General features: G+C 43.4%; 2 protein-coding genes across 2 annotated transcripts in view; both read right to left on the bottom strand.

Annotated features, from left to right (window-relative positions):
* The window catches only part of fes (FES proto-oncogene, tyrosine kinase), a 74,109-nt gene extending 73,213 nt beyond the window's left edge, over positions 1–896 (bottom strand). The window contains exon 1 of the mRNA XM_070864924.1: positions 541–896. The gene's annotated coding sequence lies outside the window, so the exon portion shown is untranslated. The remainder of the gene's footprint in view (positions 1–540) is intronic.
* A 21,981-nt stretch (positions 897–22,877) lies between these two features.
* On the bottom strand, positions 22,878–131,130 carry LOC139234048 (furin-like). Its single transcript, XM_070864916.1, has 15 exons — positions 130,505–131,130; positions 69,018–69,116; positions 52,640–52,735; positions 51,278–51,406; positions 50,341–50,417; positions 48,834–48,922; positions 46,336–46,508; positions 45,867–46,079; positions 43,107–43,207; positions 42,124–42,227; positions 39,797–39,914; positions 34,559–34,738; positions 32,910–33,034; positions 28,522–28,647; positions 22,878–24,167 (listed from the first exon to the last, which is right to left on the bottom strand). Exons 1-15 carry the CDS (start codon positions 130,679–130,681, stop codon positions 23,599–23,601), a joined length of 2,376 nt encoding a protein of 791 aa, XP_070721017.1. The 5' UTR covers positions 130,682–131,130; the 3' UTR covers positions 22,878–23,598.
* Positions 131,131–144,179: the final 13,049 nt, after the last annotated feature.

Here is a 144,179-nt window from a genome sequence, read left to right as displayed (position 1 = left end):
AACTGTCCTGCCAGGTGTTTTTTCCCCCACAGTTCCATGTGCAAAATTCACCCTCTCCAACCAATGGAATAATGCAACATCTGCCCCATTATATTGCTGCAGGCAAGTCTGGTGTCTGCTACACACCTCTGTCCAAAGCAAGTTACTTTACCAAAATTCAATAAAGACAAAATGTGAAAGAACTCTTTCTATCAACACACCCATCTACTTACAACATTAATATCCTGATTTGTTTCTGGTCAAAACTTCCAGCATCAGGTGTCTGTTTTCTTAGTCTTCCCTAGAAATTAAATTATAGTCTCTGGTTTCCTGCTATCATTTGATTAATATTTGATTTCTTCAGCAGAGTTTTTGCCTCCAAGCAATAAAAAAAAAATGCCTAATATTGTTTTACAGCACATCAGAATCTTTAGCAAATCACAAAAAGCTGAGAACTGCATCGGGGAAAATAAAGCGGAATATGACTTGTCCCTCTGCGCTGCCTGCCCATTACTGGCGACTTGTTTCATTACTGTAATTATTAATAGAGTGGGGAATTACCGGAAATGGATTCCTGTAAGTTGAATACAAACTCCTTCGTTCCTCTTTTCTTTTGTTCCTGAATTTGATAAATTTCTCTCTTGCAGAAAATGATCCGGTTGTAAATCAGAGCTTTGTTCCAACAAACATGGAAAGCCCGGACGAATGATGAAACTATTGAGACAGCAGCTCTTGTTAACGTTTCTCCAAAAACTCGGCTGGTGATCCTTCCTGCTCCGAATTGGTTACATTTTTCGCTGAAATAGTCTCTTCGGTGCCCCCAGAACTTGTCCTGTGCACTTTTTATATATTGCTGGCCTTAGTTCTCCTTTCAATTTCACGTATTGATCGCTTTCTTCAACTCACGCTCACTCCGAGTTTCCTTCCTCTCGATTGTAAAGTGTGAATTTCAAACCAACTTCGGTGCTTGTACTTAACCCTGGAAGTGCTGGTCGTGAAGACCGGCTCATTTTTTTTTATATATTTATGTTTCACGCAGAGTTTTAGACGGGCCTGGGAAGAGAGTATTTAGAATGACAAAATATTTAGATTATAAATTTTTTTAATTAAAAACTCTTTTTGAACCTTTGCTCTCCAAAACATCTACAAAATCAATATTGAAATTAAAGTGCATTGTAGAGATTGGTCAATTTGGGGGCATTTAAAATCCAAATTGTTTGATTCAAAAGCTCCTTTTTCCTTTGTTAACATTTCTATTCTAGAATCACAGAATTATTACAGCACAGAAGGAGGCCATTCAGTCCATCGAGCCCGTGCCTGCTCTGTCAGAGCACCTCAGCCAGTCCCACTCCCCCGCCCTGCAATATTTTCCTTCGGGTACTTATCCAACTGCCTTTTGAAAGCCACGATTGAGTCTGCCTCCACCGCCGTCTCAGGCTGCGCATTCCAGATCTCTGCTTAAAAACGTTTTTCCTCATGTCGCCTTCTGCCAATCACCTTAAATCTGTGTCCTCTGGTTCCCGACCCTTCCGCCAATGGGAACCGTTTCTCTATTTATTGTGTCTAATCCCGTCACGATTTGAAACACCTCTATCAAAGCTCCTCTTAGCCTTTTCTGCTCGAGGGAGAACACTCCCTCCATTCTGTCCAGGTAACTCTAATCCGTCATCCATATATATATGTACATGTGTTGGTACATGCACACGTGTGCATTTGGATGTGTCTGTGTGTGTGTGTAATAGAGTGTGATGTCCAGACTGTAATGTTTGGCTTATTTTCAGTAGATTCTGGGTAAATCTGTCCCCTCTGGTTCTCGACCCTTCCACCAATGGGAAAAAATTTTTTCTCTCTGCTCTGCGCAGACCCCTCATGATTTTGAACACTTCGATCAAATTTCCTCTCCAGCCCAGCTTCTCGAGTCTAGAACCTGTTCACACTTCTATCAGTAGTACATATATTTTTTTTAAGTGGGCCATTTCCTGTTCTTCTGATTTTGTCCAACTGCCATCTTTCCGACAGTAGTAACTTGGTATTTACAATTCAGCTCGAGCTGACCCTTGTGGTGGGGTAAATTTAAACCACTTTTACATGAAGAGTATCTGAACAGTCGCTATAAATACTTTAAATGGCTTTATTGTAGTCACTAAACATCACAACAGTGCTGAAAAGTGAATCAGCTCATCATAAATACCTGCAATGTCAGATCAAAGCTCTCAAAGTGCTCACCCCAGTTAGTTTCTTAAATTGTTATGGGCAATCAATGCAACTCTTGCATCTGTGTACTGTACATAGTAACTCTCACCTTTTCTACTTCCCAAATGAGAAAAAAGGGGTTGGCGAGTATGTTTTTTCACAATGCTAATGTTGACTTCAATTGGGTACATGGCATTTCTACACACTTAAACAAAGTGACGGAAGTCAATCGGACGCAGCAGGTTAAATATAAACATAAGTAGTGTGTGGTTGCAAATCTGTATTCTTAATTTGAAATCAAGTAAAAAAATAAGAAATAAAGACTTGTGTTTAAATAGCACCTTTCACGATCAGCAGTTGTCTCAAAGCACTTTACAACCAATGAAGTACTTTTGGAGTGTAGTCACTGCTGTAATGTGAGCAAGCGCTCTACGCTGGCTTAAGGCATCAAGGGAAGGGAAAGTAAACAGCTCAAGATTAGCACCGAGTGGAACCATGGAGCAGGCAAATTGGGCCTTGGCCACAGTTTAAATTCAATGTGGGGTGAGAGGAACCACTTGTACTATGGGGGGAGCGGAGGAGGAACTTAACACAATCACAATCACTAAGGAGGTGGTACTCAGTAAGATAATGGGACTAAACGCGGATAAATCCCCTGCACCTGATGGCTTGCATCCTAGGATCTTGAGAAAAGTAGCAGCAGGGATTGTGGATAAAAACATAGAAAATAGGTGCAGGAGTAGGCCATTCGGCCCTTCGAGCCTGCACCACCATTCAATAAGATCATGGCTGATCATTCCCTCAGTATCCCTTTCCTGCTTTCTCTCCATACCCCTTGATTCCTTTAGCCGTAAGGACCATATCTAACTCCCTCTTGTATATATCCAATGAGCTGGCATCAACAACTCTCTGCGGTAGGGAATTCCACAGGTTAACAACTCTCTGAGTGAAGAAGTTTCTCCTCATCTCAGTCCTAAATGGCTTGCCCCTTATCCTTAGACTGTGTCCCCTGGTTCTGGACTTCCCCAACATCAGGAACATTCTTTCTGCATCTAACCTGTCCAATCCAGTCGGTATTTTATATGTTTCTATGAGATCCCCTCTCATCCTTCTAAACTCCAGTGAATACAGGCCCAGTCGATCCAGTCTCTCCTCATAGGTCAAGAGGGAGAAAGGAATAGGATATGCTGATGGGGAGAGATGAAGAGGGGTGGGAGGTTCATGTGGAGAATAAACACCGGCACTGACCGGTTGGGCCAAATGGCCTGTTTCTATGCTGTAAAATCTATGTATGTAATGTCAGCAGTGTGCCAGGCTGTGTAGTAGGATCCAACCTTCACCCATGAAGGGGTTACAGGTCACCTCTATAGTCAAATAAATGATTTCAAGCTTGTGCAATGTAGAGCCTTGTACAGAGGCCTGTTTAAGAATTCCCAGTTTCTCACTAATCAAGTGCCATGACAACTCTACAAGGGAGCGTCCAACAAATTGGAACCCTTCGCTCTTTCAAACTTCTCGTTCTCTATTTCCTTCAGCTATTAAAGCTCTATTTATTATTCAGAAAACTAGGTGAAAGGGCAAGCCCCATTGTTCACGACACCACCAAGGTTGAAAGGAGAAGAAATGACAAGTTAGTCATCATCATAGGCGGTCCCTCGAACGAGGGTAACTTGCTTCCACGAGTTCACAGGTGTTTCGATGAAGAACCCGATGTTCCAGTCCTGAACTCCAATTGAGGGGGTGGAAGATGCCTGTGCGTGAACTATTTTTTTTTTTTTTTAAATGCGGTGACCGTTGCACACCAGCCACCACACGGGCTCGACAGAGCTAGGCCTTTATCCAGTGGTTAGGGTAAACCTAGATGACTGGAGACCTGCTCTGCTGCACGGACCTAGTGCGCACACATATCGCAGTGTGGGCTGGCCCGTGCTGGCCCTGGGCCCCGTACCCTCATCTGTCACACCTCCGCCACGATCTCTCACCGCTCCTCCGCCATAAACATTCACCACATCTCGCCATAAACACTCGGCACTCATCCGCCCCGACCTTCCCATGCCTCTGTACCTGGGCCCTGCCAATGTTTCTGCCCACGCTCCACAACAGCGACCAGGGCTTTGATGACATCACCCATCTCAAAAACATCGCATTCTTGGAGCAGCTCGCACTGGAGGTTGAAGTTAGTAGTGGATAAAGGACACCAAGCTTAGAGATTGCAGGGGAAAGGGAAGACTGAGGTAGTGAGAAGTTCAATGGTTTTAAAGTCCTGAGAAAGAATGAGTTAGAGTAGGAGATGCGTTGAATAGTCTTGATTTCAGCAGATGCAGGAAGGAGGAAGAGTGTTTAGAACAGAGCTTTGGAGACACGAGGGAAAAGTTCCAAGTAAATTTTCCTTGGGTCCAACTCAAAATTCTTCAGTTGCATAACAATGCTGTGAGGTTGTTGAGAACTCTTGCGTCCCAAGCTAGATAGTTGGTGAGTTGGCCGAATACAGGTTGAGCCCAGCAGAAAATCATTGTGATTTATTGTGTTGCCCTGAGCCAATGCAACAGATCAGTTCTCAGAGCCGCTGTCTTTTGTTGTGACACGGCCCACAACCATCTGACTCAGAAGCAAGGGTGTTACCAGCTGAGGTAAGCAGACACTTTAGTGCAACTTAATAAGCTGATGAGACTCAGAAGCGCACGCCAGTAAGTCACAATTTCCCCTGCCCTCCTGAAGGTGCCGACTCTGGCTGGGTCCATACCTACAGACACCAACTGCCCTCTGGTATCTCAACAAAGTGGCCTGTTTTCATAGGTCAACTTGCTTATTGTAAGTAAGGTCTGTGATCATGGGGGGTGTCACTGGTGAACTTGATCCTGTTGCACACATGGATTTTCTGGGATGCATGCGATGCGGAGCAAGAACCCCAGCTGATTTTGTCTCCCTCTGCCCCCTATCCTGAGGAGATGAAGGCAAATGCAGAACCTCTCCTGCCGCCTCCAGTAGATATTAGCTAACTCAGGCTCAACTGATGATTAAACCATCTGAGACTTTCTTGGACTGTGGCTCAGAACCACACTGGGCCACTAAGCACAGTTCAATTGGAACCGATTTTTACACCTTATCCCATTAAGATTCTGGGGCTCTTTACCCCAGAGGACTGTGGATGCTCAGTCGTTGAGTATATTCAAGATAGAGATAGATAGATTTTTTTGGCACGAAGGGAACTGAGGGATTATGGGGATCGTGCAGAATGGTAGTCAAGAAAGATCACATGATCTTATTGAATGGTGGAGCAAGCTCAAAGGGGTGAATGGCCTACTCCTGTTCCTATTTTTTTTATGTTCTTACATTTATAGCATTAGCTTGCTTCATATCGCGCAATTTCCTCTGCAGGTAGCAGGAAACACAATGACTAGGAAAATTTGTAGTTAACAAATGAGAAAGCAACTCCAGAGAATTCTCGCAACAGCCCATCCTCAATGTTATCCATTATTTGAATAGTGATGCTTTATTTGCCAGTTCAAAGTTTAATAACACAGCATATAAAATAACTCCTCTTCCAAACCGTTACACAGAGCTCAATACATAGAATCATAGAAATTTACAACACAGGAGGCCATTTGGCCCATCGTGTCTGTGTCAGCCGACAAAGAGCTATCCAGCCTAATCCCACTTTCCAGCTCTCGGTCCACAGCCTTGTAGGTTACGGCATTTCAGTTGCACATCCAAGTACTTTTTAAATATGGTGAGGGTTTCTGCCTCAATCACCTTTCCAGACAGTGCGTTCCAGACCTCCACCACCCTCTGGGTGAAATACTTTCCCCTCAAAACCTCCTTCCAATCACTTTAAATCGATGGGCCCCTGGTTATTGACCCCTCTCTGCTAAGGGAAATAGGTCCTTCCTATTACTCTATCCAGCCCCCTCAATTTTATACAACTCAATCAGGTCTCTCCTCAGCCTCCTCTGTTTCAAAGAAAACAACTCCAGTTTCCTCTGTTCCAGAGAAAACCATAGCCAATCCAATCATTCCTCATAGCTAAAATTCTCTCGTCCAGGCAACATACCAGAACTATTCTTTGCAGAAGTGGAAACATCCCCTTAATCAATCATAAACAGGAATGTACCATTCCCTCTATTTAACACGTTCATGGGACTGGTAACTGCCAACAATCGTCCTTGAACCTGTATGATGTCCTTCACAGAAACAGCCAGTTGGAGTGGACAAGAACACCCCTCAAAATCCTGGTCACTCTTTCAAACCACAGTTAAAAAATAGTTAGCCACTCAACTGTTACTAAGGCTTTGTTTGAAACAGAGAAATGTCAGTCACAGGCAAAACCATGACAGGGCAGGGCAGCAGCTGGATTGAAAAGAGTGAAAGAACACAAGGTAAATCAAGAAGCAGTACGGCGACACTCTACCTGTTTCTAAAAGCCTATAGATCGAAGGAGGTAGAGAAAAGAGAGAGGTGAGGAGTTGCACCATTTTTGAAATGCTGGGAAAGAATGAGTTAAACATAAGAGACGGAGTAACAAGTCTGGATTGCAACACAATGCGGATACAGGAAGGAGGAAGGCCATGTGGGATGGTGTGTTACAAGTAACAAGAGAGGAAAGTTCAGACAAAAAGCTGGAGAGTAAAGTATTTAGTCTGCTGTTTCTTGCCAGTGACTCGTGTCCCCAAAAATACAATTAGAACAGTTCCAAGATCAAAATAGGCAGGAAAACAGAGTCTGACAGTCTTGCATTTTGAAGGGAAGGGGGGTGGGGGGGAATTCTGCTGTTTTTCACTCTACCTTGTTGCTGGTCCTTGCACCAAGATTAATTTGGTTAAATATTTCAGTTGAATTAACAAGAACTCAGCACAATTGACAAAACAAGTATCGTAATTAAGGGTTAAATAACTTTTGTGCAGGTACATGACTTGAGGGAAAAAGCATCAGTGTTATGCAACAGAGTGACTCAGAGGTATCTAGGAAAGAATCTACCATCGGGGAGGTGGAGTCAGAGCACTCAGATATTTGGCAAATAAACTGAGTATATAATGACAGTGGCTCTCAATCATCATAGGCAGTCCCTTGAAGTGAGGATGACTTGCTTCCACGCCAAAGGGGGATGAGTTCACAGGTGTTTCAATGAAGGACCCAATATTCCAGATCCCGAACTACATCCTGAAGGGTGGAAGATGCCTGTGCGTGGATTTTTTTTTAACGTGGGGAGGCCGTTGCACACCAGTCACCACACGGGCTTGACAGAGCTAGGTCTTGGTCCAGTGGCAAGGGTTAACCAAGCTCTGCTGCACAGACCTAGTGTGCACACATATCACAGTGTGGGCTGGCCCATGCTGCCTCTGGGCCCTCGCCTCTTCTGGGCCCCGATCACATCCCTCTACAAATTCTTGCCGCTCCTTCGCCCCGACCTCCCCGCTCCTGCTGTACCTGCCCGGACTGCAATCAGCAACCTGGATTTGGGTGACGTGAAATCAAGTCGCTCTCTTCGAAGTCATCGCCTTCTTGCAGCAGTGGCATGCTGCCGCATGTTGCTCCCTCTAATGGCCCCGGCCTGCTGATGGTCTCACAATATGGGCTCAGGAGCTAAACTGAGGGCCACATCTCGGTCACGTGGCCTCAGCAGAGTTGCTGCTCAGAGTCACGAGGCGTCTATTCATGTGGTGCCTGGCTGTGGATGTTAATTGAGCTGGGATTCTGTGCTGCTCTCTTTCCTTTTTCTTGGTGTCTTAGCAATTAAAAAAAGGCAAGGGAGTGTTATTAGGAAGCAAAGGTGTCTTAGTTTCCGTAAGACAGACACCTAGGGACCACCTACTCAATGCCAACGTTGAAATTCGCAACAACCTTGGCCATCTGGAACACTTCTCCCCTCTGATTAGACTGCAGAAGCTAAATGCAGATCAACCTACCACAACCAATGCATCCTAACAGATGCCAGACCCCCAGGTGATATTTTTAAAAAGATGTGAAGGAGATAATGTTACAAATATGCAGGAGTGACAAGGAACCTGGTTTGCTACTGGCAGAAATCGTGGACTCAACAAAGACTCAAGAAGTTTGAGTGTTTTTTCCACCAGGGTTTTGAAGGTTAAAGATAGAGGACCTCCAAGATTTTGAAGGGTTCTGATGAGGTAAATAGCGAGAGATTGTTTGCACCTTTGTTAATAAGACACAACAAAGATTCCTCCTATACCTAAAAAGACTTCACTTGGACAGAGAATAGAACATTGAGTGAATCTTGTCCTTTGTACTTGTTCAACACAGTGATGTTAAACAATTTGCAGTGCAAATTTACAAAAGGTTTTAATAAAAGAACTCTTTAAAATTTAACCATCATCAGCTTAACTTTGAAATGCAAACAAAATACTTCTGATGTTTTTCTTTAATCAATGGGGTCAGCAGGTCTCTGACTAGCTGCCTTCAGAATCATACAAACGCATGAGGGAGAGTTTAAATCATGAAAAACAAGGGAAGAATGAATAAGGACTCGCTAAACATCAACACTTCTGCTGCACTACTTTGAGTAAAAAAAAAATTGTATTTACATAGCAACTTACAACATCATGTCTCAAAGCAATTATTTTTATTTAAGCGCTGTCATTTATGTGGCAAACGCTACAGCCAGTGCGTATAGCAAGATCCCAAATACAGCATCGAGATGAATGACAACAGATTAACTGTTGAATGTTGAACCACTTCCTGCTTTTCTTCAAGTAATGTCACAGGTTTTTTAAATATCTACCCAAACGGCTGGATCGGCCCTGGTTATCAAAAGGACAGCACCCCCAACAATGCAACACTAACTCAGTATCGTACCAGAATGCGAGCCTGGATTATGTGCTCAAGTCCTGGAGTCGGGCGTGAACCCACGACATTCTGACTCATGAGCGCGCGCGCTACCAACTGAGCCAAGCAGACACTTGGAAAGTTATATCATCAGCTGCACTTAAACATAAATAATCTTACAACTGCTGTTGCCGTAGAATCAGAGGCCCGACTTGGACAGTTTTTTTTCACAAAATTCATTCATGGGTTGTGGGGGTCGCTGGCAAGGCCAGTGCTTATTACCAAACCGTAATTACCCTCGAGAAGGTGGTGGTGGTGGTGAAGTCCCTGTGGTGAAGGTGCTCCCACAGTGGTGTTAGGGAGCACGTTCAGTCAGCATGGATTTGTGAAAGGGAAATCATGCTTGACAAATCTTCTGGAATTTTTTGAGGATGTTTCCAGTAGAGTGGATAAGGGAGAACCAGTTGATGTGGTATATTTGGACTTTCAGAAGGCGTTCGACAAGGTCCCACACAAGAGATTGATGTGCAAAGTTAGAGCACATGGGATTGGGGGTAGTGTACTGACATGGATTGAGAACTGGTTGTCAGACAGGAAGCAAAGAGTAGGAGTAAATGGGTACTTTTCAGAATGGCAGGCAGTGACTAGTGGGGTACCGCAAGGTTCTGTGCTGGGGCCCCAGCTGTTTACACTGTACATTAATGATTTAGATGAGGGGATTAAATGTAGTATCTCCAAATTTGCGGATGACACTAAGTTGGGTGGCAGTGTGAGCTGCGAGGAGGATGCTGTGAGGCTACAGAGCGACTTGGATAGGTTAGGTGAGTGGGCAAATGCATGGCAGATGAAGTATAATGTGGATAAATGTGAGGTTATCCACTTTGGTGGTAAAAACAGAGAGACAGACTATTATCTGAATGGTGACAGATTAGGAAAAGGGAAGGTGCAAAGAGACCTGGGTGTCATGGTACATCAGTCATTGAAGGTTGGCATGCAGGTGCAGCAGGCGGTTAAGCAAGCAAATGGCATGTTGGCCTTCATAGCAAGGGGATTTGAGTACAGGGGCAGGGAGGTGTTGCTACAGTTGTACAGGGCATTGGTGAGGCCACACCTGGAGTATTGTGTACAGTTTTGGTCTCCTAACCTGAGGAAGGACATTCTTGCTATTGAGGGAGTGCAGCGAAGGTTCACCAGACTGATTCCCGGGATGGCGGGACTGACCTATCAAGAAAGACTGGATCAACTGGGCTTGTATTCACTGGAGTTCAGAAGAATGAGAGGGGACCTCATAGAAACATTTAAAATTCTGACGGGGTTAGACAGGTTAGATGCAGGAAGAATGTTCCCAATGTTGGGGAAGTCCAGAACCAGAGGTCACAGTCTAAGGATAAGGGGTAAGCCATTTAGGACCGAGATGCGGAGGAACTTCTTCACCCAGAGAGTGGTGAACCTGTGGAATTCTCTACCACAGAAAGTTGTTGAGGCCAATTCACTAAATATATTCAAAAAGGAGTTAGATGAGGTCCTTACTACTAGGGGGATCAAGGGGTATGGCGAGAAAGCAGGAATGGGGTACTGAAGTTGAATGTTCAGCCATGAACTCATTGAATGGCGGTGCAGGCTAGAAGGGCCGAATGGCCTACTCCTCTGCACCTATTTTCTATGTTTCTATGTTCCAGAATTCTTACCCAGCGACGATGAAGAATCGGCAATATATTTCCAAGTCAGGATGGTGTGTGACTTGGGAAGGGAACTTGCATGTGATGGTGTTCCCATGCGCCTGCTGCCCTTGTCTTTTTAGGTGGTGGAGGTCACTGGTTTTGGAGGTGCTGTCGAAGAAGCCCTGGCGAGTTGCTGCAGTGCATCTTGTAGATGGTGCACACTGTGGACATGGTGCGCCAGTGGCGGAGGGAGTGAATGTTGAAGGTGGTGGATGGGGTGCCAATTAAGCGGGCTGCTTTGTCCTGGATAGTGTAGAGCTTCGAGTGTTGTTGGTGCTGCATTCATCCAGCAAGTAGAAAAGTATTCCAGCACACTCCTGATTTGGGCCTTGTAGATGATGGAAAGGCTTTGGGGAGTCACACAGAAAATAGGTGCAGGAGTAGGCCATTCGGCCCTTCGAGCCTGCACCACCATTCAATAAGATCATGGCTAATCATACACCTCAGTACCCCTTTCCTGCTTTCTCTCCATACCCCTTGATCCCTTTAGCTGCAAGGGCATATCTAACTCCCTCTTGAATATATCCAATGAGCTGGCATCAACAACTCTCTGCGGTAGGGAATTCCACAGGTTAACAACACTCTAAGTGAAGAAGTTTCTCCTCATCTCAGTCCTAAATGGCTTGCCCCTTATCCTTAGACTATGTCCCCTGGTTCTGGACTTCCCCAACATCGGGAACATTCCTCCTGCATCTAACCTGTCAGTCCCGTCAGAATTGTGTGTTTCTCTATGAGATCCCCTTTCATCCTTCGAAACTCCAGTGAATACAGGCTCAGTCGATCCAGTGTCTCTTCATAGGTCAGTCCTGCCATCCTGGGAATCAGTCTGGTGAACCTTCGCTGCACTCCCTCAACAGCAAGAACATCCTTCCTCAGATTAGGAGACCAAAACTGAACACAATATTCCAGATGAGGCCTCACCAAGGCCCTGTACAACTGCAGTAAGACCTCCCTGCTCCTATACTCAAATCCCCTATAGCTATGAAGGCCAACATACCATTTGCCTTCTTCACTGCCTGCTGTGCCTGCATGCCAACTTTCAATGACTGATGTACCATGACACCCAGGTCTCATTGTACCTCCCCTTTTCCTAATCTGCCACCATTCAGATAATATTCTGCCTTCGTGTTTTTGCCCCCAAAGTGGATAACCTCACATTTATCCACATTTGCCCACTCACCTAACCTGTCCAAGTCATCCTGCAGCCTCTTAGCGTCCTCCTCCTCACAGCTCACACCGCCACCCAGCTTAGTGTCATCTGCAAACTTGGAAATATTACACTCGATTCCTTCATCTAAATCATTGATGTATATTGTAAATAGCTGGGGTCCCAGCACCAGCACTCACGAGGCAAGTCACTCGCCACAGAATACCCAGCCTCTGACCTCTTGTAGCCACCGTATTTAGTTGGCTGGCCCAGTTAAGTTTCCGGTCAATGGTGAACCCTAGGACGTTGATGATGGGAGATTCCCCTCTCCCCAGTCTCCATCCACATCTCCGACAATAAAGGCGTGAGGAGCTCATGGACTTCTTGGTCTCCAAGATTGAGACCATCACCTCTGCCCTTCCTTCCCTTAGCCACATCCTCTCAGGATCCCCCCCTGCTCTAGCCCTGACTTCACATCTCCAGTTTCTCTCTAATCTCCCCTTAAGACCTTTCCGAACTCATCCTGTCAATGAGACCCACTTCCTGCTCCCTTGACCCTATTCCCACCAAACTGCTGACCACCCAGCTTCCTTTCCTGGCTCCTATGTAGCTGACATTGTTAACGGTTCTCTGTCCTCAGGTACTGTCTCCCTCAAATCTGCCATCACCACCCCGTTCCTCAAAAAACAACCTTTGACCCCCTCCATCATTGCAAACAACGGCCCCATCTCCAACCTCCCTTTCCTCTTCAAAGTCCTTGAACGTGTTGTCACCTCCCAAATCCGTGCCCATCTTGCCGCAATTCCATGTTTGAATCGCTCCAAACCAGTTTCCTTGCCTGCCACAGTACTGAAACAGCTCTCAAGGTCACAAATGACATTCTTTGTGACTGTGACAAAGGAAAACTATCCCTCCTCGCCCTTCTTGATTTGTCTGCAGCCTTTGACATGGTTGACCACTCTATCCGCTGTCCAGCTGGGTGGGACTGCACTTGCCTAGTTTCATTAACTATCTAATCGTAGCCAGAAAATCACCTGTAACAGCTTCCCTTCCTGCCCCCGCATCATTACTTCTGGTGTCCCCCCAAGGATCTATTCTTGGCCCCCTCCTATTTTTCATCTCGGACCCCTTGGCAACAGCATCCAAAAACACAGCATCAGTTTCCACATGTACGCTGATGACACTCAGCTCTACCTCTCTGCCACTTCTCTCTAAATTGTCAGACTGCTTGTCCGACATCCAGTTCTGGATGAGCAGAAATTTTCTCCAATTGAATATTGGGAAGACAGAAACCATTGTTTTGGGTCTCCGCCACAAGCTCCGTTCCTTAGAAACCGATTCCATCCTCTTCCCCCACTTCCGTCATGATTTCGGTCATGATGCATGTCCTCAGCGTGACGATGGGACTCAAGTCCCCACAAGAACTGTGATACTCCTACCAATACTGTCATGGACAGAGGCACCTGCGAGGTGTAAATTGACAAGGACAAGGTCAAGCAGATTTTTCCCTCGTAGTGAATCTCTCCCCATCTCCCATAGGCCCAGTCAGGCAGCTTTGTCCTTCAGTTCTCGGCCAGCTCGGCAGTTGTGGTGCTACCGAGCCACTTTGTGATGGACATTCCCCCACCCAGAGTACATTATGCCCTTGCTACCCTCAGAGCTTCTTCCAAGTGGTATTCAACGTGGAGGAATACTGATTCATCAGCTAAAGGAGGGCAGTAGGTGGTAATCAGCAGAAGGTTTCCTTGCCCATGGAAGCACGTAGATGAGAAATAGAAGGCCTAGCAGCATTTTAGCACAGATAGAGGGGCTTATATGCTTTAGAGGCGCAAACACCATCTCAGTTTCACTCCCTGCCCCCAGAGCAAAATGCACTTACAGTAAACAGCTGCAGCCAGTTTCAATTCATTCTGTCTGTAGGCTGATTTAATCCACCTATACACAACACTGCACCTTTTAAACATGTTTGGCAACTAGGATCTTGTGCTGTGTGAATTGGGAATAGGATATACAAGAACGTTCAATGTACAGCATAATAGCATTGCATGACCCACCTATTTTATTTTTTGAGTGAGATGTTAAACCAAGGCCCCTGCTGCCTGCTCAGGTGAACGCAAAAGACCCCATGGCACATTTTCCAAATGGCTGGATGTTCTACCAGTCTCCTGACCAACATTCTTTTCTTAACCCACATCAGCAAAACAGATTAACTGGTGATTCACCCCATTTGTTGTTTGTGGGACCTAGCTGTGCACAATTAGCTGCTGTGTTCGCCTACAAAACAAGTGATTGCACTTCTAAAGTGATTCATTAGCTGTGAAGCCCTTTGCGATTTCCCGAAGATGCAAAAGGTGTTACACAAATGCAAATTCCCTTCCTTTTCTATCTCCGCCTCTGCCTCAGCTCTTCTGCTGCTGAAACCCTCATCCATGCCTTTGTTACCTCTCGACTTGACTACTCCAACGCACTCCTGGCTGGCCTCCCAAATTCTACCCTACATAAATTAGAGGTGATCCAAAACTCGGCTGCCCACGTCCTAACTCGCACCAAATCCCGCTCACCCATCACCCCCGGTGCTCGCTGACCTACATTGGTTTCCAGTTAAGCAACGCCTAGATTTCAAAATTCTCATCCTGGTTTACAAATGCTTCCATGGCCTCGCCCCTCCCCATCTCTAATCTCCTTCACCCCCACCCCTCCTCAAATTCTGTCTTCTTCAGCATTACTGATCATAACTGCTCAACCATTGGTGACCATGCCTTCTGTTGCCTGGGTCCTAAGTTCTGGAACTCGCTCCCTAAACCTCGCCACCTCTCTTTCCTCCTTCAAGACGCTCCTTAAAACCTACCTCTTTGGCCAAGCCTTTGATCGTCTGCCGTAATTTCTTCTTGTGGCTCGGAATCAAATTTCCTTTTATATTTCCTTATTACACTCCTATGAAGCGCCTTGGGATGTTTTACTACGTTAAAGGCACTATGTAAATGCAAGTTGTTGTTGTAAAACTACAGAGAGTCTGTGACTCGAAGTGTTTCAATTTTAGCATCTTTCAGATTTAAACGCAAACAGGACAGTAGCCAACCCTTCTAGCAGCTCAAAGATTCAGTATTAATGACATTCACTATCACAGCAAACTTCTCAAAGTGGTGCTTAACTCATTTGAAGTGCCAATAACATCCTATAAAACGGCAATGAGATAAACGGCCAGTTGTTTTCTACTTATGGTGGGAGGAATGTTGGCTGGGACAGAATTGTAACTGGTTGCCAAAAAACCAGTTCAACCAAATAATTAAAGCACAGAGCAGTATTTTAAATGCAGAATTCAGCAACAGTGACACACAGAGGTGAAAGCACATCACTACATATCTCCACCAGAACTGGTTTTGCAACAACCTTGCATTAGGCCGCTCCAAGTTTGTGTCACTACTTAGCAAGTGTGTCAGCAGGATATTCCATGGGCTGCGATTATTGCACGTGCCATGATATTTCAGGGACCACATTTAAAGTTTAAATCCATATTCCCATTAATCTGCAGATATCGAGTTCCGGACACCAACAGATCTTGTTCGAATTTAGAATTTATCCACTAATGAAATAACACTCAAAAAACAACCCTTTCCAAACCTCCAGGGCCATGACATTCAAAAATGGGGCAATCTAGCAAACAAGAAATATAAGCACGCTTAGGATTTATGTGCTATATTTCCAAGGGCTATATTCCCAGGATAGACTCCACAGGTTGAATATCCGTGCTCTTTATTGCTGGATAGGGACCAGCCAGTCCACAGGTCAAATGATAGAAATTTAAGCACAGGAGGCCATTAAGCCCACCTTGTCTACACAGTGCTAGTTCCTACTCCGCCACCACCCCAAAGGGCTATCTACTTTATTCCTACTTTCCTGCTCCTGTCAAGCGTTTTTCCAAGTTCCTCAAAGAATATGCTGTCACATAGCTCCATGTGGACCGTGATAACTCGGCCAATCTTCCCTCGACCCTAGCGAGTGTCAGCAGGGTGCAGCACGGGCTGTTAGAATGAAAAGCACATCTTTTAAATAAATATCCAGTCAGGAGCCAGCCACCCTCAGATGGAGCTGAATATCTCAACAATTCTGGCACTGCTCTTTCACTCCCAAGGAGAAATAAAAATATAAATAACTCATCTTCCAAGTTGCATGACCAATATCTGGTCTTCAACGCAGTCATGGGGATAGAATGGGAAAATGGAATGATGTAGATCAGCCATGATCTTATTAAATGGCAGAGAAGGCTCAAGGGGCCATATGACCTACTCCCGCTCCTATTTCTTATGTCCTTCTCAATAGTGAGATACATACATTAAATATAGAGGCCATGTGTTTATATAAATTACCAGTGATAGCTATTTAAGTAGACAGTATAAATGGGTTCAAGAACCAAGTTAAATTAGTTCTGTAGCTAAAAGGAATATAATGGGAAGGATTGTTGTTGGCATTCTGATGTTCCCAAAATGCAGAAAGTGAAAGTGGTGGAGCAGGCTCAAGGGGCCAAATGGCCTACTCCTGCTCCCAATTCTTATGCTCTCATGAGTATGCCATTCAGCCTATTCCACCATTCGATTATAAAATGGCTAATCTGTACCTTAACTCCATTTACCCGCCTTTTCACAGTATCAGCCTGTTCGCCTCACCCAACAAAAAAAAGTTAGCAGTGAGATTTTCTCAGAATCCTGCCTTTTCTCTGCCTCTGGTACTTTTCAAACAAAATGTAAAACTTGGATAGTAAATCACATTTATACCCCGCAGACTCAACACAAAAGCATCTTCCAGGCAAAGCTCCAAATAATCACAAATATAGGAGAGAGAGTATATATAAAGTTGTCTGTCTACCTCTCTTCAGAGCCTTTTGGGTTTTGTCTTATGTAATGGACACACTTTACGCTCCAAGGGTTCACAATTCCACCTTCCCACAGCCCAACCCCGAAAGATCGGTGCAATGTGGAGCTCCCGCTGCCCCAGATGTCTCGACTGAGCTGCAGTGCAGTTGTAACTGCAACTTTCATTGCAAAGTACAGACTTAAAAAATACATAGCAGATCCATCACCTGCAAGATGACTTCAAACATCATCTTCCTGAAAAGTTTTGACTTTCATTATATGGGTTAGGAAGAAAGAAAATACAACATCGTTTTGCTTTGAAACGGTCTTTAATTTCTTTAAGTAGATCTATGACAATATTTCCACATCCATTAAATAATAATGAGTAATTTGTTTTAAGCCATTTTTATATTACAAGAAAATTACTGTGCACTATATAATATTGTACAAAAATATGTCTGTTCACTTATCTTAGTAAATCATCCACAATATCAGCATTATAGCAATAGGACTTCACATCACAGCAAGCAGCCAGCATCTCTTGTGATTTAGTGCATCGCACTGTGGAATAAGACTGCAACTGAGTTTATGTAGCCCTTTCAATTTAATGTTTGTGAATGGTTTTGGGTGCTGCGCATTTTTCTCCTCTTTTCCCCCTCTCTTTCTCTTCCCCCCCCCTCCCCCCTAATTTTCTCCCCATCTCTCCCAAAGGCTTGACTCACACTAGGGAAGGGGTCCATGGGTGCGAGCTGCCCTCCAGTCTCTTGACAAGTGTCTTCAGGTACAAGCTTCGTCAAAGTGTGTTGATAGGCTATTTGACCATGGCATGCATCATATTATAAGCTCGATGTCCTCCTAAATCGTCAACCACACATGCTTTTTTGTAACAGGAGTCACTAGCTAGCAACTGGTGATGAACTCTGGTTTCCACTCCAAATTTCACCACCCCCAACCTCAGGGGCACTGAGGCCAACCTCGCCTGGAATTAGCTGACTCAGCACAGACTGAGAATCAAACATAGGACCTGTTGGTCTGTATGGCTCAATGCTATCCTGCAGAATGCTTTTACCCACCAAGCCCTTGGGAGAATCTTTTAAGTACCTGCAGCACTTTCAATTAAAGATTTGAGTTTGTGAATGGTTTGTGGGCACTGCAGCTAATGTACATGACAAGATTGGAATGATAAAATACATTAGTGCAATGCAGCTACACATTATGAGGGGGAAGAAGGGGAAGTGATAACCCTCTGAAGTGTTGTCGTTTATTGTGAACTGCAACTACATGAAATCTCCAACAAAATGTGCAACATTTCTTCAACTTTGTTTTTAACAGAGTTAGGATAAAGCTCAATTGTGACATCGATCACTGGGAATGCATGAAAGTAATGACTACCAGCACACTGCCAAATCAATGAGCGCGCCCCTAGTACTCTGGGGTAACTACGACTATTCATTTCGAGTTTTTGCACAGTAAACTGTCACCATTAAGAGTTGTGCAAAAGGATCAAAATGACCAGATTGATGTCTTCAGCCTCAATATTTTTTTGTACGCTAGTGCACTAATAAGTTCTTCAAAAACACACCCAGAACAGTATTAAGCTATTTTACCAGCTATTCCCCGCCCTCCACCCTTGCAAAAAAAATCTTGGTTTGTGTTTTAACATAAGTGTGGGTAGGGACACCAAAAGCTGGAACAAATACCACAGACTAGTGCTGATTTGTGGGGTAAACCATCCGGGATTCAACAACAAAAAAAAAAGTCTAAAGTGCATTGACAAACGTGGGAACTTGGAGCGGCTTAACATTCAACGTGAAAAGGTATTTGGGAATGGACGAATTAAAATAGAGTGTCTAAATTGGTCACTTTTAATGATGCAACAGGCAAAATTTTCCCCTCCTTTCCCAGTCCAGAGCACAACATATTTGTAAAACCGTCGTGCTTTACAGGAAAGAGAAACAACACCAAACCAAGCGATTGGGTGCAGCACAGGTAGGAATGGAACTTGGGTGTAGAGACCTGTACAAGGATTCGAGGATCACCTGTACAAGAGCAGACTGCTACAACGCACCATTTTAAGTATAGCTCTGTGTCCTTTTCCCTCCACCCCCCCCATCCTGAGTATCCCACAATGCACTGCAAAAACATACAATAGGCAAAGTCGTTTCCTCTCCTCATCCAACAAAGCACCGGGACAATCAACACCCTTTAGGATTCCCCTGATGGACGCATACATACTGCTCGATTCCTTTACACATTAAGAGGTTGCATATTATCAAATCATGGTTTAATATATATATAATATATATATATAACAATTATTTACAATTACTTTTTATGAATTCATTGATTGACAATCATATACCAGCCCCCAACCCTAGGCCCACAATCATATTGCTTTATTAAAATAAAAGTCACATGATGCCATTACTTTACACAAGTTCGAAGAAGCCACATCGAACCAGCACTGCTTAACAACTGGGATTTCAGTAATGCTTTTTGCACCACTGTTTTAGTGCTCGAGATTCACAATAATAGAAGGGAAGAGGATATTGTGCATATTAAAATAGTGCAAAGTCAATAGATAACACAATCAAATGTGAGAGTATGTTAGCAAGGTTGTTAAACTACACAAGATACCCTCTGGGATATAGAGACTAGATCCTAACTTCTATACCCAGGCCCAAATGACTTTGATACAACAAATTCTAACCATTTCATCTGAAAACTTTAAATATTTAAACCCCCCACCAGCTCAACATGGTTTGCAGTATCAAGCAGTGAATTTTATTCCACTGTAATTTTTCTTCCCTCATCTCCTGAAAGTGTCAATTCTTAATGGGGTATGGTTCTACAAAGGTTGGTTTGCCCTGCTATATCTCACCTAGGTGGCCCTGCTCCGTACGAAACCCCAGTAAAAGTCAGCAGGCTATTCAACTGTAGAGAACAGCACAGATTAAGTCCAGTCCCATCCTTACCAAACACCCTCACATGTGCACCTACTAGCAGGGGTCACTGGATAACAATCAGGAACAGGAACCACGGCAGACTTTGCAAATTCCCTAATGCAGGGGTGCCAAGAATTTTATAATCAAGGACAGGGCTTCTATCACACAGCTTATGGGTAATGGTAATTTCAAATGAGGTCCAACAGAATCTCTATTTTGTTTGGCTTGTTAGAACTGTGTGCAAGGCTGTGATACAAGCACAAGGCTTCACTGAGGAAAATCACTTCCATTTACCAAGTTATCGTGTAGGACAAAATTAAATTCCAACATACACCAGTGCATACTGGTTAAAAGAGTATTTCAGCTTTTAAAATTTACCCAAATTCTACCTATCCACTGGCATGATATTCTGCTTTCAATTTTGGCTGAAGCCAACAATTCATTCCACCCTCATCCCTGGGCCCCCCAATCTCTACACTTGACAAGTTTGAAATCAATCTCCCAGCCCTATCCATTCAGATTAAACCAGCAACTCAGCACCTACACGGTTATAACTCAACATGAGTACATGAAGTTGTGTGAAGGCATCATTTTCCCACTTGGATTCTGGTGGTGTGGAACAGCAAGTGTGTGAAATTTTGATATGTCCACTTGAACCTCAAGGGAAAAAAAGCCCACCTGCCTGTGCGTTAAACAGATTTTATCCTTCTAGACTTGGGTGTTCTAGGGAGAGCATTTCTGCAACATTAGGATGAAGTACTAAAGGGAACATGTTGGACACTGGCTGGGCTAGTGGTGGCGGCAATCTGAGGTGATGAATTAAGAGTATGGCACAGCATTGACGTGCTGGTTTAAGTTTGATTTTTTTCCTGTAGTGTATTAGTGCTATTATGCTAAATAAGCCTCGTGACAAACCTTCGGGAATAATCAGTAGTCCCCTCCTAAATATAGAGCAAATGGATGGTTTGATAGGTGGGGAAATACACATCTGTAGCAGATCCAACCAAGTTCTGAAAGTAAAATTATTCTCTGACCAACCTTCGAGCTTTTCTTTCAAATGTTGAATGCTCAACATTTTTATCCATAATTGCTGATGCATTATAAAACCAAGAATAATGCAACCTTAAACCAATAATCTTCCGAGAAAGTTGCCTCTCTTCATTCCAGGAAGTCTTGATATCGTCAGTGAATCACCCAGAGAGGGATCTAATGGTCTTAAGACTTTTTGCCCCAAAGTCCTGAACACCCATTTCAGTTTAATGCCCTGGCTTGGGGAAAAAAGGACATAACTCTCCCCCCCCCCTCACTCCAATGATGCTTTATGCTCATTGTAATTTTTTTTTTTTTTTTTTTTTTTAATAGACAGACATACAGCAGAGAAGATAAACATTTTTCACAGCTAATAGCCACAAAGTTTAACACAGCAGAGCTCAGGTCAGGTGGCACAAATGGTAAAAGGGGAAAAAATAAAATTGAAGAGTCTCAGGTTTATCTAAGGAGGTAGCAGCACTGCCCAGAGGGTGGAGAGTATAAAACTGTTCAGAACAGACCCTGTCCAAGGTTTTATTTTGGGACTCTGCTTGTGTCCAGATTCCTGCATCAGCAGGCATGTTCTTGTGAATTTCTTGTTCATAATGGGAAAGAATGTTGGTGCTCGGAAATGGAACATTTTCCATTTTAGATAGTCTTTGCCAGCATCAAACAGTCCCAGGGCAGGTACAGCCCAGGTTAGATACAGTGTAAAGCTCGCTCCACACTGTCCCTTCAATTGCCCTCAGCTACAGATCACCACCACCTACTATAGCAGCGTGACATATTCCCCCATTTCCCATACCAGCCATCCTGCGACCTTTGAAAGATTTCTAATTTAATGTCAAATTAAGGGAACATTGCACCATGGATCTTTGTCCACTTGGAATTAAATCGAGGGTGCCCAGACGCATTTCAAATAAGACCCTTACAACGAGAGAGGAGACTTCCATCCCATCAGACTGGGCTGGATTAGGGCTCAAGTGCCAGAGTGAAAGGACATTGTCTAACCCACTATGTCACCCATTCCCCAAGTAATATTTTCCTTATAATGCAGAGATGTCTAAATAATGCTCCTCCTTTGAACATGGTGCATATTTAGAAAAATACAGTTCAACAAAAATACTTTTGTGCCTACAATTCCCGGATACCAAACTTACTCTAACAGGCATTACTATCAAGAAAATGTGAATCTCAAGATTAAATCACATTTAGTGCCCAATTTCAGCCTGTTCTATTTGCCCTGCTTTATTGGCCAGCTGTGACAGCACTTGCTGATCAGGTTTCCTAGACAATATACAGTGCACTTAGAGAATTCCTTCGGTTAAAATAACTCAGCACTGATTGAAAATGATGCTGCATTAAAGACCAGGAATTCTGGCAACTATACAAAGTGCGATTGAGTGAGTTGTATTAATAACTCAGTAACTTGGTGTGCAATAAATATTTATACTACTTAGGGGGCATCTTTTGTGCTCAAAGTGGTGTGATACTGCTCGGGAATTAGTTGGGCCAGGTAAGCTCTCCCTTCTCTGCCCAATGTGCCTCAGCACTAGCCTCAAAGCCTATTCTACTGCACCAGGATGATGTTTTTGCATTTCCCGCGCCATCTTCTGGGCCCATCCTGGTGAGATAACCAATTAAGTGGAAGGTTTTGTGCTTTAGGCCTCATGTTATTTAGGACCAGTCACTTTGCATTGGATCCTTACAGCTGGCAGACGGAGACCACCACCTTTGCCCCATTTGTCTAGCCTGATTTGAGCCCAGGTCGCTAGGCCGAAAGTATATCGTGCAGGTACATCACCAGTTTCCTGCTGGGAACTTCATAGCTCGTAAACAACTGGGTCACAATTAGATCATGCATAAAACAAATATAAAACTCTGTAGTGTGGTTAGTCTTCAACATCTAATTATTTTATTTGCCCCAAAATTGCAAGAGTCCAATCTGCTCTGGGAAGGTGAAGTTCTTGCCAAAGAACCCGATTTTATTTTGACTTCTATCCTGCAGTTGCTGGGCGACGGTACCACAGATGCTGTCAGCCTGTTGGTCCCTCACCCAAGTGCCAATCTTCGTATCTGTACTTCAATAGGAAGTGTTAGCAGGTCAGCCATGCCAAGCTCGAACTTGACTCAAGACGTGCACATGGGCATTTTTAGCAGGAGGAACCCTGGCTGATTTGTTTCTCTTTCCCTCTTTCCTCTCCCCGCCCCCCACCCCCCCCAAAGGGCACCCAAGCTGTAACCACAGCTCCCCCTCAGCACATACCAGGGTTCGAATCGGAGCCTCAGCACCACAATAGGAGCTGATTCACCCAATGAGTCAGAATTCATGGAGAGAAATTTGTAAAAAAAAAATTAATTCAAACTTCAGCTACAGTTCAGTAAGTGTTATAAAGGATGGAATTTAAAAAAATTTTAAAGTGCAAAAATGGTAGCCCTTGAAATCAACACTATTCCTACAACACAAACAAGTTATGACACTTTACTAAACATCAGTAAGGCTTCTGCTCCCTTGTGTGATTAAAATAAGTTTGAAAGTCTTAATTGCAATTGTAAATTCCTCAATTAAAAGACTTCAATTTATCAAATTTACTTTTCAATTTTGGATAGATAATTTTGGAAGTGATAAATCATTACTGATTTCATTGCGTAACATTGAACTGTAAAAAGAAAATCCTCTTCCACTTTACCATTCTATGGCTCTGCCCAGATTATGCTGGAACTAAAGTCACCCACCTAACCCAGTTAAGAGCTGTGAAAAATGCTCATGCCCAGTATTGTTAACAGTTCAGATACAAGGGACTGTTTCCAATATCATTTCAAATACCCACCTTCCAGATAAAAATAGGTGTGTGGATTTCTTGTCCCCTAAAGACACCTTTCCCTGAAGTCCATGAAAATGAGACACATAACCCTTCATTAGCAACAGGATGGAACATGTGAAGAGAGGAATATTAGAGGACACTTTGTATTTTCTTTACAAATGCCGCTCTCTCACTTTGGCCCTCAACATCAAATTCTTCACAATCCGATTCGGATAAATCTCCATCCTTCCAGGTGTCAGAAATACCTTTGTAAGATATAATCCCTTTGCCGTTTTGTAGAGTGTAGACTTTCACTTTGCTGAACTGGAATCCTGACCGGACCTGAAGAACTATAAATATTATAAAAAATACCATTATAATGAAGGCACAGATGGTCAACGCAAACCAGACAGGTATGTGCGACTCGGTGAACGGTTCGACAATTTCCTCATCCTCCAGGGGCGACTCGCGGCTGACTTGCATCTGGGGCGAGCAGCTCAGCTCAATCTCATTGTAGCGCGAGTGAGGGAGGCAGGAAAGGCAGCGGTTGGCAGTAAACCCGTTACACGTGCGGCAAGAAGCGTGACAAGGAAGGCAGGCCAAAACTTGCAGAGATTCGACGGCGTTTTCCACGGGATTTTCGATGAGTCCTTTATAAAAGCCGGGGGGACATTTTTCCACGCAGCTTTGCTGATGCAGAAAAAATATACCTTCACATTCTGAGGAGACAGAATAGGAGAGAAACAAATACTTCAGGAACAATTTCAGCAGTGATGACTTTTCAGCTATAGTGAGGCTCTAAACAATCAAGGCAAAGGGATTCTGCCACTACCTTTCCTCAGGTTCAGAGCCCAAAACTGAACAGAGTGGTCCAAATGTTGAATTCCAACCCCTTTGAGATACAGGCCAACATTTGGTCTTAAACTTACAAGGGACACAAGCAAGGAATCCAATGAGGCACCAAATGAACTTGGTAAGAGCACTTGCAGCTTGTTTGTAAACATAGTGCTGGAGCACCAGCTACAAACCAGGGCAAGTACATATTTTAGCTTCAAATAAAAACAGGAAGGACACAAAGAATTTAAAATAAAACTAATTTGGGATAACCTCATCCAACAGTCCGTGTGAAGCTGGACACAACCAATCCGTAATGCAGCAAATTAGTAAGCTCACTGACCTTAAGGAGGCACGAAATTTATAAAAGCACTGGAAATATTTAGAGGGCCCATTATTATAGAAAAAGAGAGAGAGAAAAAAGAAAGGATAACATTACAGGCGGAACCCCTCAGTCAGAACTTCTGATGCAGGGTTTGCACCTGAAGTCTTAACCTGTCTTCTCTTGGCGGTACTGTGTGTTTTCATTCCAGATTTCCCACATTTGCAGCTTTTCCATTTTACAAGAAATCATTGAGTGAGAAAAGGAGTTTCCATCAATCTACTGCTCTATTTTTAAAATTGGCAGTAGGGGAAAAAACAGTAAAAATGTGAAACAGAAGGTTATAAAAAAAAACTCCTAAAAGACAAATTAACACGAGAAAATAACCTGTGAACTTCAAAGAAACCCGCAACCTTTTTAAAAAAAAATCACCTATTAAAAAGTACCCTGTTGAAACACAACTCAAAAGGAGATCAAAAACAACAGATTCCTTTTTCACTGAAAACTACATAAAATGGTTCATCAAAAAGCAGATAACTTGTGTGCTCCAGAATTCAATTCAAAACAAAGCTGAGGCATTGTTTCCAAACCATTTAGTGAGCAGGTTATAATGAACGATAAATTTACAAAACTGAACTGGTTGTATCTGCAACCTGCTCATTAGGCAGAAGCCTTTTAAAATGCTCAACAGGGTGCATAAATTAAAAACAAACTTTGAAGTTTTTCAAAGCATTTTCCCAATTATTTTCTTGATAAAATCCAGGTGCCTACCTCAGTTGCTAAAATTTAGCAGAACACATGCTCTTCTGGTGTCTTGCCCAAGGAGCCATTCATTATGTGAGCACAGACAGTGAATGCTGCAAGGTTATCCAACCATGCAGGGCACTTCAGCTGAGCTCACTCCTGTCTCCACACGATGTCAACACACAGCCGGAGCCACTGGAGATTAACCAGGGGTGGTAATCCTGCCCGATTTCCCCACTCCCTAGCCCAGAGATGTGGATCTCAATTGCAGCATCCCTACTGCTGTCCAGCTAACTGAATAGACTAGGGATGGAACCTGGACCTTCTGATTTGAATGATCCGCATTTACCCACTAAGCCATCAAGGGGCTAAAAGGTTAAGATTTTAAACATATCACAGTCCAACACATATTTTGAGAAATGGGGATAGGTGTGCGCGCGTGCCTATAAACACAACTCCCTCTCTTTACACATTAACCAACACAAGTTGCTGACATTTGGTCATAAAGTTGGTAACAAGTCATCCTGATCTGGAGAGCTCGAATGACATTGCGCTGGTCAGCAAACACACACCGTGCCAATTTATCCCCGAGACACCAGTGACAGATCATGGAGAAATTAAGTCACTTTATTGCAAAGTGTACAAGCAGAGTTCACAGAGTAAAGAACTGTTTCCCTTCTGACTGACAGACTGTCAAAGCTATCTTGTAATTTAACGAAAGGGAATCTTCATACAGGGAGAATTTTAAAATGGTTTATAAAGCAAAAGTCACAATGTAAAAAATCTCCACTTGAATTGGGCACCAACCCCTCAAACTCCCGGGGCGGGGGGGGGGAAACCCACACGCATCGTGATGTGCATTTTAACTAATTTACTCGGTTTTGGGAGGCTGATTATATACATGACTTTGGCCGAGAGTTGCCATTGGTCACCTCGCTATTTCCATCATGAATTTAACCGTGCCCAATACAAAAGCTAAAGAAAATATCAGTTTTAACATCATGCCAGAAAACCGGTAAAATGCAGCAGTGCTCACTGTACTGGTTGTTGCAGCTAGTTAGTAATCCGTGCATTTAGATTGTTCTACCAAGCCACTATTAAAATTACAATTACTTGTACAGCCTGGCAGTACTGTGCATAGAACGTTGGCAGTGATTTGGTACCTGTAGTAGTCAATCACAAGAACGAATACACCCTGAATGTGAAATTGCCCAACCTCACCACCTGGCCAATTCTATCCCCTTAAAACAGTTCAATACCTGTCATTAGCACTTCAAGGAAGGATTCATGTCTCAGCTTCAAAAGTCATCTTTCACGTAAAACCCACCAATATCACAACTTTGCCTGGACTGCTCTTGCCCAATGACTACTGCTCTTCCAACCAAGGCCCAAATTCTCAAGATGCCCAATCATCTGTTCATCAAATAACTTGTTTGGTTCAATTGACTTGACTATATTCTATACTACAGTCTCCAATCACCCTCCACACCCAGGTGCAACTTTTCTGGTCTGTGTCTCTTGTCAATACCATGGCTATTACTCCTATGAACTTTCCCATCTTGCTTCTCCAAAGCTGTAAATACTACATCCTACATATTCTTTTTACTTACAGCTGTCTGATCCTGGGAAAGCACATTCAACTTTACACCTACTTCAACCTCCCTTCCTTTCTGTCCATACTTGGCATCACCCAATTAATCGTTCTCTACTGTCCCTTTTCTTAAGTTATTGTCAAGTCAGTGTTCAGCATCGAGCTGTGGCCTTTCACCTAGGTTTCCTTACAAGAAAAATTCTAAAAACTAAAACCCGAATGAATTGATTTAATATTTCATTTCACGATATCACTGCTTAGTCACCATAACATGGCAATGACTGCAAGGTTAACAATGTTATGTTGTGTTGGTTTCTAATCTTAGAGTCAAGTATTACAGTACTCTGACAAAAGGTCCAAATTCTAGTAGCAATTTAACCCAGCTAGCACAAATGCTGATACTGGCACTTTTACGATTTAACACTTGCAAATCTTTCAGAACTATACAGGACATAATTTCAAATTAGAGTTTATTAATAAATGGCCTTTTTTTTACCTTTTTATCCTTTACCCTCATCCTCAATCACACCACAAAACTCTATTCTTGGTTTGTTTACAACCAGGTATGCGAAGGCCCTTTACCTGGGCGCCTCAGCACTAATCGGTCAGCCGCTAACAGATCAACAACGGTGCAAGCTGACTTCTGAACGACTTGGATTTATATAGCGCCTTTCACGACCACCAGATGTCTCAAAACGCTTTACAGCTAATGAAGTACTTTTGGAGTGTAGTCACGGTTATAATGTAGGGAAACACTGCAGCCAATTTGCACACAGCAAGCTCCCACAAACAGCAATGTGATAATGACCAGATCAGTTTTTAAAAAAAAAAGTGATGTTGATTGAGGGATAAATATTGGCCAGGACACCGGGGATAACTCCCCTGCTCCTCTTCGAAATAGTGCCATGGGATCTTTTAGGTCCACTTGATAGCAAACGGGGAGTCGGTTTAACGTCTCATCCGAAAGACGGCTCCTCCGACAGTGCACTGCTCCCTCAGCACTGCACTGGAACGCCAGCCTAGATTTTTTTGTGCTCAAGTCCTTGGAATTGATTAAGGCCCAACATGTCAATTGTGCAAGACAGCAGATAAAAGCCCAAGCAAAATTAATTCAACTAGGTAGCCAATGTATGATGCGCCACTATAAGCGTCTACTATCCACCAAACATTATCACTAGTCATTCAGGCTGGTAACTTTACAGAAAGCCTTCACTAAGCTTTGTCCCAAGTTATGTCAATTTTATAGAACCAATTTGAAAGAATTTTCATTCATCATTTAATTCCTGACGTATTGAAAAAGTTAATCAAAAACAGAAGCACAAACCAAAGACGGAATGGTTCTCCTCTGGAGTCAGAATTATTTAACTTTGTGTTAATCATTTAACACTATACAAAATATCTATTCATTAATCTTTCTGTAATGCCATGTTTTTTTTTTGGGGGGGGGGGCGGGGGAGTTTAAGGTTTTTCTTAATATATATATATATATATTATTTTCCAGTTCCTGCTTGTAGAGGGCGCTCAGGGACAGAAAATGCTGTCCCTCGTGAAATTCAAACCCCTGCTTTTTTTGTTTACTCACCCGCACACACTTGCTGAGAGTTCAGTGTCTTGCAGTTGGCAGGCAGCGAGATGTTGGTCAATTTCAGCTGGCTGTGATTAGCTGGTGCCGTACCATATAGAACCAGTGTGAACTGTCTTAGGGTACCTGAATAGATAAGCAAACGCAAGTTTCTGGATTACAAAAAAATCTGCTACACATTAAACAGCGGCAACCAGGGCTATACTAAAACTACAAGAGATACGAGAATGCAAAGACACTTCAATTTTTTGGAACTAAAAAACAGATTGAGTCAGCATGTGGTAGATAGCAAGCGAGAGGAGGAGACACAAGTTTGGGTGTGGCCTTTCAATAGAACATTTTCCATGAAGGGTCACGACAAATATTAAGCTATCTTTTCTCATCTGGATCCAGATCAAACTAGTTTTAGAAAACTATGAAGGCTTTTAATGATAATAAATAATAATAATAAAAATAAAATAATAAATAATAAAATAATAATAACTTATTTATATAGCGCTTTTAACATAGTAAAACGGCCCAAGGCACTTCATAGCAGTGTTAACAAGTCAAAACAGATAAATTTGATACCAAGCCACAAAAGAAATTAAGGCAGATGACCAAAAGCTTGGTCAAAGAGGTAGGTTTTAAGGAGCGTCTTAAAGGAGAAAAGACAGGTAGAGAGGCGGAGAGGGTTAGGGAGGGTGTTCCAGAGCTTAGGGTCCAAACATCGAAGGCACAGCCACCGATGGTTGAGCAGTTATAATGAGGGATGTTCAAGAGGGCAGAATTTGAAGAGCGCAGACATCTTGTGGGGTTGTGCAGCTGAAAGAGAAGAAGAGATAGGAAGCGGCAAGGCCATGGAGTGATTTGTAAACAAGGATGAGAATTTTGAAATCGAAGCATTGTTTAGCCGGGAGCTAATGTAGGTCAGAAAGCACAGGGGTGATGGGTGATCGTGACTTGGAGAGTGTTAGGACACGGCCTGCTGAGTTTTGGATGACCTCAAGTTTACACAATATTCCAGGTGAGGCCTCACCAAGGCCCTGTACAACTGCAGTAAGACCTCCCTGCTCCTATACTCAAATCCCCTAGCTATGAAGGCCAACATGCCATTTGCCTTCTTCACCGCCTGCTGTACCTGCATGCCAACTTTCAATGACTGATGTACCATAACACCCAGGTCTCGTTACACCTCCTCTTTTCCTAATCTGTCACCATTCAGATAATATTCTGCCTTCCTGTTTTTGCCACCAAAGTAGATAACCTCACATTTATCCACATTATACTGCATCTGCCATGCATTTTCCCACTCACCTAACCTGTCCAAGTCACCTTACAGCCTCTTAGCATCCTTCTCACAGCTCACACCACCACCCAGCTTAGTGTCATCTGCAACTTGGATATATTACACTCAATTCCTTCATCTAAATCATTGATGTATATTGTAAATAGCTGGGGTCCCAGCACTGAGCCCTGCGGCACCCCACTAGTCACTGCCTGCCATTCTGAAAAGGACCCGTTTATCCTGACTCTCTGCTTCCCGTCTGCCAACCAGTTCTCGAAGCATGTCAATACATTACCCCCCAGTACCATGTGCTTTAATTTTGCACACCAAGCTCTCGTGTGGGACCTTGTCAAATACCTTTTGAAAGCCCAAATACACGATTTCCCTTTCATAAATCTATGCTGACTTGGACCGATCTTGTCACTGCTTTCCAAATGCACTGCTATTTCATCTTTAATAATTGATTCCAACATTTTCCCCACTACTGATCTCAGGCTAATTCCCCGTTTTCTCTCTCCCTCCTTTTTTTAAAAAAAGTGGTGTTACATTAGCTACCCTCCAATCCATAGGAACTGATCCAGAGTCGATAGACTGTTGAAATGATCACCAATGCATCCACTATTTCTAGGGCCACTTCCTTAAGTACTCTGGGATGCAGACTATCAGGCCCTGGGGATTTATCGGCCTTCAATCCCATCAATTTCCCCAACACAATTTCCTGACTAAAGGATTTCCTTCAGTTCCTCCTTCTCGCTAGACCTCGGTCCCCTAGTATTTCTGGAAGGTTATTTGTGTCTTCCTTCGTGAAGACAGAACCAAAGTATTTGTTCAATTGGTCTGCCATTTCTTTGTTCCCATTATAAATTCACCTGATTCTGACTGCAAGGGACCTACGTTTGTCTTCATTAATATTTTTCTCTTCACATAGCTATAGAAGCTTTTGCAGTCAGTTTTTATGTTCCCAGCAAGCTTCCTCTCAGTCAATTTTCCCCCTCCTAATTAAACCTGTTGTCCTCCTCTGCTGAATTCTAAATTTCTCCTAGTCCTCAGGTTTGCTTCTTTTTCTGGACAATTTATATGCCTCTTCCTTGGATTTAACACTATTCCTAATTTCCCTTGTTAGCCACGGTTGAGCCACTTTCCCCGTTTTATTTTTACTCCAGATAGGGATATACAATTGTTGAAGTTCATCCAGGTGATCTTTAAATGTCTGCCATTGCCTATCCACTGTCAACCCTTTAAGTATCATTCGCCAATCTATTCTAGCCAATTCACGTCTCATACCATCGAAGTTACCTTTCTTTAAGTTCAGGACCCTAGTTTCTGAATTAACTGTGTCACTCTCCATCTTAATAAATAAATCTACCATATTATGGTCACTCTTCCCCAAGAGGCCTCACACAACAAGATTGCTAATTAGTCTTTTATTACACATCACCCAGTCTAGGATGGCCAGCCCTCTAGTTGGTTCCTCGATATATTGGTCCAGAAAACCATCCCGAATACACTCCAGCAAATCCTCCTCCACCATATTGCTACCAGTTTTGGTTAGCCAATCTATATGTCGATTAAAGTCGCCCATGATAACTGCTGTACCTCTATTGCACGCATCCCCAATTTCTTGTTTGATGCCGTCCCCAACCTCAATACTACTGTTTGGTGTTCTGTACACAACTCCCACTAGCGTTTTCTGTCCTTTGGTATTCCGCATCTCTACCCATACAGATTCCACATCATCCAAGCTAATGTCGTTCCTTACTATTGCGTTAATTTCCTCTTTAACCAGCAATGCTGCCCCACCTCCTTTTCCTTTTTGTGTATCCTTCCTAAATGTTGAATACCCCTGGATGTTGAGTTCCCAGCCTTGGTCACCCTGGAGCAATGTCTCCGTAATCCCAATCCTATTCATTAATAGCTGCCTGCGCAGTTAATTTGTCCACCTTATTCCGAATACTCCTCGCATTGAGGCACAGAGCCTTCAGGCTTTGTCCCTTTAGAATTTTGTTGTAATGTGGTCCTTTTTGATTTTTGCCTTGGGTTTCTCTGCCCTCCACTTTTACTTTTCTTTTTTCTATCTTTTGCTTCTGCCCCCATTTTACTTCCCTGTCTCTCTGCATAGGTTCTCATCCCCCGACCATATTAGTTTAACCCCTCCCCAACAGCAGGAGCAAACACTTCCCCTAGGACATTAGTCTCCTAATTTGAGGAAGGACATTCTTGCTATTGAGGGAGTGCAGCGAAGGTTCACCAGACTGATTCCCAAGATGGCAGGACTGACCTATGAAAAAAGACTGGATCAACTGGGCCTGTATTCACTGGAGTTTACAAGAATGAGGGGATCTCATAGTAACACACAAAATTTTGGACAGGTTAGATGCAGGAAGAATGTTCCCAATGTTGGGGAAGTCCAGAACCAGGGGTCACAGTCTAAGGATAAAGGGTAAGCCATTTAGGACCGCGATGAGGAGAAACTTCTTTATTCAGAGTTGTTAACCTGTGGAATTCTCTACCGCAGAGAGTTGTTGATGCCAGTTTGTTGGATATATTCAAGAGGGAGTTGGATATGGCCCTTTCAGCTAAAGGGATCAAGGGGTATGGAGAGAAAACAGGACAGGGGTACTGAGGTGAATGATCAGCCATGATCTTATTGAATAGTGGTGCAGGTTCAAAGGGCCGAATGGCCTACTCCTATTTTCTATGTTTCAGCCAGGAGTGAGTTGGAATAGTCAAGTCTCGAAGTAACAAAGAGGGTAAACAGTGAAAGATAGCTTCTGCTGGTTGGTGAATCAGCAACATATGGGGGGGGGGGGGGGGGGGGGGGGAGAAGACTGAAGATCAGCACTAGGTGAATGTAGGGGGTAGTTGGAGAAATGTTTTCACATGGAGTATCATTAGGACATGAAATGTATCACGTGGCTATTGAGGCAGAAACAAAATTATCTAAACATATTGAAAAAGAATATTAAAGGATATGGGGAAAGAGCAGAGAAAAGTGATTAGAGCAGATATTCCAACAGGCACAATAGCCTCCTTCTGTACTGTAATTTATATGGTTCATGCACATCCATTGGGGAAGGGGTTATGAGTGCAGATATGCAATACCAATTTTGGAAACACAAACCATAATTATTTGCACCAGATGTATTCTCCAATTCCAGAACCCATTCTCCTGAAGGATTTTCATCCCATGAATGTGTAGTCATGAAGGCCCAGTCAGTAAATCCCTCAGATGAGTAGTCACGCTGTCTGTAGGAGATAAAAATACAATTGTAAATTAGTACAATTGGTCTTTCATCCCAAAATACTGATGGCATTATTTTATTTTTTCTCTGCCTCCAGAGGAAATAAAAAAAATTTAAAATTGTATGCATTCATGACTTCATTTTTGAAAGTATACTTTGCAATGCTCAATATCGCCCCCCCAATTTTACTCCTAACCATGCAAAAATCAGCATTCTACATACAAAATCAGTTAAGTCTATGCTCTATTTGCTGAGTGATAGACAGGAACATAAAGGGTGGAATTGTGATCTCTTGAAACCCAGCTCCTAGATTCCATTGAGCAAGAATTTAGGGCAGTGCTGTGGCCTCGTTCAGTCCTTGCAAGTCCAGAAGGTAAGAATCAAGGACTGCAATTCATGGTCCCTCACATCACAGGCCAAATGCTCCAGGAATTGAAGCATGAGCTCCACATCAATAAGTAGAATCAAGTTTACTCCCTGCAAAACATTGAGAGAGAAAAAGACTCAGATTGCCCCTGCAGTAGCTGGTCCAATAACTTGCTGTATTTACTCTGACAAAATGGGATGTAGGCCAGAAACTCCTTAATCACAAGAATCCCACATATCAGCTCTCTCTCTCTGGTAAAATTCCTATAAACAGGATGAGTCAGCTCACTTTCATTCTGAGAAGGCTAACATTTCTTACATTTTAAAGTACCTAAATATGTGGCTTGCTCCGATTATTTGTTTCAACTCAGCAATGTTTGTATATTTACTTCTTTCTGGAGAGTCAAGGTTCCAGCAATATTCGGAGCTTTTAAAAGATGTGTTTTCAGTGAGTGGAAACCAGCCCAATATTTAGCAATATTCTTATAAAGGCACGCTCCATTTGCAGGACTTTTTCCAAAGTACTTTACAGCAGTACAGACTCGACACCAGTACACAGTCACTTACTTTTAAGCTACCATTGCTCTTTGCTTCTAACCCAGTGACATGCCCACAGGAGGTGTGGTACATATGGCATCAGTGAGTGAGCTTAAGAGTGGCTGTGGGGACTGAATGAAGGTAGTGGGAGTGGTACTCGTGTGCACCGCTGTGTCCATGCCCGGTCAGTTTTGGTTGTGCCATCAAGGTTCCGACAGTTACCCTAGTCGGGTGCTCCAGGTGACGTGCCAGCCACCAGCAGTGAGCCAGGGATTGGGGTCTGGATTTCTCATGGTTCATCCTTAGCAAATGCATCATTCTCTCCTACTCCACTATCTTCCAGAGTCTTAATTGAGGAGGTTTGGGGGAACGGGGAGAAGAAAGTGGTTTATCTAACCAGCCTCTCAGCAGGTTGCGATACTGCAACAGATTGAACTTCAAACTGCTCTCTGCCAGGTACAAATGAACAAAAGGGAGTTAAACACAGAAAGACACAAAATAAAAAACCTACATGTTATAGAATTGCAAGCTGATTTTCATTATTCACAAGATATTATTCATAATTTGTTTGTACTTTATTCTCATGTTTGAGTTAGATTTCATCGAGTGATAAGCAACTTCATACCTTGGTGCCAACAGAGTTGACCTTGTCCCCATGGGACTGGTGAGGTATATAGCCAAGTCTCCACGTCTGTTGTATGATAGCGTGATTCTTGCCTGCACATGTTCCAAGGACAGGATAAAATTTGAACTTTCAAGGCACGCATCAACCCTTTTCCGTATCTCTAATCGTTTACCAATATCCCTAAAAAGAAAGTTATACATCAGACTTGCATAAATTCCTGAGCTTTGAAATATGTAAAGGAAGTGTCACAATATCCATTTAAATTATCCATTAGCATGCACAGTATAAACATGATCAGTCGGTTGAGGCCCAAGAGGCCATTTGCAGGGTGAGCAATCTGTGGCAGCGCAAATCCCAGGTCGAATCCTGCATATTTCAGCTTGACCCTGCTGGTAGAACTTTTGCATTAAAATCGGACAGTTGTGGTTTCAAGTCCCACTCTAGGACCTGAACACACAACCTAGGCTGACACACAATGTAGTGCAGTATTGGGGAGTGCACCGTATTGTCAGAGATGTCATCCTTCAGATAAGCTGTTAAACCGAGATCCCACCTAGTGTCTCAGGTGGATAGTAAAAGATCCCACAACATCGTTCAGAGAACAACAGGGAGTGTCCCAGTTAACATCCCCTCCCCAAACACCACCAGAAACAGATTAGCTTGACATACACCCCTCGCTGTGTAGCTTAAATTATTTATAGGCAGTCATTCGAAACGAGGATGACTTGCTTCCACGCCGAAAACGGATGAGTTCATAGGTGCTTCAATGATATTCCGGATCCAGAACTACATCCTGAAGTGTGGAAGATGCCCGTGCATGGATTTTTAAAATACTTGTTGCACCCCAGCCACCACAGGCTTGACAGAGCTAGGCCTTGGTCCAGTGGCAAGGATTAACCAAGTCGACTGGAGACCAGCTCTGCTGCACGGACCTAGTGCGCACACATATTGCAGTGTGGGCTGACTCGTGCTGCCCCTGGGCCCTCGCCTCTGCTGGGCCCCGATCAAATCCCTCTACAAACTCTTGCCGCTCCTTCGACCCGACCTCGCCACTCCTGCCCACACTGCAATCAGTCATCGCTCTCCTGCAGCAGTATGCGCTGCTCCCTGCAGTGGCACTGCCGCATGCTGCTCCCTCTAATGGCCCCAGCCTGCTGATGGTCTTGCAGGCCGGGACGCCGCACGTTGCTCAACTCAACAATCAACTCACTGTACATCAAGTACACTTGAGCAATGTACTAGGACAGTGTAAGTCTTTGCTTCACGTACTGTGTTCAGTATAAATTGCTGCTTGAATACTGCATTTTTACTTAAAAGTCCTGGAGGCAGGTAGCAACAATCAATAGAGATGTAGCACATTCACTGCGCAGATGAGTGGGAGCGTGAAAGAACGGCCAGTGTGGAAAGCATAAAAAATAAGACCTGGGCAGAGAGACAACTACAACAAGCCACTTGCCCAAGTCACTAAGTTTTGTAATTAAGAATCTGCATACCAGGGCTGCTGACCATATATTCTTCATCTTAAGAATATAGTAGTACATGCAGCTGGTAGCCTTTTGATCAGCAAGTAAAAACATCTGGTCAATGGAGATTTTAAGACAGCCATCAGTAATAAAATATAGAAGCAAACACATTTCTATGTAACATGAAGGAAATTAAATTCCCCAAAGCACTGCTGAAAGTATGTGGTACACTATCATTTCTGCTCAAACCAGTTAGATTGCAGAAGCCAGCAGGCCTGAAAGCTCTTTGTCAACATGGAGAGTTTAAAATTAATTTGAAAAGTTTGCCTTGTACTGGTTGCAATTATATTAGATGGTGCGAAGCTGAAGATGTATGGCTCTATCCCCCACAAAATATGGTCCAACCAACTTCCCTCACGACTTATAGTGCACAGCTCGAGTCAACACAAAGCCAAAACATGTGCAATATAGAAAAGGCAGGTAAGGTTAGTTAATCTTTCCAAAATATTTCTCCAGCCACGCTTCAAACTCTTATTAAATTCCCATTACATTGGATTCTCAAGAGGATATTCATAAATTATTGACTTGCCGTTTCAATTGACGTCATGCTTTAATGATTATAATCTACTGTTAAAAGACTCCGGGCTTCACCTGCCAAGACACTCACAGTAGCTCACTCATACACTGCAAATTGGATGAATGCATTTGAATGAAAATGATACTGATTAGATTATCCGTATCAGACAGAAAATCATCTGCTGGCAAAATCCAGCAGGAGTGAAAGAGAGTAGCTGTTACAAAGCCATCACTCAGCTACTACCTCTGACGTTCCACTTACATATTTTCCTAAAAATTGCATGGAGATATTACTGGGTAAACACAATTTATCTTACGAAATTATGCTATTTAGCAGATGTTAATGCACTGGCACTCTTAAAATAGTGGAGAATGGAATTTTAAACAATGACGCTAGGTTCATATATCAGACAACACAGTTAGGCTACGAGTCAATCTCTCATGGTGATGCACATGGAGAATCAAGACCAAGTGTAGTCTTCAGATGAAATGAGGTCAAGTCCAAAGCACAGACATAATTCAGTCCCCATTTAGTTATACAGTCGGCCCTTACTTTTATATGTCCCCATTTATAATGGAAACTGGCCATGTAAACCGGTCACGTGGTTATTGCACCCTCTCGCCAGAGGTGGCGCTGAATAACCATCAGTAGCAGGAAACCTGGCCAATTTTCCCCTCCCCAATTGGAGGGGTTTGTGATGATTTTCATACCCCTGCAGCTGCCTCTCAGACCAGCTGATGCAGCACAGACCAAGTATCAACCCCTAGGTTCTTCCTGGGCTTCGTCATTCACCACTCTCCGGTTTAGTGACTTAAAAATAAGTATTTGATATTTTTTCGATCATATTAATCCAATAGAATCTAAGGTTTATATTCAAATACTCCAGACAGAATAATTTAAATGAGCCGAATAAGCTAGTAATGGTCAAAACGCTTCCGGAAAAAGTCTCAAGAAATAATAGACTGGCTATTAAAGCTAGCGTTCAGGTTTTCATTTTTTTTAAAATATTATCACTGAATAAAGGTGATTTGGCAAAAGCACAAAGAACCGCAGCAGATTTATTGCAAAGCTATACACACAATTGTCCCTTCATTCAAAACAGGTTATCTGCCAAGTCAGTAGCTTTTTAAAAAAAAATGTACACACACACACACAATCTTTAACCTTACTACTACACCGACAACCACAGTCCTGTGGTAACTGATCTGTCAGACACCCAGTCGTCACAAAAGACCATTCATTCCATGACCTGATTCAGCACAACTAGCACAGCAATCCACAGACACATGAAACCCAATAAGATACCCAGCACCAAAAGACATGAGGTACCAATTGTCAATTTCTTTTGGCTTCCGTGAATAAACTTTATAGTCAGATAGCTTTTCAAAAATTAAAATGCCACTTGGCTAAACATTCAGTGACATCACGAAGCCTCAGGAGTGTGTTGGTGACGCAAAACTGGCGGCATGAGTCAACTCGTGAGCTGACCTCAAAGGACAGCGGTGAGGGGACCAGTCTGTGTCTCAGCTTCGACTGCACATTGCATGGGGCATGACTCCAGTACGGCATCGAGCAGAGCTTATAAAATGCTCAGGGTTATAGGCTGGAGCCACAGGCACTTCAAGAACTTGTTTCAAGCACGTCAACACTCCTGCTTACACTCTTATCAGCCAAGAACCGAGCCGTGTGCATGCATGGAGGGATTTGTGGGACCAGATTCACAGCGAGGCACAAGATACTGCCAGCTATGAATCAGAGAGGGGGGGTGGGGGGAGGGGCGATAACATTTACTTTTAAAAGACAAACTTCTTTGAAGGCTGGAGTGGCAATGCTACAGTGACCTAGAAATCATCACAGGTTCAGAGATTTCTCTGTTTTAGCCTTGAATACTGTTAGTTCAATGACAATATGCAGTTTAACACTAATATTCAATACGAAATAGGAGCAGGAGTCGACCATTTGGTAATTTTTCTCCATTCAAAATTATCTGTTTGTCTGCAACACTTGTGAAGCATCTTGGGACATTTTACTATGTTAAATGCGCTATATAAATAAAATAAATTAAATAAGATCACAGCTGAACTGATCATGGGCTCAGCTCCACTTCCCTGCCTGCTCCCCATAACCCTTGACTCCCTTATCGCTCAAAAAATCTGCCTATCTCTGCCTTAAATCTATTCAATGACTCAGCCACCACAGCTCTTGGGGAAGAGAATTCCTCCTCATCAGTTTTAAATGGGCGACCCCTTATTCTGAGACCATGCCCCCTAGCTTTAGTTTCCCCTATGAGGAGAAACATCCTTTCTGCATCTACCTTGTCGAGCCCCCTCATTATCTTTATATGTTTCAATACGAGCAACCCTCATACTTCTAAACTCCAGAGAGTATAGGCCCAACCTACTCAACCTTTCTTAAGTCAAACCCTTCATCTCAGGAATCAACCGAGTGAACCTTCTCTGAACTGCCTCCTGTGCAAGTATATTCCTCCTTAAATAGAGACCAAAACTGTATACAGTACTCCAGGTGTGGCCTCACCAATACCCTGTACAGTTGTAGCAGGACTTCTCTGCTTTTATATTCTATCCCCCTTGCAATAAAGGCCAATATTCCATTTGCCTTCCTGATTACTTGCTGTGCCTGCATACTAACTGTGTTTCAGGTCCCTCGGTACTGCAGCATTTTGTAACTTTTCTCCATTTAAATAATAGTTTTTTTATTTTTTCTGCCAAAGTGGATAACCTCACACTTTCCCACAATAACTCACTCAACCACACACCCAATAATTGATCAAATATTCTGGTGCCAGAGATATACGATTTGATTTTAACCAATCTAGGCTTCGGCAAGACAAACCTAGATTTAAATTGTTGACGCTTTGAATCAGAAAGTTACACAGCAGTGATCATCATCATAGGCAGTGCCTAAGGCGAGGATTACTTGCTTCCACTCTAAAAGCGAGTTCTCTGCCCCGCCAACCCACAGAACTCCTCCGTAGCACAAGTATAGGAGGGAGAAAATTGGTGGGAAATTAAGGGATGAATCCTTCGCATAATGATAGCGGAAATTTAAATCACCAAAATCCCTTTTTAGACAATCCATACTGATCGGAACTATGAAAATAAAGGCGAATGTCAAATTATGGCAGAACTCTGCCTGCAAATTTACAAGGGAAATCCTGACCAAAGAACCTCCACTTACTTTGGCTCGGAGGTGATAACAATGACACATTTCCGCTGATCTCCAGAGCTTATCCAGTTCTTAGCTAATGCAACCATAGCTCCGGCATCAAGTAGACCATATCCATAGGAGTGACTGACTGTAAGAGAAAAGGGAAATCTCTTAATAGCGCAAAGTGTGGCAATATTCCTGCCTGTTTTTCTTACTGCTGAGTTGACAAGATTGTTTCAGGCTTTGTAATACTATGAATGTACAATCATAGCACAACTGCAAAGCGGCAGGGGGGGGGGGGAAGAGAGAAGAGAGGGCAGAGAAAGGGAAGAGGGGTAAAAAGAAAAGAAATAGGGGAGCAAAGAGAAAATCAGTCTTAAATGCAGCTACCCTTTATTGTCTGACAATTCAAAAGGATTCCAGTTGAGATTTTGTCTCCAGCACTGGTAAAGGAGTAGGAAATGCTGAAGGATTAGCAGGTAAAGGACAGGACACCCATCAAATCTCTCATTCTGCCCGTCACATCCTAATTAATAAGTAGGAAGTTTGTTCTAACTGCCTTTTTGTTCAGATGCTTTTCTTTTTCTCCCTCTCTAGTGAGTGAACGTGATACAACAACTTGTATTTGTATAGCATCGGTAGCATAGTAAAATGCCCCGGGACCGTCACTAGAACGATTTCTAACAAAATTTGACACCGAGCCGCATAAGGAGATATTCGGACAGGTGACCAAAGGCTTGATCAAAGAGGAAGGTTTTAAGGAGCATCTTAAAAAGAGAGGTAAAGAGGCGAAGAGGTTTAGGGAGGGAGTTCCAGCACGTATACAATATCCACATAATGCTACATGGAGGCACGGTTGCGCAGCATTCTGAGTGTGCAAAAAGCATCCAATGAACCTATAGGGTTCTCACCAACATGCTAACAAAAAGATGTGCATGTCTCAGCAAACCACAACTTTAAGGGATTTAACTGAGAAAAGATTACACAAGATTAAGTTCTACAGCCTACTGAAAATAGTTAGGGATCAGGAAAAACTTCTTTATTCATGAAGTATACGCAATAACTTGCCAGACTTAATAATAGAGGCAGAAATGCTGGGAGTTGTACAAGTTGCAGCTGGATGCTGTGATAGGAGTGTTAGGGGACCACAGGGATGAGCTTCTGTGGGAGCGCAAGCCCGCATTTCTGAACACTTTGCTTCGGCTGTGGTCTGAAAATATCGAAAGGGTTAAAAGTTGGAAGATTCAAGACTGGATCGAAAGAGGCTGTTAAACGATGTTAAGTATTTGGGTGTAAATTGTTACTATGCGAATTCATGACATTGTCTGTATGTTAAGTATTTGAGTACCTTGTTACTATGTGAATAATAGTAATTCATGACATGTCTGTATTTGAGTGTACCTTGTTAAGATTTGATGGCATCATCTGTACCTTGTTACTATAATAGTAATTTATGACATTGTCTGTATTTGAGTACCTTGTTACTATTTGATAACATCTGTATGTTAAATAATCTGCTTGGTGTAAAGTAATTCAGAAAGCAGTTAGCCATGATTGTCTAAATGCAAAGAAAGAAGAGTTCAAAGGCTTTTTAGATATAAAAGAGATGGAACTGGCTTTTGTCACACACACGGACACCAGTGAAACTGGAACCTCGAAACGGGTGTCATTTCTTGGACAGCTGAATTTGCAAGCAAAGAGTTTGTTTAGCATGAAATGAATATCTGAATAAAAGACCCGATCCAGCCTTTGCTGCCACTGAGTGTGCGCGTATAATTCGACGTTTAAAGCAACAAAGCGAAAAGAGCAAGACAGCCATTACAACAGCTTCGATGAGCTGAATGGCTTTTTCTTTTGCCCCTCATTTTTCTTTTATTTTCAGATGAGTCTCAACACGAGATGCAGACAGACAAATCAAACAGGTAAGAACATAATAGAAGGAGTAGGCCATTTGGCCCCTCGAGCCTGCTCCTCCATTCAATAAGATCATGGCTGATCTTCGACCTCAACTCCACTTTCCTGCACTATCCTCATATCCCTTTAATATCCAAAAATCTAGCCATCTCTGTCTTGAATATACTCAACAACTGAGCCCCACAAGTCCTCTGGAGCAGAGAATTCCAAAGATTCACCACCGAGTGAAGAAATTTCTCCTCGTCCCAGTGCTAAATGGCCGACCCCTTATTCTGAGACTGTGACCCCTGGTTCCAGACTCCCCAGCCAGGGGAAACATCCTCCCCCTGCATTTACCCTCTCGAGCCCTGTAAGAATTTTGTATGTTTCAATGAGATCACCTCTCCTCCTTCTAAACTCTAGAGAATATAGGCCCAGTCTATTCAATCTCAAGTTGCTTTTACCTTTGCGGCCAACACCATTTGTAATCCAGTCGTTAGTGGAGAGGTGGGAAGGTTTGGACGTCTGTACTACAAGGTGCTGCATGTCTCGCCAAGTCAGGTTTTTACTAGGGAAGGAAGGAAAAAAATATTTAATGAATGGTAGGAGATTTTCAGCATCACTAGTTATGTGGCATGCAATTTTCAATAGGGAATGTTGCCGTATCATGTTTCGATTTCAAACTTAAAACAAGACAAAAGGCAAAGGACAGCAAAACCAATTAGTTTTTACTTAATTGGGTTCAGCAGGACAGACTAGCATCTAGTTACACTGCATTTCTGATCATCTTTATCTGTACTGACACCAATCTTGCACAAAATCACATCTGCAGAAATTTAAACTTAATAAAGCTCTCCCCATAGTTCAGTACGTAAATGCACCATGGTGCGGTACTCAGCAATTCAGATCAAAGGCACCAGGTTTGATCTTCAGTCTATTGAGGTAATCCTGGAAATAGCACGTTGCCACCATTGGCCCAAATTCCTGTAAGCTTTAGGGGCCCGGCGGGAGGGAGGAGAGAGAAAAATCGGGGGCGGGAAAACAAAACAGCCAGGGACCTGACTCCAAATGGATGTCCAGTAACCTCTTGAAAAGTGTGCAAGTCAGACAGACAGAATTCGCCTCAACCGATGCTTTCGCAGTGAAATAGCCTGCCAACACTCAGTCCAGGCTTATGTGAAGGATGCCCATTTGAGTGATACCCACAGAACAATGTCCCAGCAAGATGCAAGCACCTCTAGGACGGGAGGGGAGAAAATTAAGGGGGGATGGGGAAGTCTTACTGATACAACTCATATTTTGACAATTTAGTCTCAATTTTAAAAACAGACACAGCTTGATAGCAAATAGCCACAATTTAAATGCTGCATTTATTAGATCCTTAATTAGCAAGCTGCCACACAAACATTATGTCAACAGCTGCAGGTTGTTAGACTGTGATGCATACTTCGCCTCCAGTGCAAGGGCAATGATTCCAGCAGCAAGAGGAGCGGAGGCAGAAGTTCCGGTGTGCGACTCTGTACATTTCTGTCTGAGATCAGTGGTAACCTAAATAGAAATAAAGGAACAACTGTTACAAGGTATGAGCAACCAAAACATGCAAGCATTACAATCAGGTGCTGGAACCTGCCACCAAGTGCTGGAAGTCTGAAATAAAACATTAAAAATTCTGGAAATGTACAACAGGTCTGTCAGCATTAGCTCTGATAAAGGACTCAACCAGAAAAATTAAAGAGTCTTTTCTGTTTCAGACTAGAGATGCTTTCTGTGGTCATGAAAACACTCAAAAAATGCACGATATAGCACTCAGACTTGGATTATACACTGTCCTCCCTGCTCCAACATTCAAGTCTATCGAGATGACCCAAAACTAAAAGGCAGCTTGTACTGAGGGCTAGTCAGACAGTTGCCAGCTGGTATTAATTCGCAACGCGCGAGAGGCTGACACAGGATGGGGTGGGAGAGAGATCAAAGTGCTCACATTCTACAGCCACCACAGCTTTTAAATGGGACAGCACCACTGCACTTTTGTCTCATTTGGAGGAAACTTGACTCACTGCATGTCCAATATATATATACACTTTAAAAAAAAAAAATTAAAGTGCTTGTGAGCGTCTCTCTTCCTACAAGACACCGATTCTAGCTGGGCAAGGAATCACAGGTGCGAGTCATCCTCCGATGGCTATTTTACACATACCAGCTCAAAACTGAGTGTCAACAGCCTATTTGACTATGTTGCAACCAAACGATGTAGTTTTCACCGGACATCAGCACGAATCACCGGATAACAACCCTGGTTGATTTCCACCTGCCCTAACAGAGACCCGAAGATCAATTGTTGCACCTTAATTGTGCCCATTTCAGATCAGTTAACTCAACGGAGATTGGAGATCAAACAAGGTTTGATCTGAATTGATCTCCTTGTCTGTGAACACATGGCTATTATATTGGGAGGAGTCTTTATACACTGGGCATTAGGGTAATGGTCAGTGGAAATTTGAAAAGAGGACTCTAATGTATGCACCTGTGAGTATGTTCACAGGCTGCTGCGGTGTGAGTGGTGAAGCCAATCACATGATGGTCAAAAGACTCAATAAAACCCCGGCCAGTTGGGTTCGGGCAATCCATGATGAGGCAGGTAGTTGAGAGCCTGGTGGATGAACTGGTAATGTGTAGTGTGATTGTTAAACATTTGTTAACAAACCAACTAGTTCTTAATAGCAATTGTGTTGCTATGAATTCTTAAGCAAAGAATCCATGAAGCAAATACATTACAAACTCCATCTTTTCAAGCAAAACATAAAACTCTTTGCACTTTCAGGATTGAATAGTTTGGCGCCAAGTCAAGCAAAAGGTTTTCAGAAAAATCAACAAACTTAAAACTGAAGGACAAGCCAAGATGGAGGATGCTTTAATAAAATTGTAACCTGCTTAAATACATAAAAGTCTCATTAAATTACCAGTTAAGGAGAAGCAAAAACCAGATGAGTCATCAGAAACAATTCCTCTTTCTTTGAGGAACTCCAAGCAGTCTGACTCATGGCTGCTGCATACTTCCATTGTCAAAATCAATGCTGGTGAGGTTAAAAACCTTCAACTACCCCATACCCAGAGAATAGATACAAGAATCATGTGGATTCATATTACATAACAGCATGCTTGAGGTAATGGAGCAGGAAAGAGATCTGGGGATTTTAGTGGACATGTTTTTAAAAAGTTGTTTCAATACTTGCAGGCTGCAAAGAAAACAATTAAATTGTTGAAGTGTATAGACAACAAAGGGCGTGACTTCTATGTCTTTAAAAAAAGATTAAACGTTGTAGCTGGCCTTAGTAGGGCAGCATCTGGAGAATTTTGTTTGGTTTTGGTCTCCATATTACATGAAATATGTAGCATTGAGAGTGTGTCCAGGAGCACTGAGGTTTAAAGTTCAGCGTGTCAAAATAAAGTGGGAATTTTCGGGGTTTTTTTTTAAATAAAAGGGTGACAGAATTGTAGAATAGATTACCAGCAAGGGCGGTGGTAGAGAACCATGGCAGGGTTTAAAAACATATGCATCTATTTGCTGTTGGAAATGGGGATGCAGCTAATAGTTGCAGAATAATGGTAAATAAACTAATGGGAGGATAGGTTACAAAGCCCAAATTATCTTTTCTTAAAACATTGCTACACCTGACCTTGTCCATTACGGACATGGTCAAATGTAATTGCACCCTTATTTGCATTTCCTAACCCTAGCTGAGATGAGCTAACTTAGCAGTGATTATCCAACCTTAGGATGCACTATATAGGATATTTCAGAGAATATAACCAAAGAATGTAAGCACAGAAAGGAAACCATTTGGGCTATCGTGCCAGTTCCACTACCAGCTTCACTCAGCTGTCTATCCCAATCCAGTTTTCCCTGGTCTTATTGCCTGCCCTTTAATATTTTTTAAGAGGGAAGTACCCTGTTAAACGCTGTGACTGAATCAGCTTAATAGCCACTTGTGTAATGTAAAGTAAAACCTGCATGTGAAAAGAATATTCAGGCAACATTATTCGGCCTCTACCCAATTAAAAATGAAGTTTTATAATGCAATATTTTGAAAATGGTTACCGATTTTTCCAACATCATTGCATCAATAACCAAAAGCAAGCATAGAACAAAAACAGTTCAGAACTTTGGGCAACAATAAAACTTTAACACGGAGTAAGAGTTACTTACAATCTGTTTTTCAAATTGACCTCCACTGCTGTAGGTAGTAGCAAGTGTCGAGGAGCATGCCTCGCTGTACCATGGCACATTCCCATTTTGAGTCGTGCTGCTGATTGAAAGGGTGTAAATACTGTTTGTGTATCCGTCACAGTTACAGCTATCACGCTCCCGGCCACCATTCCCAGAGGCCCACACGAATATCGAGCCCAAGCGACCACGTCCCTGCAATTATTTAACCAAAACAAGTTAACACCGTACACCTCAAGTCCAATCTTGCACTGCTGTTTAACAAAATGTAATTATTTTGGCTACAAAATTGTGCACGTTTTTCAGAAATGCATTTGTAACAGTTATTTACATAGAATTTACAGTACAGAAACAGGCCATTTGGCCAAGAAAGTCTACGCCAGTGTTTATGCTCCACAAATGCATATTCCACTGTACATAACATATCTTGCACAAGTAATATTTACTTTACCTGAGAAATGCCTTTATAGAATGCTGCCTGTGCGAGTTTAGCAGGACCATCCACTGTCTTGCCATCATCTTCTGGACCCCAGCTGGCACTGTAGATATCAATGTGCTGAGGGTACATACCGAGGGACTGAGCTTCCACAGCATCAGTCACCTCTCCATCCAGCATTCGCACACCTACAGAAGCCAAAACAATACACAAGTTAAAATGGCTGGACCACCCGGAGTGGGAATGAATCACAAGGTTGTTGACAAACTACCAGAGGGGAAGGGGCGCTTACAGAACAGAATACACAAAGCAGAGGGAAAAGATAAACTAGAATATTTTGCTCTTCTACTATTCCGGAATTCCTGCTGGAAACACACATGTAAACATTGTGTACAATAAGACTGGGATGGTAGCATCCACTGTCGAAGGGCCTGCCAACATGCATTGTCAAAATGTGAGTAATGGTTATTTGTGTGATCAATCTTAAAAAGCAGAAGTGATGCAGAGGGAAGTGCTTTAAGTAAGTACGTCCAGTTACATTTAAATAGCTTGGTATTTTTTTTTAAGTAAAATATTAATTTTAGGAATAACATTATTATAAAGGCCTGAGATTTCATACCTGATGGAGCAAACAAACAGTTGGCCAGCAAGTGGCTGGAATGAAAGCATGGAGCTAGCCATCTTGGGCATTCCCAATTTGGTTTGGGAGTAGTCAACAGTAACAACTTGCATTTATACAGTGCATTTAATGGAGTAAAAATGCCTCAAGACGCTTCACAGCAGTGGTAACAAAATTTGACGCTGAGCCACAGAGATACTGGGACTCGTGACCAATAGCTTGTTCCAAGAGGTAGGTTTTAAGGAGCTTCTTAAAGGAAGAGCGCAAGTTGGAGAGGTTTGGGGAGTGAAGTCCAGTGTGGGAAAAGGCCATTCCAACCCATTAAGCCCCTGCCATCCAGAGTCAACGTATCTAATCATACCTCCCCCATCAACCCATTGGTCCCCATCTTTAACACATTCAAGGCTAAAAAATGATGTACCATATTCCTTTATCCACAAGTTTCTGGAGGAGTTAATTTTTTTTAATAAACTGGTTAATATCTATATTAAAATAGTGGACAGAAGAATGTATTACAAACACAAGCATTCAACCACTAATATCGGTGGGAGAGAGAAAAAAAAAAGACAAGAATTGTTTTTTTTTTAAATTGAGCACCGTTTTCGCTCCTGTGATATCCACTTTCCTGTTGGAAGTGCTGTGTAAAGTTTGCATTTGACTGTATTGCTCTTCATGGTTAAGTAGGGTGTTGACACTAAGAGCACTAAACAACAGCCATTTGGGCAATACGCCAGCGAGGAGGGGAAGAAAACGCAAACTGAAAGTAGATACTGCGTTTTTAAAAATATTCCAATGTGTATTCTGGTGTTTTCGATTAAACTAATTGAAGTTGCAGATAATACAAAACAGACTCATGGTCGGAAAATAGGGCACAGTATTTTATTCCTCAGATGCCATACAAAACTTACACAATTACCATTGGCATCAGCTAGTAAAAAGCTTTTACATCCTCATCAGACAGGTTTTGCTAGCAACTGAAGGACAGTTTTGCTGCCGAGAAGCAGATAATTCACAGCAGTGACACACATGCTGCTGTACAAACAGGAACTTCAGGTTTGTGCAGCAGCCTATGAGACAAGAAGAGTTAACATTCTGAATCATTTTAAAAGGGGATATTTTGGGCAAGTTCCCCATCCCCAACCTCCATTGAGCTGTTTATTCCCTTTTTCTGTCCACTTGACCTTGGAGCAGCCAAGATGGTGAGCACCCCACTCTACACCAGGCCACCCAATATCCCCTTGTAGTTGGGCAGTAGAGAGGGCCCTCACTATTGAGAACTCCCACTCAACATGGCTCAGGTGTGAAATTCATTACAGTTGGGCTCGAAACATGAATGCTTTAGAAAATTATATTCCTTGCTAATGGGGTTTTCAAGATGTCAATCACTAATCTTTGAGAGAAGTAGAAAGCAAGGCAGTACATAAATAAATCTTCACACTAAACTTAAGGAATAGCCTGTCACATAAGGCACATTACTGGAGGCAGTGGGGGAAAAAATTAGACGCACTGATTTATTCAGTGTGCTACTTACAAAAACGAGAATAATCTCAATGGTCTACACACCACATCCTCTTTAGTCTAGGTGGACTCCAGATTTTCAACAAACACACCTAGTGGATCTCAGTCAGAACTCGGTCATTACAATTGAAATGACCAGCTTTAGGTTAGTGCGTGTGGCGGGCAAATTAAAAAAAAATTCATTCAGAGCGCTTGCTTCTGATCACCGAGACAGTGAATGGGATCAGATCATGCAGTGACACCTCAAATAGTCTGCCAAAGTTGGTCATTAAATGGCCAGTTGGTATTTCAGCTCCATTGGAATCATATTGCAGCTAGGATAAGTGTCTTCAGGAGAGATTGGGGGTGGGGGGAAATGAACGCAGTTGATACATACCTCCAATCCTGGCATTATAGGCCACCCCAACACCACAAATCCCATTATTGGCAGAAGCCGCCACCTCACCAGCACACCGTGTTCCGTGGCTGTGAAAAAACAGCAAACATGAGAACACTGCAAATCATTTGTTCAAACTACTGTACATTTATTTTATAAATATTTTCATATCTCCACCTCTCGCCCTTTCATTCCCATCTCTTTACACAGGCGCCATCAGTGGAAATGTAGATCAACTCCATGGATCCCTCCGGAATGATCGTCAGCAAAACCTCAATACACCGACGTAGTGGGAAGGCCAGAACAATTTATCAGAGTTGACCTCGCCTGGGTTTGAATCCCTCTGCTACCTAGTTTGTTGTAACAAGAGGTTTGCACGCATAGTTCAACCACCAGCAACAAACTTGCAATTAGTGGTACTTAAGCCCAGTGTTGCCAAATGCTCCTTCCAGACGCAAGCCATGCTATAATTGTGCTGTTCATTGAAAATTTCACATACACACCCATTGAGTTTTATTGAAATTCCAGTGATATTAATTAATTGTTGCCCAATTGTAAGGTCCTTCTGGACAAGTACCAATTAAGACAAAACAAGGCAAATCTCATTAGCTTTTTCAGAAGTCAGCTTATTTTCTACACTGAATTATCCTGCTTTCCTCTGTTTACACATTGCTGTTAAGTGCCAGGAGATTGGTACTCAAGCAAAGACCCCCAACCGATAAATGCTGCTCTCCTTGCTTTGTCCTTGCAGTAGCCCTCAGGATCCTTGAAAATTCAGGGCTACAATGCCAGAAATGACCTGAAATTCATGCTATTTTCACTTGGGGTCTGGATCCTACAGATCTAATGCAGTCACCAGGTTCCTGTATGTGTCTATATGTGTTGACTTACTAGTACGTTAATTCTGTTGCTATATATCAACAGATTTTTTTATAATTATAGAATAGTACAGCACAGGAGGCCGCCATTCGGTCCATTGAGTCTACGCCAGCACTTTTGAAGAGCAATCCCGTTCGTCCCACTCCCCCACATCCCTGCATTTTTCTCCTTCAAGTATTTATCCAATTCCCTTTTGAAGGCTTCTATTGAATCTGTATCCACCACCCTATCAGGCAGTGTATTCCAAATCCTAACCACATTGCATAAAAAAAGCTTTTCTTCATCTAGCCTCTGGTTCTTTTGCCAATCACCTTAAATCTGTGCCCTCTGGAAGCAGTTCCTCTTTACTCTATTCTAAACCCTTCATGATTTTAAACACCTCTATCAAATCTCCTCTTGGCTTTCTCTGCTCCTAGTTTCTCCAGTCTATCAATGTAACTGTAATCCCTCATCCCTGGAACTATTCTAGTAAATCTCCCCTGTACTCTCTCCAAAGCCTTCACAGGGGTCCCCAAAGGGAAACTCTTGAAAACCACTGGTATACCACGATAGTGTCACCTGCTGAAGTAAAATCATTTCAAAAGCCCTAGATTTACCCTGCAGTAGGTCTTTCACTGCAGTGACCTACCGGTTATCATTGAGCTGTGTGTAACGAGGCTGAGGGTCAGCGTCATTATTGTTCACATCGTAACTGGCACCTGGATCCTGGAACAGGAAAAGAAAATACCGCTTTAGTTTCCTCTTCAGCAAGAACGAAGGATTGGACCTTGGTTGACTCCTGCTAGCGCGCTGTCAGTGATACCAACGAAGCCGAGACCGGTGAAAGATATTCAAGTAGATTTAATTGTCAGACGCCACTGCTTGTTAAACTCATCTTTCCCCAGGTCCCGAAGTCAATAATGCATCACCAGAGCTTTTCATGTTAGAACATAAGAATTAGAAGAAGTAGAGCTTGCTCTGCCATTCAATGAGATCATGGCTGATCTTCAACCTCAACTCTACTTTCTTGCACTGTCCCCATATCCCTTGATTCACGTAATATCCAAATGCTAATGATAAAGGGGAGAAGAAAATCAGGGCATAGAGAAAGGAGATGCTAGTTTTATTCAATGTACTAACTATTTTTGCTTCATCATGGAATTGGACAGCAACTTTAAAAGTTAAATATTTGCCTTCATGTGGACAGAGCAGGCTGGATCCCCTTCGTGCTGCTTCGATGTCACTGACGTGCACTGTCCTGGAGCAGCTCCGTTAAACGTGGAGGGGATCTTGGCGTCAGAATTTCTGGAGAGCCAACTGACCCACGCAAGCTTTGAGTTTATACTGTTTTAGCGGGGAGGGGTAGGGTTATGCACTGCAGAAATATTCAGTGTTTATTGTGAAGTTAAACTCTGCTTTTATCAGATGGGATTCTATGATTTTCCCCCCCCAGTATGTTGGGGGACATTACACAATTCCATTCTTCCCCCCCCTTGTTAATTTGCATTCCTTTTTCGTAGGATTAGGGTAGCTATTGTTCGATTGGGTCTCCGATGCCAGCCTGAAAATAGAATAGATCTACTTACATAATTAACTTCCAGGTCTGGGTGATTCTTCTCAATTCCATCATCCAGAATAGAGACCACAACACCTTTCCCAGTGTAACCCTGCTTCCACGCATCTTGCACATTCAGGTCATGGTGATTCGTGCTACGCTAGAAAATAGAAAAACACAGCAACAGTGAGCTGCCCGCTTTACTTAATATGAAGTTTGAATCCCCACTTCGAATTGACAATTTGTGAAATTACATTTCTCAATTTAATTTCTTGCCACCTCCCCTAGCTTTGCTCCAATTTCTTGCTGAGGGTTCTCAGATTCGCTTGGAAAGTTCCGTAGGACATTTTCTCGTGAGAAAGGTGCTATGTAAACACAAGTAGTTGATGATTAATTGGGAATCTAAGTACGTTAGCACAATGTGCAGTTTTATTATCCACATTAGGTGGTACAACACAGCAGATTTAAACCTGAACATATTAAATATGTACAAAGTCAATTTTATAAATGCACAAGATTTGATTCCTTAGTAGATTGATGGTTATTAGTGACTACACTGCGTAAACCTGGCCGATTCCAACCTGGACAGATTACAGGTGAAATGGCTCTCAGATGTCACATTTGCCATTACCTGATCTACCTCATGCAGGTAGTGGTTTTCAGTTAAGTTAATGGGCAAACAATGAACAGATTCTGTACTTTAAAAAAATAAAGTTAAAAACCCACCAGAAACACTATAGGTCAAACCGAATCAGCAGAAAGAGACACATTAAGCGCCCCAGGCTGCTTAAATAGGACTGGTCTAAAAGTGCTCTTAGCCCATGTCAAGATGCATCTCTGAATTCCCATGGAGCCAATTAGCCAAACTCTGCACAAAACACAACTACAGGAGCTTAAAGACCACACCAGCCCCAACCAAATCCACTCCTGCTGGGTCTGTCTGAACAGGAAAACTATTTAAGATTTGCTGAACTCTTTGCAGATTACACATTAATATGGGGAAGGGGGAAACTAAATAATACAAGTGATCAAAAATTACTTGGGAGCAGGGTTAAGGAGATAGTTCAATTATTAAAGGGGGTGGGGGGGGGGAGCAGTTGCTGACAGCTATTTCTCATAACTTTAAATCTCCCAAGATTAATCAATCCTGGACAAAAATGTAATGCAAAACACATTTCTACAAACATTGTGTTACAATAATGTTCCTGTCATAGGAACATAGAAACAGGAGGAGGGTCATTCAGCCCCTCGAGCCTGTTCAGTATTCAATTAGATCATGGCTGATCTGTACCTTAACTCTATCAGCTACCTGCCTTGTTTCTGTAACCCTCAATAGTTTTGCCCAACAAAAATCTATCAATCTCAGTTTTAAGACTTTCAATTAACTACTTACCAGGTACCACTGCAGTGAAAATTTGGGGTCATTTAGTTCTGTGTAAATATCCCGCTTTGTTCTTTTCTTAATTACTTGCTGTTCCAGCCATTTGACCTATTTACAAAAATAAAACTGCATCTTAGGAAAAAGCAACATAAACTATTCATCTATAAGAATATTACAGATAAGCAATTCTATTTAACCAGATCTAGTGTACAAATTGAAGGGGAAGGAAAGGGTGGCAGACTTCACATTCTGTTCAAAGCACTCCACCCATGTCTGAAAATTATTTTTTATATAAAAATGATTCAAAGTTTGCTGGCCCAATGGAAATGCAGCATTTTACATCTCCTCCTTTCCAGTGGCTAACTTTCATTTTAGCTGGAGACAGAATTTAAGCCATAACCACCAGACCTCAGAAAAGGGGCCACCAGCTGGGCACCCAGGCTCTAACCGAAGGGTTTGGACAATATCTAATCACACAAGAGAATCTCAAATTATCGGTATCTGAACCCTCCCGACATTACCTGTCATCACTCCTCACTCTACATTATTTCTTCATAATGTAATGAACTGTGAAGCTGAGGAAGAAACTGTTCCTTTTGATTTTCAATCAGGTTTTTGCTATTGGTAAGTAATATGAAGACCGGCTGCCTACATGCTTTGAAATTCTCACCGAAAGAACAATTGTGACAAAGTCGCTGAAGGTTTAGAGTGATTGCCTGTTCATATCAGAAGCGCCAATATTTAAGCAATGTACAATACGAAATGTGTAATCATTTTACCCATGTTGGATAAAAGCAAAACTATTAATACAAGTTTTCCATCTCTGCCCCAATATTCCGGATAGAAATATCAGTTTCATACAAAGCAGCCACCCAGTCACACGGGGCGTCACCCAGATGACACGCTACAGAAGAGCTTGCAACTGCATTACTCAACAAAAATCCCATCTCAAGTCAGATGACTCACTCTCCTTCTCCCCCACCCGACCTTGTATCTCCCAAGGAGCTTTTACATTGCACAGGATATGTGCAATATTGCTTCCGGTTTTCCCAAACTTCGGTCTCATGCAACCCAAATATAAAACTGCTGGCCCTTTGCAGGAGCAAAAATGCTCGTTACTTGGGTCAAACCCTGCCTCGCTATTGCTGACCCCTCTGTAATACGCATCTCAGTTTCCGACCTCAGCCCTGGGCAGCGGGGCCCTTTCCATCGCCCTTCCCAATACCAGGCTCTGCACCCTCCCAGGCCCTGCATTCACCTGCTGATAAACAGCAAATAGAAATACACTAGTATTTCAGAATGGAGAAATGCTACACAAATAGGGCTCACAAGGACAAGTTACAAAATCTTGCAGCAAATTTCAGGATTCCGTAGCATTAAAAATCACATCTGGTTGAAAAATTAAGCTTTTGTAAGATAGTTTTGTGACCCCCCCACACCCCCACCCCGCTCCCTGCCACTGGCCTCAGCCCAATGATTTTGTTCACCCTAACCATCCTGCTCAGAGCTCCACCAACTTTTCAAGCCCTTCTACTAAACTGCCTCTGGGATCCCAAATGAATGTACAAGAGTCCAACCTGAAATGTTAATGGTCCTCTCTTTTTGGGTACTGACACTGGGCTGTATTTTTTATTTCAGAATGTGTTATTTTCCTCTTATCTCTACTCATGGCGTCTCCAACCTTTGTAAACCCATTATAGGTTTTCTTTAATTCAAGTGTTACCCGGGGGAGCAGACGAATTACTCTTTAGTTTGGCGCCAATTGCTACTGCAAATTGAGTATCAGTTGTGGTTAAGTCTACAAATAAGTCCTTTATCAGCATGAATAGATAACAAAGGACCGATCGTTTGAGAAAATTGCAAGCAATGTAATGTAGGATGTCAGTCTCTCTGCAAAGTGCATCTGTACTCTGCAGTCAAAATAAAAACATTTGCATTCGGATAGAACAGTCTCCTCCAGATGTCCTTCCCAGTCGAGCTGGAATGCAAACTTGGTTTGATTTCTTCAGATTCCTTCATTGTATTTTTGCCTTAATACAAGCCAAAAGTTAACTCTGAGCAAAGAGCAAAAAGGGTTAGGGATGATTGGCTGCTTCAGATTAGCATCCAGGAATGGAAAGCATACGCAAGGTCCGTTCACTGAATTTATCACTTCTGTGTTCTCTCTTTCGCAAGAGTCAGAGGGGACGATTTTCGGCAGTGTTCAGGTGCTAAAGATCCTCCCAGGTGGCCAAGCTTGAGTTGAGCTAAATTACCAGTTTTGTCCGCAGTTAGCGCAAGATGCCATTTGGTAAGGGAGCTGAAGCCTGCCCTAGGAACGGCTGCCCGGAGGATTGTTAGGGGGCTGATTGCCGCTTAACATGCCTGCTAGCACCCATTAAGGACAATGCATGGCATTTTGGTGGCTAGCGTTTGCTCTGATGCCATCGCCCAACAGTTTGGGAATAAACAAGGCTGCTTGCTGCTGGAGTTGTGGGGGACCTCTGAAGCCCATCAAACGACTTTCTGGCACACTGTCAAGACATCCACACACTAGCAACGTTTATTCCAGAAATTCTCTGAGGACTTCACCTAAAAAAAAGAGTACATACTGTGCTATGCCACCATATAAGAGTCACCAATAGAAAGGGAGTGCTTGGTCACAGGCATCTTGCTAGGGGTCCCCTTTGGTCTGGATGAGGAATGGGAAGAGGACATGAAGCCAGGTAGAGTAGCACCAGCTGCTGCAGGAGAGGGGGACAGGAGGATGAGGTGGCACCCTTTCCCTCTGCGGGTACAGGACATCCTTCGTCCTCGGGACCTCCTCCGCCAAGACTGTCAGTGCCGCATCCGAGAACTTGTGCGCTCTTGGTCCCCAAACCATTCTGAAATGTGGTGTTGCAAGCCAGCACACTCCACACCTTCAGTGGAAATTGGTGCGAGAAGTCCACATATACTGCTTCACTGGAGTGCTAAACCTGCAGGTGTCTGGTTTAGCACCTCCAGGCAAGTTCAAATTATGGTAATCAGCAATCAGGACCAAAATTATGCGCCAAATCCAGACTTTGAACAGGCGCGTCTCATTAGTACAGCACCCATTTAGCACCTGTTTGCATCCTGTTTGCATCCTTTGACCAAAATAACTTGCCACCACGTGGAGTGGTTGAAGCAGATAGCATTAAGGCATTTAAGTGGAGGCTTGATGCAAGCTGGAGGGAGAATATAATAGTGGGATAAGAGGGACAAGGCGAGAAGAGTTAAAAAAGACTTGGATTTATATAGTGCTTTTCACGACCACGTCGTCTCAAAGGGCTTTCTAGCCAATGAAGTGCTTTTGGAGAGTAGTCACTGTTGAAATGTGGGAATATATCGGTAGGATTGTCAACCCTACAGGAATTGAAGACTAATCTCTTGGACACTCCGGTGAGAAAAATCCAGGAGAAAAAAAATCATAGGGGCATTAAAAAATGTATCATTCTGATTTTCTTTGAACGCTTTTGTTTATTAGTCATAAGAGAGAGAGATCGGGGGAAAAAAGACGGTCTGACTAGGTGAGGCTGTTGGAGGCAAGAGGTCATTTGATTGAAACTTCCAGGAATACATCCAACCTGAGTTGGTGACCCTCGATGTACTGGAAAATGGAATAAAAATACTCCAACCTGAAGTACCACCAAAAAAAGATTGTGCATGTTTGTAAGCAGCTGTTTGTAATACACGCAATTATGGTCAGTCTTTACACCACATCTACTGCTAAAATAGACAGCATATCAGCGGAGTAGGGTGCTGCAGTTACAATGCACCTCATCATGGAACTGTGAAGGGAGGCGGGCTTGCACCCGCACCCAGCTCCACCTGTGGGCTCTACCGACAAGGAAGTCAGCTGACCTGATTTTGCTGCTCTTATGCTTCTCTGAATTGAAAGAATACACACGCTGCTGAAAAGACTACAGGTTATAGAATATAGTCAACAGAAACCACTTTTCTATTTATTTATCAATGTAGACAAACTGTGGGACGAAAACAATGCAACTGGCATGCCTTGCCCGCGTTGCGTGGGAATATTTCTCAAATCTCAGGTCCAATATTTTGCATCTATTGTTTGCCTCTGCCAGCTGCATCCTGCGGGTTTATTCAAAAGGGAAATAAACCCATTGCTTTTGTGACTTAAACAAAGTTCAACCAGAGGTCCTATATTGGGCGTTTCCTCGATTGGTTTATTAACCTGCTCATCTAATTGATTAGAGATGCTAAATAATGTTGCCAATTATTGCTAAATACTAGAGGCACATTTTTTTTTAAAAAGTCAAAATAAAATAGCAAATATATAACTTCTCAAAGCACCGACTCTTCTTGGGATACAGTTCCAAAGGCTGCCCTCCAGTACCTCACCCAAGTGGCAATTCTTCATGAGTGTTGACAGGCTATCCCTCCATGGAAGGAGTCACAGCCAAGCTACACCCGGATCTCATCCAACTTCTACATGTGCACGTTGCACCAAGATCGTGAGCAGCAGTGGGACCCCAGACTAATCCTCCTCCTCCTCTCTTCCCTTTCCCCCACCACCACACCACTCTCACCAACTGATCAAAAATTAATTTGCATGCAAATGCTTTGCAAATCTCAGGTTTAATGTTTTGCATGTATTGCTTGTCTCGCCCAGCTACTGGGTTATTTCACAGCATCAACTGCTGAACCTGCTGAGATCAGTTAACTCACTGCAGACCGAGAATTGAACCAGTGGCCGTCCAAATCTTCTTGGGCTGTGTTACACTCATCATCATAGCTGCCCCCTCAAACGAGGATGACTTGCTTCCACACTAAAAGGGATGAGTTCACAGATGTTTCAATGAAGGACCCGATATTCCAGTCCTGAACTCCAGGGGTGGAAGATGCCTGTGCGTGGATTTAAAAAAAAAAAAAACGTGTGGTGACTATTGTACACCAGCCACCAGACGGGCTTGAAAGAGCTAGGCCTTTATCCAATGGCAAGGGTTTACCAGGATGACTGGAGACCTGCTCAGCTCCACGGACTTAGTGCGCCCACATATCGCAGTGTGGGCTGGCCCGTGCTGCCCCTGGCTCTTCTGGGCCCACACCCTCATTTGCCGCACCTCCGCCTCAAACATTCACCGCACTTCTGCCACAATCTCTCATTGCTCCTCCGCCACAAACATTCGCCGAACCTCCGTTACAATCTCTCACTGCTCCTCCACCACAAACATTCGTCGAGCAAGTACAGGGGCAGGGAAAGCGGGGAGGGGAGGAAAGATCTGCGATAGGGTGTAACGCAGGAGGGGATTATTTTATGAGAAAAGATTGAATAGAGTAGGCCAATATTCCCTAGAGTTTAGAAGGATGAGAGGTGATTTCATTGAAACGTATAGGGGCCGAATTTCAGGGTCCTGATAAAGCTAGTTAGCGCCGGAATATGGCGGCCAGGCAGCGGAATCCAATGGCCGCCGATTTCTGGTCGAATGGCCGCCGGCAGCCAAATTCAACGGGGGGGTGGATTTCTGCCGATCCCCACTTCTGCCCTGAGATTTGTCAATTCTCTCCCCTTTAAAGGAGAGGAGAGACGTGGCAACACAAATGCGCAATGACATCATCACTGAGTGGCAGAGACGGAGAATCCGTCCCGCCTCCACTTCCGTCCCTCACCAGCACTTACCGCTGCACTTCCGCCCCCATTATGACCGACTTCCTGGCCGCTTAAACAAAAGGACAAAGGACCTGAATATCTGATAGAGAATTCAAGCTCTGCAGCCCGGCTGCAGTTTTGAAAAAAAACACAGACCACATTGCATTATGTCATCAATCAACTTGACATTTTAGGACCTTGGGTAGCGAGCTAATTAAAGGTTAAAAGACTATCAATTGAGCCAATAAGGTCAAAGAAGGAGAGTTCTTTTCTGTAAATTGAACCAGGTATAAGTACAGCCATTTTGGCCATATGGTCTCAGAAGGACAAAGGCTTGGCTTAAAGCCAAGAGCTTGTTGCTGCTGCCAGAATAAAGTTAAATTAAAACTACAATCGGAGTTCGTATTTCATTGGAAATTAAGAGATCGAACACGATCGCTGAGGGAAGAAACTGAATTTTGGACATCGGACCTACATACTGAGGTAAGGACTCCTCTTTATAAAAGTCCTTGGTCAAAAGTCTAAATTCGCCTCTCCTTCTACGCGATTCCGAAAGCCTCCGGTTTGCGAACCCTCCGGTTGGTAGTCGGCTTGAGGTCCCATAGACGTCTAACTTCGGCGGTGTGTTAGTTAATTAATCACGACACACTGATCGGCTGGAAAGTCTGCGACTCGAGACCCCAGTAAAGAAATCAGTATTATGGCAGCAGGAGATAAGAGCAAAGAATTGCCTACAACTGTTAAAGGCGGGCGGGCACCACCTGAGGTTTCGATAGATGAAATCCTCAAACAGTTGAAAGAATACACAGAGCAACAATTCAATTTATCTAAAACCTGTATTAAGATCGAACAAAAGTACGGAACCTCCAAAGGACAATGGTCCTTGGACGAGATTAAAAGGGTCTGGGGAAAAACGACCCGTATGAAAAATAAAGAGCGAATCAAATGGTCCCTAACTGTTATGGGACAGATCCGACAGCAGAATGAAATTATAACGTGTTCCCAATATGATAGGGACCTGACCAGTACAAAGGACCAATTGCAAGCAGTTTGTGCACAGCTGCGACAGAAAAAACTTGAACTTGAAAAGCTGGAAGCGGAAGTTAAAGATCTTAAAGGTGAAATTAAAGAATGGAAAAAATCATTAGGTCAAGAGACAGTAATAGGAAAAGGAAAATGTATTGGTCAATTCCCAGGGTACCCATGTTTGGATAAATTAAAAGTGCAAACCCGAGGACACGACCGAGGAAGAGATACGGATTCCAAATCCTCCGACGATACAGGGTCGGAGGATGACGAATTAAGGGTGCGCTTTGCCCCGTTTAAAAAAAGACGAGTTGTAGTCAAATCGGAAGAGACTGCAGATGAGGGCGGAACCAAAAAAACGAGAAAAAGGGTGTATGCAGAATACTTAGTTCATGATCCGGCAGACCCAGAGAAAATTGATAAATGGTCCAAGGAATTGCCCAATCCAAAGAAAGGGGGAGTGAAAACGTGGGACTAATTGGACCGCTTAAGAAATATATATCAACTTCATCCCTGGGACAGAGTGCAAATTTTGACTATAATGGTGCCAAAAACACAGGGAAGAAAATTGCACGACAAGGTAGAAGAAGCCTTGGAGCAGGATGAGCAAGAATTAAACGCGGGATGGGAGGCGATTAAACACTGGCTGCAAGCCTTCAATCCAGCTAAGACAGACTGGGGAAAAATTGCAGCCTGCCAGCAGAAAGGAACAGAGGTCCTGGAGTATGACGAGCGGTTTAGATGCACGTGGCTAGAACATTCGGGTATGAATAATACGGATGAGGAAATGGATGAACAAGTGTTTGGACCCCTGAAAGCAGCTTTCGTGGCAGGTCTAAAGCCAGAACTGTCCAAAATGCTTAAGGTAGTGTTACCGGACTGGGAAGGTAGAGTAACCACCTTTGCAGCATTGGTGGATCGATGTAACCAATTAGATCGGGATATGGGAGCTAAGGTCCGAGCTGTACAGGCTGTGGGATGGAAATCCCAGGATTCCGATAGTTATTAGGAAAATTACCCGGAAAATGTGATTATTGTGGGAAAGGTCACTGGGCCAAGACGTGCAGGGCAAAACAGCAAGGTCGCGGCCGGGGAAGAGGACGCAGCCAGGGACAAACCAGGCTTGTCACAAGATAATGACCTCATAGAAGCATTTAAGCGACTGACAATACAACAGAAGGAGTTACTTGGGATAGCAAAAAACGATTAGAACCCACCCTGGTCCACCTCCTCGCACTAATACAACAAAGGGGAGATGGGCTATATATAACTGTGAGGGTGGGCGATAAGGATGTAGACTGTCTTTTAGACACAGGGGCGGAATTAACATGCTTACCCCTACAATATGGAGACTTTTTGCCATTGGATGGTAGGGCACGTACAGCCTACAGAGTTGGGGGCCATAAAATGTAAATTAAAAGGACAACACCGGTACTTATAGGGCTGGGTCCACATGAACTAACCACATCGGTCTGGATAGGCCCAGTAGATAAACCCCTTTTGGGAATGGACGTTCTAATCTAAGTAGATTCATCGTTGCATTTTGAGGATGGTCGGGTGACATGGTCAATTAGAACTTTGAAGAAAGAAGAATTGAAGGTACACCTGATATGGGCGAAAGATAAGAACGATTGTGGCCTACTCCAGATGGAGCCTGCGTCATTTACCGGGACCAAGCCTCCATGCACCAAACAGTATCCCATCAGTCCAACTGCCATCGCGGGAATCTTATCGGTTATTCAGCAATTGGAGAAACAAGGGGTGCTTATTAAAACGCATAGCTCCTCCAATAGCCCCGTGTGGCCGGTACAGAAATCTAATGAGACTTGCCGTTTGATTGTCGATTATAGGAAAGCTAACCAGTGTATTGATCAAAAGCTCCTTTGGTCGCAGATCCCTTCACCATTTTTAATGCCCTCAAACCGGAACATAAATATTTCTCGGTTATAGATATGGCCAATGGATTTTGGTCGGTGCCTCTGGCACCGGAGGTTCGACAGTGGTAAGCCATTTACCCTGTTTGTCCATGAGAAAGAAGGATATACGACAGCTATACTGACAAGAACATGGGGATCGGCAAAGACCTATTGGCTATTATTCAGCAAAACTGGATGCGGTAGTCCTCGGATGGGGAAGTTGCCTAAGGGCAATGGAAGCTACATGTCGAGCGGTAATGATCACTGCGGGTCAAGTCCTCGACCAAAAGCTGATTGTCAAGTGCCCCCACGCTGTACACGCTTTGCTGTCTATGAATAGAATGTCTCAGGTGACGGCAGCTAGATGGACCCGCTGGACAGCAGTTTTGGAAGCTCCGAATCTCCATATCGTCCGGGCCAGCCCGGTTAATCCCGCAACGATGCTCCCGATGTCAGAATCGAGGGAGCAAGAGGGGGGAGAATGTGAAGAGCATGACTGCATGGAGATTTTAAAAGAAACAGAAGCAGCCTTAGCACAACCCAGATCTCATCCTGTTTACAGATGGTTCCTCCTTTGTTGACAATGGCACCAGAAAAGCAGGATGGGCAGTTACAACCTTATATGAGGTAGTGGCAAAAGGATGTTTACCCTCAGGAACGTCAGCACAACAGGCCGAGTTACGGGCCCTGTCAGAAGCATGTCGAATAGCAGAAGGACAGACAGCTAATGTCTACACAGATTTGCGTTATGCTTTTGGAGTCGCTCACGACTTTGGTCTGTTATGGCGGAAAAGGGGATTCCTCACTGCTGCTGGTACACCTATCCGAAATGGAAAAGAAGTCCGAGACTTATTAGAGGCCATACAATTACCTCAGGAAGTGTCCATCCTGAAGTGTAAAGCCCATACCAAAGAAAATACCACAGAAGCACAGGGAAATGCCCTAGCCGACCAGGCAGCTAAAGATGCCGCCTCACAGGGGGTTCCCCCAGAAGAACCAACACAGATGTGCAGATTGAATGCACTCAGGACTCTGACACGAGACCTTCAAACAATGCAAGGCGAGTGCTCCTGAGAGGAAAAATGGACATGGATTGAGGCAGGAATTAAGCTATGTGAAGATGGTGTCTGGAGACAGAGTTACCGACAAGCCAGTCGCGCCACAAGCGCTTATGCCTTTTTTAGCCCAACAGATCCACTCGTGGGGACACTTGGCCTCAACAGATGACAGCACGGTTCCAGAAAAGTTGGTGGGGTTGGGGATTTAAAAAACATGCCCAGCTGGTAGCAGACCGCTGTGTGGTCTGCCAGAAAAATAATTCTGGACCCATCACGGTAATGCCCCAACTGAGGCCCTCTGCCCCTGTCGGACCATTCCAGCATATGCAGGTTGATTATATATCTCTTCCTTCATGTCAAGGATACACCAACATTCTCGTCATGGTCGACAGATTCTCTAGATGGGTAGAAGCTGTCCCAACTAAAAGAGCCATAGCCAATCAGACTGCAAAGGTCTTGTGTAAGGATTACATTCCCCGATGGGGAGTCCCGAGTAGCATTGACTCAGATCAGGGAACACACTTCACAGGTGCTGTCTGCCAATAAGTCTGTAGGTTACTGAACATTACATGGGATTTACACTGTCCTTATTATCCACAATCATCAGGACAAGTAGAGCGAATGAATCGAACTCTGAAACAACAACTTGCCAAATATCACCAAGAAGGAACACCATGGCCCCAGGCACTACCAATAGCGCTATGTAGCATTAGGGCAACCCTGAACAGAACTACAGGTCTAAGCTCTCATTTAAAATTATAACAGGAAGACCCATGTCGCTGCCAGGAACTATCGATTTAAGGAAAGCTGATGTTCACTTAATGAGTGACACTTTGTTATCATACTGTCAGAACCTAACCAATGCTATTCGTTCTGTTTCCCGACTGGTATTGGCAGCTTGGGGTAATCCACCCGAAGGAGGATACGACGTCATCCCGGGTGTCTGGATGTATGTGAAAAAGTTGCATAAAGAACCTTTGGGTGCCAAGTGGGAGGGACCTTATCAAGTGTTATTGACCACCCAGGCAGCTGTTAAAGTCCAAGGAAAGAAAGCCTGGATCCACGCTTCACATGTTAAACGAGCACCCGTAACTGAAGCTGAAATCTAATAAGGACAATTACTTTTTGCCAAAATGTATAAATTTACTGTATTACTGATTGTAGGTATTCTAGGCATTTGCCTACTTCTTACTAGCTGACCCTCTGCTCCAAAGGGAAATAGTAGGGTAAGCAAGGGAATTATGTGTAAATACCTTTTTATATATGTCATACATTTATGCCAAACAAGGTAACATTTCTAGTTGTTGGGTGTGTGCGTATATTCCTATTCATTCAAAAGGAGGGATTCCCTTGAGACCAGTTCCCTTGAATCTCGGAAATGGCTGAGTGGATAATTAATCAAAACAAAACAGACAAGGCATTTCAGGATACGGAAAACTGGGCACGTAAATGGAAGTCAGCAGGTTACAATCTGACTACCTTTGAAGGGGGATACCAACCATGCTACAATAATTCCAAACGGCCCCCATTTTCTGTTATCACTAATACAACGGGAATAGGAAAACCGGGGGAAATCGGTCTGTCTGATTAGAAACATCTAAGGAGGCCAAAATATGGGGTATAATAACTGCTCCCGGAATTATAATATAATCAAGCCACGGAATCGTCCAAACTGGGCCGATGTGGGAATTCTTAACGAATTCTGAATAAAACAGATGGAAAAGTCTGGACAGGCCCCGGAGTGTTACTGACAAAGAAACAGCTAACCTTCATTGCCTATAATGGCACCTACTGGGTGTGTGGCCACAAGGCCTACCCTTGGCTTCCCCAGAATTGGACGGGATCCTGCTATTTAGCCTACATTGTGCCTTATATGTATCATATAAAGTCACTGTCAGAACATTTACACCGTCCTAAGAGAGCTATCACAGAAACAGAGGTTCTTTGCCATTCTGATCCCCAGGTATGGGACCGCCAGACTGGCAAGGGAATCCATTAACATGGCATCCGTTGTGGAACCGGTAGCCAATGATACCTCAGAGGCCCTAGTTAAAATCAATGCAGAAATGGTAGCAATCCGCACAGTAGCCCTACAGAATAGACTGGCCCTTGATTACATCCTGGCTAAAAAGGGAGGTACTTGCGCCCTACTCGGAACTGAGTGTTGCACGTATATCCCAGATAGCTCCGAAGAAATTACCCACTTAGCGGAGCATATCCAAAAGGAGGTAGAAAAACTTAAGCAACCCCCATCATTCACTTTGTGGAGCGGAGCCACTGAATGGCTAGGTTCAATAGGAACTTCATTGGTGGAAGGTTTAATTCTATTCGTTGTAATTGTTTTACTTTTATATTGTTTGTTTATGTTGATTAAATGTTGTTGCGACCAGGCGTCTGTAGCTGCCGTCCCGCATGTGAGACACCTTGCAGGTACCAGCAGACCGTCTGTACGTGGCACAGGGGTATATTATGCTTAAGGGAAAGTTGTTTACTGGTTGAATTAAGATATTGATTTGGATTAAATTGGAATAAGGTTAATTAACCTACTAAAACCAGACTTCCATTGTGGCCACGATGGAACTCGGGTTGGTGTAAATGTGTGTGGAAGCTACTAGTCCGGATATGTGGTGAAACACCAACAAATTTTAGAATGTTTAACCAGTGATACCTGATGTTTTATGATTCAGTTTGTGAAAGAATCAAAGGGGGGATTGATAAAGAATTCAAGCTCTGCAGCCCGGCTGCAGTTTTGAAAAAAAACACAGACCACATTGCATTATGTCATCAATCAACTTGACATTTTAGGACCTTGGGTAGCGAGCCAACTAAAGGTTATAAAAGACTATCAATTGAGCCAATAAGGTCAAAGAAGGAGAGTTCTTTTCTGTAAATTGAACCAGGTATAAGTACAGCCATTTTGGCCATGTGGTCTCAGAAGGACAAAGGCCTGGCTTAAAGCCAAGAGCTTGTTGCTGCTGCCAGAATAAAGTTACATTAAAACTACAATCGGAGTTCGTATTTCATTGGAAATTAAAGAGATCTAACAATATCGATCAAGAGTCGACCTCTTCCGAGACAGCGGCAGAAGCACTTAAATGGTAAGCGCACCAAATTTCTGGTGGGCCTGAATTTCGTCCCCATAAAATTCTAAGAGGGATTGACAGGGTAGATGCTGGGAGGATGATTCCCGTGTGGGGTGTCTAGAACTAGGCGTCACAGTCCCAGAATAAGGGGTTGGCCATTTAGGACTGAGATAAGGAGAAGTGTTTTCACTCTAAGGGTTGTGAATCTTTGGAATTCGCTACCCCAGAGAGCTGTCGATGCTCAGTCACCGAGTACATTCAAAACAGAGAGCGATAAATATTTGGATACAAGGGAATCGAGATATGCAGGAAGGTGGAGTTGAGGAAGATCTTATTGAATGGGGGTGCAGATCCGAAGGCCTGAATGGCCTACTCGTGCTCATGTTTATGTGCTTATGGGTGATTAAATGACAAAAGGGATGATGGTGCAGGACAAAAATGGGCTGGTAATGGCTGGATGAAGCTAGGCAGATGGAGCCACAATCAGGATGTGCGTGACACCTTGTTAGCTGTTAGATGGACTTGGACCCTTAACCTTGTTAATTGTTAACTTATAGAATTGCATGCTTTGCTTTGACAGTCGATTCATAAAAATTTATGGCACAGAAGGAGGCCATGAGGATGTAACTAGCAGAATGGACAAGGGAGAACCAGTGGATGTGGTGTATTTGGACTTTCAAAAGGCTTTTGACAAGGTCCCACACAAGAGATTGGTGTGCAAAATCAAAGCACATGGTATTAGGGGTAATGTACTGACGTGGATAGAGAACTGGTTGGCAGTCAAGAAGCAGAGAGTCAGTTTAAACAGGTCCTTTTCGGAATGGCAGGCAGTGACTAGTGGGGTGCCGCAGGGCTCAGTGCTGGGACCCCAGCTCTTTATAATATACATTAATGATTTGGGATGAAGGAATTGAATGTAATATCTCCAAGTTTGCAGATGACACTAAACTGGGTGGCGGTGTGAGCCGTGAGGAGGACGCGAAGAGGCTGCAGGGTGACTTGGACAGGTTAGGTGAGTGGGCAAATGCATGTCAAATGCAGTATAATGTGGATAAATGTGAGGTTATCCACTTTGGAGGCAAAAACACGAAGGCAGATTATCTGAATGGCAGCAGATTAGGAAAGGGGAAAGTGCAACGAGACCTGGGTGTCATGGTTCATCAGTCATTGAAAGTTGGCATGCAAGTACAGCAGGCAGTGAAGAAGGCAAATGATATGTTGGCCTTCATAGCTAGGGGATTTGAGTATAGGAGCAGGGAGGTCTTACTGCAGTTGTACAGGGACTTGGTGAGACCTCACCTGGAATAGTGTGTTCAGTTTTGGTCTCCTAATCTGAGGAAGGACGTTCTTGCTATTGAGGGAGTTCAGCGAAGGTTCACCAGATGGATTCCAGGGATGGCTGGACTGACATATGAGGAGAGACTGGATCAACTGGGCCTTTATACACTGGAGTTTAGAAGGGTGAGAGGGGATCTCATAGAAACGTGTAAGATTCTGATGGGACTGGACAGGTTAAATGCAGGAAGAATGTTTCCGATGTTGGGAAAGTCCAGAACCAGGAGGACACAGTCTTAGGATAAGGGGTAGACCATTTAGGACTGAGATGAGGAGAAACTTCTTCACTCAGTTGTAAACCTGTGGAATTCCCTGCCGCAGAGAGCTGTTAATGCCAGTTCATGGATATATTCAAGAGGGAGTTAGATATGGCCCTTACGGCTAAAGGGATCAAGGGATATGGAGAGAAAGCAGGAATGGGGTACTGAAGTTGCATGATCATATTGAATGGTGGTGCAGGCTCGAAGGGCCGAATGGCCTACTCCTGCACCTATTTTCTATGTTTCTATGTGAAGGCTGCAAAAGAGCTACCCAGCCTAATCTCACTTTCCAGCTCTTGGTCCGTAGTCTTCCAGATTGCAGCACTTCAAGTTCATATCCAAGCACTTTTTAAATGCAAGTTTCTACCTCAACCACCCTTTCAGGCAGTGAGCTTCAGACCCCCAACATCCTCTGGGTGAAAAAGATTCTCCACAACACTCCTCTAATCCTTCTATTAATTAATTTAAATCTATTCCTCCTGGTTATTGACTCCCTTTGCTAAGGGAAATGGGTCATTCCTATCTATATCTAGGCCTCTCAATTTTATACACCTCAATCAAGGCTACCCTCAGCCCCCCTTTGTTCCAAAGAAAACCCCAGCCTATCCAATCTTCCCTCATAGCTGAAATTCTCCAGTCCTGACAACATCCTCGTAAATCTCCTTTGTACCCTCTCCAGTGCAATCATATCCTTCCTGTATTGCAGTGACCAGAACTGCACGCAGTACTCTAGCTGTGGCCTAACTAGTGTTTTGTACAGTTCACACGAGGCACCATATTTACCTACTGGGGAGGCTTCAAAGAACCAGCTGTATATTTGCTGTGCAACGTGCTATCTCAAAGATACTGTGCAACAAGACATGGATACATTTTGGAATGGGTTTATTTCTCAAAAGGAATAAAAGGTTTTACTGCACTCTTCAATGTTCTAAGTAATTGGAACATTACCAAAGTCTATACTGGTCAGATATGCCTCTGCTGTGAGCATCCATCACTATATTCTCAATGCCACTAAGATGTAGATGGTTAAAGTGACTGCTTCCAACACCAGAGCCCGTCCAAGCAGCGAGTGCTAGAATTTGTAGTCGTGCTCAGTCGGCTCTGTACCGAGGTTGGAAACACTGCATTGCCAACCATGCGGTCTCCATTTCAAACTAGATTGTGCATCAAGTGGATTGAAGTCAGAATAGTGCTTTAAGCCCTCCTATAATGGATACAAGTCCACAAAGCCATGGCCAAAAGCTGAAATACACGAGCAGAATTCAGCCTCAATTACAACCACGGTGCTGTGAAAGCAGGACACCATAAGCTGAAGGGAATGTGTTTTGGACACTAAGGCAGCACATTGAGGCCTCAGAGTATAAAACTGTGGTTTCAAGTTTTCTCTCAATTCCCAATGGAATCTGAAGAATTAGCAAGGGAGTGGAACCTGAGTTTCTGTCCGCACTCCCACACACTCAATTCTGGTTCCGCCCAATGAAAGCAAACAGGCTCAAGTAAGTTCAGCTGATATGTATTCGCAGGTTGAATTTTGTTTTATGTGCAAAGCCTACTGAATGACAGCTACCAGGTCACATGCACTGAAACTCATCTCGAAACATGAGAGAAGCAAATCACCAAAATGTCAGGCTTTTGAATTGATCCAGGACTAGTTACCAAGCCAGAGGTGTGATGAACCTGAGACACAGATGTGCTCAGAATGTGATATTAGGAATATTCTGCTCACTCAGTCACCACATTTCCAATTATTAACACACTGCCTTATGTGATATTCTCAAGTTGTTCCCAGCACCAGTGACAGGCCTGTAACCACCAGCATTTCATCCTAGGTTATACAACTTAAAGTACTCCCTCCAGATACAATCCAAGTTTGGAAGAGAATCTATAATTGCACTACTGAATGTGTTTACTGAAATACTAGTGACCACACTGCTCACCAACTTGTGCACAAGTCCTTGCATTTAACTGGAGATCAGTTTTTAAAAAGAAGCCAATTCCCAGGTTATTAGAAATGACAATCATTTAAGAGCTACAGCCACCAAAGAGCCAAATTAATGTAAAGGAAATATGAATTCAAGCCTGGTCCCATGTGTACCTGAGGTTCCTGTCGCAGCTTATGATGATGATGTGTGTGTTCGTTCAATGATCGTTTCACAACCCCTTGATGCCGGAAATGATAGTAATCATCGAAAATCTGCAGAACACAAACACAATAAAGGCTGATTAATCCTGAAGCAAAATAATGATTAAAAAGTCGTCTTTTCATGTTAATCAAGTCAAACAAAAGTAACACGAAGCGGAAGAAATTTAAGATGCTGTGCGGTATTAAGCAAGGCAACTTGGCCTCTGCAGAGTTAGCTAATCTTAGTCCCGAGCAACAAGAGGGTTGCTACAAATGGCTTCAGTGCCCCTGCGTTAGGCAGAGAAAAATTGAGCAGATTTCCAGCTCCTACAGGATGGCAAACACCACCTTTGGAAACCGGTTGGTACCTTCAGGAGAGACAAGAAGATTAACCTCCAAAACAAACCTGCAATGTTCTAATCCAACCTGCTGCAGAGCAAGAGCTCAATTTTAAAATTAGACTTTTTCCCAAACGTTCATTAACATTCTCCAAATCACAGTTACATCAAAAGATACAGGGCGATTTCAAAAATACTATAAATGTCTTATTTTTGTGGCACTGATATGGCAAATTTTACCCCCTCATCTTGGCGGAGACAGTGACTACAGCAGTACAGGGCACCTTGCTCTAGCGGCCATTCTTCTTATATGACAGGAAGGGGGGGGCAGGCTATTTGACTACAAAGGGAAGCACATCTGATCCTCAATCGATTCTCACCCATGTCCACATTTAACCCTGGATTGTAAGCCTCCATAGGTCAAAGGAACAAAGGCCAATTGTAACCAACCCCTCACCCCACTTCTCCGTCTGAGCTCTGCTAACTCAATGCAGATTTGGAATTGAACGTGGGAACTTCTGAGGAGTATGGCTTTGTGCCTTGACTGATCAGATCCATCAGCAAGCTAATGAGCACTTTTCCAAAATGGGGCTTTTCACCTCCCAGGGTGCATATATACAGCCAATAAGCTCATGTAATAACAGCTGGGCATAAGATGGAGGGCATGAAACAAGGAGTCAGCCAGGAACCAGCAGAGATTCAGGATACCTCAAATATTTTCCTACTTGATCAGTTGATGAGCGGGAAAGTAAAGTCAAACAAGCGCCAAATACTGCTTTGAAAAAAACACAAGGAAGCACGTTTCATTATATTTAATTAACCATTTCAACAGGTTTACATTGGCAGGTTTCCGCTGATGGTTCAGTTGATAAGCGCGTGCTGCAACGGAACCACACAGATCAAAAGATTTGGAGATTCAATTCCCAGTCGGTGCGGGGTTAACGGATGCCAACTGGGTACGAGTTGGTCGCAGTATGCTTGACTATTAGGGGAAATATGATTTAAAAAGATCAGCTAGGATTCCTGCTTCTGATTATCCAGTGATCCCTGCTAGAAAAGTACAAGCGTGCAAGAGTCAGACTTAGGTATTTCAGATGTGGTGGTAAATTAGCTTGCTGTCACTCATCGTCCAGGCTCCTGACTATCACAAGGCCTCCCAATTGCGCCAGCTACACCTGACTGTCTTTACATGAGTTTCCTGACCTGTGTATATCCAGAAAAATCCCTCAAAACTGCACATGTATCATGTTGCATATGCAGTGTTAATAAATGGAATGTTGCTATATATAATAATGAGGTGCCTGAATGTAACGTGCAGCATTAGGAAAGAATTTACCAGCTCATCTGATGGCCCAGTGGGTCAAAGCGTTTCCCAGTGAGGAACGGCCAATTAGGCGAGACACCAGAAGTCAACCAGCATGCATGGTATGTGCCAGCATGACTCACTGCCTTCACGATAAAAGGAGGGGGAGGGGAGGAAACCAGAATGTGTTACTTGAAGATTTATATGAAAGAAATCAAATTATTCAATCATCTAATTTGTTCAGTGGCTCCCACTTACTACTATAAATGGGTGACTGGCAAAATCAACTATCAACTAAACATTCTGGTTTATCTTGTTTTGTGTGCTTCTCCTGAAGGAGAAACACTTGGTTTGTGGGTGTAAATGATTCACAACATCAAACAATGTCCTGTGATTGCCTGCAGCTGACTCCAATACTTCATTTTGATGTGACTGAACCATTAGTCAGCCCATCACTGATACAATCTATTTTTACAACTTTACAGCACTTATCAGTACTTGCACTAAAGCACACAGCAAATCTTAAACTATTGAAAAGGTTGACCAAATAAACATTGAGCGATCACTTTTACTAAACAGGTAAACAATACACGTAAGTTAAGTAGACAGTATATTCACCACTTAGTGAAGATCCCCATACCATAAATCAAAGTCTTATTGTGCAATATAATTGCTGCTGATGCTATTATGCAACTTTCAGGAATTAGTTTGGAACAGAACACACAAACATGACCTCGTTGGAATTCCATCTCCTTTAGCATAGTTGGGTCAGTTTGTGAGCAAAAATAAGTTGTGTTCCTCAGAAAATGGAGAAACTTAATTAGTACACTTGTAATTAAGTGTATATGTTTGTAATTGAGTATCGGCACAAAATGGAAATTGTGTATTTGGGATAAGAATAAGTGAGTTCAATCAGTGGCTTGTAGGACTGGAGGATTTAGAGATAGGGAAGGGCAAGGACATGAAGGGATTTGAAAACAAGGATAAGAATTTTAAAACTGAGGCGTTGCTGGACCGGAGGCCAATAGATAAGAAATGGACCAATGGATTACAAGGCAATTGGCCAATTAAGGGGTTTTATATGCAACAAACTCCAGAAGCAGACATTGCCTGAAGCCCTCATATTTGGATGACGACCTCAGATTCCTCTCCCACTCCACGTCCACTATATATATTTAGCCCTTTCTGCAAAGATTACTGGTTCTGCTCAATTCACTAATCCAAATGTGAATCTCATTTATAGAAACTCCCAATTTTTCAGTAAAGCTTCATTCACTTCAGTAGCTTTAGCATGTTTTTTTTTTTTACACATACAATACATGTGCAAATAGCTTCAGATTCCAAAACATAATTTGAGGTTATGAATAAACCCCAACATTTTACAGCATCCGTTTAAAACGCTAACAGACAGCTGGTCAGTTCAAATGCTGGAATGCTATAGTGGGCAGTTTATACACTGAAGGACTTGAGCAACAATTCTAGCATCAGCTATTCTAAATGGTTAGTGAGCGATGCTAAATTTTAAAAATAAATTTGAAAATCTGGAAGTTTTTTGACAACACATTTTAATTTACTGTACTTGCTGCAGTTGAAGCAAATACCTAAAGCTGGTAAATTTAGGCTTGTTGAAAAATTAAGAGTTCCTATGGCAAGGCATATTCATACTTTGCATTAGATGAACTGCATAGAACAAGCAATCTTTGTGAAATGCTTCATAGAATGGTTGCAGCAGGGAAGGCGGCCATTCGACCCATCGAGCCCACGCTGACTCTCAGCTAGTCCCACGCCCCCCCGCCCTTTCCCCATAGCCCTGCCATCTGTTTTCTTTCAGATACTTATCTAACTCCCGTTTCATACATAGAGCACTTGTTGAGTAGGGGTAGATTACCAACTGGTTGTTGAGGGATTCAGATCATGTCGGCTCTTGGATAACTGTTGTGATCCATTGGCATCCATTTATTGTGCATTATTTAACCTTACTTATCACTACTTTTCTGCAACTATTGGGATAATGTAATAATGCCCATCACCACTGGGATTTGATGCTTTCATCCCCAACCCAAGCTGGATTGGCACCCAATACTGGAGCCCAGAATTTCACTGTATAGCAAGTGGAACTTTTCAAGTTTATCAAGTGGCTACACTACATTAATCAAGAATCAAATGTTATATTAAAGTGCTTAACAGCAGACTGATTATACATTTAGAAATCTATGAATAAGTTATAGACTTGCTACACCTCAGTGGTAGCACTTTTGCCTCTAAGTGGAGGTTCAAGCTTGGACTGGAATACAAAATCTAGGCTGGCACTTTCAGTGCAGCACGAAGGGAATACTGCAAATCGAGGTCTGTCTACCTGGTCAGGATCCCATGAGATTTTTCAAAGAGGATCATGGAAATTCTCCCAGTGTTCTCCCAAAATTAATCCAACAACCATTACCTCCAAAATAGATTAACTAGTCATTTAGTAGCTGTTATTTGTGGAACCTTGCTGTGCACAAATTGGTTGCTATGTTTGCACCCAAGAACAGTGACTGCACTTTAAAATAATTATTTGGCTGTGAAGCGCTTTGGGACTGAGGATATGACAGGTACAGTATAAATGCAAATTCTTTCTTTGCAATTTAAGATAAATATATCTGTAGTTTTCCTAAATCCACCAGTCTCATTTTGGATGGCAGGATGAGGGAGAGCAGTCCCACTTTGCATTGTACCAAATCATAGCACACAGAATGGGTCTTGTATTACACTAATCAGCAGCATCAGGTTCAGAATAACCTGCCAATAATATTTACAGGAATCTAATTACTTGGTGTTTCCATAATACCCAATTTATTGTGTTGCTATACAATATTTTAACAATGTCAAACAGAAAAACGCCACGTCTCAGTATTGTGATATCATAGTACAAAAGTGCACCTGTCTGTATGTAGGTCATATTTACAGTAGGATCCAGGCCCATAATTCAACCTTTTGATTTGAATCTACACAGATGCACTGAGCAAATATGCCTTACTTGTACCGTCAATAGAGCATGGCCACATTGTTGTAATGATGCCACACGTTTCAAATTAAAATCCAAACAAATCCACTATCGTGAAATAAGACTCCATGAACTTGGAGAACACAACTTATTCTACAACCATTATAAAATCTAGCATAGCTGTGGATCGATCTTAATCAGCTATTAAGTCAAACCATCTTCACCATCAAACCAATGCCAGATTACAGAAGGTTTCAAGTTCAGCACCAAGTTGGCAAAATTAAATAACGGCCTCCAGTTTTAGTCAAAAATATAACCAGGATTATTAAGAGTAAGGAGATAATTTGGACTAGTCAATCACATCACATTACTATTTTCTGTGTAACTTCTATCAATTAATTTACTGGTTAGCAAATTTGAAATCTCACTCAAGCATTTATAATAGCAATAAACGGTAATTTAAGAGGCAAGATTATAATAGATTACATGAGGAACAACATTATAGAACAAAATAAATGAGTGGAACCAATACAAGGCAGCTGTGAAAGCGATTCTATAATACTAAAGAAAAAGAAAATTACGGAACTGCACAACCTGATCACATTCCTGATCAGCAACATTTCAGATGTAGGGTCACCTTTTAAAATGTATGTGTTTGTGAAACTCCAATGGATACCAAGCTTTTACAACAAGCACGGAGAGAAAGGAAGCAATTTTGAGGTCCTCAGTGCCTAAGCTTGGGGAAAGGGAGGATGCGAGGACAGTTGAGGGAAGTGCGCTGGCTATGACACAGGGAGAGCTCCATGTTCCTCTTCTAATTAGGGCCATGGCATCTTTAACATCCATGTGGAGCAGGCAATCCGGCCTCAGATTAACAGCTCATCCCACCATGGTGCAGCTGACAATGCAGCACTCCCTCAGTGCTGTCGTGAAGTGTCAACCTTGATGAGGATCGACCTTCTGACTCAGGAGTGCTCCCAGCTGAGCTAACCCGACACTACAATTGGCAGGAAGACAACCGAGGAAGGAAAGTAGTTTGAGGCCCTGGTAAAGAATGAGTTAGAAATGGGCACACTGCAATGAATCTTGATTTCTAAACAGAAGTTGTGACAGATAGAAAACTTGAGTACAGAAAAATGGGAGGGGGAAACTCAAGGACCAATGACTTATAGTAATAGTACGAGAGTGACAGAGAAAGAATGAAAGGAGGAACTAAGTTACAGTGCAACATGACTGGGTAAAACTATAAAAAGTTAGACTTGCATTTATATAGTGCCTTTCACAAAGTCAGGACATCCCAAAGTGCTTTACAGCACTAATGCAGTATAGTGACTGTTGTAATGTAGGAAACACAGCAGCCAATATGCAAAGCTACCACAAACAGCAATGTGATAACGATTAGATAATCTGTTAGTGATGTTGGTTGAGGGATAAATATTGGCCAGGACAACATGAGAACTCCACTGCTCTTCTTCTTAATCTTTTATGTCCACCAGAGGGCAGTTTAATCTCTCATCCGAAAGACAGCACCTCCAACAATACTGCACTGGAGAGTCAGCCTAGATTTTGTGCTCAAGTTCCAAGAGTGAACCCATGACCTTCTGACTCAGGTGAGTGTGCTACCCACTGAGCAGAGGCTGGCACCCTGTCAGAAGGCTTTCTAACTGGTTTCCAATTCATACAATGCACTCGATTCCAGATTAGATTGCAGTATTCAAAATGCAAGACGAAGTGTGGCAATTGCTGTTTCAGAAGATTAAAAGCTTAAGAAATTTCTGAAACATGTGACATTGTACGTGGCTGCCTATTAGGTTTCTTCAAAGATAGCTGTGCGATCGTAATAATAGGCATGGCTATGGCCCATGACGAGAGTAAAATGCCAATGTTGCACAGACAGATGATTAATAGTTCAGAGCTTGAATTAACAGGTTGTATTGCAAATGAAAAGCACTTGTGAATTATAAGGGAAGACACATTAGTGTTGGGAAATGGACACTTTCCACTTTGGATACCCAGTCAGTGTCTGCACTAAACACTCAGATCAGGTAGCGTGGGGAGATACAAATCATAGCTCTTTCGACTGTCCAAAGATCCCTCACCTTCAATTGGAGCATGGCATTTCCTGTTGCATCAGTGTGAAATCATTATTTTCCACTCCAGCTGTTCAGTTCGCCTCTGATGGAGTTTACAAAATTAGTACCAGTTCTGTTCGATTGATCCTGACCTTTTGGAAACTGGGTTGAAGATCAAGATTTGGAGTTCTGAATGACAGTTATCTTCCCTATCCGAAAATAAAAGTTGTTACTTCACATGTTGGGTCTGCTTTCCTATCAGTTCCGGGCTGTTTAAAAGGGTCAGCGTCTACAGCCAAACTAATGGGTTCAACGTCCTTCATCAGACATCAAATGTTTCATCAGACGTCAAAATGTTTCTTTTGGTCCATTATAAACAAGATTTTCTTAAAACATTCCGCAGGGCCTTCTCCACCATCACCAAGTAGCACAAGGTACTGGAATTGTGGTCTTTGGTCATCATTATCAGGCTGCTTCAGTTGCACGGTTTATTCAGGGAATATTTTACACCGCACTCACTGACACAGGGCAAGATTCACAATCATCCAGAACATTTAAATGGCTGCAACTGGACTGTCAATGTAACTGCACAGTAAAGCTATGAGGGAGTTCACCAGTCACTATCCACCTGACCTGAATAGAACTTTATTAATTCACAAGTTGTTCCAACACTGACATTAAACAGTACTCTCTCCACCAGCACCCACTCTAATTCATTCTTTCCCAAGGCCTCAAATACCTTACCTCTATCAATCTTCCATTCCTCCACATCCTTTTAACACGAAAGCTTGCCATCACCCAACTACAGCTTCACCACATCACTCCTCTCCAAGCATGTGCTTTTCTGTGCTATGGGTCTCAGCCCTTCATACAAGTTTTAAAAAAAAGTATTGCCCAGGAAAAACTAGGTTTAAAAAATGGCAACTTGGCACCAAATGTTGAGTGGCTGACAATCATCATTTTGCTATCACCCATCCCATTTAATTTACCCTCTCGCCTTTTTTTGGTCCATTGTTCCGGTCCAGACAACTTTTGTCTTCCTTCTGCCTAGACATAAAACATACTTTTTTCGACTCCCTCCCGAATCAAAAATCTGACATTTGTGAATGCTTCAGCTTAATGCACATTCATTCCACTAGGTGCCAGTCTATTAAATGTGAGGTAGGTACTTCAGTGACTTGGGTACTTCGGCTTTTGTCTCAATTATGTTCCCAATGAAACACAGAACCCCCCTATACCTACCTCACCAATTTCAAGATTTGAAAACCATCAAGTTTCCTGCACTTCTGCCTCAGCCCCTCCCCAACACCTCCCACTTTGTTGAAGTTGAGAACGGTGCTATATAAATGCAAGTTCTTTTTATCTGTTAACCTGAAGCCACAAGTGTAATACTGTAGTGTCATTTAAGTAGAATTCATTGTTAAAGCAGCACCAAATTCATAATGTAACAGTAGCATTACAAATCCTGTAAGCTTGCCTCATAGCTCAGTGTGTGCACGCGTACAGTCCAAGGTTCAAACAACGGTCTACGTTGAGTTTTTTGATCTCAGGTAGGGTGGTACAATTGACCTCATGGAGAAAATCAGCAGGGTTCCTGTTCATGATCATCATCCAGTCACCACAAAAAGAAGTGTACGTGTTGATGTCAAGCAAGATCAGTATAGTTTTGGGCATCGGGCTCAGCTGCGATATCCTGTCCCAACCCTTTTAGGTATAAACAACCCAAGGTGCTCAAATTCAAGGAGAGGCTAAAACAAGTTGAAGTGCACTATTATAATTATATGAGAATCACACCTTAAGTCTAGGGGCAATGAAATTGAAAAACTTGTGTTGAAAGTTGCGGCAGACTTGCTATTCGAAGATCAAAGGAATGGTGGCCTAATTAAGAGCATCTCTACTGGATCAACTGGAAAGGGAGTGGGAAAAAATTGGAACGCGGAAGAGCGAGACATTAGTAAGAGCCATTACCAATTTCCAGCACGTATTAATTTACTTTAACAGTTGGCCCAACCATACTATGAGTAACTTGGGCATCATGCCAAGGATTCAAAGAGAGATGACAGAAATTCTCTTATGTAGACATTTGGGCTGGAGCTCCTCCAATAACACTCTGCCCTTTTCTACACTGGACACTATCAAAATAACATTTCCTATATTTTATGGCCAAAAGCTCTCATGGGGTTGGGGTGAGGTAGCAGGGATGCAGGGCATTTTCTAGATTAATGTACAAGGGAACAGGCATAGACATACCGCTGTCTGAAGTTCTCAGTTCTCTCGGATTGACATTTACCCTCGACAATTTATCATGAACTTATGAAACTATAAAACATTGAATCATATTGTAGATGGCAAACTTCCTCCCATTTCTTTTGTAGATATGTAAATGAGTCCTGCTAATACTTGGAATGCACGGCTGCTCAAATTGGTTTAACATTAACAGGTCTTGAAGAAAACCTGTAAAATAATGGATTTCAAATTGACAATACCTATACAGTATCAGTAAGCTGCTCACATTTCCTTGCTGAACTCAGCCAACAGCACACTCAAGTTTGTGGTTATGTTAGATCTAATTTAGCATCAAATGAATGCGAGCGAGACCTTGGATCAGTCTACTTTTGCTCAATCCTAACGAGACAATTATCTCCATGCACAGAGGATGATGGCATTACAATCATTTATTCTTCCCATTGATTTTAATTAGTTACATGTGCATGATAAAAGCCCTGAAAATTGTATAAAGACATTTAGGTGGCTGAATAGAAAATAAATTCCTGCCCTTTTAACCAGAGTCTACCACCACTTTCGTATGTAGCCAGCACTAACCAACTTCCCTGATGCAATTTCCACCCACACAACCACTCCCCCCACCCAGAATTCCTCATCACCCTCAGTCTACCCTTTGGGGTAGAATCTACAGACTTGTAAATCAAAGTGCAGCTTCATCTAGCCATTATTCAATTTTACCCAGTCTTTCCTCCTTTAACCCCCCCCTTGTTGACAGCCTGCATGCACCCCTTGGTTTTTTCAATTTACGAAAAAAACAACATTTTCTCCACAAAGCATAATACCCATGAAAATCCAGTGTATAGAAACATAGAAGATAGGTGCAGGAGTAGGCCATTTGGCCCTTCGAGCCTGCACCACCATTCAATAAGATCATGGCTGATCATTGACCTCAGTACTCCTTTCCTGCTTTCTCTCCATACCCCTTGATTCCCTTATCCATAAGGGCCATAGCTAACTCCCTCTTGAATATATCCAATGAATTGGAATCAACAACTCTCTGCGGCAGGGAATTCCATAGGTTAACAACTCTGAATGAAGAAGTTACTCCTCATCTCAGTCCTAAATTGCCTACCCCTTATCCTAAGACTATGTCCCCTGGTTCTGGACTTCCCCAACATTGGGAACATTCTGTCCTGTCCAGTCCCATCCCATCAGAATCATACATTTCTATGAGATCCAGTGAATAAAGGCCCAGTTGATTCAGTCTCTCCTCATATGACAGTCCAGCCATCCCTGGAATCAGTCTGGTGAACCTTCGCTGCACTCCCTCAATAGCAAGAACGTCCTTCCTCAGATTAGGAGACCAAAACTGAACACAATATTTCAGGTGAGGCCTCGCTAAGGCCCTGTACAACTGCAGTAAGACCTCCCTGCTCCTTTACTCAAATCCCCTAGCTATGAAGGCCAACATACCATTTGCCGCCTTCACTGCCTGCATGCCAATTTTCAGTGACTGATGAACCATGACACCCAGGTCTCGATGCACCTCCCCTTTTCCTAATCTGCCGCCATTCAGATAATATTCTGCCTTCATGTTTTTGCCCCCAAAATGGACCACCTCACATTTATCCACATTATACTGCATCTGCATTTGCCCACTCACCTAACCTGTCCAAGTCATCCCCTCAGCGTCTCCCTCACAGCTCACACCGCCACCCAGTTTAGTGCCATCTGCAAACTTGGACATATTACACTCAATTCCTTCATCTAAATCGTTAATGTGTAGTGTAAAGAACTGGGGTCATAGCACTGAGCCCTGCGGCACTCCACGAGTCACTGCCTGCCATTCTGAAAAGGACCCGCTTATCCCGACTCTCTGCTTCCTGTCTGCCAACCAGTTCTCTATCCACATCAGTACATTACCCCCAATACCATGCGCTTTGATTTTGCATACCAATCTCTTGTGCGGGACCTTGTCAAAAACCTTTTGAAAGTCCAAATACACCACATCCACTGGTTCTCCCTTGTCCACTCTACTAGTTACATCCTCAAAAAATTCCAGAAGATTTGTCAAGCATGATTTCCCTTTCATAAATCCATGCTGACTTGGTCTGATCCTGTCACTGCTTTCCAAATGCGCTGCTATTACATCCTTAATGATTGATTCCAACATTTTCCCCGCTACTGATGTCAGGCTAACCGGTCTATAATTACCTGTTTTCTCTCTCCCTCCTTTTTTAAAAAGTGGAGTTACATTAGCTACCCTCCAGTCCAAAGGAACTGATCCAAAGTCAATAGACTGTTGGAAAATGATCACCAATGCATCCACTATTTCTAGGGCCACTTCCTTAAGTACTCTGGGATGCAGACTCAGGCCCCAGGGATTTATCAGCCTTCAATCTCATCAATTCCCCCAACACAATTTGCCACCTAATAAAGATATCCTTCAGTTCCTCACTAGACCCACTTACATTCAGAAGGTTATTTGTGTCTTCCTTCGTGAAGACAGAACCAAAGTACTGGTTCAATTGGTCTGCCATTTCTTTGTTCCCCATTATAAATTCACCTGAATCCGACTGCAAGGGACCTACATTTGTCTTCGCTAATCTTTTCCTCTTCACATTTATAGAAGCTTTTGCAGTCCGTTTTTATGTTCCCTGCAAGCTTCCTCTCGTACTCTATTTTCCCTCTTTTAATTAAACCCTTAGTCCTCCTCTGTTGAATTCTAAATTTCTCCCAGTCCTCAGGTTGGCTGTTTTTTCTAGCCAATTTATATGCCTCTTCCTTGGCTTTAACACTATTCTTAATTTCCCTTGTTAGCCATGGTTGAGCTACCTTCCCAGTTTTATTTTTATTCCAGACAGGGATGTATAGTTCACATGCGGAATTCACAAAACCTTACGTCACAATAATTATTAGTTTAGTAACCTGGATTATAGATAATTATAGAGCAACCATTCGACTATCAAACTGCACCACGAGTAAAATAAAGGGAGGACTATGGATTGTCACTGGTAGAAATGAAAAATTGCAGAGTTTAAGTTCAGAATCTATGTTGGATAAACGTGCACAGCATCTTATGGTTTTCTATAAATCAATTGCACAGTTGAATAAACCACCATCTGTGCCCACTGTTCCAAAAACAATGTCGGTACTGGATGTGTACGTTTTGCAGAGTCATTGGCACCAACCATGGGAGCTGCAGTTCTGCACAGATAAATCTAGTTTAGCATTACAAAGACAGACAAATGTTAATTTGCTCAATCAAGTGTCTGTTTCTTTTGAGTAAACTGCCCCACCTCAGACTCCTTTCCCCAAGCCCTACACCTAGCTTTACTTCAAAAGTCTGCAAAATTGCACGCACCACTTACCTACACGAGTGGTGCATGCCTCAGGAGTAGATGTCAGTCTTTTGGTTTCAATGTTACAGCGTGGTTGTGACTTCGCACGAACATTTAAAAAAATAACTTAAATCTTTTCAATTGATCTCCAAGCCGTGGGCAAAGTAAGTTGGTGGGGAGTGGAGAAAAGTCACTGAGTTGCAACCCAGATGAGAGGGTAACTTCAGTTAGCAGTGGCAACCAAACCCTCCATCCCCACCCCCCTCCTCTCGCTCATTTGGAAAATCACCCATGTAGGGTTTCCTGAGCAGAGAACGATATTCAGAAAGTGCTGCAAATGTACAACATCTGTTAAGAAAAAACAAATTACCATTTCATTGTGAATGCTCATCGCTTTGGACGACAGGCTCACACCAGTAACATTAACCAGTCTTTTTCTCTTTACAGTTGCTTAGAGCTAATGTGTATTTTCAGCATTTTTAGTTTTCCCTTCAAATGCCCAGCATTTGCAAAGTTTATTTTTTATTTTCATTGGGCCAACATCTTGCATTTATATAGCATCTTTAACATACCTTTCTGAACACAGTAACCATTAATACTGCTTCAGTTTGTGTGGAGGTGAATTTAATTTGTTTACATTCAACCAACTTCTGCCAATACTTCACAGTCCAAGGATAAGGGCTAAGTCATACAGGACCGAGATGAGGAAAAACTTTTTCACCCAGAGAATGGTGAACTTGTGGAATTCTCTACCACAGGAGGTTGAGTCCAGTTCATTGGATATATTCAAGAGAGAGTTAGATGTGGCCTTTACGGCTAAGGGGGATCAAGGGGTATGAGTGGGGTACTGAAGTTGCATGATCAGCCTTGATCATATTGAATGGTGGTGCAGGCTCGACGGGCCAAATGGCCTACTCCTGCACCTATTTTCTATGTTTCTGACACTGAAAAAAATCTGACTGGCATGATACAAAGTATTTGACTCATATTATAAATTTAATATGTTTAATGCAACAGTTCCAAGATTTCCCAACTAGAGATTTGTGGATATATCTGAAATATATTAAAATATTGGGGGTGCTGGATTGTAAGAAATTATTAGCATGGCTGTACAAAACAGATTAAAATAAAAGCAAATTCATCTGAAGTTTTGACCCCTGGCAAAATGGACATTTTAAGCTACTGAATTTTAAAACTAGTTTTTTTGACCCCAGTGTAACAAATTCTTGGTAACCTAATTTCAACAGCTATATAAAAACTAGTTTCATCTTGGAATGGCTTAATCAGAAATAGTATTGCTTTGTGAAGGAGAAAAAGAACTTGGAAACAAACTGCATTAGAAAAAATCAGATTGTGGAAACTGGAAATGCTACAAACAAAAGGATAACTCAGTATTTGAAAAAAAGATAAAACACAGATTTAAGTTTCAAACAGACAGCTCTGGATGTTAACCTGTATGTTTCTTCTCTTTTCAGTGACACTCTGATGATCTGCTGTGTATTTCTGCCTAATTCAGACTTGTAATTTGCTCTCCTCACCCCCCCCCCCCCCTCCCTGCTTTTTAAAATCAGATAGTGATTGCCTGCCTTTTCTAAAGGGTCAGCTTTAGCTCACTGGAGCCAAAGTAAAAAAAAAATATCCACTTTCTATTAAGTGCATTCAAGGTTTGGGTCAAAGCCACGTTAAAAGAAAAAAAGCACAATGCGAATTATACAAAGCACTGTGGTTCATGTTTACTGTCTCAATCACCCTGGGTAGGCTGGTGTTGACACATCTTCAAGCTAACATGCAGGCAGCTAGCCATACCAGTTGCACAACACACTCTTCAAAAACGAACAGCAAAAACATTGCACAGTTCAAACAGAGATTAGCTCTGGCATATCTGGAGTTACATTTTAATGCAATAAATCTCTCTCCGAGCACAACTAGATCTATGTTTTTAGTTTAAGAGGCAATAAATCTGCCCCCTTACCAGCCTCAGTAAAAAAAACTCTAAATTGCACCACAAACATTTCAACTTATTTTCCCCTTTTGTTGGTACTTGGATATTTAAGCTACAGTCATAACTATCGGCATTACCCAGAGTTAAATGATGCCTCTCTCCTAATGCTGCCAGATAGAACGTGTGGAGTCAGTCCCTCCATTCCTCGTTGTTCTTGTCACCAGTGCCCAGCCCAGAAACTAATATGATATGGTCTATTTTCTCCTATTTATCTTGTTTCCTTTTCAAATACACGTGAAGCTGTGGGATAAATATGAGGGAGATCACACCTACAAGTTCGTAATTCTTCTCATTAATAGGAGGAGGAGTAGGCCATTTGGCCCCTCGAGCCTGCTCCGCCATTCAATATCATGGCTGATCTGATCTTGGCCTCAACGCCACTTCTCTGCCTGCTCTCCATAACCCTTCACTCCCTTATCATTCAAAAATCTGTCTATCTCCACCTTAAATATATTCAATGACCCAGCCTCCACAGCTCTCTGGGGCGGAGAATTCCAAAGATTCACGACCCTCTGAGGAAATTCCTCATTTCAGTTTTAAATGGGTGACCAGTTATTCTAAAACTATGCTCCCTAGTTCTAGATTCCCCTATGAGGGGAAACATTCTACATACAATTAGAATCACACCAAATGGATGAGTGTTATCTGTGAACTGGACACTTTACTGATAAACTTGGTAGAGTGTTCAGAGCATATCTATTGGTCTGACAAAATTTGATTGGCACTATGATTTCTGCAAAAAAGTGAAAGCCCAAGGGCTAGAATTTCAAATGGCTTACTGCCTAGTTTCTGGGGGGGCTATAATCAGGTGAGCGAAAAATTCCCTACCCGAGTTACACCAGCGGTTGAGGTACCGCTGGGGAGCGGACCGCCAGCGTGCACCGTCCACAGATCGCCACGGCGCGATATTTGGCTCAGCGGTGACCCTTAAGTATGAAATAAAACGGCTACGAGGATCAGCGGAGCTGGGCGGTGGGTGAGTAAGCACTTCAAGAAAAGTGGTTAGTAATTGGTTTTTCTGATTATTTTAAAATTCCATTACGGTGATTTAGTTTAAAAGGGTCAAGAATGTTTTAGTTTTTGTGATATTTTTTTTTTTTTTAAATTGAGTTTTTCTGCTGTTAGGCCCAACCTGCAGCCTCAGGGTAAATTTTTAGTGATTTTTAAAATTTATCACCCAATCAATCCTAAATTCCACTTTGTCGTCCAGACTGGGGGTGAAACACCCATGTTTTTCGCTCAGCGAATTTTTTTGGGGGGGGCGGGGGGGAGGTTTTCGCCGGCAATAATCTTTGGAATCTTAGCAGTCTTTTGGGTGGCGGCAGGCTGTTAGGAAATTCTAGCCCCAAGTCTTTCTAGCCATCATGACTCTTCCACTGAAAGGAAATAACAGTACATCTGTAGCAGCACATCCAAGCCAGTTATAGCGTCAGTGCCAGCACCAATTACCAAGCCTCCCACATGTTGTATAAAAGCCTACAAGGCCCAAACTTTCCTAAAAATGGTCAGAAGTGTTTGAAACAAGGATAGGAAACTTGTTTAGATTGGTCTCGAGAGGCAGCCTGCGAGTTGGAATCTCTGTAGGTCACTATCCCACTTGGCCCTTCTACTCAACACATTTGTGAATAGGATTAGAAGGTCAGAGAGAATCTAGTTTTCCTTGGCCAGGGAATGCTATCAGCAGATTTTCCGACACCAAAATGTCCAAAACAGTTTCTAGGGGGTGTCACAAAAACAAATACCCAATGACATATTGAGAGAATATATGGGAAAATGTAGTTGTCTCCGAATGAAACACTGACGCTCAAAAGCACCAGTCATAACCCTAATGCTAGCTGTGCAAGTTTCTCTGCAGAACACACAAAAGTGAGATTAGTCATATTTCCAGGAGATTTGGTATTCTTGAGTTAATACTCAGGCTCCTTCAATAGCTCAGCGAGCTTATCCAGTGAGTAGATAAGCCACGCAAACCACAAAAAAAAATCCAGATTCAGTTGCTGATCTGTGCAGAGTTAATTCATCTCTGCTGGGGGAAGTAATAAGATTGCTATGATTGCCTCTGCCCCAGGGTGGAAAGAGGGATGGTGATATAGGAGCTTTAAAAAAAATCTTAGTAAGGGTTCCCATTCACGATTACTATCTAGCGATGTTAGAAATTTGTATTTTTCAGCTCAGGATCAGTCACACCCGCAATGCCCCTGTAGTCAAGTGACCTGGCAACACATCTTCACAAATAATAGACAGGTGAGCAAGGACTGTACCTCAGTCAATGCCTCAAGGAAGGCAGGAGGAGAGAAACCTGGCACAGCAAAATTTGTAACAGTCTTAAGTAACTATTCAGAGAACGCACTTTGCTACTTTGTACCTACAGGACTATTGAAAACAGCAAATAGATTAAGATTGCAATATAGTAATTTAAAACAGATGTACTTTAACAGTGGCCAGGACTACTGGGAAAGGGCTGCCAAAAATAATGCTTTTCATGGAACTTTGAAACCAAAATTGTGAATTACGAGTTGTAGCAAAAACAGCTGAGATGGCTACCGAAGTGAAAGGCATTACTCACAAGGATGCTGCTGAAAGAAATTTATGCAATATTCAGCAAACAATTTGCATCGAGATTAATCTTTTTAAAAAAGTTTTAGCCTTTAAATTCACTCAAGACTGAATGCATGTAATTTTTAAAAATTGAGCATTAAAATTGAGAAACACAGGTTAAGGGCTAAGGTCCATATTACATGGCACAGAAGTTGAAAAGAAATAGGGAGAGAATGAAGTAATTAATTAGGCGCTCCAAGTTTGGGATTTTAAAACTTGAAGATTTCAGGAGGAAAGGAAGAGCGATTTGGCAATAAAATATTCATGCATAATTCCAGCAAAAATATTAAGGGAAAATACAGGTTATAGGAAATAAATCTTTGTGGGCAGGAAGTAACAAAGTGGTTATGGATGAAAAAATGACCTGAAGGAGCTAACCATTGATGAAACACCATAGGCAGCCAATGTAGCCAAGTCATCTTCCATTTATTCAGAACCTTTCGCATGGTAACATTTCCCAAAGCATTTTACAGGACTAGAGGTGGACACTAAGCTGGAAATACAGGAGCAGTTAGGGGAGGTGCCAAAGATATGGTCAAAGAGGCAATAGTCTCCCTCAGAGAACAGTGAGCAGGCAGGAATAGAAGGTGAAAAAAATGGACCTAATAAAAAGGGGTGCAGCCTTTGGAAGCACCAAAAAGCTGACCCACAATAGAATCCATTCACCCAGCAAGGGTACAGAACTTGTATTTACATATTGCTTTACAGATATGTAAAAAGCTTGCACAAAAAGCCTATTTGTAAAAGCAACATGCACAATATGAATTGGCTTTTCAAACTGCACAGGGAAAGCTCCCAACATCACCAGTTGGTTGCCAAGTCTGGTCGTTAATCTAGCACACCAGTGTTAATTTCAAGCACTTGTGTATACATAGTTCACCCAGGAGTATTACAAAAAAAACCACACACACACAATCATCAGTCCCGCTCTTGATAAAATGCACTGCACAGAAAACCCTGTACATGCAAGTAGCCTGGTCAACAAGAGTTTAGGAGGCAATATTCTATGAGAAAGGATACTGTTCAAATCCCAGTTCATGGGTATTTAAAATATAGTTGCATATAAAAATATACAACATACACAGATTGAATTTTGAAATATTACCTTTTATATGGATTTGAACTAAACAAAAGAAACTTCTAATTTACCCCAAATAGGCTTGAACACTCCACTTTTGTAGTACAAGAGGAAGCTTAATGCCCAATGCAAAAAGTGCAGTACCTCCAATATTGTAAAGCTGTAACTTAATCATATTGTTGAGATACTTTAGATTTACACACTAAACTTTCCAATGTTTTTTTTTAAAAACAGCATCAACTTTATGAAACCAAATTTAAGAGCTTAAACTTCAAATGGAGAGATACGGCTATGTAAATTAAATAAGGGATTAGCTCAACTGCTAGTTTGGTTTAGATTTTCTATGTAAACAAGTTTGGCTCAGATACTACTTTCGATTCAGCACTGGCCTGGCATCAATCAATCTGATTTTTGAAGGGAATTTCATAGCTTTTTTGTGATTAGGAAAAAGCTAATTTAGTGCATGTCTGTCAGTAGGCAGGGAGCAAGGGAATGGAAAGTGTTACGTTCGAATTTAAAAATCTACACAAATTGTATTCATAGAAACATAGAAAATAGGTGCAGGAGTAGGCCATTCGGCCCTTCGATCCTGCACCACCATTCAATATCATTCACCTCTACCCCTTTCCCGCTTTCTCTTCATACCCCTTGATCCCTTTAGCCGTAAGGGCCATATCTAACTCCCTCATGAATATATCCAATGAACTGGCATCAACAACTCTCTGCGGCAGGGAATTCCACAGGTTAACAACTCAGTGAAGAAGTTCCTCCTCATCTCAGTCCTAAATGGCCTACTCCTTATCCTAAGACTGTGTCCCCTGGTTCTGGACTTCTCCAACATTGGGAACATTCTTCCCACATCTAACCTGTCCCGTCAGAATCTTATATGTTTCTATGAGATCCCCTCTCATCCTTCTAAACTCCAGTGTATAAAGGCCCAGTTGATCCAGTCTCTCCTCATACGTCAGTCCAGCCATCCCTGGAATCAGTCTGGTAAACCTTGGCTGCACTCCCTCAATAGCAAGAATGACCTTCCTCAGATTAGGAGACCAAAACTGAACACAATATTCCAGGTGAGGCCTCACCAAGGCCCTGTACAATTGCAGTAAGACCTCCCTGCTCCTATACGCAAATCCCCTAGCTATGAAGGCCAACATGCCATTTGCCTTCACCGCCTGCCTGCTGTACCTGCATGCCAACTTTCAATGACTGATGAACCATGACACCCAGGTCTCGTTGCACCTCCCCTTTTCCTAATTCAATAGAACTTTTGAAAAATTCTGGGTGAAATTGCTTCTATAACTTCCAATATCCAGTACCCAAAAAATGTATTTGGAACCTGGAGGGCCATTTGCAGTGTTTAGTATGATGTTATATAATTCAAGACCTAGCTCTGTCATGCCTGTGTGGTAGCTGGTGTGCAACGGCCACCACACGTTAACAAAATCCACACACAGGCATCTCCCACCCTTCAGGATGTAGTTCAGGACCTGGAATATTAGGTCCTTCATTGAAACATCTGTAAACTCATCTCTTTTTGGCGTGGAAGCAAGTCATCCTCGATACGAGGAACCAAACTAAGAAGAATATAATTCAGAGTGGATAACATCATGCAAATAAAGGGACGAGAAAAAATAGCCATGGAATATTTTGCATTTCATGGAAATATTATTGCACTCTTTCCTGCTTTAAAAATCCATTTCAAGAGACTATTGGAAGCATAAACATCTCATTCCACGCCACACAAAACTTGCTGACCTGGAACGAATATGTAAAGCAAGGTGAAACATCATTAAATCTATACCTTCCAAAATCCCCCTTCATGCTTGCTCCCCTCCTTTTCTGAGAGCAATCTCAATATGTCAGCCAAGTGGCTGATCTTTACCTGAAAGCTTAGCTGGAGTATTGGCAGGCTATTTGACCATGGTGGGTGTGGGACAGAGATTGGAACCCCATCTAATCCTGTTCTCACCAGCACCTTTCCCCACATGCACATTTACTCAACAGTAATCAAGAATAAGGACACTGGATGATTCCCCCATTCCTTGAAAAACACCCTGGGATCAATTGCATCCAGTATGTTTTATATATCCCACTTGCGGCTCTGACCATAGACCTTGTGTCAGGACAACTCACTGATCATTCAAGCTAGTCTCCAGAATGTACCCTTTGTGCACTCAGCAGCACACAGATTTGATGGTATACAAAAATAGTATTGCTCTGACCAAAGCCAGCTTTAGAAAACAGTTGCTTGTCAAAATGCTTCCACCAAAACAAAGTCCTACTTGGGTATTACGGTGTTTCACATCTATTTTAATTTCTGTTCTTGAAAGGAACATATTAAAACCCAAAAGCATTTTGCCCTCAAAATCAGCCCATCTTTAAAGCAGCAATTGCTGAAATTCTGAAATGATTTTAAGTCTAGATACTGATTCAACTACAAAACCCACAATTTCTACTGATTTACTGATAGCGCTATAATCACAAAAAGGAGAAAGGAGATATTGCGCATCTACATTGACGTTTCTACAATTTGCTGATTCAAGATAATCAAAAAGAATAAAGTCAAACTTTTATAACAGTATTAAATTATAGAAACAATGGACAACTGTTTTTTTTAATGCCAGACAAGTGTCTACATCTTAAATAAGGATATTCCAGGAATTCATTCAATTCTGTACATCTCTGGCCTGTGATGTCTGAAAAGTTTAACCCGCAAAACCAAAGCAGAAATTGCTCGAGACAAGGGATGCAGTGGAATTACAGCTGTGAAAGCCTTCAGTGTTGATATGAAAAGTTACATATGCTTTAAAGTGTCTAATTGAGGGAGGAGTGTGGTAGAGCCCAACATATTGCACATACAGGTATATCTAAATCAGACATATTACATTTATTAGCTCAATAGATCAACTTGTAGGCATCAAGTAACAAATAAAAAAGCTTTCCTCTTTTTGCTTCTATCTTTAAGGTTTGGCATTACATTATGGGCTAGAAATTCCCCAACCATGCGCCCGGTTTTTCAGTCTTTGGCGAAAATCAGTGAACCAGGAAATTCGCTCAAGTCTTGCGCTGGCGGTTTTTAAAGTACCGTTGGGGAGCAGACCGCCGGCGTGCAAGACTCAAAATAGCGCTTTCGCCAAAAATTTGGCTCGCAGCGCACCCGTAGATAGGACGGAAAAAACGCCAGGGAAAATGTGCGTTACAGCCCTTGGAATAGCAGGTATGGAGATCTGCAAAAAAAAAATAAGTTTTTATTTTTTAATTCTTTTGCAGCGTTCCATAGAAAAGGGTCTTGTGAATGTGATTTTTTATTTTTTGGAATTTCCCCCCCCACCCACCCCACCCCAGAGAAAAGTTGCAGAAAATTCGTGGTTTATGCCACGAATCCTTGTCTAACGCAGATTTTTACCGCTGGGTGCATTTTAACCTGAATGTTAGGCCTCATAGCAGAAGCGGAGTCATAGCTGTATTTTTGGCTATGTTTTGGAATCCAGAAGCATCGGAAAGCAGTGAGTGCAAAATGCTGCTCCATAATAGAACAGAAGTACTCAATTTAGTGGTACTAGAACAAAAGTCTGTTTTTCTCATCCTGAAACGGATCACACATCAGAATGGGTCACCATCCAGTGATATAGCATTTAATTAAGCAAACTCTGCTACGCAGGCTTCCCTCGAAATCTACGAAAAATGCATTGTAATCTTGTCTGAAACAGTTATTAAATCGAGTATTATACAAGCTGTTACACACAACCACGGCCTCCATTCACTGCTGTTGCCCTTTTAATTTTTTTCTCGTCACTTCATCACCACGGAGATTATCTGATCATTATCTCATTGATTTGTGGGAGCTTGCTGTGCATAAATTGGCTGCCGCATCTCCTACGTTATAACAGTGACTACAACTTCAAAAGTACTTCATTGACTGAAAAGCGCTTCGATATATCCTGAGGCTGTGACGATCACCGGATGTCTCAAGTGTTTTACAGCCAATGAAGTACTTTGAGTGTAATCACTGTTGTAATGTAGGAAATGCGGTAGCCAAATTGCGCACAGCAAGCTCCCACAAACAGCAATATGATAATGATCAGATAAATCAGTTTTAGTGATGTTGTTGAGATTAATATTGATCAGGATACCAGGGATAACTCCCCTGCTCTTTTTTGAAATAGTGTTATTGGATCTGTTATGTCCACCTGAGCGCGCAGATGGGGTCTCTGTTTAATGTTTCATCTGAAAGATGGTACCTCCGACAGTGCAGTTCTCCCTCAGTACTGCCCTGGAGTGTCAGTCTAGATTTTGTGCGCAAGTCTCTCGAGGGACTTCAACCCACAACCTACTGACTCAGAGGCAAGGGTACTATCAGCTGAAACCATTCCAACATCACACTGTTCCTAGCTTGCATTTTGTAGCACTGAACCACATTTAGCCAGATAGTGGAAAATGGTCAGTTTTGTCTCAGAATATTTTAACAGTCACATGTTCTTGTGCACATTACAGATTTTTTCCCGGTTGTAGATTTGAACATGAATCTTTGAAAGAATTGCCAGGCGAAGGATAAAACAAATGCACTTTCAAAATTGCCAGAGATGTTTTTTTGCTAAAACATTGAATACTTTCATGCAACTAAATCTTTCACTTGGATTTTAGAAAAATGTTGATTGTTTTTCTAAAAAAGTGCTGTCCAATATAATTGTGAATGTTGAAGTGGCTGACTGCATTTTTGACCAATAGACATGTGAGGTACATGATCTCAATACTAATTTGCACGCCGTATGTATGTGCATTCAAATCTTTGAGAGTTGGTAAAATGGTAAGAGGAAAAGGAGAGTGCAAATGTTTTTTTTTAATTGTTGATTGATTACTTCCTTGGTTACTGCTTTTTGGTTATCTGCTAAAATGGTGTAATGGGTGGAAATGCCAGATTTCAGCCCCATGGAAACATCAACAACGCTGTATGGAGGGGGAGCCGTTATCGTGGTCAGCGTAACCAATCGGAATGACCACTTCAGGCAAGAAAACAAGCCAAATCAATAACTAGCTGTGCCAATGCGGTATGTCATGGCAAAGATAAAGCGGCAGCCAACCCGGTTCTGGATGGAGAGCAGGGTTGTGCCTGGTGTCTCACTGTTGACTTGCATTCAGTGGTATGAAGTCACGGTACCTGTCGCAAATGCTGGACAAAAACCTAGAAGCAGCACGAAGATGTGCTGTATCTGTGTCTGATGATTTCATGCCAGAATTCCAAACTTTGGCAAAAGGGAAAGACTGCAAAGTTTTGCACTGAATGCTGGTAAGTGCTTGTTAAATATTTAGATACAAGAATTATTAAAATAACAAAATAATAAGTACATTTAGCTATATTGAGTGCATGGTATTTTCTACTAAATTAGTGCATGCTACTAGAACAGCGTCACCATTGCCATACTTGTAGCTAGTCTTCTCGACAACACTGCCCTAAAATACAAACCACATGCAGACACTATTAATGCAATAATAGTATTAATCTGACATTTTCATGGACAATTTCAATCCTGAATCATAGTGCAAGGACCTCCAATGGCCCTTGAACTCCAATTACTATGGTAACCAACAGTCGTGCGCACAGGGTTGTTTCTCTTGGTACATACTGTGAATAAACATTCCGAGCCCTGAACTCTAGGAACTGAATGTTCCTGCAAGAGTATCCAATCACAGGCACACATGCACAGAGCTGCATTTATTTCCCCCAGTTACTGCATATATCAGTTCCCATCCATCTAAAAGCCAACTGTTTAAATCTTGAATACCCCTCGGCATTTTCCTATTTTAAAGAAATATACATATAAACCATTAATCTATAGCATCTCAACTAACACCTTCAGGAAAAATCAAATGCAAAATCTGGTAACCAGAAAATATGGTAGTGCTTGGCTTTCAAATAACAGACTTGCCCTGGAACCAAGTAACAGTTTATGTAAAAATGCATGATAGAAAAGCTGCAAGATTCATCATTCCAGCATTTTATAAAAAGTGATATCAAAAATAAGGGTTTGGAGAGAGTCCATGTATGATTATTGTATCATGGAATTCTCTCATCTTTTATTTAACCTTATATTTACATCAAAAATGGGATTAAAGAAAGGAAGAACCGAACCAGAGGGATTTGGACATCACTGTGCCACCGACAGTCAAACTAATAGCATACTTGAGCAAATGTCAAGATAATTTTTTGTCTCTCTTTAAAGATAATCCAACTGAAATTAGTAAAAAAAAAAAATTAATCTTGGGGGAAATCAAAAAGGTACCATGTCAGCATACTCAGATTTTAAGTAGAGTCAAGGGATAGAGAAAACTTAATGGGCCCATCAGTAACTTTTTTAATGCACGTCAGTGGTGTGGTACTAAGATTATTTGCTTTGCTAGCTTTCCACTGAAGCTTGACGGACTCTACAAACCCTATGTTAGCTATGGTGGCTACAATTTCTGTTGGCTTCCTAAACGCAATAAATCTCCAAAGGATGACTCATTTATGAACTCTTGCTGAAAGCATCTAATCACTCAATTTAATCAAGGAACAGTAAGACAGTCTTTTAAAAAAAATCAGAGGTATATTAAACACCATTTCAAATGCAATTAGAATATTGTAACATCATACTTGGCAGCTTGCGTCTGACTAGTGGGGGCGGGGATGAAGAAGAGAAAGAATGATAATGATTCGGGAAAGATAAAGGAAAGATATATTAAAAGGAAGAAACACGGGAAGGAGGGAGAAGGACAAAGAAATGAATGGACATGTATGCAACATCTTTTCAAATGCTCAGGATGTTCCAAATCACTCAACACTTCATTTACTTTCTGTAGATAAATATTTCTCAAAAGTTTAACAAAACAGCTTAGTGGCAGTGTAGAAAGCTATTAGTTGGCGTCAATGCTCCTTTCACTCTGAGGGGAAGCTAGCAGAATACGATCAGGCAGGTTCCGGGCTTTGATCCAGGAGGACCCATGCACCGAGAAAGTCTTCCACTCGGTTTTCAAACTCAGCGTGCTGTTCTATCCCAAATCCTACTGATCACAAAAGACACTGTCTTCCATTTCTGTAACAAAACCCACCTCCAACTCTGGTTCATCCATCCCTTTGTCACCTCCAGGCTCAAGCATCCTGGCCTGCTCCTCATCCTCTATTCTCCATAAACTTCAGTTCACCCAAACGTTTCTATCTATCCCATTCCAAGTCTCACTCACCAATTCCACCGCCCCCCACCCACCCCCCTCCCCCCGTCCTCGCTGACCTACATTGGCTCCCAGTTCAATGTCTCCCAATTTAAAATGCTCATAGTTTAAATCCCATCACGGCTTCTTCCCACCCTCTGTCGCCTCCTTCAACCCTTAAAACGCTCCAAGAACTGCTCCTCTGACTGGCCTCTTCTATATCCCTCATTTCCTTTGTCCCAACATTGGTGGCCATACCTTTGGTCATCTATGCCTCGTCTAGAATTCTCTTCGGAATCTGTCTACCTCGCCACCTTCCTGTCCTTCAATACCCTTCTTAAAATCCATCTCTTTCTCTCTCCCCTTCCCTTCCCTTCCCCCCCTTCTCCTCTCCCTCCACCCCCCCCCCCCCCCCCCACTCCCTTGGCTCAGGAACATTTTTATCTAAGATTTTGCTTCTGTGAAACATCTTGGGACGTTTTTCTACGTTAAAGACGCTATATAAATGCACGTTGTTGCTATTTGCGTGAACACTGGGGGAACAACAGGAGTTAGTGTGTACTTTCTTCATCTTCCCCTCTCCCCTTCTCACTTTTATTGAGTAGCCATCGTTGACACTCGCAGGTGAAAAGCAACACTTGAGCATGAAGAATGTGAATTCTAGCAAGCTACTGGAGGCTCTTGCACGCCTGGAACTGCACTCCTAAAGAATTACCACCTTCAGGAAAGATAGAACAAGGGGAGAAACTATAGTTAGAGGGGAGCAAGAGAGACGGAGTTTGGTAGAGATGCACCCAATTCTGCTCTGTATCCTGGGCAAGTTGTGTCAAATGGTGCCATGTCAAAGTTCACAGTGCAAGAAACTGCTCCAAATGCTTGTAATCAAATTATTTATCATTTGAATTAAATTATACTCCCGATACTGTATTTTCTGCCCTTTTCCTTCACAGCTTAGTTGCAGGTTTAATTTTGCGCTCAGTTCTTGAGTGCACTGGTCTCATGTTAAAAATCAACACTTAAGGATAAGATCTCACAATTTGAGGCACAGCCATATATAAAAGATTTGTGGAGGGGATTGGATAGAGAAACAAGGCCTGAAAAATTGGGGGTGGGAACCCGATTTCTTCATTTCCCTTCCCCATCAGTGGTTGTGTTCATGTTTACAGTGACTGAAATATTTTTGGGCGAGTCACTCCTACGTATAAATATTTCTGTTTTGTGACGTGGATGGCTTCTCAACTGATGCAAACTAGATTCTCCGAATTTAAAAGCACCTTTCTGCTCGGAAGGGGAAACATTACAAGTGGAAGCCAAGATTTGGCAACAGGGCGTCTGTTTTTACACCCAGGACTCAAATGCCAAGGAGGGAGAAGTTCCAATTGGAAAGCAAGCCACTTCATGGTGAGAATTTTTTCCAAATTAAAAAAATTACGCAGTATCGTTTTGAGAAACACAGTCACATTAAACATAACCTCCGTATTCCCTTGGCACAAAATAAACTCTAGACCCCATAACTAAACAAACGGCTTCGATCCTTAAATACACAACAGCTACAGTACTGCACAGCCTGGTCAAGAAATCTAATTAAATATTCCCCTGCAGGCAAAATGTACAACAGTTTCAAATATACATTGTGTGTACACTCTTGAAAATTCAATTTAAAAAAAAGACAGCCTCATGAAAGGCAAGAGTGGTGATAACTCATGTATTTGCAGGGGGAAGATCGATCACTAGCACTTACCAGTTACAACCAATCCTTTACTGATTGTGGAGAATTGTGTTTGTTCAACCAAATGAAAAAACTTTGAATAGAAAACAGTCAACTTTTTATTTAGCAGCACCTAGGTATTTATTGGTTTGATCAGAAATTTGAGATTACAAAATAAAGTATCGCTTACAAAGAGACTAATTGCTCGTATTCACGTGTTCAATGTGACCATAAGTATATTTAATCATTTTTCTGCTCTAGCCACACACTTGAGTTCCTCTATGTTACCCTTTAAGTGTACATCAATGTTCTCACTCAGGCCAACATCCCCAGCACCGAAGCATTGACCATGCTCGATCAGCTCCATTGGGCAGGCCCACATTGTCCGCATGCCCAACACGACACTCCCAAAGCAAGCGCTCTACACAAAGCTTCGACACGGCAAGCGAGCCCCAGGTGGGCAGAGGAAACGTTTCAAGGACACCTTCAGAGCCTCCAGTCACCTGAGAACTCACTGTGTGGGGAAGCAAGTCATCCTAGACTCCGAGGGACTGCCTATGATGAAGATGTTACCCCTTAATTCAGGATGTACACTGTATAATGCAGAAGGCAGCTCAAGTATATCCTTCTGTATTGCATTTTGCATACTGGCCAATTTTGAGCAATGTAGATGCATTAGAAAAAATAAAAGTCATTGTTTATAAATTTTAAAAAGGAACAAAACACCAGTAAAAAAACCCAGCTTTGCAAAAAATGGTTCATGTATACGATTCGGAGACAACACAAAGAATAAAAACTACCCACGGGGCAAAAGGATGAGCAACATAAATTGTATTAAGTATCTTATTGAGCCCAACATAGTGCAAAAACAGGTGTAAAGTTTATTTGATGTTGTTTACCCTTACCAGTGCATTTGTTATCTCTAATCTCAAACACATTTTCCACAATATGCTCTGCCTTCTAATGTGGTTGCTGGCAGACATGCAAAGTCCCACCCTCTCCCATTTCCTTTGTTGTGCAGGCTAGAGATGCAAATGTGTCTCACTGTTTTGACAACCCCCAACAGTAATCCTTTAGTACACAGCACAGCAACATACCACTGAAACAATTGCTGCTCATTCTGGACAGTAATTTGTGTACTTTCCAAAAAGGAGGCTTTTGGTGAAAGCCATTACAGAAAATAGTTTCCTCATGTGCCTCAGTAATATGGGGTAGATCTATAAATAGGCAGTTCCTAAACAGACCTGGAGGAGCAGAGTATAGAGCCATAACAAATTCAATGAGTATATGCATTACCTACAGCCCACAAATCAATAAAACACCAAACGTTTATGCAGAGCCTTTAATATAGAAAAAAGGCAAAGAAAAAGCTGAGCATCTTCAACAACGGAAGTATTAGGAGTGACCAAAAGCTTGATCTGATCAAGGAGGTGGGGCTTAAGAGAGGAGGAGGAGGAGGAGAGGAGGAGAAGAGGGGGGGGGGGGGGGGGAAGCGGTGGGGTTACAGGAGGAGAGGGAGGGGGGAGCAGAGGGGTTAATGGAGAAGAGGGTGGGGATGTTGCACTTTATCAAGGAGGCTTTGAGGATGTCCTTGAATGTTTCCTTTGTCCACTGGGGATCGCTTGCCGTGTAGGAATTCCAAATAGAGCGCTTCAGAGACGTGCGGGGATTCTTCACCCCAGTTAAGTCCACCTACAGCCCAAGCATCCACCCCATGGCTGGCCAAGAATGGGGAGGCACTCATTAAGGACACTGAGGCAGTCAGGGCCCGCTGGAAGTAGCACTTCGAAGATCTCAACAGAGACTCTGCCTTCGACACGAGTGTCCTCGACTCCATCCCGCAGCATGCTACCCGCCACCATCTCAGCAAAACCCCACAGCCCTGCAGCACGAGGTAGAAAAGGCCATCCGTCAACTCAAGAACAAGGCATCAGGAGCAGATGGAATTCCCGCTGAGGCACTAAAGTATGGCAGAGAAGCACTATTTGCACGAATGCATGATCTCATCTCTTATCTAGAAGGTGAGAGAATGTCAGGAGATCTCAGAGATGCAGTGATCTTGACTATCTTCAAAAAAAAAGGAACAAGTCCGACTGCGGAAACTTCAGAGGAATCTCCCTACAGTCGACCACTGGGAAAGTCATCGCAAGAATCCTCCTCAAACATCTTCTCCCTGTGGCTGAAGAGCTCCTCCCAGAGTCACAATGCGGAATCCGTCCACTAAGGGGTACAACAGACATGATATTCACCACACGACAACTACAAGAGCACCAACCCTATACATGGCCTTCTTTGACCTCTCAAAGGCCTTTGACACGGTCAACAGTGAGGGACTATGGAGCTTCCTCCTCCATTCGACTGCCCCCAAAAGTTTGTCACCCTGCCATGCACAATGCCACAAACATACAAATTTCAGTTGGGATATCTCTGCTATGCTGTATAAGTAAACTAGGGCCGATGTATTAGTACTCCAAGTTTAGTAGAGAGGATTACAGCCAGTATAAATGCAACTTCACAATGTTGATCGGGTGAGTAGTAGTAAGGTGGGAGGATGCTTGTGTGGAGCATAAACGCTGCCATAGACCAGTTGGGCCGAATGGCCTGTTTTTGTGTTGTACACTTGTTGTAAATAACACAAGTCAGAAATGTTCTTGTATTGTGGGCAGAGGAAACGTTTCAAGGACACCCTCAAAGCCTCCTTGATAAAATGCAACATCCCCACCGACACCTAGGAGTCCCTGGCCAAAGACCGCCCGAAGTGGAGGAAGTGCATCCGGGAGGGCACTGAGCAGAGTCTCATCGCCGAGAGCATGTAGAAACCAAGTGCAGGCAGCGGAAGGAGCGTGTGGCAAACCTGTCCCACCCCCTCCCTTACCCTCAACGATTATCTGTCCCACCTGTGACAGAAACTGTAATCCCCGTATTGGACTGTACAGTCACCTAACTCATTTTTAGAGTGGAAGTCTTCGATTTCGAGGGACTGCCATGATATATTGTACAACAGGCAAGTAAAATTCCTCTCACATCTCAGCAAGTCCTTAAAAAACACTGCAATCAAACCACGAAAGCTTAGATCATTTGCAATGGTTAAATTACACTCCGAAATGGAATATTTGAATGCAATCACACAATTAAAATGTTCCATAAAGTAAAGACATTGGCACCAAGGGAATTTAATGTCTAATCTCGCAGCTTTTGGACTGTTATAATCACAGTTGTCGCAGTTCTGTGAATTCCAATTTAAATTTGGTGAGATTTCCAGTAACTCAATGTGCCACAAACTGTAAATAATTAATGGTTGAACTAATTAATGTATACACAATTCAACAGGAAATAATAATCTGCTGCTTTTTCGTTACTTTGTCAAATAATGGCAATCAGGCTAGAGGAAAGACCCTTAGCTGCTGTAGTGTACAGTAATGAACGCACGGTACCTTGAACAGTTCTTTGATATTGAAACCTAGGCAGCAGGGAGTCTGACTTTGCAGCAAATTAACCATTTTTTTTAAAAAGGAGTTTTAACATTATTGAGCCAAGGACTGCTTGTAGGGAGTGAGAGTTAACAAGCTGCTGAGGCACCATCTTGCTGCAGACTCCTGTACAAAGATATATTCTGCATTTAAACAACATCAGGCTGTGATACATCTTTTGGGATGAGGATTCATTTGTGACCTTCATAAATTTGTGCTTGATTAAAATCTCGCACAGGCTTTATGCTGACTTGTACCATATGTAACTTGGCACCATCATGTCACATTCAGTCTACAAGTTCTGGAATAGACCTCAGCAACACAAAGGGATGGGGGAAGGAGGAGAGGAAAAACGGTTGTGGGGAGGTGGGGGGAAAAAGAGGGGAGAAAAGGGTGAGGGATGTGGGGGAAGAAAAGGGTTGGGTGGGGGAGAAACACATTTTAATTAGACAGCAAATACATGAACTGGAAGAACAAAAGCCAAACTTTATTTTTTTTTAAAGTTTAAACTATAGGTTACAGGTCAGTTATATCACTCTGTTCGATTAACACAATAGTTTTGGCTTTGCATCAACACAAACTGCACAGAATGCCATTGAAAAGGGAAGACCAGCACTGCTTTCAAATGCTTACGGTATAATTTTGAACCTCTAATGTTTGAGGCCAGTTGAGTGTTTGCCACTTGAAAAACCCAGCACCATACTTAAGAGCCTCCAAACAAAGCTATTGAGAAATCCAGAGACTTGGTTAGTTAGCCAAGAGAACAGTGAGCTTCTCCACTAAAATTAAACCTTCAATCAGATGCTGGCAAGGACATGTACACAACATTTAGCTTTCCTTTACTAACAAGGAGTATGCAGCAGACAGCATCATTCGGGTCTGCCAAATCTTGTCACGAACAGATCAAAGACCGATACCTGTAATCCACCTACTGAAATACTGTAGAACTCTTGTATTCACAATAAAGCTATTTCCATAGCGAAGTCCGAACCACAAAGATATTTTGAAAATCACAGTGCATTTGCACTGAACACTGGGAAGAATTTTAACATTTTCACAAATATATGTATTGGTTCTTGCAAACTATTCCTTGTACAAATATATAATTGTATAATAGTCGCACTGCTGTGGGATCTTGCTGTGCATGAATGAGCTGCTGCATTTGTCTACATAACAGCCACTGGACTTCCAAATCGATCGTGTGTGCAGACATTGGCACAATAATGGAGTGCCTTTCTTTCCAGTAGGCTTCCAATTCTGAGAGAATTCTAATTAATGCAGAATCCACAGCTCTGGATAGAAAAGGCAAGAACATTAATGCTGCAATGAACGGTACTGGACATCTCAGCCAAGGCTCCTGAACTCTCAGCTATAGAATTTTGCATATGCAATAGATGCATTTGGAGAAATGTATTTTAGTCAGTCACCACAAAAGAACACTGGATTTCCTCTGCAACTGGTAAATAGACCGCAGTATTGATTTCAACCATGTTCCTCGTCTTCCCTTTTTCCTACAACATACAGGCTTCTAAAAACACAAGCTTGTTACCTATTCACTATCTTTCTCCTGCTCCAACCTCATTGGTGCCCTACACTATTATAGGCCTTGGCCCTTCACCAAGGTTTCTCAATAAAAATTATAGGTGTTGAGATAATGTACAGCTGCTAATCCTTTTACAGTTCAAAAAGGAGCTAGCACAGTGCTGTATAACTATTTGTCTAACGATTCCTTCGCTTGACACAAGGCTTTCATGCAAACAAACGCCCTTTTGGTGAAAATAATTCACCCAGCATGTGGAAAGGTTAACCTCTTGTCTCCATGGGTCATTTGAAATCCGATAGCTTTTGAAGCATAGTGGGGGAAAAAGCAATGTAGTTTCAATGTGCTGAACGTTTTAAAGATATACATTAAAAAATGCAATAAATTACTGATGTATCATTGGTAAATAGGAATCAGCAATCAATTATTCCAGAAGTGTTTTATAGCTAGAATATATGCATCTGGTAAAAGCTTCAAAAAATGTTACAAAAGTTGCTGAATCAGACTCTTCTACAAAGACAATTCAAAATCCAGAATGAAACTACAGATAGAGGGGTACATGTATCACCCACTCTGCAAAATGCAAGGCTGGTAGGAGCTTTCCAAGGAAGTTGTGAACTTTTTGTGGCATCAACACGTTGGTATAACAGAATCCCACACGGGATGATAAAGAGGAAAAGATTCCAACTAGACTTACACGGGAGACAACTCCGAAAAAGCTCAGGCAGATCATTCTCCATTCAGCTGGGCTTCTGTAATGGAGGCTGCCAAGTTTAAAACTGAAAATAAAAGATAATTTATGTGGACAAGTTCAAGGGACCTTGGTGGAATAATTAAAATACTTCATTCTCCGTGTTCAGAGAAACACGGTTTTAAATGTTTAAAAACGTATTAGAATCATAGTCTTGCCCAAAAGGTCTCTTGTCTGGTACTCAAAAACTAAGTGCATTAGGAACAGGATTAGCTTTTGTATCTCGCTCCGTGATGATTCTGTCAACAAATGGTCTGGCAATGAGTCACAGCAACCAGGAATGTCTCAAGACTGATCCTCACTCGATGTTGAGTTGACTGATCTCAGCCAGGGCAACAGAGATATAACTGAGCCTTAGCATCCCTGGAATAGGGAAAGGAGGATTTTTTATTGTTTTTATAAAGGGCAGAGGAAAAGCAATGGAAAACAAAGTGGACCAAAACTCACATCCAAACCACTGTGTAATGAATTCTGCTGGAAGTACTAGACAAGGCCAGCATAGAGTTTGAATGTAATGACATGCACAATTGAAAAGTCTATTAATATCTAGCGTCACACAAGGAATGTCATGCGGCAAAGCTACAGACTGCCACGACTGCTTGAACCATACCCATTATGAGTCTGTCACCTTAAAAAAGGAGATATATATATAACAGGGAATTATAGACTGGTCAGCCTGACATCGGTAGTGGGTAAAATGATGGAATCAATTATTAAGGATGTCATAGCAGTGCATTTGGAAAGAGGTGACATGATAGGTCCAAGTCAGCATGGATTTGTGAAAGGGAAATCATGCTTGACAAATCTTCTGGAATTTTTTGAGGATGTTTCCAGTAGAGTGGACAAGGGAGAACCAGTTGATGTGGTATATTTGGACTTTCAGAAGGCTTTCGACAAGGTCCCACACAAGAGATTAATGTGCAAAGTTAAAGCACATGGGATTGGGGGTAGTGTGCTGACATGGATTGAGAACTGGTTGTCAGGCAGGAAGCAAAGAGTAGGAGTAAATGGGGACTTTTCAGAATGACAGGCAGTGACTAGTGTGGTACCACAAGGTTCTGTGTTGGGGCCCCAGCTGTTTACACTGTACATTAATGATTTAGACGAGGGGATTAAATGTAGTATCTCCAAATTTGCGGATGACAGTAAGTTGGGTGGCAATGTGAGCTGCGAGGAGGACGCTATGAGGCTGCAGAGCGACTTGGATAGGTTAGGTGAGTGGGCAAATGCATGGCAGATGAAGTATAATGTGGATAAATGTGAGGTTATCCACTTTGGTGGTAAAAACAGAGAGACAGACTATTATCTGAATGGTGATAGATTAGGAAAAGGGGAGGTGCAAAGAGACCTGGGTGTCATGGTACATCAGTCATTGAAGGTTGGCATGCAGGTACAGCAGGCAGTTAAGAAAGCAAATGGCATGTTGGCCTTCATAGCGAGGGGATTCGAGTACAGGGGCAGGGAGGTGTTGCTACAGTTGTACAGGGCCTTGGTGAGGCCACACCTGGACTTTGTGTACAGTTTTGATCTCCTAACCTGAGGAAGGACATTCTTGCTATTGAGGGAGTGCAGCGAAGGTTCACCAGACTGATTCCCGGGATGGCAGGACTGACCTATCAAGAAAGACTGGATCAACTGGGCTTGTATTCACTGGAGTTCAGAAGAATGAGAGAGGACCTCATAGAAACGTTTAAAATTCTGAAAGGGTTAGACAGGTTAGATGCAGGAAGAATGTTCCCAATGTTGGGGAAGTCCAGAACCAGTGGACACAGTCTAAGGATAAGGGGTAAGCCATTTAGGACCGAGATGCAGAGGAATTTCTTCACCCAGAGAGTGGTGAACCTGTGGAATTCTCTACCACAGAAAGTTGTTGAGGCCAATTCACTAAATATATTCAAAAAGGAGTTAGATGAAGTCCTTACTACTAGGGGGATCAAGGGGTATGGCGAGAAAGCAGGAATGGGATACTGAAGTTGCATGTTCAGCCATGAACTCGTTGAATGGCGGTGCCAGCTAGAAGGGCCGAATGGCCTACTCCTGCACCTATTTTCTGTGTTTCTATGTTAATACAGTGGGGAAAAATCCAATTTAAAATTGTACCCAGAATGTAACTGTACAAATCAAGGCTTGTCAAATTGTTTGCACCAAAAGCCACAAATATACACGAGCAATTAAAAATACTTGTAATTCCAACTTTTATTCGAACCTGCTGAGAGGGGAAGCTACCGCCAGTGCAATAGTCCTGGCATTTCCACATCAATAATTATAGCAGCCATGTCTGCACAGAGAAGGGCCTATAAAATGACAAGATAATTGTAACTCAGATTGACCCACAAACTACAAAAACAGATAGTACAAATACCAACTGATATCCAGCCTTTGTATAAAATTAGCATCACAAAATTAGTCTGTATGCCCAATGCATTTTTAGCTACACCCTGCAATCCTCCTCCACTTCTACAGGAAAAAAGGGTGTTCTGCTGCACCCAAATAGGCTCGATCTCCAGCATGACTTCTTCCAAGTATCTCAAAAAGGGGGCTAGACTATTCAACGGGCATCTCCCATGGTGTTGCTCAAAGTCAGGCATAAGACACACGGCTGTGTAACATTCGGAATATTATGCTGTGCAACACAAGATGTATGTGATGAAGCCTCCTTGCAGAGGCCTGGATGAGAGTGGGCCATACCTAACAAAATGGGCTAGCAAGGCCCACACACATCAGGGGTAGAGGGGCTGAGGTGGGAAAGGGCCCAGGCGTAAAGAAATGGGATGGAGTTGTACAAGTGGAAAAATGAACAGGGTCTGATCTTTAGATCCATGAGCATTTCTATGGGTGACTCTTAAAGACACTTATTATTAGTCTATTTTCTTAAGGAAAATTACAGGGAAGCATGCTTAACTCATCCTGCACACTCAGTAATCCTTAGAAATTTGTCCTTGCATTTGCTCGATACAAGCCGTCGAGCCAGCTGTTTGATCAGAGTAAACATGGAACATATATTTACCCTAGAGTTTGCTATAAATTGGTACTGAAGTCTTAAATTATAAATTTGATTCATACTGAAATCCTATAATTCTCAGTTACAGTCCTAGCAAAACATACGGAGTCATTTAAATGAGGTGTTGTCACTCTGATTTCTTTAAACCAAAATAAGCATGTGAAATTTTTAGACCATTCATGTCCACTTGAACTGGAACAGCCAGCAGTACAGCTCATTTATAGATTTCACCATGCCAAACTCAAGTTGTCACTGGAGGGCATTTTGTTGTATCTAACGGAGGAAAATGCTAATATTTACAGGTCTGTGACTGGCAGTGGTAATGGTCAAGCAATTTGAGGTGGTAATCAATACACAAGAAGTGTACTGGCACAACATTACTTAAAGCACATTTACTTAAGTGACAGTTCTCCTATACTGTTTTAGTATCAATTTGAATGAAGGTTTTTAGTTAAGTGAATTAAAGATCCATTCTTTGGCACATTAATGCACGCTTGTTATTCAATGCAACTGAATAAAGTTGGATGAATACTGTGTCATTATAGAAGACACCTCACCTCTGTTCAACTAATAGAAGTTAGATCAATACATCATACATTTGGACAGTACTGACAGGCAATATCAAAGTACTCTGCTGATCTGTTGCACCTTAGACAACCCCAGCCACTCCAACCTAGGATTGTTAGATTAAGCTTTAGAAGTGAATGCTTACTCATGCTTTGATAGCAGGAAACTAGTTCAAGGCAGGAAAGGACTAGTGGAGATTTTGAAGTTTCTGCTTAAATACATACTTTAACTAAGCAAACAAAACCTCTGGGAAAGTTTCATTGAAATGTACTGTACAAAACAGTTTAGCAAGACAAACTATCATTCACAAAACTCTTTTTAGACTTGCAAGTTATTGGAAATAAATGAGCATCGATCACCAGCTGAGGTTCACCGTCCTCCATTGCTCAAATATATTTTTTAAATTTCTCCCACAAAGGGGGACATGCTCTGTAAAAGCTGAGAAACAGCACACAGGATTAAATAGCTTCACTGACAACTGTTAAATGTATACACTAGTTATTTTTATTCATGTTTTTCTCAACCAGAATTTTCTTTTAAAAAGTAGCTACTTCTGCTGATCCAAGTAAAGGATAGTAGCTCAAGTCGAAGCTTGGTTTAATCATAGGCAGTCCCTCAAAATCGAGAAAGACTTGCTTCCACTTTAAAAGTGAGTTCTTAGGTGACTGAACAGTCCAATGCAGGAATTACAGTCTCTGTCACAGGTGGGACAGACAGTGGTTGAAGGAAAGGGTGTGGGGGGAATCTGGTTTGCCGCAAGCTCCTTCCGCTGCCTGCGCTTGCTTTCTGCATGCTCGTGGCGACGAGACTCGAAGTGCTCAGCACTATCCCGGATGCTCTATCCTCCCTGATAAAATGCAACATCCCCACCCATACCTGGGAAACCGCCCGTTTTCCAGATATTGGTGGGGATGTTGCATTTTATCAGGGAGGCCTTGAGGATGTCCTTGAAACGTTTCCTCTGCCCACCTGGGGCTCGTTTGCCGTGTAGGAGTTCCGAGTAGAGCACTTGCTTTGGGAGTCTTGTGTCAGGCATGCGAATAATGTGGCCCACCCAGTGCTTCGATGCTGGGGATGTTGGCCTGATCGAGAACACTGACATTGGTGCGTCTATCCTCCCAGGGGATTTGCGGGATCTTGGAGACATCGTTGGTGGTATTTCTCCAGCGATTTGAGGAGTCTACTGCATAAGGTCCATGTCTCAGCCACACAGGAGGGCAGGTATCACTGCAGCCCTGTAGACCATGAGCACGCTCACCTCTGAATCAAAGTTGTGGCTTCAAACCCCACGGCGGGTCACCCCATTAGCGACCCGGCACCTAAATTTGGTTTTGCCTCCTGACGCTGCGCGGGCGATAACAGCGACAGCTTCAGGAGACACGTACCCAGCAGCCAGTCGCTACCGGGGCAAAATTTAACAGGGAGGTGGCGGTAACTGCTGGTAATTAGGAATTAATCCATCATTGCAATAGTAAAACAACGTAATGATAGATTACTGGTTAATGACAGTTTGCCGTATGTGGGAAAAACTATGGAGTGTATGAGGAAGAGACAATGGGCTCAATTTTGGCCAAAGCTGTTTTTTTGTGTATTGCCAGAGTTACGTCCATTTCTCTAGGTCAGAACTGCTCCAAAAGTAAATGTGCTAAGTTTCCCCGATCTATTTTTCAAAATTGACACCACGCAGCCTGTCCAGTAGCCTCGGGGGAGGTGGAGCCTACTGTTTGCGCCAAAAAATACGATGCGGCCCCGTTTGCGTATGCGAAGAAAAGAAAGACGTTTTTGATGCGATTCCTATGGGCGCGCATGCACAGTATAGCTCCCGGTCTACAGACAGCCATTTTTAAAGAGCTAGTTGTGTGAGAGAGAACGTCGAGTGCTGTGAGAACTGAAAAATCGGAGCTGCAATGCAAGATGCACCGCGGCGCCAGGACCAAGAATTTCTTACAGGATGAAGTGGAGACACTAGTTAATGATTTAGGGCAGATGGCAGGAGCTGGACACCAGCAGAGGTCACATAAAATTTTCAAAGAAAAGAAACGCTGGAACAAACTTGCAGAAGATTACTTACTGTGCAATGGTGACCACCCCGAGGTCTGGAGGCCTGTGCAAAAAGTAGCAGGACCTTGGTCAAGTAGTGCAAGTAATATTTTCATTTTTCAATGAAATTGCAATTGTAAATGTGACCATCTGTATATGTCCCAACCCAGAGAAAGACACTCTCTAAAAAGTTGTATTTTCATCTTTGCAGAGGAAGGTGGCACACAACAAAAGAGAAAGAACTCGAACAGGAGGAGGCCCAGCAAATCTGCACCCACTTACACCCTTGGAAGAGGGTTGCTTCTTTGGTTGGTCCTGCCTGGAGAAAAGCAACCACCACTGCACACGCTGGGCCCACACTCGAGGGAGAGGGCAAGTCCTGCAAATTCCACAGTCTGGATTTCCTAAATGTTAAGCACTGCACAGGCTAGCTATGCTTCGGTTCATGGGGATATCTCCCTCAGCTACGCTTCGGTTAATGCAATGTGCTTTCATCTTGGTCCTTCAAATCAGCCTGCTGCCTGCACTGTGAGCCGACTCATGCCACCCACCCTGCCCCCTCTACTGTTGCTTACCATTTGTCTTTTGTGTTATATCTTGCAGAACTTTAGGCCAACCCTGATGATGCAGATTATTCAGATGAGGACGAGCTTGAAGGAGAACATCTTCCAATCCCATCTTCCAGACCAAGAGCATGGGGGTGAAGGGGAGGGGATGGATGAAGTCCCCACTGTTGTACTCACTTTGGAGGAAGTGCAGGTGCCGCCCATTGAGCTGCTAGCCCCTTCCCTGAGTAGTGGTTTGAGTGTTGCTGGGACATTCCATAGTTTCCCACTGTCCGAGGCAGGAGATTCCAGTGGGGTGCAGTGAAGCACACCCAGGGTCCCGTGAGGCACACCCAGGGTCCCACCGTCCAAGGCTGCGTGTCCCACTGTGATGTTGCGAGCCACACCCAGGGTGAGGAGGGGAAGGAGAGCTCGACCGCACTCTCCTGTGGTTCAGATGATGGCAATCAGTGTGGTGAGCATTGACCTACGCGGTCACTCCTGGACACAATCAGTGTGGGGGGGGGGGGGGGGGGAGGTGATGAGGTATTGGGACTGTCAGGAGAAGAAACAACACTCACGAGAAATGGGAACGCTGTCAGTGAACATGAGGGAGGGAATGTCGCAGTTAGTTCAAACACTGAAGATGAGGGCATGTCACAGGTAGTTGAGACACTGTCAGGGCACGAGGGAGGGAATTTTGGAGTTAGCTGCTGCAAGAGAACACGCCCAAATCCCGCACCCATTGACAGAATCAACTGCCACCCCCATTCCAATCCCCAGACCAGCCTGACCCTCCACAAACGTCTGTCTCGACATACCCGACGTAGGTAAGGCCTCCTGCCCATCGCCCTAGATTTCTCGGAGGCTCCTGATGCGATGACGTTGAATCAATTGTCTCCTCCGCAGCACCATGATGTAAAAAGCTTGCACAAGGTATGGCATTGTCCGTATTGCCCCCATGGTTAAATTTTTACCTTTGCAAGAAGCTCAAAACAGCAGGCAGGTAGGTCAAGGTTCTTTGTTCTCTCTCCCCACAGGTCTCTATGGTCCACACCCAGGCCTGAGCAAGCGCAGTGATCGGGAACCCCGCACTCAACCCTCCGGGCTACATTGGATGAGTAGTGCCGTCTTGTGATGCCTTCCAATCACCTTCCACAGCCCCCCACCCACCCGGGTTACATTTAATGGATAGTGCAGGCTTGTGATGCCTTCTGATCACCTTCCACAGCCCCCCACCCCAGGCTTCTTTTGCAGCCAAGCCCCGAACCAGTGTCCGGGCGTGGGACCGATTCTGCCGGCCGACGCTCTGACCCTCCAGCCCTATTTGCACACGTTCGATGGTGGCGTGTCAACTGAAAGAATATGAAAAGTTACAGAATTCCAACAAACTTCCATTTACTGCGTTAAAAAAAAAAATCTGTGTGTATTTAAATCTTCTTGACTCCTTCCAAAACTTCGCTGAAAAACAATGGCATCTTTCTGCGCCGATTTTTCAATGTGCGTTGCTTTTTCTTAACTCTAGAAGATTTTTTGGCAGTATTCAGATATGCCGACCTGGGAGAGATTTTTTTTGTGGCAAACTTCCATAATTGACAAAAACTGGCGCAGACATCGGGTTACTATGACGCAAAAAAAAACTTTAAAAATCGGAACCAACTCAAGTTACGTTGGCACAGATTCTTTGGGGAAACTTAAATTTTTTTAAACTTATGCCAAAAAACACAGCACAAATCAACGGGGAAATTTGAGCCTAATGTGCTGTAAACAGTCAGCAATTCAATCAAGTGGTCCTGTGTACATTCAAAAACAAAAATTTTGCCTCTTGCAGTCTCAGAACTGATTGGTCCATATCTTCCAGGGGCCATTATTCTCCATTTAACACCATGTCCACCCACAGTGGTTTTTGTAAATCTGTGCACTCAGTATCTCAAAACAAAAGTGTGTCAGGCAGAAACTGGATTTCTCTTTGAAAGAGCCGGTGCAGACTCGATGGGCCAAATGGCCACCTTCTATGCTGCACTATTCTATAATTCTAGAAATAAACCTAGGATGATTCATCAACTCTATTATCAGAGGTGCTGCCTTTCAGGCGTATACGTAGAAGATCTCTCAGCACTATGAGAGTAGCGAGTTCTCCCAGAGTACTGGCCAATACTTAGCGCTCAACCAAAGCAGATTAACTGGTTATTCACTGTTTGTAGGATCTTGCTGCAAGCAAATAGACTGTTACCTTAGCGTACAGAACAGCAACTACATTTCAAAACAAAATTTAATAGCTGTGAAGCACTTTGGGGCACAAAAACATGGCCACATGGCCCCTTGAGCCTGTACTGCCATTCAACACAATCCATTCCGAGGATACTACATAAATGAAAGTTCGTTCTTTCCTCTAGCACTTCTACTGCTGCCACAATCAACTCCGCATGGGCTAAGAATCAAATTCTGGTCTATTTCCCTTGACCCAATACCATGCAACTCACTCCAAGATTACACTTCCATCCCAAAGCTATGGAATGGGTTAATGCAGGGAGCTATGGAGGAACAAAGTAGAATGGGAGAGAGAGAAAAATGATCACAATGCAAGGAAACAAGAATCCTGCTTCCCCCAGGAGAGAGTCACCATTGAAAGTTTAAAACAAATTCAAATTTGAATAAACTAACTTGATGGATCTATACAGGCAGCCTAGAGTGCAATGCACTGAAATAAAGGACAGGATTAGGGCTATTCTAAACAAAATATGTCAGGTCACAAAATAATTCAGGTTCAAAAAAAAAGGAGCCCACAAGAAAGAAAAGGTCTCATGAAAGGTTGATTGCTCGCTGCTCTTCCCCATGAACCTCATCAATGAAATGCTAGTCTATCAACTCTTCTTCGAAAACGCTAAACCTCTAATGGAACTAGGACCAACATTTTAATCAAAAAGAGTGCTCAAGGAAACTTTTGCTGAAATGCCAGTTTGTGCCAGACCATAAAACAAATTGCTTCCACTTCAAATTTGTGTTACTTTAAAGTGGAAGATTTCTTGTATGCATATTGTCACCTAAAGTGGAAGATTCAATCCTTTTGAATGCTGATCTATCTTTGCAAGGTATCCGCAGGAATGGACCGGGCAGCAAAGAAAACTGTTCAAAAATATCTGGGTTAATAGGGTAGGCTGGATTTTTGCAGACGTTAAGACATCCTGGAGATAAATCAATTTCTTAAAAAGCACATACTATCTGGTTCAAAATCCAGTTCCAAAGTTACTTTTCTGGACTACAAACTCAATGCTTAAAGCCCAATTCCAAACAAGTGAAGGTGGTTGAAGTTACACATTCATTGGAATCACAAAATCTGTAAGCTGGCTGCAGGTAGTTTAATGCATTCAAGTACTTAAGCGCATTCAATTTTGAACACATTACATACCAATGATTACAAATAGAAATTTGCAACCAAATTGAAACAGACATTACCTGCACTTAACAATTCGACTGAGAACTTTTCCAACTGGGAGGCAATGGCTATACCACTACCACCTTGGAATGGAAGAAATGAGAAACAGGGGCTGATCTGTGGATCGGGCTTTTAACCTGGACAGAAGATCACGGGGAAGCATTGCCCCAACAACTTCCTCTCAGCTAAATTCTGAATCTATTCTTGGATATAGAGAAGAAATAAAGAATGTATTTAAAGAGGAGCAAATGTTGAGTTTATCGAACATAAGCCTACATAAAGTTTTTAAAAATCCATGACTTTTTAGGTATTTAAGGTCAGTGTCCCTGAAAATATAATTTTTCTGAAAAGACCGTAATGTTAAAGTAAATAACTTCTAAAGCTGCAGTGAATGAGGTGACTGGATAATTCTGATGAACAGCATTAAACGTTGAATGCTCTAAAATAAATGGCTGATTTAACATATTTATGGGTTCAGCTAATTGAGTTCAATTTAACTAAAAGTTTTATGGCACTGGAATAAAGCGATAGTATAATACGGATCACCTCAGTTCTCCAGCATTTATGAATTTCAAATTAATACTATGACCTCCAAACTGCTTTTATCTGCCATCCCGAACAAGAGATTTCAAATTCAGGCTTAATTCCATTGGCAAAACACGTGTATATGTCACTAGCAAAAAAGTGACTGTGATTTTAATCCCAGTTTTAGAAGATGCTGGTGCATTCACTATACATTTAGCAGCGTGAAGCAGTTTTCTTTACACCAACGCTAAACTTGCAAATTCTGGCTCACTGCCCAACCAGACTGGAGGAAAGCGAATGAGACGATGCATCACTTGGTCATTTGACTTTAAACAAACCACTGCCCTCAAACAAAAATACAATTTTTTTTTTACTTTTTATAATAAATAAACTAAGCTTACTTGCATAGTATAAACATGTCTGTCTAGCAGCATTAAAATTCAGTGGTGTCTCAATTCTAGAAAGCAATTGTACTTCACACCAGGAACTCTCATTTTCAGTGGTGGTTCCTCACAGCTTTTGGCTATTTTATGACAACCAAGTGTTTTCACACCAAATGGGATACGAGTCACTTATAATTGAGTGCATTGTGGGCACTTTATGCACATTTTCATCATGGTAGAATAGCATCCCTATTCTTCTACATGTACCAGATTCAGAAGGGACACAGTAAACCAAAACCATTAATTTCCTGGTGTTGTATAAATGACATGATGGCCCAGAGATACAAGTTTCCTTGGTCTGTTGCTGTAGGACCTATATGTGACATGAGTTTGGGCAGTCTCAGTCCAGAGTAAAATTGGGCCAACAGCACAAAACTGTCCTCAACTTGCCACAAACAATCTCACTGAAGAACCCCAGGATGGCTAGTATGGGAAATGGAAAGAATGTCACTGTTGCAGCAGTGGTTGATCATCTGAGGGTGAAGATGGGACAGATTATACTTTGCTCTGCTTCTGGCTGCACTATATTTGACCTGGCAAGCGAGCACTTGAAGCAGACACTATGGGCCCAAGTTTTCCCAATAAAAACTAATGGCGCTCACTTACCTGGACACCCTTTTCTTTTTGGCTCCTCAGTGCTGAAAATAAAAATCTTAAGTTTTCTCCCACCATGCACATTGTCTAGCGCCGGCACTACCCGAGCTGATCTCGCAGGGCGGGGCTTCCAGTGTGCGCCTGAACCGCACAGTGCATGCGCTCAAAAAAAAAAGGGCAACTAATTTGCACATGCGCAAAAATATTATTTTTTTAAATTTATTTTTAAACACATTGCACGAGCATTGTGTGTGTAGACCTCGTGGCTGGAGGATTTTGGCTGGGGCTAGCAGCGGCTGCAGTCGGCATCGAGGAGAATTGGGAGAAGGCTGTAGCGGATGGCAAAAGACGATGACTCCGATTTGTCTGCTGCTTGTTCCAAACTTGGAGATTTTAAAAGGTTTCCCTGTACTTTTTGGGCAATGAGAAGATCGCTGGAAAAAAGGAAAAGGTTTTTTATTTTTTTGCCAGCATTCATTTATCATCGCAGGAGCATCAGTATTGGTAATTTTATATTTATTTTTATACCTGCATATAGTTAGTATTCGCTTTTTAAATTACCTTAAAGTTTATTGATGAGACAGGGAGTACATAGAAACATAGAAACATAGAAAATAGGTGCAGGAGTAGGCCATTCGGCCCTTCTAGCCTGCACCGCCATTCAATGAGTTCATGGCTGAACATTCAACTTCAGTACCCCATTCCTGCTTTCTCGCCATACCCCTTGATCCCCCTAGCAGTAAGGACCTCATCTAACTCCTTTTTGAATATATTTAGTGAATTGGCCTCAACAACTTTCTGTGGTAGAGAATTCCACAGGTTCACCACTCTCTGGGTGAAGAAGTTCCTCCGCATCTCGGTCCTAAATGGCTTACCCCTTATCCTTAGACTGTGACCTCTGGTTCTGGACTTCCCCAACATTGGGAACATTCTTCCTGCATCTAACCTGTCTAACCCCGTCAGAATTTTATATGTTTCTATGAGGTCCCCTCTCATTCTTCTGAACTCCAGTGAATACAAGCCCAGTTGATCCAGTCTTTCTTGATAGGTCAGTCCCGCCATCCCGGGAATCAGTCTGGTGAACCTTCGCTGCACTCCCTCAATAGCAAGAATGTCCTTCCTCAGGTTAGGAGACCAAAACTGTACACAATACTCCAGGTGTGGCCTCACTAATGCCCTGTACAACTGTAGCCCGGGATAGGAGCGGGCCAGCACGGATTTCTCTAACTGTAGGTAAGGGTTTTTCTAAAAAGGTGCTTCGAGGGTCTGTGCACCGGTTTGAAAAATTGTGTTCTTGTGGAAAGTTTGCCTTATACACAAAAATGGCGCGCAACCTTCTTTTACAGGTACACCAGTGCCAGAATGTATAGCGCCAAACATTCTGCCGCTGGTAGTAGACGCCGGCGCCCCAACATTAGGGAATCTTTGAATGGAGCTTCGGTGCCAAAACATTCACTGGGCGTCGAAAAAACAGCACCCAGGTGATGGCCTAACCCTAACCCAGGTGCCTGAAATGGGAAGAGTATAATTCTCCAGCACGCTCACCCCTCACTTTGATGAGCTCAAGAATTTTAACAAATTTTTTAAGGATGGTGAATATGCCATGGGAGGAAGAATGGGAAAATGCACCTCCTACTACAGGTACTGCACTCCACCAGGCCTCATTCTCCAAAGTACTTGGTGTGACAGTATTGATGTACTGCTCTTTTTACACGAGCTAAAGATCATTTCCCTCACCTCCCATTACTATCCAAGATGCAAATGTGTAACTCTACCTGCTGTGAGCCATCACAACTAGTCAACGTATACTCCTTTAACTCAGTAGTGATATAGTACCTATTCAAACGGAAAATGAAATACAAGCTTTCCTCATGTAAAAAAGATCAGCAAGATTAATCTCCAAATGCATTCATCTGTGACAGCTAGATTATGCTTTTTGAGTACTAGACATTTTTAACAGAAAGAATACTGAACAATTCTACGGCAGCTAGCTTATCCAAGTGTTTTTGGAGGGGAGTGAGCAAGAAATGAAGGGGAAAAAAATTGTAAAAAGAAAATGAGCACACAAACGTCAAGCCTGAACAATGTGACCTTCCATTCTTGCATAACAGACATATCGAAACAGCAAGCTTGAATTATTTCACAACTAGCGGCAGAGCTTGGGGTTCCGCAAGTAATCGATATGGGTATCTTACACCCATCATGGTAAGAAAGATTTTTTTCCATTTATCTAGAGAATATTACTCCTAGTTTAGCAACTTTCTGATTTGTCTTAAAAATTGTGTTTTGGGTAAAATATAAACAAGGCATTCCTGGGACCTAGAAAGACCAGTTTACCTTGCATTTTAAAAAAAAGGAGGAAAGCATAGGTCTGGAAAAAAAGAGACTACATTCAAGGTGTACAAACTGCTTTAAGTGACTGCTCTAAAGAATCTGCAGAGAAAATACATAAGAAATAGGAACAAGAGTAGATCATTCAACCCCTCGAGCCTGCCAGGCAATGAAGTTAGGCTCTGCCCTGACACCATCATGGAGAAGGCAATATTGTTTGGAACAATTACTATGTCCCATATCCTCCTGCATGTTCAGATATGCTGCTCAGCGAGGAGTAAAACCCATTACCGACTCTCCAGAGGGAAACCATGTTGCAGCAGATTTAGCTCCATGGTATTCACAAGGATGTTGAGTCAAGTTTCAAAAGTTCATCTATGGACTTCAATGCCCAAGGACCTTCCATAAGTGACAAGTTAAGGGATATGATCATAAAGAACTCCCTCCATCATTGGATGTAGGCTACACTCCGAGATAGCCACTGTGATTTTAAAGCCTTTCACACATCATGTCCATTTGCAGTGGAGGATCTAGATCGTGGCAACAACGAGCAAGCGACTTCCATTAGTATTATTAAAGTTTAATTGAGTTTATTGTAAGGATGTTTAGAAGGGATTCTGTATATTGAAGCTGGCAGGTACTGTTAATGAGAATAGATCCCATGGCAGTGACAGGATAAATGGAAAGAGAATAAAACTCTTGTTTCTAACACACTTTAGATCAAAATATATACACACACACACACACCACATTGGCGTACAAAACAATGCTCATCCCTTGCCAGGACCCTGAACTATGAATCTCTTTGCACCCTCCTTCTGCAGTCTTCAGGCTTTTAAAATTCAAGCTTGGTGTCATCTAATCATTTTTTCCCAATTTACACAGACATCTTATTTTTTTTAAGCTCTTAGTAGTTACTACACTATGGACTCAGCCATCACCTTGCTTTTTCCATTTTTATAAATATTTGCATACAATCAATGTCAATACCAGTAATTTAATGTTACCTTAAGACTAGATATCGCCAAGACGGTCAAAGTCTATACTTTCCAACTTGCTGAGTACGGGACAGCGACAATAGTGAAAAGCCAAGAGCACCAACAGCAGTTCTGCGTGGTGCAGAGTTGATTCAATAGCATATTGTATAACGCTGCTGTTTCATGTCAGTTCAGTTTCTCATCTCAGTTTTAAATCAATACTCTCGGTAGTGCTCTTCTGAACTTTGCTCTTTTGTTCTTCCTAAGCTTCAAATACACCATCCTGTACACAATTCCTCCTCTATGCCCTGCTCTGTTGAAATCGAACCCACTTCACTATTTCCTATTCTTACTCCTAGTATTCCAAAACCATGGAACTCCTTAACCTCCCACAGCCTTCCCTACCTACAAATGTGCACAGGTTCACAAGTTTGGCATCATCTAAACACAAAATCTAGCCACGGCTCAGGAACGATTTGTTTATCTCTCCCTCCCTTTCAAAATATCAGCAAATGGTACCTGTACTTAGTTAACAAAAAAAAATTCAAAAAACAAAAACTTCCAATTTACCAACACAGGAAGTTTAGAACTTGCATTTATATAGCACCTAGCTCAATCTCCGAACATCCCAAAGCATTTTACAGCTAATGAATTACTTTTTTTTTTAAAAAAAGAGTATTCACTATTGTTAGAGCTAATTTTGCACAAGGTCCCACAAACACGAGATAAATTATCAGATAATCTACTTTGGTGGAGTTATTTGGGAAGCAATTGCTGGCCAGGACACCAAGGGAACTCCCCTGCTCCTCTTCAAATAGTGCCATAGGATCTTTTGCCTCTGCCCGAGCAGGCAAGCAGGGCTTCAGTTTAATACACAGAATAAAATTCATACATCACTCACAATATCAAAACTTTAGCTGAAAAAGATATGGAACAGAACATGTATTTATATAGCACCTTTAACATAGTAAAACATCTCAAGGCACTTCACAGGAGTATTATAAGACAAAAAAATAAATAAATTTGTCACCGAGCCACATAAGAAATGATGGCAGATGACCAAAGAGGTAGGTTTTAAGGAGTGCCTTAAAGGAGGAAAGAGAGATAGAGAGGCGGAGGGGTTTAGGGAGGGAGTTCCAGAGCTTAGGGCCCAGGTAGCCGAAGGTACGACCACCGATGGTTGAGTGATTTATAAATCAGGGATGCTCACTTGATACAGAACTTGATAATGAGCGAGACAAAAATCTATTACAGCTCCAAGATAATAAAATGACTGATAGTAACTAAGCAACTAATCAGTTATACTGACGAAAGATAACTAAGTGCAAAGCATTAGAATGTAGAATCACTAGGGACCATAAATACAAGATAGTCAATAATAAATCCAATAAGGAATTCAGGAGAAACTTCTCCACTAAGATTGGTGAGAATATAGAACTCACTATCACATGGAGTGGTTGAGGTGATTAGCTTACATGCATTTGAGAAGCTAGATAAGCACATGAAGATGTAAAGAATTGTAAGATATGATGATAGCTTGAGCTGAAGTAAAGAGGGAGGAGGCTCTTGGAGCATAAACACCAGCATAGACCTGTCAGGCCAAATGACCTGTTTCTGTGCTGTAAAATTCTAGACAATAGAAAATTTCAGTCCAATCCCAGATATAAAAATGTTAAAGAAATGCAGTTATTACAATTGCCAAATATACACATATTAACCATCTATTTTACCACAATTATATGGACTAACAAATCTCATCTACTACAGATTATAGTTCAGCCACACAAATATATTTGCAGTATAAAAGAAACTGCAGTAATTCTTGACACAAAGGAAAAGATTTTAAAATGTAGTAATTTGAAGATTAAATTACTGTTTCATTTGATGTGGTTTCCCATTACACTAGCATTGCAAACACCAATAAAAGGCATTTAACTTGTCCACGTCTAAGCCATTATAAGAGGGTGGATATCACTACAGCCCTGTAGACCATAAGCTTGGTGCCACATTGGAGGTCTTGGTCTTCAAACACTCTCTTCCTCAGGCGATCGAAGGCTGCACAGGCGCACTGGAGGCGGTTTTGGATCTCGTCGTTGATGTCTGCCTTTGCTGATAGTAGGCTCCTGATGTATGGGAAATGATCTACGTTGTCCAAGGCCGTGCCGTGGATTTTGATGACTGGGGGACAGTGCTGTGAGGCGGGGTCAGGTTGGTGGAGGACCTTTTTCTTACGTTGGGAGGGCCACATCGTCCACATGCCCGACAGGAGACTCCCAAAGCAAGTGCTCTAATTGGAACTCCTATACCACAAGTAAGCCCCAGGTGGGCAAAGGAAACGTTTTAAGGACACCCTCAAAGCCTCCTTGAAAAAGTGCAACATCATCCCCACCGACACCTGGGAATCCCTGGCCCCAAGTGGAGGAAAAGCATCCGGGAGGGTGCTGAGCACCTCCAGTCTTGTCACTGAGAGCATGCAGAAATCAAGCGCAGACAGCGGAAGGAGCATGCGGCAAACCAGACTCCCCACCCACCCTTTCCTTCAACCACTGTCTATCCCACCTGTGACAGAGACTGTAATTCCCATATTGGACTGTACAGTCACCTGAGAACTCACTTAGAATGGAAGCAAGTCTTCCTCGATTTCGCGGGACTGCCAATGATAATGCAACAGGCTAAGTTGGTGAATGTATATCACTTGCAGCTGAAATCCATTAGACAAGAACGAATACACTAGTCAATTCCATAAGGATTCAATGAGGATAGAGGTTTGAGTGAGTATTTTTTTTTTTAAATAAACTAATTCCGTAATAGCACAAATACCTAGCGGCCCACCACAATAGTGCATGTCATTTGAGCTAAACATATATGGAACTGGAACAAAATCAGTAGTATTCACCAACAGGAAAGACAATAAAAGGATGCCTGGAATAATCTTCAACCGATAACCTATAATTATTCATACTATTAAAAAAGTTTGTTTTAAAATAGATTAGAAACTATTTTGTAAAAATATTTGGAAATTTGAAATAATGACAATACAGTACTGAATTCCTAAGAACTATCTATTTCAGTAACAGATCAGTACCCCATGTCCTCCAGCCAATAGCGTTCACATGTCCTAAACAGGAACCAGCTTTATGTTTCATAAGGTTTGATTACACAGATACAGTATTACACAGATGCAGTATTCACATCAGAACAGCTGTTTTCCAATTCCAATGCAGATCAAAACAGTCCAAGATACATCCATATGACCACAATCTATATTTTGCTGACATGATGCATTTATGATCATAAAGATTGGACTTCAGTCCTGCTGAGTGTGAATGGAAAAATACTAAAAATGGAAGACTTCCTATTTTACATTTTACAAGTAATCATGTGGATTTTTCCAGCAATTATTAGTATACAAAAATTCTAGGCTCTCTAAATCCCGTCACAATTGGGAGGGGGAAAAGCTCTCAATGTTACCAGCACAGAATGCTGAACAGTCGCAGCATTGTCAACATACAGACCAGCTGGAATTTAAACTGCAAGCACAAAATGAATAGGTAATTCAAATTAATAATTACAGTACAGTCACAACACTGTGGGAAATGAAACCTCAGTGATATCCCATTTCAACTGCCCTACATTGGGCAAATTGAAATGTACTAGTCTCCTCTTCCTAACCCCTTCTAAACTGATAGTTGAACCTTTTAAAAGGCCTGTATGTTTAACCTTGTTTCGCTGCCCTGTTTTCATTTCCATAATTATTTCATCCCAATAACCTTCCTTTGGGAAACATTTTCTGCAGTACTTCCTGACGGTGCAGTCATTAACCCAGTCTGAGCAGACAGAGATTCTAGTGTTGGTGCATGGCTTGTTTAGCATACTGGTACCAAAATGCTACAGGAAAAATTTAATTTAAGTTAATACACTTTAATGTTGTGCCAATAAATAGACTTCTTACATGAACCTCAATCATCTCCAATTGCTTCCACTAGTACTTTCACTGAAGTGTTAGAGCTCAAAATGTTGTACCTTTCCCAAAAGCTTTGCATCAGTTCCTGCTAGAACTGTGTCTGCAGAAGTCAGTGAGGACAGGAGTATGAACAGCTTTCATGGCCACTTTGAATAAAACTGCCCACCAACTTTCATTGTACAAATAGGAATTAGTTTAGAATCGGATAAAGCCAGACTGTTATTTCCTAGTCATCACAATACCTAGGTCACCAAGAGAACTCTCCCCAGCCCCCTTTCTCTTCAACACTACCTCGCTCTTCCTATGGTGTCTTCACTCATAGTAAAGTACTAAATCATCAAGTAAAAGTCAAACAGTTACTAAATTTTGATACCTTTGAAACCTCCTGGAGTCAAATATTTTATTAGCATCATTATTTATTCTGGAGAATGTGGTATACAAACTCAAGACTAAAAAATATTTGGCACATAGTATCACCCAATGCTTCTCTTAGTTTCTGAACAGAACCAGACAAACCCTGCAAGCTTGAAATACTGCACTGTCTACCTGTGAAATGTTTTACTTATCCAAATACCTCATAAGTTTCTCTATTTGTTTCATGTTGATTTATGGGTGGTGCAGAGCACTCACACTCCAATGGCATTTCCCCCAAAATTTCCAATATTCCTGTATGTTTTGGCAGTAACAGATTTACAGTACCTGTCTGACTCCTCAATGGCTCAGCTGCTAAAGACAATGAGCAGTAGATCTGCACAAGGGTGCCAGATTCAATCCAGAGTCTGTACTGCGTTAGTTGCTCAACTCTTACAATAGCAGGGGTGCTACAATTGGTTTTAGCATCCTTGGATTGGGGGGGGGGGGGGGGGGGGGGCGGGGAACACCAGAGTTCCCTGATGGAAGTGTAGGTGAGGACAGGATTGGTCTCGACTGTGATGCTTTCTGCACTTGGGCTCACATGAACAATAGTCGTTTGGGTGAAATACAAGGACTGTCACGACCTGTGGAATTAAACCTCAGCATGAGCCAGCATGCTTTCGGGGTAAGAAGCCAGAAGACTGGGGTTGGGGGGGGGGGGGGGGGTGGTGAAACACGAAGAATTGAAAATCTATTCCCTCAATTCCAAATTTGATATCTTCCCCAAAGCATCTAGCATCTTATTAACAATGTACACGACAGGGTGAATCCTCAGTACAAAGTTTCAACAGAATACAAACACATGCTCATGTAGCGTCTCACTACAGACAAAGCGACAGGACACCATGACATTCTAGCCCAATGTGTGACAGGGAATGGTACTGAAAGGTTATTTGCAGGGTTGATGTGTGACAATGCAATGCCAACACTGCAACTGTTGTTTTAATATGGGTGTGAAATTTTACTGTAACAGTAGAAATATAACATACACGTGGTTATTGTAAAAACCAAAATGCCACATTTCTGAAATTGTCAAAGGAGACCAAAGGTTACTGTCTTTTAGCTATGCAAACAGACTAATTACCACAATTATAATTTCTCAGGCAAATTCAAGAACTAACTGCAGCAATTGTAAGAAAAAGAAAAAATATGTTAGCTACAAAACTCTCAACTGAGCGTCCTTAAAATTACAATGCCACACATGCGGTACAACAATACCTTTAGACAAGTACAATATCATTTTTAAATCATAATTTTCAAGAAAATTCAATGAAAGGTGAACAAAAAGGACAATGTCTTGCACAGGCTTTTTTCTTACAAGAATTCTGGCATATTAGGATTGTGAATGAAATAGGTGGGTATATCTCCATGTGGAAAAACACTCAGCAATATAATTAGAGTTTGCCCTTTCAAACTTGGATTACATCCAGAGAGAGCATTTTGAATTATACAAGACTAGGCTTAAGTACTGGTGGTTATAGTTCTGTCACAGGGGGTGAGGTATTCGAGGTGATGAAATGAGATGAAAAATTGACAATATAAAACATAATGGGCTTAAATACGATTTTACTATACTGATACCAATATGCTAAAGCAGCTTAGTGACAATACCAAGCTGTGCCACAATACTGTAAAACTGTGGCAATGATCTCCAAAGGCGAATAAAAGAGTCACCATTAATACTCCCTCTGTTTGACATCCACACCAACCCTTACTATAAATGGAGTGTCAAGTTTTCAGGATTATACAAGTTTCAACGTTTCACACAATTACACACTTAATTATTTTCACCATTTCCAAAGTAGGGCCACTTTTAAAATCACAACCCTGTACAGGTATTGTAACAGTATTGAATTGGAGTTACTACACAAAAACACCTATTGCTGCAAAATTACCCTAGCAGTTACTAGATTCAAATAAAGACAGTGAATACTACTGAAATTGGAGATATATTTGAAGTCAACAGATTAAAACTTTAAAAGACACAGGTCTATGGGTCTAATGGTCTTTTGCTGATCCTAAAAATTCTTAATACTACTTTTTCCAAAGTCACAATTTAAATTTTATAAATATTTGACCTTACACGTTAGTCTATATCTTTGGCAGTATTTTTTAAGTCAACTGAAAGATAAGATCGCCTCAAACACTGCAAAAATATTTAAATGGAGTGTTGCTGTATGCACTATTACGTGACAATGCACATTTGCAAATAACCACTTTAACCTCACCACATCTCTTGCCTGATAAATAGTAATTGTTTTTCCTAGGAACCACTCCTGAAGTTTCAGGAAATGAGCGCAGGCTTTGTTTAATCCAGGAATTCAAACAGTGTCAGTTAGCAATTCGGGTTTTTTTTTTGCAGGGTGGAGGGGGGACAAATAAAATCCAAGCAAATTTAAGTTTGTACAGTAATTAGCAAGTGCTCGAATGTGTTTTTTATATATACATAAACACAAAATAGAGACTTTTCCCCTCTATGGTATTGCATGCAGTCTACTGCAATCTAAGACACTTCAAACATGCTATTTAAATATTTAGAACTGGAAATGTTTTTTTTTAACGTTAGAGGACACCCACTGATTAGGGACTAGTGGTGTACGCACGATAAAGCAATAACTGATTAACTCATGACCTCTAAGCAGGAGATCTGGTAGCTATGCAATGAAGAGGCTTAGTTTGCACATATGTCCTGTTCTCAACATGTACTTTACAAATACAACTTTTTATAAATTGGGAGTTTTCAGGTGTCAGCCCTGGCTTACAAGTAGCCCTCTACCGTCAGTGTCATGGGTTCAAGCCCCACTCGAGATTTGAAAAATCTAGGCTGGCACTTTAGGACAGTACAGAAGGAATGCTGCGCTGTTGGAGGGGCCATCTTTCAGATGCTAGGGACATAGGAATTGCTAGATGAAAAAAAAGATCAAGTTCCATCTAGTTCACCTTCTACCATGTAGTCGCACAATCCAACGATAATGGAGTTATTGACTAATCACAACAATTAATCTCTGTCAATTAGTCTACAACAGACCCAGACAGGATACAAGGAAAACTCCAGTGGTGAAGAACTTTGGAAACTACAGGTCCAAAGTGATGCACTGTACCCCAAAATGTAAGAGATGTAAAACCTCAGGTTGATGTGAAAAATCCCATGGCACTGTATGATCAACAGAAGAGTTCTTTCTCCTGGTGTCCTGGCCAAAATGTAGCACTCAAAATCACAAACAGATTATTTGGTCATTTATCTCTGCTATTTGTGGCACCTTGTTGAGTACAAATTGGATGCTGCATTTTCTTACATAACAAAAAGCTCCTTCCTTTAGATATTACAAAATCTATTGGAGATCTATTCCATTTACTTTCCTTCCTACAGCTTTAGACAATGCTGACATTTTGGGTTCAAGGGCTGCTCAGCTGCTAATAAATTGGACATAAAGGCCCCAAGTTTCCACATGATTTGCTCCTGATTTTTAGGAGCAACAGGTGTAGAACGGAGTATCTTAGAAATCGGAATTCTCGTCATTTAGTTTGCTCCAGTTCTAGTCAGTTAGAACAGTTTCACTTTGGAACAGAATTTTTTTTCCAAAAGGGGGCGTGTCCGGCCACTTACGCTTGTTTTCAAAGTTTCGTCAGTGAAAACTTACTCCAAACTAACTTAGAATGGAGTAAGTGAAGATTTTTGTACACTCGAAAAAACCTTGTTTACACTTTAGAAAATCAGGCGTAGGGAATGGTAGGTTGGGGGGGGGGGGGGGGTTTAAAGGGAAGTTTACAAACATTAAACACTTCAGTTTTACAAATAAATATCCATCATCAATAATAAATGATAATACATCAATAAATCAATCAAAAAAAAATTAAGAAATAATTTTTTTTAAATTAATAAATAAAACATTTTCTACTTACCGACTGCAGCACCGGGAGCTCTCCAACAGCGTGCTGGGATGCCTCCCCCAGTGTGTCTCTGTCTGTGTTTCTGACGACGGGGGAGAGGGGGCAGGGGAAGGAGACGGGGGAGGGGGGGCAGGGGAAGGAGACGGGGGAGGGGGGGCAGGGGAAGGAGACGGGGGAGGGGGGGCAGGGGAAGGAGACGGGGGAGGGGGGGCAGGGGAAGGAGACGGGGGAGGGGGGGCAGGGGAAGGAGACGGGGGAGGGGGGGCAGGGGAAGGAGACGGGGGAGGGGGGGCAGGGGAAGGAGACGGGGGAGGGGGGGCAGGGGAAGGAGACGGGGGAGGGGGGGCAGGGGAAGGAGACGGGGGAGGGGGGGCAGGGGAAGGAGACGGGGGAGGGGGGGCAGGGGAAGGAGACGGGGGAGGGGGGGCAGGGGAAGGAGACGGGGGAGGGGGGGCAGGGGAAGGAGACGGGGGAGGGGGGGCAGGGGAAGGAGACGGGGGAGGGGGGGCAGGGGAAGGAGACGGGGGAGGGGGGGCAGGGGAAGGAGACGGGGGAGGGGGGCAGGGGAAGGAGACGGGGGAGGGGGGCAGGGGAAGGAGACGGGGGAGGGGGGCAGGGGAAGGAGACGGGGGAGGGGGGCAGGGGAAGGAGACGGGGGAGGGGGGCAGGGGAAGGAGACGGGGGAGGGGGGCAGGGGAAGGAGACGGGGGAGGGGGGCAGGGGAAGGAGACGGGGGAGGGGGGCAGGGGAAGGAGACGGGGGAGGGGGGCAGGGGAAGGAGACGGGGGAGGGGGGCAGGGGAAGGAGACGGGGGAGGGGGGCAGGGGAAGGAGACGGGGGAGGGGGGCAGGGGAAGGAGACGGGGGAGGGGGGCAGGGGAAGGAGACGGGGGAGGGGGGCAGGGGAAGGAGACGGGGGAGGGGGGCAGGGGAAGGAGACGGGGGAGGGGGGCAGGGGAAGGAGACGGGGGAGGGGGGCAGGGGAAGGAGACGGGGGAGGGGGGCAGGGGAAGGAGACGGGGGAGGGGGGCAGGGGAAGGAGACGGGGGAGGGGGGCAGGGGAAGGAGACGGGGGAGGGGGGCAGGGGAAGGAGACGGGGGAGGGGGGCAGGGGAAGGAGACGGGGGAGGGGGGCAGGGGAAGGAGACGGGGGAGGGGGGCAGGGGAAGGAGACGGGGGAGGGGGGCAGGGGAAGGAGACGGGGGAGGGGGGCAGGGGAAGGAGACGGGGGAGGGGGGCAGGGGAAGGAGACGGGGGAGGGGGGCAGGGGAAGGAGACGGGGGAGGGGGGCAGGGGAAGGAGACGGGGGAGGGGGGCAGGGGAAGGAGACGGGGGAGGGGGGCAGGGGAAGGAGACGGGGGAGGGGGGCAGGGGAAGGAGACGGGGGAGGGGGGCAGGGGAAGGAGACGGGGGAGGGGGGCAGGGGAAGGAGACGGGGGAGGGGGGCAGGGGAAGGAGACGGGGGAGGGGGGCAGGGGAAGGAGACGGGGAGGGGGGCAGGGGAAGGAGACGGGGAGGGGGGCAGGGGAAGGAGACGGGGGAGGGGGGCAGGGGAAGGAGACGGGGGAGGGGGGCAGGGGAAGGAGACGGGGGAGGGGGGCAGGGGAAGGAGACGGGGGAGGGGGGCAGGGGAAGGAGACGGGGGAGGGGGGCAGGGGAAGGAGACGGGGGAGGGGGGCAGGGGAAGGAGACGGGGGAGGGGGGCAGGGGAAGGAGACGGGGGAGGGGGGCAGGGGAAGGAGACGGGGGAGGGGGGCAGGGGAAGGAGACGGGGGAGGGGGGCAGAGGAAGGAGACGGGGGAGGGGGGCAGGGGAAGGAGACGGGGGGGAAAGGAAGGAGATGGGGGTGTGGGGGGGGGGGGAAGGAGACAGGGGAGCAGGGGAAGGAGACGGGGGGGAAAGGAAGGAGATGGGGGTGTGGGGGGGGGGGGGGGAAGGAAGGAGGGGGGGGGGGGAGGAGATGGGGGAGGGAGTCTGAACGGTCCGGGCCCGTCCCCAGCACCAGATTTACAGGTATGTGGCGTTGGGTCGGGTCGGGGGGAGCGCGCGTTGGGGGGGTGGTGGGAGGAAGGTCGGCTCGGGGGGAGGGAGGGAGAGGGAGGTCAGGTCAGGGGGAGGGAGGTCAGGTCGGATCCAGTCCAGGGGCTGGGGGGAGGAGCGGGAGTCAGGTCAGTGTCGGGTCCGTTCCGGAGGCGGGGGGGAGCGGGAGTCGGGTCGGTGTCGGGTCCGGTCCGGAGGCTGGAAGCGGGAGTCGAGTCGGGTCGGGTGGACGCAGGAGCTGAGCGTGGGAGGCAGCCTGATCCACGCAGCCCCAGTGAGGCCATTCGGCCAGGGGCTGCGTGCTTTGGCCCCTCCCACAGAGTTTTGGGCGCCTGGAGCTACTGCACATGCGCGCCCACTGTAGCGCGCGTGTGCAGTGGTCCCGGCACTGTTTTCAGCACAGGGACCTGGCTCCGCCCCCTACAGCTCCTGCTGCGCTGCGCCGAGGGCCAGAGGACCTGCAGGAAGGTGGAGAATCTGGAGGGTTTTTTTAGGCGCACTTTGTGGCGCAAAAAACGGGCATCCAGGTCGGGACTGCGCCGTTCTAGGCGCAGCTCGAAACTTGGGCCCAAAGAAATAGCATCAAGACAACTTGTAACAGGATTTCCACAATAACTCAATAAATAACTTGATTAAGGGGCATGTACATGGATATACCGACCAGCAAGTCACAAATTCAATTGCAGTGCTCCAATATTCGATCTCAGCAATGACTTCCTCATTCTCATCAAATTGTCAGATGACACTTACTGTAGAGCTTTGTGTGGGGGAAAAACACTTGGGCAAGTTACTGAAGGGCTTCTCTGCACCATGTCCGAGACACTGCAATTTAGAGTCAACAGGGGAAAGACAGGGGTGGGATGGGGCAACTCCAATGGATTTTTACCTGGATCCAACACACCAAAAAAAACTATCCAGTATAATCAAGAGATTTTAATCTTCAGAACATCTGGCAACTAACAGGGATTCACACATATATCCAATCTTTAATATTTAAACATTCCTGACGCTGAAAACAGGTGCAAGCTTCCTTATAAATAGGCAATGGTGTTTTGCAATGGCACATAAATCCTGCCGTATTCAGGAACAAAATGTTTCCTCACCTCTGCTCACAAATTTTTAATCAAATTGCTTAGGAATAGTTGTACTAAAACAATGCATCAAGCATTTTGATGGAAAAGTACTAAAGGTGTTCGCTAAGAAATCATATTTTGACCAAATCAAATAGATGGATAACGTAGTTTAATATCAGATTCACCTCACGTCACAACTTTGTTTTCTAGACTTTTGTAAGCACTTGCTCAAATATTCAACATTACTCTTTAATTGTAACTAAACAGATATATTCTTCGAATAAATTTTAAATGCACTGATTGATCTAGATCATTTAACGTGTTTCAGTTGTGGTGTTTAAGAAACCATTGCCCAACTTTAAAAACAAGGTACATTCTGAATCTGTACATGAACCGCGAGAACTATTGCAAATTGGATCTTATTTTTGTGGGTCTTGCTTCTGCCTTTTATGGGATTATGCAGCCATTAATGGTGGATGTAGTTAGGATGTAGATCAGCCATGATCTCATTGAATGGCGGAACAGGCTCGAGGGGCTGAATGGCCTCCTCGTTACTATTGCAAAAAGCAAACCATTAGAAGTGATTGTCGTGTTTTATGAAAAGGTCAAATGTAGCCTGGGGCAGAATTCAACCCTTGAATTTTTCATTAAGCTCACTCTTGAAAATTACTCACTCAGTTTGGATTATATAGAAATGACTCAATAGCACGACCAACAAATTGCCTTAGGGTGTATCAGGTGTTCAAGATCACGGTACAGAATGATGGCATTAATCAGTAACCACTTCTGCTGCAACAGTATTTCTGCTTTAACCCCAATGCAGGCTGACTATTTCAGCAGGAAGTAGTATGATGAATATGGTTTTCATACAAACAATACAAAATTACTGTATGGAATAGTCTCAAGTGGAATCAAACAACTATTGTACTCAAGGAGCTCTGACATCAAACTAAAATGCCAGGAGTGCTATTTGACCAAATGCGCCTGCTGCTGATAGCAATCCGCAATAAAATAAAGGAGGACCCAACATCACCAGAGACATACATTCTCAAGATTTTCATGAGCTGCCATCATGCTCCCCCATCTATAACTAAACCCGTGGAGCCAGATTCACTGCCCCCTTTTATTGCGGATTGCTCGCTCCAAACAGGTCTCCAGAGCGGCAACACCAGCTAAAGTAAAGAGAGATTGTGGATCACCAATAATGCTTCCCCAGATTCATGAGATTTTTTTTTAAAAAAGAGCAAAACTCATGTAGTTTAGATTGTCATCTGAACCTTCCATTTAGTTTACTGACGTTACAATGATGCATTTACTGCGTTTCGCATTCACTTCTCTGCCTGACAATCGCAGACAAACTCCTGCTATCTCTCACTCAATCTGAAGTTCAAATGGTATGCAAGAGTATCGCAGGATTGTTCACTTGTGAACTTCCCCCACACCCCCAAATCTGTAACTACAACATAATACTGAACTCGGGTGTATTAAATATTAGTTAACATGTAGAAGTATGTAACCCATACACCGTGCTGTGAAACGCTTTGTCCCATAGTCTGGGAAAGTCAGTTCTGTTGAGGTCCAGGAATGCTAATTTGTTGCACACTTGTATTACAAGATAGGAACAAGTGGAAACACACAGCAGCAAAGTATGCAACAACATTGTCTTCACAGATTCGATGTGGCAGCAAAATTAACAGTGGTAAAAGGAGTCAAAAATCATACAAGGGCTTATCTTGTTACAAGACATGATTCATACTCCAAATTAGTATCCAGAGACCCAACCAAGCAGCAGGTCTATTGATCCCAAAGCCTATTCAGACACACATTATAAAATTTAATTTCCACTATCTTTCACCCTCCTCAACCCAAGTCTACTATGACTGACATATTTTTAAAATTCTGAACATGCAAATAAAATGTACATCCATAATTTAAGGGCAGGTGAGGGAAGCCACTTAAGAAAGAATCAGTAGATGAAACATGTAGGACACGAGCACAAAGGCAGTGGGAACCAACAACATTTTTTTGTCCAGATGCAATACCAGAAAGGGTTGAGACAATTTCCAACGCAGATCCCGAATTACAGCCCCAGGACTCAACGATAAAAACTCTAAAATGGACCACAATTAATTGCAGAAATCCCTTGCTCACAGCTTCCTCTTTACGTAGCAAATGTTCGCCTTGGTAGTTATAGAAAAGGACAGAGAGAAATGGAACTCATACTCGGCTATAATTATTTCCATAACTAAATGACACGTTATTAAAATCAAAACAAATTGGGGGAGACTAAAAAAAGTTTCATACAAAGGATTATAATAAAGAAGGCAGTACAAATGACTACTTGAAGCAGAATCAATGATAATGTTACAACACACACGGAAGCCAATCAACCCATCGTTTGAGTCAAATTACATTCCCTTGCCCCATTCCATTCTAATTATATATTTTTTCAAATGTCAAAAAGTCCCTGTTTAAAAGTTATTATGGATTCCGTTCGTATCATCCGGAGCGTATTGAAGGGTAAACAACACGGGAGCAACCCGCTCCCGATGGAGAGAGAAAGGCGGAGACAAATACAATGGGACAGAACCGGCTTCCCCCGGTGTTGAAACTTCAATGTTTTTCCAATGAATTTTTTCTTGGTGAAACTAAGAGCAAAAATGTCGCTTTGAAGAAAAAGAGAGTGTGCAGCATTTTTTTAAAAAAGGTAATACCGACACCACAATGACAACTTGCTGCATTGCACTTCATGTATTTGTCAAATTTGACTTAAAAACACTCCGAAGAAGCGCCGTTAAAGGCGCTATATAAAAGACAAGTTGTTGTTGTTGCATGGTGGATTTGTAAACAAAAATGCCTTGCAATTTGCACGGGAGAGACGGTGCAAATAAAAGTTACTCGTTCGCTCAGATATATTTGCAAAGCTTTTGGTCAAGGTGTAATGAAGTGCAATGCAGCTTGAGGTGAGATGCAGAGAGAGAGAGAGAGAGAGACAGGGTCTGCCCGCCCGCCCCTTGCTCACCTGGCCCAGGTTGACGAAGCCGTGCTGCCGGGCGATGCTGTCGGCCGCCCGTCGGCCCCCGGCGATGCGCACCGCCCAGGTGTTGCTGTAAACTTTGCGCGACTCGGCCGCCTGCTGCCCGGCGCTCAGGGCCAGCAGTGTCCAGAGGGCGAGTGCGGCCTCCGGCCCCCAACCCATGTCCGTGCGCGCTGGTCAGCTGGCCGCCCGCCGCTCTCCGGCTCCGGTCACCTCACGTTTCCCCCCCCCCCCCACACACACACAGGCGGGAGGAAGGCTGTCCGCTCACCGGCCGGAGGGAGAGGCGGGGGGAGCACCGGGCTCGGCCGGTCAGCCTCGGTTGTCCCTCAGGAGCAGAGAGTGTGTGGGGAGAGGAAAAGGGGGAAAACGACCGACCCCCTCACACACACACACACGGGACGGCCCTCAGGGATGTTCCCCCGAGGTAAAAAAAATTCTAAATAAAAAAAATTTTTTAAAACTGAAAGGAAGTTGGGCCGGACTTTGAGGCGCTCAGTCGGTGCGCCGGCTGTCCATGGCGCCGGGCTGTGTGTGTGTGTGAGGGAAGGAAGGAGGCGGGGAGAGGCTGCAGGCCGGCCCAGGCTCGCCGCCGCCCGCCGCCGCTCCGATTATCGTCCGCTCGCTGGCCCCGCGCGTGCGCGCAACACTAAACTCCGCCCCCTTCCTTTCCCCCCCCCCCGCGCGCGCACGCGCTCTCTCCCCGGCCCCGCGCGCGCGCACGCGCTCTCTCCCCGGCCCCGCGCGCGTACACGCCGGAAACGCGTCAGCCGCGCGCACCAAATACAGTCCTGATTATATTGAAAATAACACCCGAGCCCGAGACCTCGCCCCGATCCCCGGCTTCGTTCCTGCCTTCGTAACCCCGCCCCGTTCAGCTTCGTAGCCCCGCCTCGTTCCCAACTTCGTGTCTTCGTAGCCCCGCCCCCCCCAGCCGGCGCAGTGACGTCAGGGCCTTGCCCGCCCCCCTTTTTTTTGAGTTCACCTGCAAAACATAAAACATTAAACGGTGCCACCCGACCTGGGTGACACTCCAGACATTTACAAGGCCCTTTTTTTTTTTCCCCTTTTTTTTGTTTTTTTTTGTGTTTTTCTTTTTTGGTTTTTTTTTTGTGCCCGCCCCCCTTTCTCCCAAACATTGCTGCCACCTGATTAACATTGAGCTGCCATGGCAACAGAGCAAATAGCTCATTTAACAGGCTTGTCAAGTTTCAGCAGAAAATAAGATTTCAAAAATGACTAATCTTTGACGTAAACTTCAGCTCATCCGAAACTCGGCTGCCCCGTGTCCTAACTCGCGCCAAGTCCCACTCACCCATCACCTCCTGTGCCCCGTGTCCTAACTCGCACCCAGTCCTGCTCACCCATCGCCCCCTGTGCTCACTGCCCCGTGTTCTAACTCGCGCCAAGTCCCGCTCACCCATCGCCCCCTGTGCTCACTGACCCGTGTTCTAACTCGCGCCAAGTCCCACTCACCCACCACCCCCTGTGCCCCGTGTCCTAACTCGCACCAAGTCCCGCTCACCCATCACCCCCTGTGCCCGCTGCCCCATGTCCTAACTCGCAACAAGTCCCGCTCACCCATCACCCCCTGTGCCCGCTGCCCCATGTCCTAACTCGCAACAAGTCCCGCTCACCCATCACCCCCTGTGCCCGCTGCCCCATGTCCTAACTCGCAACAAGTCCCGCTCACCCATCACCCCCTGTGCTCGCCGACCTACTCGCTCCTGGTTAAAAAACGCCTCGATTTCAAAATTCTCATCCTTGTGTTCAAATCCCTCCATGGCTCTCGCCCCTCCCTATCTCTGTAATCTCCTCCAGTCCCCCAATACCCAATTCTGGCCTCTTGACCATCTCTAATTATATCATCTTCATAGGCAATCCCTGGAAATCGAGGAAGACTTGCTTCCGCTCTAAAAGTGAGTTCTTAGGTGACTGAATGAAAATTACAGTCTCTGTCACAGGTGAGATAGACAGTCGTGAAGGAAAAAGGAAAGGGTGGGTGGGTGGGACTGGTTTGCCGCACGCTCTTTCCGCTGCCTGCGCTTGTTTTCTGCATGTTCTCGGCGACAAGACTCAAGGTGCTCAGCGCCCTTCCTCCACTTGGGGCTCCACCATTAGCAGTCGTACCTTCAGCTGACAAGGCCCTAAACTCTGGAATTCCCTTCGTCTCTCCACCTCTCTCCTTTAAAACCTACCTCTTTGACCAAGCTTTTGGTCGTATTTAAAGAAGTATATATTGGCATTGGAGGCTAGTCAGAGAAGGTTCATTAGGTTGATTCCGGAGATGAAGGGGTTGACTTATGAAGATAGGTTGAGTAGCTTGGGCCTATACTCATTGGAGTTCAGAAGAATGAGAGGTGATCTTATCGAAACATATAAGATAATGAGGGGGCTTGACAAGGTGGATGCAGAGAGGATATTTCCACTCATAGGAGAAACTAAAACTAGGGGACATAGTCTTGGAATAAGGGGGCGCCTGTTTAAAACTGAGATGAGGAGGAATTTCTTCTCTGAGAGGGTTGTAAATCCGTGGAATTCTCTGCCCCAGGGAGCTGTGGAGGCTGGGTCATTGAATATATTTAAGGCGGAGAGCGACAGATTTTTGAGCGATAAGGGAGTGAGGGATTATGGGGAGCGGGCAGGGAAGTGGGACTGAGTCCATGATCAGATCAGCCATGATCTTATTAAATGGCGAAGCAGGCTCGAGGGGTCAAATGGCCGACTCCTGCTCCTATTTCTTCTGTTCTTTTGATCACCTGCCAAAATATCTCCTTATCCCCTTAGGGGTCGGAGGCCTATAAAAAGGCCGTGAGTTCAGCAGTCGGGAGTTCGGAGAGGAGGCCAGCTGGTGCAGCTGCAGGGAGAAGGCAAAAAAGAAGTAGAAAGAAATCGAAAGGTGACGTCACAGCCAAGGGGGTAAGTGATTGGCTGGTGATTGGTGAGTTGTTTTCCTTTTTTCTTCTATCAGTAAGTAAGCTTTTAGCATTGTTGTTGCCAAATTAAGTTAATCTAGGGGTTAAGTCATGGCAGGAGAGCTCGGACAGGGACGCTTCCGGTGTCCCTGATGACGACATGTACGGGAAGTGTGTCCGCCTGACAGATCGCATTGCGGCATTGGAGCTGCGGATGGATTCACTCTGGAGCATCCACGATGCTGAGAATGACGTGAATAGCACGTTTAGTGAGTTGGTCTTATTGCAAATAAAGAGTACACAGCCAGATAGGGAATGGATGACCAACAGGAAGAGCAGTGCAAGGAAGGTAGTGCAGGGATCCCCTGTGGTCATCCCCCTGAAAACAGATACACCATTTTGGGTACTGTTGGGGGAGATGACTCATCAGGGGAGAGCAGCAGCAGTCAAGTTCATAGCACCGTGGGTGGCTCTGCTGCACAGGAGGGCAGGAAAAAGAGTGGGAGAGCGATAGTGATAGGGGATTCGATTGTAAGGGGAATAGATAGACGTTTCTGCGGCCGCAACCGAGACTCCAGGATGGTATGTTGCCTCCCTGATGCAAGGGTCAAGGATATCTCGGAGCAGGTGCAGGACATTTTGAAAAGGGAGGGTGAACAGCCAGTTCTCGTGGTGCATATATGTACCAACGATATAGGTAAAAAACGGGATGAGGTCCTACAAGCTGAATTTAGGGAGCTAGGAATTAAATTAAAAACTAGGACCTCAAAGGTTGTAATCTCAGGATTGCTACCAGTGACATGTGCCAGTCAGGGTAGGAATCGCAGGATAGCTCAGATGAATACATGGCTTGAGGAGTGGTGTAGAAGGGAGGGATTCAAATTCCTGGGACATTGGAACTGGTTCTGGGGGAGGTGGGACCAGTACAAACTGGACAGTCTGCACCTGGGCAGGACCGGAACCAATGTCCTAGGGGGAGTATTTGCTAGTGCTGTTGGGGAGGAGTTAAACTAATATGGCAGGGCGATGGGAACCTATGCAGTATGCAGGGAGACAGAGGGAAGTAGAATGGGGGCAGAAGCAAAAGATAGAAAGAAGAAAAGTAAAAAGTGGAGGGCAGAGAAACCTAAGGCAAAAAGTAAAAAGGGCCATAGGACAGCAAAATTCTAAAGGGGCAAAGTGTGTTAAAAGACAAGCCTGAAGGCTCTGTGCCTCAATGCGAGGAGTATTCGGAATAAGGTGGACGAATTAACTGTGCAGATAGCAGTTAACGGATATGATGTAATTGGCATCACGGAGACATGGCTCCAGGGTGACCAAGGCTGGGAACTCAACATCCAGGGGTATTCAACATTTAAGAAGGATAGACAGAAAGGAAAAGGAGGTGGGGTGGCATTACTGGTTAAAGAGGAAATTAATGCAATAATAAGGAAGGACATTAGCTTGGATTATGTGGAATTGGTATGGGTGGAGCTGCGGAATAGCAAAGGGCAGAAAACACTAATGGGAGTTGTGTACAGACCGCCAAACATTGGTAGTGATGTTGGGGACAGCATCAAACAAAAAATTAGGGATGCGTGCAATAAAGGAACAGCAGTTATCATGGGCAACTTTAATCTACATATTGATTGGGCTAACCAAACTGGTAGCAATGCGGTGGAGGAGGATTTCCTGGAATGTATTAGGGATGGTTTTCCAGACCAATATGTCGAGGAACCAACTAGAGAGCTGGCCATCCTAGACTGGGTGATGTGTAATGAGAAAGGACTAATTAACAATCTTGTTGTGCGAGGCCCCTTGGGGAAGAGTGATCATAATATGGTAGAATTCTTTATTAAGATGGAGAGTGACACAGTTAATTCAGAGACTAGGGTCCTGAACTTAAGGAAAGGTAACTTCAATGGTATGAGGCGTGATTTGGCTAGAATAGACTGGCAAATGATACTTAAAGGGTTGACGGTGGATAGGCAATGGCAAACATTTAAAGATTACATGGATGAACTTCAACAATTGTACATCCCTGTCCAGAGTAAAAACAAAACGGGAAAGGTGGCTCAACCGTGGCTAACAAGGGAAATTAAAGATAGTGTTAAATCCAAGGAAGAGGCATATTAATTGGCCAGAAAAAGCAGCAAACCTGAGGACTGGGAGAAATTTAGAATTCAGCAGAGGAGGAAAAAGGGTTTAATTAAGAGGGGAAAATGGAGTACGAGAGGAAGTTGCCAGGAACATAAAAACTGACAGCAAAAGCTTCTGTAGATATGTGAGGAGAAAAAGATTCGTGAAGACAAACGTAGGTCCCTTGCAGTCAGATTCAGGTGAATTTATAATGGGGAACAAAGAAATAACAGACCAGTTGAACAAATACTTTCGTTCTGTCTTCACGAAGGAAGACACAAATAACCTTCCGGAAGTACTAGGGTCTAGTGAGAAGGAGGAACGGAAGGATATCCTTATTAAGTGGGAAATTGTGTTAGAGGAATTGATGGGATTGAAGGCCGATAAATCCCCGGGGCCTGATAGTCTGCATCCCAGAGTACTTAAGGAAGTGGCCCTAGAAATAGTAGATGCATTGGTGATCATTTTCCAACAGTCTATCGACTCTGGATCAGTCCCTATTGATTGGAGGGTAGCTAATGTAACACCACTTTTTAAAAAGGGAGGGAGAAAGAAAACGGGTAATTATAGACCGGTTAGCCTGACATCAGTAGTGGGGAAAATGTTGGAATCAATCATTAAGGATGAAATAGCAGTGCATTTGGAAAGCAGTGACAGGATCGGTCCAAGTCAGCATGGATTTATGAAAGGGAAATCATGCTTGACAAATCTTCTGGAATTTTTTGAGGATGTAACTAGTAGAGTGGACAAGGGAGAACCAGTGGATGTGGTGTATTTGGACTTTCAAAAGGTTTTTGACAAGGTCCCACACAAGAGATTGATGTGCAAAATCAAAGCACAGAGTATTGGGGGTAATGTACTGACGTGGATAGAGAACTGCTTGGCAGACAGGAAGCAGAGAGTCGGGATAAACGGGTCCTTTTCAGAATGGCAGGCAGTGACTAGTGGGGTGCCGCAGGGCTCAGTGCTGGGACCCCAGCTCTTTACAATATACATTAATGATTTAGATGAAGGAATTGAGTGTAATATCTTCAAGTTTGCAGATGACACTAAGCTGGGTGGCAGCATGAGCTGTGAGGAGGACGCTGAGAGGCTGCAGGGTTACTTGGACAGGTTAGATGAGTGGGCAACTGATGGCAGATGCAGTATAATGTGGATAAATGTGAGGTTATCCACTTTGGGGGCAAAAACACGAAGGCAGAATATTATCTGAATGACGGCAGGTTAGGAAAAGGGGAGGTGCAACGAGACCTGGGTGTCATGGTTCATCAGTCATTGAAAGTTGGCATGCAGGTACAGCAGGCAGTGAAGAAGGCAAATGGTATGTTGGCCTTCATAGCTAGGGGATTTGAGTATAGGAGCAGAGAGTCTTACTGTAGTTGTACAGGGCCTTGGTGAGGCCTCACCTGGAATACTGTGTTCAGTTTTGGTCTCCTAATCTGAGGAAGGACGTTCTTGCTATTAAGGGAGTGCAACGAAGGTTCACCAGACTGATTCCTGGGATGGCTGGACTGACATATGAAGAGAGACTGGATCAACTGGGCCTTTATACACTGGAGTTTAGAAGGATGAGAGGGGATCTCATAAAAACGTATAAGATTCTGACGGGACTGGACGGATTAGATATTGAGGAAGGCCAGAACCAGGGAGCACAGTCTTAGGATAAGGGGCAGGCCATTTAGGACTGAGATGAGGCGAAACATCTTCACTCAGAGAGTTATTAACAAGTGGAATTCCCTGCTGCAGAGAGTTATTGATGCCAGCTCATTGGATATATTCAAGAGGGAGTTAGATATGGCCCTTACGGCTAAAGGGATCAAGAGGTATGGAGAGAAAGCAGAAAAGGGGTACTGAGGGAATGATCAGCCATGATCTTATTGAATGGTGGTGCAGGCTCGAAGGGCCAAATGGCCTACTCCTGCACCTATTTTCTATGTTTCTATATTTCTATGTTTATGTGGCTCGGTGTCTGTATTTGCTCTGTGGGTTCTTTGCTTAAGCATTCATAGCAACACATTGCTATTAAGAACTAGCAAAGGTTTAACAATCACACTACACATTACCAGTTCATCCACCAGGCTCACAACCACCTGCCTCGTCGTGGATCCCTTGAAGCCAACTGGCTGGGATTTTATTGAGTCTTGTGAACATCACGTGACTGGCTAAGCCACTTAGAATTCAACAGCTCCACAACTATTTTAGATAGAACTTTAAGCCGAGTGCCCCCTTATTAAACCGACAAATTAACAAATAAAACTTTGTAGAGCTTAAACGGTCAAATTCAAATTTGGTTGCCGGGGGTGATGATGCACTCCAGTCCCTCCGGCGCCCACCTCTCGCGGAAGCCGCGAGCGTACCGGTGGACACCGTGTACTCCATCTCCAGGGTCACCCTGGCGCGAACATATCAACAGTTCTACAACTATTTTGTTGTATATTGTATACTTTAATCAAGTGCCCCCTGATTAAAGTGGGGGGGGGGGCTCACACTCCTAAACCTTTTCAGGTGCCCCCTTGTTTCTTTTTTGTTTTGTTGTTTTTTTTCCTGAGGGCACCAAAAGAAAAATTATACAAGTGATCCCTGGCTAAAAGGTGGGGGGGGGGGGTGGGGGGAGCATTAAAACCGACAAACATAGTCAAAGTAACCTTTAGACAAGTGGTTCAAATTAAAATTTGGTTGCTGGGGGTGATGATGCATTCCAGTCCCTCCAGCGCCCACCTCTCGCAGAAGGCCGCAAGCATACCGGTGGTCACTCAACAGCTCGACAACTCTTTTCGTTGTGAACAAAAATAAACGTTAAATCAAGTGCCACTTGACTAAAAGAGGGGGACACACAAAACACTTTTCAAGTGCCTTTTTTGTTTTTTGGGGGATTTTTTTGGGGGCACTAAAAGCACAAATTATACAAGTGCCTCCTGGCTAAAAGGGGAGGGGGACACTAAAACCCGGCACAGTAAACAAATTAAACTTTAAAACATATAAAATCAAATTAAAATTTGGTTGCCGGGGGTGATGATGTACTCCAGTCCCTCCGGCGCCCACCTCTCGCGGAAGGTCCCGAGCGTACCAGTGGACACTCAACAGCTCTACAACTCTTTTTGTTGTCAACAAAATTAAACAGTTAAATCAGGTGCCCCCTGATCTGGGGGACACTCCAAACACTTTAAGTGCCCTTTTTTTTGTGGTTAATTTTTGTTTTTTTTTCAGTGATTTTTTTTTGGTACTGAAAAACACAAATTTTACAAGTGCCCCCTGGCTAAAAGGTGGGGGACACTAAAACCGGCAATAAAAAAAATTAAACTTTAAAACATATAAAATCAAATTAAAATTTGGTTGCCGGGGGTGATGATGCACTCCAGTCCCTCCAGCGCCCACCTCTCGCGGAAGGTCCCGAGCGTACCAGTGGACACTCAACAGCTCGACAACAACTCTTTTGGGGAGACAAAATAAACATTAAATCGAGTGCCCCCCGATCTGGGGAACACTCCAGACACTTTTAACTGCCCTCTTTTTTTGTGGTGTTTTTTTTTTGTGATTTTTTTGGGGCATTAAAATCTTATAATTTACAAGTACCCCCTATAAAAGGGGAGGGGGGACACTAAAGCCTGGCAATTAAAACAAATTAAACTTTAAAACATATCAAGTCAAATTAAAATTTGGTTGCCGGGGGTGATGATGCACTCCAGTCCCTCCGGCGCCCACCTCTCGCAACAGCTCCACAACTCTTTTGGGGGGGAGGCAAAATAAACATTAAATCGAGTGCCCCCCGATCTGGGGAACACTCCAGATACTTTTAACTGCCCTCTTTTTTCATATTTTTTTTATTTTTTGGGGGGTTTTGTTTTTTTTTTGTGGGTTTTTTTTGTGATTTTTTTTTGGGCATTAAAATCTTATAATTTACAAGTGCCCCACAGCTCTACAACAAACAGTGAGCACACTCACAGGTGCATACATTCAGTGTCCAATCTTGTTTGAGAACGATCCAGCTTCAGATCCAGGTGGCCACTCCCAGATTCCTCTCTCATCTACAGCTGGACTGCAACTAATTATATAAAATCCAAGCAGTGAGGATACAACATGAAACTGGACCTGAATTACATCCTGGTTTTCTTTATCCCCTGTATCCTATTCCATTTCGCCTCCACACTGACTCACAGAACTACAGTTACAGACAGCACACATGGATTCGGCTACCAAATCAACAAAAACAACTTGCATTTATATAGCATCTTTAAGAAAGAAAGAGAGACTTGGATTTATATAGTGCCTTTCACGACCACCAGATGTCTCAAAGTGCTTTACAGCCAATGAAGTACTTTTTGGAGTGTAGTCACTGTTGCAATGAAGGAAATGCGGCAGTTAATTTGTGTACATCAAGCTCCCACACACAGCAATGTGACAATAACCAGATAATCTGTTTTTTTTTGTTATGCTGATTCAAGGATAAATATTGGCCAGAACACTGAAGATAACTCTTCTGTTCTTCTTGGAAATAATGCCATGGAATCTTTTATGTCCACTTGAGAGGGCAGATGGGACCTTGGTTTAACGTCTGTTGGGGTAATAGAAAGACTTCTCTTCTTCGAGGCGGACTCCCTGATATAAGAAGTCGACACCTGCCCTTGCCCTCCGTATAACGACCACGGAATCAAACAAACGAAACCTTCGGTTCAACCGGCTTTATTATACGAACACATGCAAGGGAGAAATTCAAACGTGAACTCTCAGAGTACAAGAGGGTTCAAGTACAATTATACAGGTTTTTGAGGGGAGCTACCCTCCTACAAAATCATCAATAGGTCTTGTTATGTATATAAACCTGTAATTACCATGTCTAACCACCAAAGGGCTTAACCCCTGGAGTCCCAAGGGATCCCACAATCCCTTGGGAGCACCTGTATATAAGGAGGCCTCACAGGCTGGAGAGGCACTCTGAGATCTGTAATAAAGGACTATGGTCACACTTACTTTGAGCTTGCAGTATCTTGTCTGACTCTTTATACAAGACATAACAGGTCTACTGCTATCAGCGAAGTTACATTGATTTGTCGTCTCTGATCAGACTGGCTCTGAGTGGTACATGCAATGTTAATCATGTTGTTCAGTGATGTAATCTTTGCCTTAGTCCCTTAGTAGCTCTGTTCCAAAATACTAACTTTCTTATCTCTTGCTCAGATATTTCTAGCCAAAATGTTATTATTGTAACTACTGACCTTGACTGTCTTTGTTATGTGTTACTAAGGTTAAGGATGAATTAACCATCAGGCTTAATTCGTTATAAGTGTGCTTTACCGACATAAGCAAGTGTTACATACAATAGGCAATAATCCATACCGTAAGACAGAGGAACTCCCTATTCCTCAGAACCTCCTAATTCCCTTTAACCTTCTTACTCAAGTGTACTTTTTTCCCCCTTACAACGTCACACCCGAAAGACGCCACCTCCGACAGTGCAGCACTGCACTGGACTGTCGGCCTAGATATTTTTTGTGGGGCTTGAACCCACAACCTTCTGACTCAGAGGTGAGAGAGTGCTACCCACTGAGCCACGGCTAAGTAAAATGTTCCAAGGTGCTTCACAAGAGTGTAATCAGATAAAAATTGACACTGAGCCAAAGATGGTGGTATTAGGATGGGTGCCTAAAAGCTTGGTCAGAAAAGGTAGGGTTTAGGAGTTAATGCAGTTGAAGACATGGTTGCCAATGGTGGAGTGAAGGGAGTGGGGGATGTGCAAGAGGCCAGAACTGGATGAACAGAGAGTTCTCAGAAGATTATAGCACTGGGGGAGGTTACAGACATAGGGATTTGAACACAAGGATGAGAGAATTTTAAAATCAACTACAGGTTCCCCATCAAGTCACACACCATCCAGACTTGGACATATATTGCCATTCCGTCAATGTCACTGAGTCAATTTCCTGCTCCAACTGCATTGTGTAGCACCGTCACCACGAAGAGAAGACCCACCACCTTCGGTGGGCCGTGACTTGGAGGCCAACCTGGAAGTGATGTTGTTGCTGTCCTAGTCATTCGCGATGGTTGAGGAGATAAAATCATCGAATAGTTACAGCACGGAAGGAGGCTATTCGGCCCGTCGAGCCCGTGCCGACTCTTTGTAAGAGCACCTCAGCCGGTCCCACTCCCCTGACCTTTTCCCGTAGCCCTGCAATTTTTTTCTTTCAGGCACTTTTCCAATTCCTCTTTGAAAGCCTTCACTGAGTCTGCCTCCACTACCCTTTCGGGCCGTGCATTCCAGATCCTAACCACTCACTGCGTAAAAAATATTTTTCTTATGTCGCCTTTGTTTCTTTCACCAATCATCTTAAATCTGTGTCCTCTGGTTCTTGACCCTTCCGCCAATGGGAACAGTTTCTCTGTCCAGATCCCCTCATGATTTTGAACACCTCTATCAAATCTCCTCTCAACCTTCTCTGTTCTAAGGAGAACAACCCCAACTTCTCCAATCTATCCACGTCACTGAAGTCCCTCATACCTGGGACTTTTCTGCACTCTCTCTAAGGTCACAGGGAACGGGGAGATATTGAGGTCGAGGCAGTGGATGGGAACCAACATCAAAACTGGGCGTAATCTCCCAGCTGGTTCTCTCTGTGGTTTTGACAGTCCTGACATCTGGCTGAATGTCTCACCAAGATACCCTGTTATCACTATTCTAGAAAGTACGCTGTGGTCAGACTTGGTTCCTGGAAAAGCTATAAAATATTCTGCAACCTAATTTCCTGCCGTGTCGGTTTCTTCTGTAGCGAGAATTTGTTGTTTTTTCTGATTGATGTAAATGGACTTCCCCCAGTTTCCTCTAACCACCTTGCCTAAAGGTGCTGATACAGGTTCCAAAGACACTGTCACATCACTGGGGTACAGGTCCCACACACACTGACTCTCACTGGGGTACGGGTCCCACACACCCTGACTCTCACTGGGGTACGGGTCCCACACACACTGACTCACTGGGGTACGGGTCCCTCACACACTCACTCTCACTTGGGTACAGGTTCCATGGACACTGACTCGCACTGAGGTATAGGTCACACACACACTGACTCTCACTGGGGTACCCACACACACTGACTCTCACTATGGCAGGGGTCCAACAGACACTGACTCTCACTGGGGTGCAGTTCCACAGACACTGACTCTCACTGGGTTACGGGTCCCATACACACTGACTCCCACTGGGGTACAGGTTCCACAGACACTGACTCTCACTGGGGTAAAGATCCCACACACACTGACTCTCACTGGGGTATGGGTTCCACAGACACTGACTCTCACTGGGGTATGGGTCCCACACACACTGACTCTCACTGGGGTACAGGTCCCTCACACACTGACTCTCACTGGGGTACGGGTCCCACACACAATGACTCTCACTGGGGTACAGGTCCCTCTGACTCTCACTGGCATACAGGTCCCACACACACTCACTCTCACTTGGGTACAGGTTCCATGGACACTGACTCGCACTGAGGTATAGGTCACACACACACTGACTCTCACTGGGGTACCCACACACACTGACTCTCACTATGGCAGGGGTCCAACAGACACTGACTCTCACTGGGGTACGGTTCCACACATACTGACTCTTAGAGGGGTATGGGTCCCACAGACACTGACTCTCACTAGGGTACGGGTCCCTCACACACTGACTATCACTGGGGTACGGGTTCCATAGACACTGACTCTCACTGGGGTACGATCCCACACACATTGACTCTCACTGGGGTTCAGGTCCAACACACACTGACTCTCACTAGGTACAGGTTCCACGGACACTGACTCTCACTGGGGTATGGGTCCCACACACACTGACTCTCACTGGGGTACGGGTCCCACACACACTGACTCTCACTGGGGTACAGGTCCCACACACACTGATTCTCACTGGGGTACGGGTCCCACAGACATTGACTCTCACTGGGGTACCGACCCACACACACTGACTCTCACTGGGGTATGGGTCCCACACACACTGGGGTACGGGTCCCACAGACACTGATTCTCACTGGGGTACTGATACCATACATACTGACTCTCACCGGTGTACGGGTTCCACAGACACTGACTCTCACTGGGGTACGGGTTCTCACACACTCACTGACTCTCACTGGGGTACAGGTCCGACAGACACTAACTCTCACTGGGGTACAGGTCCCACACACACTGACTCTCACTGGGGTACGGTTCCACACATACTGACTCTTAGAGGGGTATGGGTCCCACAGACACTGACTCTCACTGGGGTACGGGTCCCACACACACTGACACTCACTGGGGTACAGGTCCCACAGACATTGACTCTCACTGGGGTACGGGTCCCACACACACTGTCTCTCACTGGGGTACGGGTCCCACAGACACTGACTCTCACTGGGGTACGGGTCCCTCACACACTGACTATCACTGGGGTACGGGTTCCACACACACTGGGGTACAGCTCCCACAGACACTGACTCTCACTGGGGTACAGGTCCCACACACACTGATTCTCACTGGGGTACAGGTCTCACACACACTGAATCTCACTGGGGCACGGGTCCCACACACACTGACTCTCACTGGGGTACGGGTCCCTCACACACTGACTATCACTGGGGTACGGGTTCCAT

Source organism: Pristiophorus japonicus, chromosome 21 (genome assembly GCF_044704955.1).
Source record: "Pristiophorus japonicus isolate sPriJap1 chromosome 21, sPriJap1.hap1, whole genome shotgun sequence".
NCBI lineage: Eukaryota > Metazoa > Chordata > Chondrichthyes > Pristiophoridae > Pristiophorus > Pristiophorus japonicus.
Note: the sequence above shows the minus strand (reverse complement) of the source record. Positions and strands in the feature narration are given on the sequence as shown.

Bases quoted from the DNA above. Each gene is read 5' to 3' on its own strand.
- LOC139234048 (XM_070864916.1), bottom strand. From the start codon at position 130,681: ATGGGTTGGGGGCCGGAGGCCGCACTCGCCCTCTGGACACTGCTGGCC. The intron at 48,923-50,340 runs GTAGGTCACTGC...GTTTTTTCACAG, and splicing joins ACACAGCTCAATGATAACCG to CCACGGAACACGGTGTGCTG. The intron at 43,208-45,866 runs GTAAGTAACTCT...ATTTCTATTTAG, and splicing joins GTCAATTTGAAAAACAGATT to GTTACCACTGATCTCAGACA.